Genomic DNA, 144,179 nt, shown 5'->3' on the forward strand with positions numbered 1-144,179 from the left:
TGGGTGGAGTTCCCAAGGATATCCATTTTTTAAATGATAGACCTAGTAATGAACAGGGTGAGCTCAGTAGATGAACACTCGTCATTAGGCACCCTACTGCTCATCACCTCCCCATATGCACCACTTCACAACATATTTACTTGCAAAAAAGTCTTAAAACAAAACTGGTGCTTAAGACATGTAGGCCATACACAGTTATCGACCACCTACAATCGAGGTGTGTAAATCATTAACAACTAACCTTAACAAATGAGAAATATCTGAGTGTTTGTGTGGTGCTTGAACAATGTAAGGATGCTTCTAGGCACTTAATGGCAAAAGGACTTTGAAGTCAATGGTACTGAAGCTTTGATTACAGCAGATACTAAGAATACACCTCACCACCCCCAACTGATCTGAAGAGAAGAGAACTTGAGTAAAATAATGAAGAGCCCCATGCCTAATGTGTAAGTAAGTGCCAGTTCCCACAGTCTTTCCTTAGAAGGCTAAATGAGGAAGTGGTGTTTGGCAGGGAGGAAGGTGACCTTTCTTGGTGCAGCACATTACCCCCAGTGCCACCGCCAGCTCTTATATGGTTCATCCATTGACTATTTCATCACCCGGGCCAGAGAACAGCATGCACACTATTCTGCATGGAGAAGGTATAGTAATTGTTTTATTTCCATTTTGGGTTGTAGGAATAGAAGTGGTGCCAGCGTACTAAAGGGTGAACTTCAACCATTGAACTGCTTTGTCCTTCTTCTGTTTTCAAACCTTAGTAGAAATAAAAAAGGGACCCCTCTGCTATTCTGCTATAGTAGAATAAGGAAGGTGCAGAATGAGATCAGGGCAATGAATGAGATGTCTGAAATGGGTGCCAGGGTGCCTACTGGAAACCATGGCATAAATCATGTACAAGTTAATTCTTTTTCTGAGGTTTCCTTTTTGGAGCATTACCTGTTTTTATCTGTCAAAGGGCAGAATATATGTGGTCTTGAAGGCTGATATCCCCACATATGCATTAAACTAACAAGCCCCTCATTCTTGTAAGGTTACATAATGTTTTATTCAGATCTTCAAACATTATTTTCCTTATTCAGAATCTCGCTGTTTCACAATGGATTGTGGTCATTCTTACCAGGTCAAAGATGGGGTGTAGCGTTAACATGAACTGGTAGGAAATGGAGGTGGCCTGACAAGATTGTTAATACCTTCTGGTGGGAGGTGTACATACTCCTGTTGGTATGTCTGGAATGTTACCTCTGCAAACTCTTCATCTAAAACAATGCCTCCAAGACAAACTCTGTGGCATATTTATTAAACAGATGCGTCATCCTTGCGCCACGCAATGGGGTGCAGGACCAAAGCAACTCTTAAATTAGATTTATCAAGCCAAGAAAGGCCACCTTGCGTGACCCTGAATGGCTTGCTAAATCTAGAGTAATCTAACACAGCACCAATCGCTGCATTGCATCTTTCTGCCCTGTATAGGCATTTTGGCTGATTCACAGATTTACCCTCACTAGTAGACCTGGGAATCCTCCAAAATGCTACGCCTCCCCAGGCGAGGTGTAGAAAGGAGAAAATGTTGTATTTCTCCTTGCTACTTTCTCTTTTTATGTGTGCTGCAGTCACAAAAAGGAAAATGCCTCAGAGGATTGTTTTTGTGCAGGAGGGTGTCCATTCCTGCACAAAAACAATCCTGCATACAACACAGGCACCCTTGCGCCATGGTGCTAGGGTGCCTGTGTTGACGCTAGGCAGAACATTGTGCACCAGCAGTTGTATTATGTTAAATAAAGCACATTCCTGCCCTTTCTCTATCGTGCAGCCCAGCGAGGTGACTTTCTGTCCTGTGCTGCGTGATTTCTTCTTAAATATGCCCCTCTGTTTTTTAGGAGAACAGAGACACTTTGGGCAGTGTCTTAACATGCTTTGTGTACAATGAAGTGATTTGAAGTAAGAAACGTCCAAATTGACCTAAATTCTATTCAAACAAATCTGTTAATCGCATATTGATCAAGGCTGTATCGATTATGTGGCCAGAAGGGCTGCAGCCACTTCAAATGTTTAGCATAAACATGCAGGATAAGTTTACATGCACTTAGAGGCATATTTACCAATGTGTTGCGCCACCCTTAACCATGCAAGGGGAGCACAAGGGTGACGCAGCACTAGAGTAAGACTTTTTAAGCCACGCAAGACCACCTTGAATGGGCCTGAGTGGCTTGATTAATCTGTAATAACGTGACGCAGCGCAAATGACTGCATTGCGTTACTCTGCCTCAGGGAGGTGTTTCCTGGGGGAGGGTGGGTCTTCCCACCCATCCAGCCATGGTTTTTGGAGCATTCCCACATTTACCATTACCAGTAAACCTGGGAATGCATCAGCATGCTGTGCCTCCCAGGGGAGGTTCTGCAAGGAGCAATACCTTTATTTTGCGTCATTGTTTCCTCTTTCTAAGTGTGCTGCTTTCTACAGCACACTTAGAAGGAGGACACTGCCTCTGAGAATTGTTTTTGTACAGGAAGGTGACCCTCCCTGCACAAAAACAATCCTGCAGACAGTGAAGGTACCCTTGCACCACGGCGCAAGGGTGACTGCATTGGCACTAGGCAGCCAAGAGGATGCCAGCCCAAGGAGAAGGCAGGAATGTGCTGTATGATGTTGAATACAGCACATTCTTGCCCTTTCATGGATTGCAGCATGGTGGCTGCCTGCACTGCCTGCAGATGAGGTAGGCACAGGAACCAGTTCCCTAAATGAATAATTGAACATCAAATGTGAGGTTGTGTAACCAAGCCTCACAATTACTACTGAAGCCTGTCTGTCTTTGAAATCATAGTCCCACTGGAGTGGCTGTTACTCCACAGCTGAGCATTATTTTTCCAACAGATACTGGGAGATGCTTATTTGTCTAACTCACACATAGATTGAAATTACAAAGCCAGGGGGGTGCAAATTCATATATCCCCACAAAACACGTAAGTTACACAAATAGTTTATAGACAGACAGGGTGTCTTACTCCTTCATGCTCTAAGCTGGGGATAGGAACTATGACTGCAAAATGACTATAAGGCAGTCAGACTTAAAGTTTCTCCCTCCAAATTCCTTGATGGTACCTTATCCATCTTCCATTAAGGAACCAATATTTTTGGTGATCCTTTACATCACACATTAATAAATAAAACATGTTTTTTATGGGGGTAGGGGACTAGGGTCTAGGCTCCTAATCCTTGCAAGAGACACTTTAAACTCAGGCCTAACAAACTTTTTATCTTCCAGTGGTAAGAGTCCTGGCCATGACAGAGAATGCTGAGATCGACGTTACATTTGTCTCAACAAACAAGTTGGCTCTTTGTAAGCGAGACATGGGAAGTCCAACTCAATAGTCAGAGGTTCCATGAAGACACATTTTATCAATTGGCTGCACGTTTGGTGAGCCCATGAGAACGTTCTAGTCCAATACCACCATTCCCTCTGACTTTGAAGAAAGTTGTGGACCAAGGTATCAAAGTGAAAACTTTGGCAGCCATGAATGGCAGTGGGGAAACTTCCATCCCATCAGTAAAGTCTCTGCCTCCAGAACCCCCTCTCCATCTTCAGTTAGTCTTTGGGTAGAGGGAACACAACTGAGTTAAACATAACTTTCTACTGGATGAATTGACAAAACTTTGCCTGATTTTGTGAAAGACAAAACTTCACCACTTGGCCCCTATTATGAGTGGCCCAAAAATAGGCTGGATTTCCCATTACAGGTACCATGGTTCCTGCTTACGCTGGGGGAGTGACGGTAAAGGACAGAAGTCATACTATTATGAGTTAGACCCTGAGGCCCAATTTGGAAGGGACGCACTAAACAAGCCACTTCCTAATAGGGTTCACTTTGTTTTCTAAACATATTGAGCAACTTGGTAAACACCTATTAAATTAGAAAATGATTTCTAACACACTAAAGTGCCATCACTCAATCTCAAATACTGTGACTTATCAAACTCCAAGATTTACAACCACTAACTGGCTTTCTACTTCTGCCCACTAGTACTTAGAGAGTAAAAGCATGTGGTTTTTTGAGGAACCTCGGGAAAAGCTTGCTAGTAGATATCCACCAGAGAAAATGCATGTAGTACTCAGCACTAAAATATTATTAAAGTAAAAAAAATTAACCAAATACATTTCCCAAATAAATTGAGCAAAACAAATACTATTTAATAATAAAAGAACAGCACAATGGCAACAAGATAGACAGGGGATCGTGGGTTATGATTATTGTTTAAAAAACATGGAAAAAGGGTCAATTGAACATAATGCATACTTAAAAGTTAATATTGTCCTATGTAACTTGGTGAATTGTAACCTGGGCACCATTATTGAAAGAATTGTCCAAAACCTTGAGGTTTGCCCTGGTCAACATTTTTATTTCTTCATAAGCAGAACGTTCTTCAGAGCTCACGATCTTACGCCGTGGTACTGCCGGGTGCTGTAGGTGTTCAGGACATTGTTTTTGATTTAGAATTGTATCCTCAAAATTCACATTCAATGACTCGCATTGGGACAAAGTGAAAATGTTAGCTGCTGAGGCCCCATCTTCTTCTGGTAGGATTCTTATTTTATCCTGGTTCTCTAGAAGTCCAAACATGTCTAAGTCCCAACTTTAAAGGCAGTCGGATATCTTCTTTCTAGATGCTCCAATTGTTCCCAGTCTTCCAGGAACTCCTCCTTGAGCTCACGAATTGCAGTGGGACAAGGCCACATCAGCCACTCATGTCAGGGCCACTTTCATCTTTTCCGCCTTTTTCTCTTGCTCTAGGTCATTATGAAGATGAAGAACAAGTCGGAGACCCCAATAAGGAGTGCCAGTGTCTACCGCCTGTGCCAGATAATTCTGGTGAATGAATAATTTACGCTTACTGCAGCAAATGATTTTCACTAAAAACGAAAAACTGCACTTTACAAAATCATATTTACTTACTGTTGGCCAAACAAGGCTTAAAGTAGGCCAGACTCCATTTTGTATTTCTGTGTGACCATGTTTTCAGTTCTCCTCTTATCTGACGTAGCAAAATGTGCACTAATGAAATGCTTTGTGTTGACATGCTGTTCTCAATGAACTCTGGAGGAATCTTTACTTCCAAATATATTTGTTCAATTACTTTCCTGTCTGTGTTTCACCAGGTCCATTCATTATATTAGTCTGCCATTGTTTTGTGTGTAACTAGATTTGTACTGCCACATCCATTGATATTAGGTCAAGAGGGGACTCATATTTATAAGGGATGGTGTTTGTGTTGTTGCATTCTGTATTGTGATTGGCTGAATCTTGCAACATTTTACTCACTTAGGCCCTCATTATAACCCTGGCGGTCGATGACCGCCAGGGCTATAGTGGCGCTCGTACCGCCAACATGCTGGCAGTACAGGACACCATATTTTGACCGTAGCGGTACCACCGCTGTAACACCGCTGGGACCGGCGGTATACTGCCATGGCGGTCCCGGCGGTCATAATCCGCCAGGGCAGCACTGCAAGCAGTGCTGCCCTGGGGATTTTGCCTCCCCTTACCGCCACCTATGGTGGTAAGGGGACTCGGGGTGCCCCTGGGGGCTCCTGTACTGCCCATGCACTTGGCATGGGCAGTGCAGGGGTCCCAGGCATAGCCCCATCACGCATTTCACAGCTCGAATTTCGGGCAGTGAAATGCGCGACGGGAGCCTACTGCACCCGCTGCACATCAGCATTGCGGCCGGCTCTATTACGAGCCAGCTGCAATGTTGATGTGGCTTTTCCGCTGGCCCTGCGGAAAAATCGAAATAGGGAGCCAGACATACCGTCAGCAATAGCGGTATTCTGGCGCCCGCAGCCTCGGCGGTCTTCTGGCGCCCGCAGCCTCGGCGGTCTTCAGGGAATACCGCTGAGTTTGTAATGAAGGCCTTAATGGTGACTATGCAATTTTCACTGTCTATTTTCTTAGAAAAAGGGCACATTTTGGAGGGGAGCCATGAATTGTCCCTTGATTCTTAGCGATGAGACCCATGTCACTCTGTCTCATGCTTAGGACTTAGAATTATTTTAATATTGTTTCTGAACCTTGACTTGATGTCAGATCTCCCCCTGCATTTCACTGAGCCTCGCGCTAATTCCTTGTATTTGATGCACTATGGATTTTGATTGATTTTGAGGCAAATCACATTTTATCCTCTGTAATGTCCTACATTCTCCCAATAAACCTTTGTGGCTTCTAATTTATGTCTTTTCCCAAAGATGCTGTTAATTGACAATGTTGACCTTTTTAGGGGCACGTTACCTCATACAGGGCAGATGTATGAAAGCATTTTGCATTCGCAAACGGTGCGAATGCCCATTTGCAAATGCAAAATGCCATTTCAGAATGTATGGAATACATTCTGAATGCAATTTTAAGGAATCGCTAAAATAGCGATTCCTTAAAATTGCGACTCTGTTTAGAGAGTCGCAAATTGAGACTCTCTAAATTAGAAATCGCAAATAAGGATTCCTTATTTGCGATTTCTTAGCACATGTATGAAGCAATTCCTAAATGCGATTTTGGCATTTAGGAATCGCTAATTACCACCAAGTTGAACTTGGTGGTAACCATGTGCAAAATTAAAAAATGCATTTAAAATGCATTTTTAAATTGTACATGTAAAGCACACATGCCCTTTTGGCATGTGTGCACCTTACATCTCCCCCAAAAATATTTTGGGGTGCAGCAGAGGGGGCCTTAGCCCCCCAGCACCCTGTGGTTTTGCATTTCCAAAATTGCGATTCCTGGTTCAGAAATCGCAATTTTGGGAATGCAAAAAATTCGCAGCTATGGGCCAACAGGCCCATAGCTGCGAATGGGGCCGGTATCGCAATTTGCGATTCGGTAATAGCATTTGCGATTTTTAAGAAATCGCTAGTACCGATTCGCAAATGTGATACATGGCACTTTGCGAGTCGGAAATAGCGATTTCTTAAAAATCGCTATTTCCAAATCGCAAAGGGCCGTGAGGATACATCTGGCCCACAGTCTTGAGGATCACACCGCCCCAGTCCTGCAAAAGCACTTTATCTCATATCTTACCACATAATGAAAATAGCATCAACTCTTAACAGCAATGGGCTCACTTCAGTCATGGTGTAAGGCATGCTGTGTGTCATTTTGGAGATCTGACATTTACACTCCATGTGTAGTCTTTAACACTTGTTACTGTGTACTTACCTATGGTCAAATAGGCCAGCTGGAGTTTCCCAAGCAGTGGCCATGTTTGAAAGACAATCTCATGCGCGCAGGTGTACAGCAGGCTCTCACTAACCACAGGCCTAAAAATGTAAGCCATTCATTAAATGAAAAACTAATATAGAAGAACATGAGAAAAAGATGAACTCCTACATTAATGATGTATGAGCTGTATTTATAAATAACAAGTAATGCTGCAGAGCATGAATATCAATGACATTTATGTGCATTTATATCTGAAGTGAAAAGTAGAACAGGAATACTCAATTTGCACAGTTGAAAAGTCTTTGACATGTGAGGGGGTGTTTTCTTCCTCCGTGTGAGCTTAGATACAAGGTTCCTTTTAAAATTAATCAAACTTAGTTCTCTGTGAATTAGTCCATTTCAGAGAGCTGTTTGTTTCATATCTCTGTGTTCACAGCAGCTAAGACATCTTTAATTAGATGCAATATTGGGAGGTGTCCATTCTCAGACATGAACAGATATTATTTTACATTATTGCTGAATGTTTGGAGCAAGTTCAGCTCCAGGGAAGCAATAAAGCTTTACATTCATAATCCCGGAAACTTCACATTTAATTCCCACAGGGGAAGTGTGGGCGTCAGACTTTGTGGATCTGTTTGAGAAACACAGTCACACAGTATTTCTACTCATAGAAGGATCAGTGCTTCCTACAGTGCTTAATTTGTTTTAAAAAATAGTTACTGCTTGCAAATTTTTTGGGAGGCTTAAGGAGGTATATGCCAGTGAGGAAGACTTTAGCCTCTTGACTGCAGCTGCACTCCTGGTGGTGCATGTACCCATCATCTCTGATGGTGCTTGGCTTCATAATCAGCCTGGCCCAGGAGCAGAATGCTAACCTATGTGTGAGCAAGTATGGTGGCCAACTGACCAGCATTTTACAGGTTTCTCTTGCCATCTTGGCTCCTGTCCTGCCACCCGCACAGTCGCACTGGGTCATGATCTCCATCACACATTTAGGTTTCCTACCACTTTTGACCATCTGATAGGACAAGGAACTCCTATCCCTTGAGTCCATTATAAGCTGTAAAAGCGGTGCCTGTCAGTGGATGGGAGGAAGAAGCTACTCCACAGGAGGGGCCCGGAGCAAGGCAGCTCTTGGAACATTTCAGCTATTGAGATGCAAATCCAGCCACCTGTGAATTAACAGGCCTGAATATGATAACGGAAACCATGCCGCGGCCCTGTTCTAGGAGTATGCCCTCACGGTTCAGTTCCTCCAAGAAGCCTGTTTCAAAGTGCTGACGTAGTGGCAGATCAGTGGACGGAAGCACAGGGACAGTATGATTTGCCCAGGATCAAACAGTTTGTTAAAGTAGCAGACTCAAGACTGCAGCACACTGCTACTTCCTACAAAGGCCATGTGATGTCCAGGCCCCACGCTTACCAGCAGCTTTCACAATTATTCCTAAAGTTCCCAATCTTGCCGAAAAAGGATTAGAGGAAAAAATGATTGCCCAGGAGAACACAGTGTGTGTCTGGATTTAAAACTGTGGGCCTGATTTAGAGTTTGGCAGTACTCCAAGTACATTTGGGTATTATGCACTTGTAATTAGTGGGATGGGATACCTGTCACATTTCTGATGGAGTAACGTGTTTGACAAACTAAATCAGATCCTGTGACTAAGTGTGTCACAGGATTAAAAACTTCTGGCCCTCATTCTGACCTTGGCGGGCGGCGGAGGCCGCCCGCCAAAGTCCCGCCGTCAGGTTACCGTTCCGCGGTCGAAAGACCGCGGCGGTAATTCTGACTTTCCCGCTGGGCTGGCGGGCGGTCGCCTTCAGACCGCCAGCCAGCCCAGCGGGAAAGAGGCTTCCACGATGAAGCCGGCTCGGAATCGAGCCGGCAGAGTGGAAGCTGTGCGACGGGTGCAGTTGCACCCGTCGCGTATTTCACTGTCTGCGCAGCAGACAGTGAAATACATGTAGGGGCCCTCTTACGGGGGCCCCTGCAATGCCCATGCCAGTGGCATGGGCACTGCAGGGGCCCCCAGGGGCCCCGCGACCCCCCCTACCGCCATCCGGATCTCGGCGGTCCGACCGCCGGGATCTGGATGGCGGTAGGGGGGGTCGGAATCCCCGCGGCGGTGCAGCAAGCTGCGCCGCCGCGGAGGATTCAATGGGGCCGCGGTACACTGGCGGGACCCCGCCAGTGGTGCCGGTCCGACCGCGGCTTTACCGCCGCGGTCGGAATCCCCATTGGAGCACCGCCGGCCTGTCGGCGGTGCTCCCGCGGTCCTCCGCCCTGGCGGTCAAAGACCGCCAGGGTCAGAATGACCCCCTCTGTCTCTTAGTTACTCGTTTCCTGCTAGTGTACTAGGCCGTAACTGGGGTGGTCATGATTCTGATGGCAAGCCCAAACGTTTGTCCTACCCAGTCGAATGTAGTTCTGTTGTGGAACCTACCCAGACTAGATGTCAAGCATCTTAGTTCCATAGTTAAAACGTTTTGACTTGATCATGTCCAATGACAGTAGATGATTACTGGGCAGTATGAGTGGTAGATACTGACACCCACCATCACTGCTTCAAAGCTTAAGAATATTTCATTCCATTTGGATACCAGGGCCCATATTTATACTTTTTGACGCAAAACTGCGCCATCGCAGTTTTGCGTCAAAAAAATTTGCGCCGTCTAACGCCATTTGGATGCGCCATTCGGGCGTCAAATTTATACTTTGACGTACGGCGGCGCAACCAACAGGTGGGAGTCATTATTTCGTGACGCAAACAGCGTCGGTCTGTCGTAAGACAAACCCACGTAAAAGTGACTCAAATCACTGTGGGTCGATTTACGACAGCGCTATCGTGAATACGCCGTTTTTTTTCACGCTATTGCGTAACATTTTTGCGCGAAAACTGCACTGACAGGAGAGGAGACCCAAAATGGATCCCAGATGCCCCAACAGACCCCAGGAGGATGAGAGCAGACCAGGACCCAGCCAGGAGGAAGCACACAGGAACCAGGACATGTTAAAGAAAAAAAGAAAGTGTCGCTTCAGTGCAGAGGAGCAGGAAATCCTGGTGAAAGAGGTGACGGAACACCAGCACCAACTTTTCATATCCTCAAAATTGCCACTCAGTAGGAGAGAGGCCATCTGGAAAGAAATTGTGGACAAGATAAACAGTGTGGCTGAAGAACGCCGGACAGTCACCGAGTGTAAGAAACGCTGGCATGACTGTAAACGTAGGACCAAAGAGAAAATGGCCAGGAACAGGAAGGCAGCAATGCAGAATGGAGGGGGGAGTCCAGCACAACAGGAGGCTCTGGACCACATGGAGGAGATGGTCGCAGCCGTCATCCCAGAGGAGATTGTCACAGGGATACAAGGACTGGACAGCGCAGACTACCACGACACTACGCACATGCAGGGTAAGTCGCATGGGGAATTACAATGCAATAATGGGGACTGTAAGCAGGGGGGGGATACCTACTACACAATGCATGTAACTTAGCACATATATGAAGTGGCATGGGGAAAGGGGCACGGCAGGGGGGAATGCCCAGTACTGACCATAGCCGGGCCACGACAAAATACTGCCACCACTACTGTCCCATGGGGACATCCTGTAATTACAACAAGAGAGCCAAGGGAAACCAGTGACAGGTGGGAAGGACACTACCCTGAATCCACATCCAGGCACTTGTTTTGCACAAACTATTCCCCATCAACTAGGTCCCTACCTGTAATGCAGTAGCAAATACAACAACTGCAACTTAACTGCCACCACAGTTGACAATAACACCTCTCATCTCTGGGCAGCTATAGTACCAAATGGCAGGAACCCCACCCTGGAACATACATTCCTAAATTAGGGGGTGAGGATGACATCTGCAACTACTCCTAGAAATAAGACAAAGCTACCAGTACACTTAAATGCCGAATGTCCATAACTGACACATACAGAAGCCTAAGTAAACAGCAATAGGAGCCACACAGCACTAACGACACACACATGCTGCATACGTCAGGGTCCCTCACGTGCCTGCCTAACAATGCTACATCACAAATGTCATACTGCTCAGACAACAACATTGACGAGGGGACACAGGCAACTGGTCAATGAAACACATCTGCACAGTCTAACCAAAAAATAGGACATCCATACGATAAACAAGCCAATCCAGTAAGACACACGAGACCCCATCAGATACAAACATCAACAATGTTTACATCCATACCACATCCTAACATTGACATACATAGGTCATGCCACCTAACATGTACAGATCATGCAATGTGAATAAAAAGTGTATGGTGCAGGGCCTGTGAGGCAAGTGTGCTGGCAGGGCAGTCACAACACCCACAGTCAGTCAAAGTGTAGCGTGGCAAGTGAAACGTATACTTTGCGCAATAGCGTCAGGCTGGAGGCCTTTGTGCATCTTACCCTGAATGTACTTATACTCATTTGCTCACATCTAAGTGCCTCAGAGCACTTTGCACTAAATGAATCTCATTGCCCTTCCTATCAGTTAATGTAGCAAATAGTCAGTCCTGAGGTGTTGGCAATTAGTCAAATCACCCTGTTTAGCCTACTTCTGCACTGGAGTTTGCCAGAACATATTCACTCTGTGCCCCAGTCAAGGATACCGTCTGGTTCGTTGATGATAGATGTGGTAGGGGTTAAGGTTTGCCATTCCTGCGTAGGGAAACTTTGTCATCACCATGACATATGTCTTTTAAATTCACTTCCTCGTCCCAAGACACGCATGGGGGAGTTTACAAACCGAAAATCACATCTAGATGCTGCCTGCCTTGCTGCTGATGCACAACCAGATCCCAGCCCATTCCTCTGATATGAGGGATGATGTCTCCCCTGTGATTCAGACAGACAAGCTCCAAACTTAACATGCAGTGCTATATATAGAACAAGCAGAGGGAGAGTAGAAACTGTTAGGCACCATGATAGCTGTGTACCAATGTATTACTTTCCTGCGGACTATTTCAGTTCTAACTGTGTGTATTGTTTTGGTTATTGGGGCTCACACCGAAATTCCTACAAGTCAGTTGTACACTGAAACTTCATATCCAACAAATACTGTCTGTGTCATTTGTGTATGGGAACATACCGGAAAAGATAGAAATGTGTAGGACCTGAGTGACCACCACTTCCCTGAGAAGTCCCAAAGATGTCATAGGCTTGGACTTCTAAACATTCCTCTGTTGTGGGAGACCAGAGGCACTGCTAGTCTGCCTGAGCTAAATACAATATCTGGGTGACAGAGTTATTTACAAGTGGGTCAAACTTAGTCCCCCACACCATTAGCTATCCTGCTGCCTAGAAAGCCAAGAATCACATGTAGGATAATGAGAGCCCACCCAAACAAATGTCCCTCCATAACAATAGTGAAACACAGAGAGAGGAGTAGGACAAAAAAATGCATATTCCAAAATAATTACAAATCAACACCTAGAGATGTCCTGGCAGGCATGTCTGATAGCTCCATATCATATATGTGACACACAGGTGGGCCATAGGCCTACAACAATGCCCTATGACAGACAGCAGATACCAAGACAAAATCAGAGTACAAAGTAAAGGCATCCAAAGGCTTGTATCTTAGTGCTAAATGATCTCAACACAGACACACTAATTGTACCCTGTTTCTTTGCAGAGGAACACGGATCTCCTGCCGATATGCCTGTCCATGAGTTCCCTGATGACATGGATGACGAGAACATCAACCTCACACAAGAGACCATTGACATGGTCCTCGAAAGCCTCCAAACCCCCCCTTCAGTAACAAGGAGGAGTCAAGATGAAGCAGCCACCACAGTAGAACCACCCGCCACCCCAATTGTAAGACCTGCCAGCTCCAACACAGCTGAGGACTCTGACGACACTGGCACCAGCTTCGAAAGAACAGTCGTTGGGGTCCAGCGGGAGCTGGCCAAGGAGGTGCGGGTGGGGATGCAAACTATGGCAGCCAGCCTTGAGGGGGTGCGTTCGTGCATGCTGTCAACTGCTGATCAGGCAGCTGCAATGCAAGCCAGAACATCGCTGTTGGAGGAACTTTTAGTAACACAGAAGGCAATCTGCACAGCTGTCATCCAGTTGACCAAACAACTCCAACAGCAAGCCAGTCAGCGTGTGCACGAATGCAACATCGAACCCCTCAGGGCAGACCTGGCTGCCTACCATCGGGATGTGGCTGCCATTCTGAAAAACCAGCACGCTCTCCTTGCTGCAGTACTGCCCTTCATAACTGGACAGGGATCAGCCCCCGGGATGTCTGCCTCCATGTCTTCTGACACTGAGGTGTGTGTTGCCCCTTCAAAACCAACAACAACAAGGACACACCAGGCAACACACACATCAGAAGAAGAAGACATGGAACAGATAACATTCACACGCAAGAGTACCCGGAAGCCCTAGTCCCTGCACCATGCCCCACTCTGACCAAGGTCCTACGTTTTGACACATGCCAGCCTCACTCCAACTACCCTCAATGACTGTTCGGCAATCTACTGTTTAACTTGTCCACATTGGCTGTAAATGTTTCTCTCCTACCATTTGGCAATTCCTGTTCCTCTGCACCGTCTGTGACATCACCCCAGCATGTCAGGAGCATCATCCACACCCTGTAAATAGGATCACCATTTAAGAATGCACCAGAACGGACTCACCTAACATTGTTAATGGACTTTTTGCACTACTCCACCTAAAAATAAATATCACTTGCACACCAATTGTGTCTCTGTGTCATTTCACACTTCAACTGTGCAGTACATAACTCCAAAGTGGCTGTGTGGCAACCATGTTGATTCTCTAGACTACTGTCCTGATTTCATGTCTACTGAAACATCTGTGCAGTGGCCAGGATTGCATCATAGCTTTACTAGACTGAGGAAAATAACTGATGTAGGGACTAAGCACACACAATCATGCTGTGTTGGACAGAATGAGGCCCCATCCATAGCTATTCTAGACAACTAATGGTGGATGAGAAATGTAGGCACCTTGCGATACTAACACAATACATTATGCTGTAAAATGAAAGGAATGTTAACCAAATTACACTGCATCAATCACCCTTACAGCGTATACTACCATGAAGGAAAGTCATGCTCAAGCAGTACACACATGATGTAGGTCAGCAATGACAGCAACAAGACAAGAGTGTGAACAAATACTCATCTACAAAGCTCTCCCTGAACTTCACAATGCTGTCCGACCTATCTATTTACCTACAAAATCAACTCTGGAAGCACTCTTTGTGAAGTAGGATACATACCAACCCCAAATCTTGATGATCTATGCAGACTACCAATGGTGGCTCTCCCACACGGTGGATACTTACCAAGTTAGCACACGGGTAGCTGGCATGTTAAACCTCAATAGCCTGGGGATAGCGAGCATAGGACACAAATGTCATACTAAAACTTTCTGCTACACTGATGTCAAGGCCATGAAAAGGTAGCACCTAACGCATCTGGTAAAGGGTTAACAAATTTTTTATTTCCAATAAGTAAGAAAAGAGGCAACTAAGGGAAAGATAAACCTACACTAATCTAACCTGACTACTACTAACCCACAACTGTCCCTAACTAACCTAAGCTAAACTTACTCTACACATGTAACGAAACGATCTAAACATCAACCCCCCACCCACCATTATGAGACAAGACACATGCAGGACAACACTTACTAACCTACACACATACTATACTATCCTAAACAAACATATATTTTTTTTTCTTTTTTTTTTTTTTTATCAAACAGGAATCCCAACATTGCCCCCCACCCACCCACCCACATAAAAATATTAGATAGAAAGTATAAGGACCCCCACCCTCTTACCTAACACTAACTAAGCTAATTACCTATACTTATCCTACAACTAACCCCCCAAACCCAACTAACAGTATGAAAAGAGGAAAGAGGGGAGAGGGGAGGGGTAAAAGTTCAGGAGGGCAAAATAACTAAGGATTTGCCCTCTGAAGTGTGCGCCGGATGGAGCGCACCTTCTTTTTTACCTCCGCCATGTCCTCCGTCAGGTTGTCAACCTTTTGAATTAACCTGTCCAGTTTCCTAGACAATGCGTTGAAGGCTGCAGGGTCAATTGGAGGGTCACTGCTGGTCTGCGTGCCGGTGGAGGTGGAGATTGTTGCTGGAGTGGAGTGGCCACGGGACAGCCCTGCTCCCAACACACGGCTGGGTCCAGGTCTGGAGGAAGATGGCTGGTCCGTCGCTGGGTCCCCTTGGGCAGACCTGGTGGTTGTAGGTGGCACCGTTGGTGGAGCCTGTGGTGTGGCATACCACGCCCCGGAGGCCCGTTCCGAATTGTATCTGCGGGCCATCCTCCGATACCCACCCTGCACCTGCAGGATGTGCCTGTACCTCATTGCACGGCGCTCAAACTGGTTTCGAGCTGCGGCACTCAGGTTTGCAGCTGTGAAGGGAAAAGGCAAATATTGAGCATAGAATTTACAGTGGGTTGAATACCACAATGGGTAATTTGACCATTACTAGCAATGTATTGGTTGCAGCAATTGTTACAACATATGTCACGGGAAGGCTCAGAGGAAGTACATGTGAATCATGCATACTGAAGGGCATATCACATATAGCAGATCCATGTCTCTACATGATGGATGACATCACCCTAAACTACTCCTACAATTCATACCTAAACCATTATACATTATGGCACCAGCTCGTCCGCATACTGACTTCACTACATATGTCATTCTATGTGATAAGAATCACACTCCTCACTCAATGGCATTTCGAAATAGTTGTGTGCTAAGATTGAACCCCTGGCCATGAATCATATGTCGACACTATGGGCCAGATGTAGGAATTGATGGGAAATCAACTAGCAAATTGCAAAGCTGAACGGTGTCTCTGACACCGTCTGCGAGTCACTATGGGGTCCCTAAATCCCACCTCATGAACATCAATGATGTGGGTTCCAACTTGCACCACCTTAGCAACTATGGGCACTCACGGGGATGGAGGCCTGCTGGGAACAGCAGAACTCCATAGACGTGACTGCTTTTAAATGAAGCAAGTTAGTTTTCACCAAGTGTAGGCCCTTTATCTGAAAGGAAAATGAGCTGCCATTTGTTTAAATTCACAACAATTGATTGTTCGTAATTTACACAATAATTATTGCTCCCCTAGACCACTGGCTGTTTTGTGCAGGAGTATTTTGGTCCACTCACAAAGGTGAAGGTTCACAATGAGGACCCCTTCCAGTCAGCAAGTTGGTTAGCAGCCACTTCAAGTGGATGATAACAGCTACTCACTTTGCAACCACGTACTCGTTAGCAAATGGGATTGCCTAACACTGTGATTTGCAAGTAGGGCTGGTAAACTCCTTTATTTTTTTACTTTAGAAAACCATTTTGCGAATATGTACATGACCACCAATAACATTTCGGATTAGGAAACAGACGTTTGCAACTCACTAACATCAAATTATGCTATTTGCAATGTGGAGACATTTTGCTACATCTGGACCTAGGTACAAACTCAAGTCACAAAAGGTGTTAAGTACGTGTAACATACTGGTTGCTACAGTCCTAGGTACCCTGTTTCACAGTAACATCCCAGTCTTTGTGGGTGGTGTGGGAAGAACAAACAACAATCCCATGATCAATGCACAACCAGGAGTGTACAGAAAGTGCAACAAGCATGTGCCTTCACACACAACACCTATGAAGGGCTAGCAACACGTTGGAGTCAGCCCAACCTTGTCACATCCCAGGTCCACAAATGTCAAAATGATATGACTTAGCCAAACATAACATACTATTAGTGAGGCATGTTTTACAACACACACAGAGGAGGTAGAACACCCATTTACATGATTCAACAGAACACCTAGGCCATTGCACTCAAGTCACACACACTTCGAGGTCACCTTGTAGAAGTACATGCCCCCGGAAGATCCGACCTACAGTGTACACAGTCCATCCTCAACTAGGAAGAAGCACTTGTCATCGAAGCCATGTGCCTAAGCTATCTGGGAGACTGTCAGTCTGATATGCTGACTCAGTTAATGGCAAGTTCCTGACCAAGTCTAACATTGACCAGTGTGTTCAAAATGAGTCATGCTATTCCCAATAGTCGCACTAATTGAATGACCTACTGCCCCTCAATCTGAGAGATGACTAGGGATTGCTTTACCGAAACATTATTCCAATTTGATATCACACCAAAACAACAAAGCCAATGAACGGCCAGCACATCATATCATGAATTGTCCTGAACACACAGTAATCCATCATGCTTCATTTCCAAACAATGTAAATAGCACTTAGGCAACACTCACTGTAGGTATCGGGGTCGTCAAAATGGGCTACCTCACCAACGGTGTACGGGGCTGGTCCACCTGTAAAGCATGAAAGGAAGATTATACTCAGACTGGGTGAACAGACAAATAATTTCTGTTACAATGACAGTGTGTGAATATTACATGGTAATGATACACTTTCACACATGCTCATCCTGCCTGGCTGACTTTGTATTCTAGATTATCATTGGATAAGTCTCCTGCTCCAGTGACACACCCTACTACACTCATGCAGTGGCCAGGACAGTCATGTGTCGTCCAAGTTACTCCTCCATTAGTAGGCCCGAACAATCATGTGATCCATACATCTCAGCATGTGCATCCCAGAGAGAAACATTTCACAACTGGTTCCATGAGGACTGCATGACCACTCACCATCAAACAGGCTATGGGGACAGGTTCAACACACAGCAACCAGACACACATGTGACATATGTGTGGACAACATGACTAACTTCATGTGACGTGAAGGCAACACACAGGTGTTGCATCATCATGTGTTTGCAATTTTCGGTCTAGCTATGGCGTCTACATATGTAGGTATGTTGTTTCTACATGACGTACTCACTGGCCATTATGACCAGTAGAGTACAAATTGAGCAGTTCACGTGTTGCTTTTCAGACACAAATGCAACACTACATTCCATGCAGCTACAGCCATCTGGTATGTGTTGCAAAGATAAGGCATCGGCCTGGTAGCATAGGTCTTCATACACACCCGGCAACAAATACACATTTGGACACATATGTATACCTTTGTAGCGCAGCATTTGCATCATTTTGTGACGCAGAGAGGGGGCTACTTAGCAAAATACTAATAGATGTTGCATTTTACTGCTGTTATTGGGTGTACATGTGTAGGAAAAATGGGGATTTATGTGTATGCCCATGGGCCTAGGTTTCCCTAGTATAACACGCAGTCAGCTACTTATTTTGCAGATTGGCTACCAATCATCACATGTTCACGCACACATTCCTATTATTCCCATGTAATTGATTATTACTCACCAACATAGCCACCAATCCGGAGTCCCAGGTGGTCCAGCAGGTCCTGTTCCCTGGTGATCAGATCTGCCCAGCGGTGCTTGAGTTGATGGACATTCCTCATACTCCCGTAGACCCGGACCAGGTGATGGCGCACCTTCTCCCAACGTATTTTCCTCGCCTCCGTATGATACCCCTGTATCACACGGCCCCCAGCCTCCAGCATCAGTGGGAGGAAATGGCTTACGAGCCATATGAAGCCCCCCAATTCGTCCTCACCCATCCTGGACAGGCGAGGCCTACCTGACATGATGCGAGGTTGAAAAAAGTAACAAAGAAAAATGAAAGAAAAAGTGGGAAATGGGGAAAGGTAGAGGTGTGAAAGAAAAAGAAGAAGGAGAAAAATAGCCCAACTAACACCCCAAACTATGCTAACCACAACAGACTCCCACAGACAATACAAACTATCACAGGTATAGACCAAACAACACTAAACAGACTGAGACAATGTTTGACAACAATAAAAGATTGACACAAAGACAAAATACAAGGCACACAGGACACTGAAGCAGTAAAACACAGGACAACACCTTTCACACAACCACACAGTCTAGATAACTCTGAGACTGCAAAGTGAAAGTGAAAGTCAACTCCCAGTACAGATTTGGTAAACAGGATATCCTATTACATCACTTCCTGCATAAAATGGCCGCCGTTTTTATTTTCGCGTAATGCGTCATATTTTCACGCATACACAGATGTGCGTCATATTTTTTGACGCATTACAGTGTACATGATGCGGAGTGTAAAAATATGCTATGAATATTAATATTTCCAATTGTACATGAGATGACCAACATATTGTGCATGTAGCGTCAATTACACCACGCATACATCATGGGCGTCGTTTTTTTGTCACGTACAGTGGTGCACATGATGCGGAGTCAAAAAATATGATATGAATATTAATAATTGATAATGTACATGAGATGACCAACATATTGACCATATAGCGTCATTTTGACCACGCATACATCATGTGCGTGGTTTTTATTACACGTACAGTGGTGCACATGATGCGGAGTCAAAAAATATGATATGAATATTAATATTGATAATGTACATGAGATGACCAACATATTGTGCATATAGCGTCATTTTGACCACGCATACATCATGTGCGTGGTTTTTATTACACGTACAGTGGTGCACATGATGCGGAGTCAAAAAATATGATATGAATATTAATATTGATAATGTACATGAGATGACCAACATATTGTGCATATAGCGTCATTTTGACCACGCATACATCATGTGCGTGTTTTTTTTCCACGTACAGTGGTGCACATGATGCGGAGTCAAAAAATATGATATGAATATTAATAATTGATAATGTACATGAGATGACCAACATATTGACCATATAGCGTCATTTTGACCACGCATACATCATGTGCGTGGTTTTTATTACACGTACAGTGGTGCACATGATGCGGAGTCAAAAAATATGATATGAATATTAATATTGATAATGTACATGAGATGACCAACATATTGTGCATATAGCGTCATTTTGACCACGCATACATCATGTGCGTGGTTTTTATTACACGTACAGTGGTGCACATGATGCGGAGTCAAAAAATATGATATGAATATTAATATTGATAATGTACATGAGATGACCAACATATTGTGCATATAGTGTCATTTTGACCACGCATACATCATGTGCGTGGTTTTTATTACACGTACAGTGGTGCACATGATGCGGAGTCAAAAAATATGATATGAATATTAATATTGATAATGTACATGAGATGACCAACATATTGTGCATATAGCGTCATTTTGACCACGCATACATCATGTGCGTGGTTTTTATTACACGTACAGTAGTGCACATGATGCAGAGTCAAAAATATTGTGGATGTAAATCATAATTTGAAGGTGAAATATCAAGACACTTTTGGATACATTTGTATCTGACTCTGCATTGTGTGCACTCATGTACATGAACAAATTATGACGGCCATGCTGTATGCGTAGAATATGGAGCAAATTGATCCAAATGTCTTCATGTGTTTAGCTTTGGAAAGGTGATTTGTCATGGTAAAACGGTGCGATGTGAGACACATTTGTGTTTGTATCTGACAAATGTCCGTACTTTTATGTATAGACGGCCTTCACACTGTGATGTTTGGGATACGTTAACTAATGTATTGACCATAATTGACAACATATTTGGTGTAATTGCTGATGGCTATTTTGAAATGAGATTTTTGATACCATTATGTATTCCGTCTCCAAAATGTCCCCACCTTTATGATGGGGATGCTTTTATCTGTAGTCCTAACAGGGAGTGGGAGAGTCACTTTCAGTTTTTAGGGGGCTGACCATGTCCCATTATGATTTTGTGTTTCATATTTGTGTAGGACTTGTGACATTGAGGCCACATATGTGCCTTATGCATGTGTTTAGTTCACAAGTACATGATTCCTGTATGTTTTGGGGGTGGTAGAGGTGGAGTTAGTCCCCCAGCACCCTAGGATTTGACCATCCAGAATAGCTACTGTATCCATGGAGTATTTTTATCATATCCTGGCAAACCTGCAGCAGCGGGCGAATGTAAGGCCATATGGTATGAATGACTGTTGACCATTCATTCATCTCATTAGCCCATTTGACGTTTGCAGTATTGATGATTTGGAGCTAAGTTGCATACCATTTTCATATGACTAAGGGGGTCATTCTGACCGCGGCGGGCGGCGGCCGCCGCCCGCCAAGCGGTTCCCGCCGAAAGACCGCGGCGGTCATTCTGGCTTTCCCACTGGGCTGGCAGGCAACCGCCAAAAGTCCGCCCGCCAGCCCAGCGGGAAACACCCTTCCCACGAGGACGCCGGCTCAGAATGGAGCCAGCCGAGTGGGAAGGTGCGACGGGTGCAGTTGCACCCGTGGCGAATTTCTGTGTCTGCAAAGCAGACACTGAAATTCTTTGTGGGTCCCTCTTACGGGGGCCCCTGCAGTGCCCATGCCATTGGCACTGCAGGGGCCCCCAGGGGCCCTGCGGCACCCCCTACCGCCATCCTGTTCCTGGCGGAAGACCCGCCAGGAACAGGATGGCGGTAGGGGTTGTCAGAATCCCCATGGCGGCGGAGCGCGCTCCGCCGCCATGGTGGATTCTCAAGGGCAGCGGGAAGTCCGTTTCTGGCCGCGGCTGAACCGCCGCGGTCAGAATGCCCATCGGTGCACCGCCAGCCTGTTGGCGGTGCTACCGCCGACCTCCGCCAGGGCGGTAATTACCACCAGGGTCCGAATGACCCCCTTAGTTTGCAAGACTCTCAGCGTTCACGATGTGATAATGCGAAGATTGTTTTGCTTGTCTGTGTCCCTTTCTGCATAAACTGGTTTAGTGTCATGTTACAATCTTCCTGCTAGGTTCAAACTGGGACACAACTGTGATGGTCTACTTTCAAATATTAGGTTGGTTGTATGACATATGTGTACATGTGTGTGGGAATGTGGATCCAGTATGACCTGTCTGTGTGTATGTTGTCACTGTAACTTCAAGGTCTCCTCCTGAGTTAGTGGCAGCTGATGTTGTTGCAATTGTGTATTGCTCACATCATACACTTGAGAGAAGCCATTGATGACATGTTCACGTACACATGGATGGTCCCACCCTGTCTCTGAACCCGTGTGATGTGACTTTCAAATGATCTCCAATTTTGGGCTGGATGAGAGACTGTTTCAGTTGTTTGGATCCGGCATGTCTAATTGTCACATTTGTACTCTTGTTGGGCTCTGTGTATGGTAATGTAACATGTCACATCCTACCCTCTGTGCATACAGTTGTGATGTTTATTTTTGGTGTGATGATTTTTAATGGCATTCTTGATCAATGAGACGACATTCATCTTCAGCTATTTCAAACTAAAGGTGGTCAGAAATGAATAGGCCAAAGCATAATGTGGTGTTTGTGATCTGTGTTTATTTACAAGTGTGGAATACAAGTGATGATAATGACTTAAGTAAAAAAATTGTTCACAAGCTGTTGGCGCCTACGCACTCCTGCTGCGGTGTTAGGTTGTTCCCCCTCCTGTTGCAGGCCAGCATCCTCCTCATCATCATCCTCAGGCATGTCTGGGTCCGGTTCAAGGAGGGGAATATTCCTTTGTACACAAATATTGTGTAATATGGCACAAGTGAGTATAATTTTGCATACCATCTCTGGGGAGTATAGTAGGCTTCCGCCAGTGATGTCAAGGCAGCGGAACCTTGACTTTAGGATCCCAAAGGTCCTCTCCACAATGCTGCGTGTCCTCTTGTGGGCGTCATTGTATGCCCGCTCAGCCGCAGTATTTGGGTTCCCGTATGGTGTCATTATCCAAGGCTGGATGCCATACCCCTGATCAGCTGAAAGAGAAACACAGAATGGTATCAATTAGATGTAGGAGGCACTGTTGTACGTATCTTTGATGGCAGTAGTTGTGTTGTGTTGTCTGTGACTATTTTGTGTACTAATGTGACAACCTATGGTTGTTGGTGGAAACTTTGGCATTGTTTATTTTCCTTGGCTGAGCAAGTGTTTGTTGTCTAACTGTTTGTCAGCAGGATGTATTGGTTTCTCAAGTACAGTGTGCCCTCCCTTGCATTGTGACTTGTGACACAGGTGTCCGTGTGTCCTCACTGGGGGTGTGATGATAGTTCCATGCAGAGTTGAAACATGAAAGGGTATTAGAAACGTCCATATGAACATAGCCAGGCCATCCCATCCCTTAAAAGTTATGCATTGTATTAGTGTACAGGTTATTGTGAGACTTCCAATTTGCAAGGTGACATTTAGGCAACCACAGTCATGAATGTCTTCACACTAAGCTGTGGAGTAAATTCAAATGTGTGAGAGGTTCAATGGTGACTTGTGACACATGGCTAGTGATGTGAGTACCTCAGTGTGTTCCTGTCTAGGTGTTGCTATTGTGGTGTATGTGTTGTTTATCCTAGAGGGTTTCTGTGCAGTGAGTATATAAGTAGATTTTTGTCCTTACCAACAAGTAGTCCATTGCCATACCGTCCATCCTGGAAGTGTTGGTTGATGGTGCAGTGACGGAAGATGAATGCATCATGTACACTCCCAGGATATTTAGCCACGATGTTGCTGATCAGTCCTTGGTGATCGACTATGGCCTGCACGTTGATGGAATGTGTGTGCTTCCTGTTGCGGTAGAGGTGTTCACTCGCAGCAGGTGGCACAAGGCGTACGTGTGTGCAGTCGATTGCACCAAGGACGTGCGGAAAGCCACTGATGGCGTAGAACCCCTGTTTTGTTTCCTGCTGCTTCTGCAGTGTGTTAGGGAAGCAGATGTGGCGGGGTGTCAGTCCAATGATGGCATCCAGTACTTTAGGCAGGAATGCGGAGAAAGATGGTTGTGAGATTCCACCAACCAGGGCACCAGTTGTCTGAAAGGAGCCACTTGCCAGCATGTGAAGTACGGCAAGCAGCTTTGTTTCTGTTGGGATAGTGCGTGGAGTCACTAAAGTGGGGGCCAATTGCTGTTCAATATTTGTCAGCAGCTGCTGAATGGCCTGCCAGTTCAACTGGTACCTCTGGATGATGTCTCGTTCCCTGAGGCCATGCAGGGTTGTTCTTGGGCGGAATATCCTCTCCTGCCTTCTGCGCTGTCTTTGGGGTCCCTGCTGTTGTTGTTGTGGCTGCTGTTGTTGCTGCAGGGCTCTGCGTCTACGTGCACGTTGAAGAAAAAGCACCTCCATGTCTCCCTGTTGCTGCTCTGCTGCTCTGTTGTTTGTTCTGTGTGTTCTGATTAAGTACAGGTGTGTTTGCCCCATTTTAACGCCTGCCCTGACCCAGGCGTTAAAATGTCACGCTATTCATGCTTTGCGCCATTTTTTTGCGCCGCCTGCCGCGCGGGAGTGATTTTTGCCCTGGAGCATAAATACCACGCACCGCTATGTGCGTCTGTTTTTAGACGGGAACGCCTTCCTTGCATCTCATTAACGCAAGGAAGGCGTTCACGCAAAAAAATGACGCTATTTGCCAGTACTTTGGCGCTAGACGCGTCTAACGCCAAAGTATAAATATGGCGTTAGTTTTGCGCCGAATTTGCGTCGAAAAAAACAACGCAAATTCGGCGCAAACGGAGTATAAATACGGGCCCAGGTTTGTTCATTTCCGAAACTTGTCTATCAAAAGTTACAGTAGCAACAGTTAAGGCTTAACAGCAGAATGTGGTAAAGGAACTAGAACTCAAATACTGTGTGGATAGAAGCGACACTCGATACGTTCACTCATTGGCTGACTCGCATCTTTCAAAATGGCTTGATATAGAGGAAGGAATTCAAATGAAACCCCAAAAATGTGCTACATGACTCAAAGAGCCCAACAAATGTCTTCTGATCTCTCCGTGCATGCAAAGTGTCTCCACACATGCAAAGTGCACTTCAAAGTGACAATGGAAGGTTGACCACCCTGTGAACAACAGTCCTTCTTTCATTTACATTGTGGTTCGAAAATAGAAGAAGGGCTACCAGTACACTAAATGGTTTAGGATTGGTGTATTAGTGGTCATTCTTTTGTTTGATACCCTTCGTATACATGAAAGAGGCAGCTGTAGACAGGGTGCACAGACAAACAGAGGCATGGCAAAGAGTCCTAGAACTCTGAAATAAGGGCCGGTGCCATAATTGCAAACCCAGCACAAATTACAGAGGGGCTGTTGAAATCATTTAGACTTTTGTGCTTGGAAATCCTACAAATTCTGGTGTGTTCTATCAGGGGGTGGGTTTGATTTACAACATGAATGTGTCAAATGTGAGACTGCAATCTGATTCATGAGAATGGTGGTCAGTTTGAGAACCTGTTGACATACGACTGCTTCCATACATCTGTAATTAGTATTCTGAAATGTGATATGTATTCTCTGAATTTTGTTTTAAGTAGTGCAGGAGGACAGGCATTACTTCTTTTTCTGTAAATTTGAAAACACATGAATTTTACATATGATGATTCTTTGGCAATAGGTTGAAGCCTAAAATTAGCACAACTTTTTTGGCCCAGTTCTTATACTAGTCCCCTGACTATTGACACAATTCAAACCCTTACTAATCGATGAAAATGGCTTAGCCGTACTAACATTAACTTTAAACTACAAGTATTTTAATTACAAGTTTGATAGATCGACCATCAACCCGCCAGACCTGTGGGGAGTAGACCGCTGGGAAGATGGAGTTCCCCCGTGGTCCTATTACATTGTTTTTACTGGCGCTGACCAGCAGAAACCTCCACCTGTAAGCCTGGTGGAAACAGAGCAGCGGCATTGGCCTCTGCTCGTCACGGACCGTAGCAGACAGCGCGCATTCCGAGCCTGCTGGTCGTGGGCAGTGCAGGGGTCCCCAGCACTACCTTTCCATCAACTGTTTCATGGCGGGGATCCCTCCATGAAAAGGCTGGCAGAAAGAGAAGTTGTGATCAGCATGGCAGTGCTGAACCCGGCACCGCCGTGGCTGACCACGACTTTGACCACTGCCACCCTGTCAGGATCCGCAATCCTGGTGGTGGTAGTGGTTCCCTGGTAGTCCAACCACCAGGGTTTTAATCTAGTGGTTGGACCACCAGGAGTAACGCAGTCCGGCCGCCACCATGAGTTTGGCTGACACAAGACTTCCAAACTCGTAATTAGGCCTTATACCTTTAAACGTAACAGGAGAAATGTTCTTAGTCCATTTAGACTCGTTCTTTGATGTCCCTGGCCACTTGTGCAAATTGGCTGCCTTTTCTGTATGCATCAATATGTTGTCTGCATATCTGAACTCAACTCACATGCAAACTAGTTGAGCCTGGTTTAGTGAGGCATGTTCTCACAAAGATGTTTGAGTAGTAACACATATTTTATTAGTACAGTGCAAAGTTCAAATGACATGCTATTCAATGGTAGACGTGAAATAGATCCTCACCAGTCATATCCTTTACCTTCACTGCTGACACTGAGGGACAATGCAAAGAGACAGGGCCCTGGTTCTGCCAAAATACCTGTGTTTTATTTTAAATACTGCACAAGAAAGAACATCTTGGCATCAGCTATATATGCAGAAGTGCAGAGAGTAATACACTGTATAATCCTTTGTTGAGGGAGGGGAGGGCAGAATAACGCACCCAGGGCTTCATCTCTAGTGAGCCATGGCCGCTCCCTGCACTCACCAATGGTATTAAATAGCTTATTACACTCAGCACACCTGCATGTCGTTGCCCTCCTTGTTCTCACTAGGGACACATTTTTCAGAATCCCGATTTTGTGCTCCACTGGTGTGATTTACAGAAGGGTGCTAAAGCAGAATCATCTAAAAGGAGAGATATCAAAGGGCCATATGTAAAAATATTTTTGAGTTTGCCAATGACCCAGTTCAAAGAATCTGGCAATTTGCGACCTCAAAAAAACATTTTGTAATGTACAAATGCCAAATTGTGAATCGGTACCTTGCTACCAAATTGCAATTTGATTTATCGATTCTGTAGTTGGAATCAAAATGGAGTGGTATGTATCAATGTTTCGCCACCAAATTCCAGCCGCAAAACATTATTGCCCTCACGTGTGAAGCTATTTTACAGCCAGTAAGGCTCAGATTCATAAAATCAGAGCTTTTGCGACCGCAAAATTGAATTTTTTGATTAATCAAACCCCATTTTTGAATCAGTAAGATGATGCAGAATCGTACCTAATAACTAAGGTGGTCATTCTGACCTCGGCGGTAAAAGGCGCCTACCGCCGGTCAGAAATCCTCCATAATCCCGCTGCGGTCGCGGTAACCCGCCACGGTCATTCTGACCTGCAGCAGCCAAACCTCCGAAAATCCGACAGCCACAACCGACCGCCAGACCAGCGGGCGGCGGAACGGTGGAGGTGACCAAACCTCCACCGCCACGCCAACAGAAATACGCCCATGCCATTACGACCCACGAATCCACGCGGCGGTCATTCAAACGCGGTATTCCATTGGCGGGACACACCGCCGCGGTCAGAATACACACAAACGAACAAAACTCAGCCACATTGGACGATTTGAATCCCACACACCTGATACACACACACCACTCCCACACACACAATACAATATAAAACACCCACCCACATCACCCACAAACCCCTACGCAAAAAAATTCTGAAAGAAGGCCAGAGCGAGACACCAGCATCCACAAACTAACAGCCACAGCCACTCAACACCATCACCCACACACTATCCACACACAAAACAACACACACCACCACACTCAACACACTTAACTACACATACTCCACCCCACACATCATACACACCACCCCATGGCACCCCAAAGACAACCCCGCTTCACAGACGAAGAACTCAGGGTCATGGTGGAGGAAATCGTTCGGGTAGAGCCCCAGCTGTTCGGCACACAGATACAATACACCAGCATTGCCCGGAGGACGGAGCTATGGCAGTGGATTGTCGACAGGGTCAACGCAGTGGGACAGCACCCCAGAAATCGGGAAGACATCAGGAAGCGATGGAACGACCTACGGGGGAAGGTGCGTTCCATGGTATCCAGGCACAACATCGCCGTGCAGAAGACTGGCGGAGGACCCCCACCTCAACCCCCACAATTCACATCATGGGAGGAGGAAGTCTTGAACATCCTGCATCCTGACGGCCTCGCAGGAGTCGGCGGAGGAATGGATACTGGTAAGTTGAAGCTTCACCACTGCTTCCCCCCCACCTGCATGCCAAATCATACCCCAACCCTCACCCCCATCCTCGAACCCCACCCTCACCCCCACCCCCATCCTCACCCCCACCCTCACCCCCAACACCATCCTCACCCCCACCACCATCCTCACCCCCACCCCCAGCACACCTATTCCCCGCCAATGTCTCACCATCACAACCCACACATTCCAAAACCTAGGCCTGCATGCGTCCACTAAGCATGGACACCCATCACCAAAGCATGCCCAATGCATATACACATCCCCCCCACAAGCCACCCTCACCAAAGCCCCCACACACGAATGCCAGCACTTGGGGACACGAGAACCCATAGATACACCCATATGCCACACATTGAAACTATAACCATACCTCTATACCCCTGCAGGACCCGACCGTCAACACACCGCGGCGGAGGGGCCAGAATTCTCCACACCCCCCACCCAAGAGGCCGTCAGCGATGACAGCAGCTCTGTCGACCTGGACACCGATGACCAGCCCGGACCATCGGGGACCTCTGGACAGTCGGTTCCCCTCACACAGGCCCAGGCCACTACAGCCCCAAACCCCTCTGGGAACACCAGCACAGCTCCCACCCAGCGGGCCCATGCCTCTGTCTCCAGGGCGCGTCAATCTGCGGTGTGTCTACCACTACAGGGCACCCAGGATAACCCACCACCCCAACAACAACAGGGACCTGGGGGCAGTGGTAGTGGGCACACCGGCCAGGGGGCAGAGGCCCAGGGAAACAGGGCAACTCGGAGGGCAGCTGTGCGACAGGGGGGGGACGGGCCCAGGGAACCCACTCTCCACGAGGTCCTCACCACCATCATGGGAGCATACAACCGCTCCCAGGAGACGATGGCGACGGTACTGGCCCGGTTCCAGGAGATCCAGGTACTGCAGGAGGAACACTATCGGGGGTACAGGGAGGACATCAGAGCCATCAACACCACCCTGGTTACCATGGTAGGGCTGCTGCAGGACCTCGTCAACACCAGGGCGGACACTCAACAACACCCAAGGGCCCCTGCCACTAGCCTGGACCAAGAACAGCCAACCACCTCCGCCGGCGCTAGTGGACAGGAGGCCCCCGCACAGCAGCAGCCCACCAGACCCCCACCTCCTGCAGGAGAAGAACCACCCCGCAAGAGGGCCCTGAGATCTCGCAAGACAGAGTAGGATGTCAAGACCCCCGCCAGCAATGGATACCACCTGATGTCATCCCACTGTCCCACATTGTCACCCTGTCCATCCTTGAACTGCCCATGCTCCATCTCTCCACAGGCCTCTGGACAATGCACCTGTGTGACTGTTACTCTGGACTCTGCCATGGACATTCCTTCACCATAGCCCCCACCCACTTGAAACCACCCATCCCATTTTGAGCACTTAAATAAACACCAATTTTGCACAAAACTATCTGGAGTCTGGCTGTGATTTCAATATATTGTAATTGACATGACAGTGCAAATATGTCCTTGTACATGGTGAAGTCAACAAACAGCTGCCACAAAGCTGTAGTCCATGGGGAAACGAAGCACAGGACTCGTAGTGGGGACCCCAGATCTGAAATAGGGAGGGAAAAGCCAAAACTCAGTCATCATACACTGGGGCAAATAGACAGGCAGCAGAGATGCAGGAGAGTAGTTAACAGTTACTAAATTATCTTTGAAATGTTACCTGTGTCCTATTGGAAGTACTGTTCAATGATTCTGTCCCTGTTGTCTGTTTCAGCCCCGTCGTCTTCCTCCTCGTCACTCTCCTCAGGTTCCACCGCTGCCACAACACCACCGTCTCGACCATCCTCCTGCAGGAAAGGCACCTGGCGGCGCAAAGCCAGGTTGTGAAGCATGCAGCAGGCCACGATGATGTGACACACCTTCTTAGGTGAGTACATTAGGGATCCACCTGTCATATGCAGGCACCTAAACCTGGCCTTTAGGAGGCCAAAGGTGCGTTCGATCACCCTCCTAGTACGCCCATGGGCCTCATTGTACCGTTCCTCTGCCCTGGTCCGGGGATTCCTTACTGGGGTCAGTAGCCACGACAGGTTGGGGTACCCAGAGTCCCCCACTAGCCATACACGGTGTCTCTGTAGCTGTTCCATCACGTAAGGGATGCTGCTATTCCTGAGGATGTAGGCGTCATGCACTGACCCTGGGAATTTGGCATTGACATGCGAGATGTACTGGTCAGCCAAACACACCACCTGGATGTTCATTGAATGGTAATTTTTTCTGTTCCTGTACACCTGCTCCCTGTCTCTTGGGGGAACCAAAGCCACATGGGTCCCATCAATGGCACCAATTACGTTGGGAATATGTCCAAGGGCGTAGAAATCACCCTTCACTGTAGCCAATTCGCCCACCTCAGGGAAAATGATGTAGATCCTCACGGATTTCATCAGGGCAGACAACACTCTGGATAACACCTTCGAAAACATGGGCTGAGACATCCCAGAAGCAATTCCCACTGTTGTCTGAAATGACCCACTTGCCAAGAAATGGAGTACTGACATGACCTGCACCAGAGGGGGAATCCCTGTGGGTTGGCGGATGGGGGACATCAGGTCGGGCTCCAGCTGGGCACACAGTTCATGTATAGTGGCACGGTTAAGACGGTAGGTCAGGATAATGTGGCGTTCTTCCATTGTCGACAGGTCCACCAGCGGTCGGTACACGGGAGGATTCATCCGTCTCCTCGCCCAACCCAGCGGACGATGCCTAGGAAGGACAACATGGAGCACACAGTCAAGCAACCCACAGGTACGTACTCACAGCTAGCACAGTAAACGATTCTCTATGCAGTGAATGGCGTGTCTGAGTGGCTATGCAAGGCCTAGGCCTGTGTGACGCAGTTGAAATTGAGCCATGTGGGCCCTGGAAATGGCGGCTGCCTGACCTGTGAAGTGTGACAATGGGATGTGAGGTCAATGCGCTGGCGTGGCACACCGCGGCGGGCAGCGGGCGAAGACCGCGGCGCGAAGCTGCATTGGTTAACATTGAAGCCTATGGGTTTCAGGAGCCAATGGCGAAGGGCGCCGGCGGTGGCGGGACGCACCGCCGCGGTACGCACCGCCGCGGACGTGACCGCCATTTTCTATCTACTTATCCACTTGCGACTTGAACTTTCACAGGAGAGGACCTATACTGCAAGTGTTGCTGTGACCTCGGTCTGGAAGGGACAATGGCTGCTGCGCCTGGGGAAAGGGCCCCTGCCTTCACTGGAGAGGAGTTGGAGAAACTTGTGGATGGGGTCCTCCCCCAGTATGCGCTACTCTACGGTCCTCCAGACCAACAAGTGAGTTTAATTCAATCTGGATTTGGGGCCACTGGCTGGCTTGGGGGCCTGGCGGGGGGCCTGGCGGGGATGGGGGGCATGTTGGGCCTGGCGGGGGGCATGGCGGGGGGCCTGGCGGGGATGGGGGGCATGTTGGGCATGGCGGGGGGCCTGGCGGGGATGGGGGGCATGTTGGGCATGGCGGGGGGCCTGGCGGGGATGGGGGGCATGTTGGGCCTGGCGGGGGGCCTGGCGGGGATGGGGGGCATGTTGGGCCTGGCGGGGGGCCTGGCGGGGATGGGGGGCATGTTGGGCATGGCGGGGGGCCTGGCGGGGATGGGGGGCATGTTGGGCATGGCGGGGGGCCTGGCGGGGATGGGGGGCATGTTGGGCATGGCGGGGGGCCTGGCGGGGATGGGGGGCATGTTGGGCATGGCGGGGGGCCTGGCGGGGGGCCTGGCGGAGATGGGGGGCATGTTGGGCCTGGCGGGGGGCCTGGCGGGGATGGGGGGCATGTTGGGCCTGGCGGGGGCCTGGCGGGGATGGGGGGCATGTTGGGCATGGCGGGGGGCCTGGCGGGGATGGGGGGCATGTTGGGCCTGGCGGGGGGCCTGGCGGGGATGGGGGGCATGTTGGGCATGGCGGGGGGCCTGGCGGGGATGGGGGGCATGTTGGGCATGGCGGGGGGCCTGGCGGGGATGGGGGGCATGTTGGGCATGGCGGGGGGCATGGCGGGGGGCCTGGCGGGGATGGGGGGCATGTTGGGCATGGCGGGGGCCTGGCGGGGATGGGGGGCATGTTGGGCATGGCGGGGGGCCTGGCGGGGATGGGGGGCATGTTGGGCATGGCGGGGGGCCTGGCGGGGATGGGGGGCATGTTGGGCCACTGGCAAGGAAAATGCTGACAAACTTGAACGTGGTATTTCTCCCTCCCTGTACGTGTCACATAGGTCCGCGCCCATGAGAAGATCGGGATTTGGCGTGCCATCGCCAAGGAAGTCCGGACCCTGGGGGTCCACCATCGACGGGGCACCCACTGCCGCAAGAGGTGGGAGGACATCCGCCGCGGGACCAAGAAGACCGCCGAGTCTCTGCTGGGGAGGGCCTCCCAACGTAGGCGGGGTGCCTGCCGTCAACTGAGCCCCCTGATGTTCCGGATCCTGACGGTGGCCTACCCTGATTTGGATGGGCGCGTGAGGGCAGCACAGCAGACACAAGGGGGTGAGTACAAGCATTATCTACTCTGTTGTCGCGCAGTGGAGGTGTCTGGGTGGGGGAGGAGGGCTGGGGGTCCCCCTAGGCCAGGGCGATATCTGTAGGCTGGGCACCCCCGTAAGCCTCTGTGTCCCCAGCCACCACCCTCAGTAGTTTGTCAGTACAGCCATCCCTGGGCCGTGTCATCCATGGGTGCAGTTGTCAACTCTAGGCGTGTAGGGCATGTTCCACGGAATGCGTAGCGGACCCCAAGTGCGCAACTTAGTGCAGGGGGCATCTGTGTCTGTCATGTCCGCTAACTGTACCGGAGATCCATGTACTCAATATCTCTTTATTTCTCTCTCCCCCCCCCTTTTTGTTTGTCTTTCTGTGCTTGTGTGCATCAGCATCATCAGGCGGAGGAGAAGTGGCATCGGGGCAGGAGGGAGCTGCATCTCACATGGCCCAGGAGGGCCATGCCACAGAGTCAGACTGGACCAGTGAGACGGAGGGCGAGGGGAGCTCCACGACGGGGACGACTGGACCCTGCAGCGACACGGACACGTCCTCGGAAGGGGGCTCCCTTGCGGGGGTGGCACCATCCGTGCCCCCCGCCATTACAGGTACAGCCGCCACCCAGCGCACCATCTCCGCCCTCCCAGCAGCCCCTCAGCGTTCGCCCCGTGCCCGCTCTGCCAGGAAGCCGGGCATCTCCTTCGCCCCAGGCACCTCAGGCCCTGCCCCTGTTACCCCCGCTGCCCTCAGTGAGGAGGTCATTGACCTCCTCCGAACGCTCATTGTTGGGCAGACTACCCTTTTGAATGCCATCCAGGGGGTGGAGAGGGAGGTTCATCGCAGCAATGCGTACCTGGAGGGCATTCATTCGGGTCAGGCTGCCCATCAGCGATCGTTCCAGGCCCTGGCCTCAGCACTGACGGCAGCCATTGTCCCTGTCTCCTGCCTCCCTCTACTAACTCCCTCCTCCCAGTCTCCTGTTCCTCTGCCTGTCCCACCCACACCATCAGACCAGCCTGCACACACCTCAACACCCAAGAGAAGCTCATCCAAACATAAGCACCACAGATCACGCAGACATTCACACACGCAACATTCCGATGCAGACATGCCAACAGTCACTACCACCTTTGTGACCCCCACCTCCTCGTCTCCCTCCTCCCTCCCTGTGACGTCTACACTCACACCTCCATTCACCTCACCATCAGCCAGTGTTTCCATCACCAGCACACCCTCCACTCCAGTCCGCACACGTGCAGTCACCACCCCCACTGCCATTTACACGTCCCCTGTGTCCTCTCCCACTGTGTCTGTCACCCCCTCTTCCACACCACACAAACGCAGCCACCCACCCACCCAACAGCCATCCACCTCACGACAGACTATCCCTCCTGCACCTGCACCCAAAGACAGCAAACGTGACTCACCTACAACCACATCCTCTCCCTCCACTCCCATTCCCATTGTACCTCCCACTCTCCATTGTCCCAAGAAACTCTTCCTCGCCACTACTAACTTCTTTCCTGACCCTGAGCCCCCCCTCCTTCTCGTCGGGGTAAGAAGAGCACCTCAGCCACCACCAGCCCTGCAGCCCCCTTGACAAGGGTGCAGGGGTATTGGAGCCCGCCAGCCCGCATGTCTGGATCTTCGCCCAGCAGCAAGGGGACAGCCAGCCCACCCCCTGGGAAGAGGAGCAGAAGGCGGAAGGGGCGCCGCAGGAGCCCGCCTTCTACATCCCCCCCGGACACCACCCAGAGACAGTCACCAGCCACAGCTCCAAAGGGAGGAAAGGGCCACAGGCCCACGACTAAGGAGGGCAAGGGCAGCAAGTCGGAGAGGTCAGGCAGAAGGCCTGCTGCCCAGGAGGAGCCCACAACTCCCATAGCCGCTGCCCCAGGAGGAACCGGCACAGCTGCCCCGGGAGAGCCCACCACCCCCATAGCCGCTGCCCAGGGAGGACCCAGCCCAGCTGGCCAGGAGGGCCCCACCACCCACAGCCCAGGTGGGCATTGAAGGAGCACCATCCCCGCTGCCCAGGAGGGCACCACCAGGCAATGAGCAGTTGGCCATAGACCGGCCGCCGTCTCCAGAACCGCTGAACTGGGCCCCGCCGTCTCCAGAACCGCTGAACTGGGCCCCGCCGTCTCAAGAACCACTGAACTGGGCCCTTCAAGGCAAGGAGCGCTGAACTGGGCCCCGCCGTCTCCAGAACCGCTGAACTGGGCCCCGCCGTCTCACGCACCGCTCCGCTGGGCCCCGCCGTCTCAAGAACCGCTGAACTGGGCCCTTCAAGGCAAGGAGCGCTGAACTGGGCCCCGCCGTCTCAAGAACCGCTGAACTGGGCCCTTCAAGGCAAGGAGCGCTGAACTGGGCCCCGCCGTCTCCAGAACCGCTGAACTGTGCCCCGCCGTCTCACGCACCGCTCCGCTGGGCCCCGCCGTCTCAAGAACCGCTGAACTGGGCCCTTCAAGGCAAGGAGCGCTGAACTGGGCCCCGCCGTCTCCAGAACCGCTGAACTGGGCTCCGCCATCTCACGCACCGCTCCGCTGGGCCCCGCCGTCTCAAGAACCGCTGAACTGGGCCCTTCAAGGCAAGGAGCGCTGAACTGGGCCCTGCCGTCTCCAGAACCGCTGAACTGGGCCCCGCCGTCTCAAGCACCGCTCCGCTGGGCCCCGCCGTCTCAAGAACCGCTGAACTGGGCCCTTCAAGGCAAGGAGCGCTTAACTGGGCCCCGCCGTCTCAAGAACCGCTGAACTGGGCCCTTCAAGGCAAGAACCGCTGGCCCTTTGGCAGACGTGGCAGGGCAGGATCTATCTCGGGCAGGGCTGCAGGATGTCCTCTGGCCAACTTGCCTCCTCCAGTGGCAGTGGGGTCTGTTATGGACTGTATGGACCGTGGCTTTGCACTCCCCAGGATGGCCCATTGGGCAGGCCACCCACTGTATGGACTGTTTGGACTGTGGCTTTGCTCTCCCCAGGATGGCCCAGTGGGCAGGCCACCCACTGTATGGACTGTTTGGACAGTGGCTTTGCACTCCCCAGGATGGCCCAGTGGGCAGGCCACCCACTGTATGGACTGTATGGACTGTGGCTTTGCACTCCCCAGGATGGCCCAGTGGGCAGGCCACCCACTGTATGGACTGTTTGGACTGTGGCTTTGCTCTCCCCAGGATGGCCCAGTGGGCAGGCCACCCACTGTATGGACTGTATGGACTGTGGCTTTGCTCTCCCCAGGATGGCCCAGTGGGCAGGCCACCCACTGTATGGACTGTATGGACTGTGGCTTTGCTCTCCCCAGGATGGCCCAGTGGGCAGGCCACCCACTGTATGGACTGTATGGACTGTGGCTTTGCTCTCCCCAGGATGGCCCAGTGGGCAGGCCACCCACTGTATGGACTGTATGGACTGTGGCTTAGCACTCCCCAGGATGGCCCAGTGGTCATGGAGTCCCCTCGTGGATCTGGCGTCATGTACTCAAGTGGCTGAGGTGCCCCCCCTTCCCTTCCCCCTGAGGTGCCTGTCCTATTTTCTTTCTGATGCCCCTGCAGTGTTCTCTCCGTGGAGTTCTTGTCGTGGGACTGGGCCTTGCCCCTTTGCACAGGACCCCTGTGATCCACGGACAGTGGTTGGACTACATTTAGTAGCTGTGTATATTTTGTACATAGTTTATTTATTTATTGGGATTACTGGTGTACATATTTCAATATATCTGCCCGTTTATGATCTCTTCTTTTGGTCTTTGCATTATTTCGGAGGGGGGTGGTTTGTGGGTTGTGACAGTGATCTGTGGGAATGCATTGATGTGTGTGTTGTAGTGGGTGTGGGTGGGTGGGTGTGTGCCGGTAATCTTTTCCCTCCCCTGTGTCGTAGGTGTAGTACTCACCGATGTCTTCCGCGCCGCCGGGCGTGCTCCTGGTATATGAGCAGGTATAGGAGTGCGGGGATGACCTGCAACTCTGGTTCCATACTGCCGGAATCTCGCGTGGAGTGCGTAGAGGTGAGCGTTTTCCCGTTCGTAGTCTGTTTCCGCCGTGTTCTTATCGGCGGTGCTCCCGCCCCGGAAAAGGTGGCGGATTGGTGGGTCGTGATAGGGTGGGCGGTACTTTGTCTGCCGCCTGGCTGTTGGCGGGGACCGCCGCGCTGTTTGTTTGTACCGCCGTGGCGGGCGGAGTGTTAATACGGCGGGCTGTGTTGGCGGTTCCCGCCAGGGTCAGAATTGCATATTTTAGACCGCCGGCCTGTTGGCGGCTTGGCCGCCGCTTTATCACCGACCGCCAGGGTCAGAATGAGGGCCTAAGTGTTTTTTGGACTAAATACTGAGTTACTATTTGGAAAAGGTGTGTTAAGGGCTTCCTGTGGAGTTGATAGAATGCTAGCCGTACAATATGGAACTTGGAAAGAGGAGAACACATTTAATGTTATTAAATGTGTGGGTAACAGCAGAACAAGGGAAGAGTAGCTGAAGGTAACCTGTCGCAGAAGATTGGACTGAAACTGCGTCCAGATTAGGGCATCTTTATGCTTCCCTTCCATATACGGAATCTCTAAGTCATGTATTAATGTTTTGCGACCAAAATAAGGTTGCAAAGGATTAATATTTCACAACCTCCTCAAAGAAGGTGGTAAGCCATTGGTAAATGGGACAGAGTACACATGGTTACCCACCGCCTGCTTATGAAAAACGTTTTTGTGTAATTTTTTTTTTTTTTAAACACATACCGCATTTAAAAAGAAATGTTGCTTTATTTAAAAGCAATCCCAGACATGGCAGTCTGCTAAACCCAAAAGGCCACAATGCCAATCATTGTGGCCAGTCATAGTGGGTTTCAATTTACGACGCTCCCTCTGCATAATGATGAGGTACGTCAATATGCTATCCACTACAAATTGGTATTAGTAGAACTAACCTATCTCCAAGAATCCATTGGTCTCAAAATACCATTGGATTCATTAGAAGCTGGTGCACACATTGCAGTCACTTCTAACAAATCAATTTTTGTATTTAGTAAATTACAAATCATTATTTGTCACAACTTATGACTCCTTAAATGAAATATTTATGCATGAAGCCCTAATATTTTACCAACTTCTTGAAGGAGGTGGTGACCCATAAGCAAATGGAAAGGGGTCTCCAAGGTACCCTTTCCCCTTTGAGAATGAACAAAAAAAATATTTTGAAGAGCAGCCAGTGGCCGCGTGGACCACTGCCTAATCTAAAACATTTCAACTTCTAAGTGTAATTTTCTTTTTTTTAAATGCATATTGTTTTCCTTTACTGAAAACAGGCTGATTTTGGTTTTTAAAAATTGCTTTGTTTAACAGCAATCATAGACATGGTGGTCTTCTGACCCCAGCAGGACACCACCCCTGTGATGGCAGAAATTCTTAGTGTGTTGCAAATCGTGACTTGCCTCATTCATTTACACAAGGTAAGTCAATTTGCGACTCAAATAGGATTCATGGTATATATATATGCATATGTATATATATTCTTTTGTACAATAGGAATGATGAATTTCTAATTGTGATTCAGTAGGAATTGCAATTTGGAAATCTCAATTCCTTAGTTTTTTGTAGATGTGGCCCCATCATGGCTACCTCATCCAGACACCCCTACAGGAAGTAGCACCATCATGGCTACCTCATCGATGCATCTCCGACAGGAAGTAGCACCATCATGGCTACCTTATCCAGACACCCATACAGGAAGTAGCACCATCATGGCTACCTCATCGATGCACCTCCGACGGGAATTAGCACCATCATGGCTACTTCATCCATGCAGCCCCACAGGAAGTAGCACTATCATGGCTACCTAATTGATGCACCTCCGACAGGAAGTAGCACCATCATAGCTAGCTAATACGTGCACCCCAGCAGGAAGTAGAACCATCATGGCTACCTCATCCGTACACCCCCGCAGGAAGAAGCAACACCAATGGTTTCAACTACATGAACACTGTCACTACTGGAAGCATTTGCAACAGAGCCACTCAATGACTCTTCCTTTCATCATTGGCTAGCAAAATCATGACAGGTGATGCCGCCAGTGGCAGTCCAAAATGCACTACAAGCATGAAACCCAGCGATGCTCACTAGTGTTTCAACTCTGGTTCCCCAAGACCTTTGAGCATGGTCTTAAACATCACAAAACATAAGAGAAGGTGAAAGAAGTGTCAGTGAAGTGCATGTGTGTGGTTGCCATTGAGTTACTAAAGGCACATGGCAACTCGGAGGTGAGAATGAGCTACTCGAACATGAGTATGTGGATCCATGGAAAAAGTAGATCATGTGGATGAATATATGAAATGCATTCATCACATGCCTTGTGAAAAGAAGGCTCCTCCTGGAAGATGGAACGTGTGAGCATGATGGATAAGAACAAGCTTAGCTTGGCCTTGTTCTTTTAAACATTACCACCCACCCCCTGACCTCCAGGTGTTCCAATTGGCAATTTCATATTATGTGCTTCAGAAGAATAAGGTGGAACCGTAGCAAGAAAACAAGCAATAGCTATTAATGGCAATCAATACCAATTTAGGTATGTATGGGCTGAATTTCTTTTTTTGTCAAATTGCTAAAGTACAGTTTTTCACAATACCTTCATATTCCTGGAGACTGTAATTAATAGTAGTTTCACCCTACAGGAGTAAGTGGGGGAGAAAATGAGCAGCAACATGACATTTCTGTTGATTTACACATGATGGTTAAAGAGGTTGCACAGATAAAAGACATCACCTTAATGGTGTCATCAGTGCTGTCTTCAATGATGTTAAAGAACATGGTATGAGTAATGTTGAGTGTGAGGTCATAAGCAGCTCTGCTAACTATAACTGGTGAATTTATGTTTTTTTTTAGTTCAAAACGTTAATGTTGTCATTGACAATTTCACCTAACTATAACGTTACTTTAACCTTAGTTTGTTAAGTATATATATATATATATATACATATATATATATTTATATATATTAGGGGTTGTTTTTACTCATTCCAGGTTGGCTTGGACGGTATTTTACCAGTCCAAAGCTGTAATACTGTGCCTGGAGTGATAAATGCCTTTTGTCATTTTACAGCTCGGCAAGGTTGACACTGTGTCAAACCTATGCTTAAAGACTTTGCTGTACAAGTGGCAAAATACTTTGTCACTATCTAGCTCGACGTGGATAGCACTGTGCTGATCCTATGCTTAAAAACTTTGCTAGATAAACAAATATTTGAGGTGAGCAAATCTAGAGTGTCGCTGGTGTTGCAGGGAGCTCCTTACTAGAGCTGCTCTCCGCCTAAACTTGGGAACTTCCCAGAGCTCTCTATTCTTTTTTGCACACATATATATATATATATATAGATATATATATATATATATCTATATATATAGCTATAGATATATATATTGTATATACACTAAAAAAAGTTACATTACTGAACATGATGTCATCAATGATGTCATAAAACAGAACGTCATGAGTGATTTATTATGGGAGGTGACAAACAGTGCCTGGCGGGGGGTCAAGCTGCAGTTAGCTCTGCTATCTGGTGAATTTCTGTGTTTTTTTAGTTCAAACATTAATGTTGTTATTGACATATTCACCTAAACATAATGTTACCTTAACTTTTGTTTCTTCCAGTGAATTTCTAAGGTTTTAAACAACAACAGATATTTTTATCACTACCTAACTATAACATTTCTTTAAGCATTGTATTTTTAGCATATATATATATATATATATGGTGCTATTTCTCTAACTATATAATACCTGACTTTGATCCTGCCTACTTGGACAATTTGTGTTAAGTAATAATATGCACAAGGTGCTTAGTAAAACCTGTATTTCATGGCCATCTTCTTAGACAGTAACATAATTCAACAAATGAATCTAGCCAGTAGAACACAGTAGAAAAATACAGCAGCATTGTGAACACATGAATCCTTTTTGTACCATGCTTACATAGTCCTTTGTATTACAGTAATACCATTTAACCTTCGGATCAAGTTTAAGCCAATGTTTTTCAATAAAAAATGGATGTGGGTTTGCCTGGGTTGTAGCTTCCAATAGTTGTGAATGTGGCAGCTATTGTGATGCTTCAAGTAGCCCGGAAGCCAAGCGACCCGCGGTTCTATGTTTGCACAATGCTAAGAGGAGCAACCTCGCTCTTGAACCTGGCAAGTGGAAGCGGTATTTCCGAAGGATAATGGGCCTAGTCGTGTATTTATGAATGGTATCTTCTGCTCAAGGACATTCAGTGCTCCCTCAGGGAGACAGTTCTGCTGAAAGTAACAACGTTCTGTCACGTGGTTAAGCTCCATTGACTTGTATGGAAAAATAGTGCATATTTACGGACCACCTGGATCATGGTCAATTGAAATGACAATTTTCGTTGATTCTTTTGATGTGCTGTTTACTTTGCATTAAACCTTAAAAGGACTTTCAGCTGCTCAACATGTTTTTTTTTGCATCCACAGTAGATGCTAGAGATCTGCACGTTAATGTTGATGTTAATAATACTTACAGAGCGCCCCGCAACTTAAAAGACAACCTAGGTGCTGGTGTAACAAATGAAAAGGCAGGAGACTGAAAATACATAGAACGTTTATTGCGAGAAAAGCCAAGCCTTTAATGCTTACTGAAAAGGCAATATTTGTTTCAGCATTAACTGGGATAGACAAACAAAGCTTTGGAACTGGAAGACAAGGAGAGAAATATTTTTGGAGGTATTCTCGGCCATTACAATTAGATGCCTGATGAAAGAATCCCAAGGACGTAAAACTAAGGCCCATATTTGTAGGAAAATGACAGAGCCTGATGCTGCGCCAAAATTGGCAGCGCCGCGCTCCATCATTTTCACAATGCGGGGATGCGCCAAATTTAATTGAATACGGCACACCCCTGTGTTGTCCCCTGTGCTGGTGCTAAATTTACCTGCAGGAAGGTGTCCCTTTCAGCACATAAACAATCACTAATGGCGCTTTGAATGCAGCACACACAGAAGTGCCAAAGTGTAATTTTCAAATGATTGTTTATATGCAGGAAGGGACACCTTCCCGCACATAAAGAATACATTTTGTCATTTTGCTCTTTCTATGCGTGCTGCAGAATGCAGCACACATAGAAAAAGCAAAAAAATGAGAAGGAATGAAAGTACTCCTCCTCATTGTGCCTTGCTAATGCCACCCCTGGGGTGGAGTTAGATTTTGGAGCTGCCTCAGGTTTACGAAATCTTGTAAAACTGAGGCAGCATCAAAATGCGATGAGTGTTGCTAAGGCATGCCCACAGCAACACCCATTGCACGCCTCTTCCATGCAAAGGGCTGCTTGTGAAGGGGTCATATTTACAGGGTGGCGTTAAGCCACAAAAATTGGCTTAATGGAACCTTAAAAATACAGCGCAGGACATAGCGCCACCGGAGCGTCATGAAAAGTGACGCTACGGTGGCACTAGGGGCTCATAAATATGGCCCTGTTTCTCTTAGAAATCAGGAGCCATTGTAAAGTATGCAGAGATGCAGATGCAGGTGATAGCTGATGCCACTGTAGACCACTCGTGTAGCCGTGTTGTGAGCTTGCTGAAGCCATTTTATCGACCAGCAGGCAAACCAAGAAAATGAGAATTACAATAGTCTAGGTGATTAAGAATTGCCATTTGAACCACTAGTAATCGCGCCTAGGGGGAATTTTGTGCAAAAAGCATAAAAAGAGAAACAGGTGTCATTATTTTGAACTGCAAAGTCAATGACAGCCTATCATCAAAACAAAACTCTAAATTGTGAACACTGCCTGGCGGTGTGGTGAGGCTTCTGATAAGACTGGCCAGAAACTGCTCGGAATCGCAGATGAAAAACTGTAGTCAGAAAAGAACAGGACCTCAGTCTTGTCTGCTCTAAATTTTAAGGAGTTGTGTAAAAACCAAGAAGCAACAGCCACCATACGATTATGAAACACCGCACAATGCCCCAGCACTGTGTTTCCAATGGAGATTAAAATCTGAGAATCATCAGCTTAATTCATGAACCTGACCCCAAACTATCATTTCAATGGGGTCAGAAGGTGCATATAAATATTAAAAAGGATAGGGCTAAATGAAGAACAAGGAATGCACCCTGCTGCAGGGCCTTAAACCGAGAACACAAGGCGGGCAAGTGAGCAGTCTAGTACCTGGGGCCCAAAAAGGACTAAAGCCATTGAAGAGCTGGTTCCTAAAGCAAATCTCTGCCAATCTATTGAGCTAAGTATCATATGATACTATGTCAAAGGCGGCAGACAGGTCTAACAACACCAGGCTAGAGAATATCTTTTAGAATTGGCATCTGTGGTTGGTAGTCAGGTTACCAACAAACACTGATCAGAAAAAATAGGAGGAAGAAGGCAGAAAGTTTGGGGATGACCCTGCAAAAAGGGCCAGGTCCAACAATATCCTTTGCAATTGTTTGAGGGTCATCAAAAACAAGACACTAAGGAAGTTTCCATTCCGTGAGCTTGGGGGAGAGAGAGCCTAGTTGTACTGTGTTCAATGTGTTATGCAGCTCTGTAAATCATGAAATTTGTCTCATTAGGTGGTCAGGATTGCGTGGTCTGTATTAGTATTCTTTATGAACAACCATGTTTTTTACCAAATATCTGGTCCGCAAGATTGTATGATGGATTAATTCCAAATGTATAAAGGGGGTTTATGTAGACAAAGAACTGGTAGGATGAATAGGATCCAGTGGAGACCCTGATAGAATTGGATATTTCCACTAAGTGATCTAGGGTTAAGAACTCAAAATTGCAAACACGTAGAATCTCTGCATCAGGTGCCACATCAGGTTCCACGGCTATTAATCTGGTTGTAGCCCCAGGGACATGGCTTCCTGGTAATTTTGAGTCTACACATTTGGAGAGACCATCACATAACTTGTGTGAATGTGCAAAGATCTGAATAGAGTGAGAAGGAGCAGAAAGAGGATGGACTACTGAAAAAACCTCCTTAGAGATGTTGTAGGTTTGTAGGTTTCAAGGAAACATATTAACAAAAATTGGCCTTAGTTCATTGTACCAATTTTCATAAGACTTCAGTGCTGCCTTTAACGCAATGTTTGCTAATCTACTCATCACAAACTTCCAAATGTTTTGCATCCAATTTTAGCTTCTCAAATCATTATCCCCTATTGAAAAATTGTTTCCTCTTAGAGTAAACCTAAATTTCCCATTTGATAATTTGGCCAATGAGTGATCATTAGTGGTCTCCACTGCTTTTGGTCACAGTACCGGACAGTTCAGTATGACCTTAATTAATCTGAAAATAAATAAATCAAGTGAACAATGTAACCACAATCCACCAGCTTTCCAGGAGCAAAGATTAGATCAACCATATGTCCATTTTGATGTGTACTTGCTGTAACATTTGTAAAAGCTCTAACACGGGCGATGTACAAACAAAAACCACCACTTCTGAATTTTTGGAATCTCTGTCCAAATATTTAATTCACACAAAGATAAAAAAAGTTGCAATTAACTAATAACAGAGCTAGAAAATTAAAAACATTTGTAGAAATTCTAGGAGGACAATAGCATAAAATACCTCTAATTGAAGTCTGAGGTAAAAGTGTGATTGTGAAGCCTATCATTTCTGCCAAGGACAACAGTCTCAGCTTTAAAGGCCTCTTCTTCAGGCAATCTTTAAAAACTTTAAAACAAATAGTTATCCCATCACCCCTTTTATCCAGGTGTGGTAGGTGAAAGATGTTACAGCCTTCAGGATGTGCATGGGTGAAATCAGGAGCGGATTCCTTCGATATCCATACTTCAGTAATAAAATAAATACTATAGCTTAGTCGTGGCATGGACGGGCACAAATGGGCTTGTCTTTGACTTGTTTGGTGCACCTGCTACACACTCCATCTACCCAGATATGCTGTAGGCAACCTTGTTCACCAAAATGGTTACCGGTCGGGTATACTTTGAGCACAGGACAAGTACCCAACATCAGTCTGTCAATGAGAAATGTGTCCCAGACAGACCTTGGCGTTGTATCTCTGGGCAGTATGCCTGGGCAGTATAACTCAGTATTTCTGAGTATTGTGTGGGTTAGCAGAGCTCAAGCTAAAATTACAAAATAGCCCTCCCTTACCATCCATGCTTCTCCACTCGCCCTCTTCCCTCGCCCCCAAGGCCCTCAATTTGTACCTGTCATAACCCACAGAGATCCTACTTTCTTTTTCTCGTGACATCTTCCAATTTGACTCATTATAATTTCTCACTGCAGATATCACCCCCCTCCCAACCCAGAGATTGCAGCTGTTTCTTCTGTTATTTCATTTATAGTCTGACTTGTTCTGTTGCCCACACCAGTGTCAAGCAGTGGAGTACCCCCTCCGACCTAAGCCCCCTTCCACTCTTCTGCTTTCAATCAATGCAAAAAGGTATGCCAGGCTTTCTTTACAATGACAGATATATTCTGTAAATAAAACCGCACTCCATTCCTTCTTTATTCCTGTGATGCTCACACCTTGTTCAAATGATGCATTGCGCTATAAATGCTATGGCATCTGATGAAGCACATCTAGTAGGGGAATATTGCTGCAGTCGGTTTCCACCATAGCTGAGCTGCAAAACACTTGGAGTCATCGACATACCGGGGTGACTTGTATTATGATGAATATGCCATATATGCCTAGGATTGATGTAACTTACAATATTTATGTGACATCCTTTCTATCATTAATGGATGATTCCCTTTGCTCTCTATAACATTAATAGGACACCAAGGGGATACTCTATAGTATTAAATAAAATGTCTCTAAAATGCAGCCAATACTTGAATTTTGTAGATTCCATCATTAGTGTCATTTAATTAGCTGATTCTTGTGTAGTTGATGCATTGTTCATAATCTTTAAAGTCACTGCCCTGCACTTGACTTAGAGACAAGTGGGCACCTTACAACGGGAGGCTGGCGTCTGATGTACATGCAGCAACGTCAAGTTGCTCAGCTACTTTTTGTCACCTGCCTGTCAATTTTGGGTGCCACCCACGTAATAATAGATTGCACTGCAAAATGATGTTCTTTCGCAGTGTGTTGCAGAAGAGCCTGACCAATTAATATTAATTTGAGATCTCAAAACAAGAACCAAGATTACCAGCTGCTAACTGGATAAAATCCAACTATCTTTGGCTCAACAGCAACAAAATGGAAGTAGCAATCTTCAGCAAGAACACCTCCCCGTGGGGGTCCAACTGATGGCTGGGTGAAATCAAACTCACATCCAGAACACACACTCAGAATAATCATCAAACACAAACTGGACATGACTGCACAAGTCAACATCATCACTGCATCCTGCTTTCACACCTTGAAGATGCTGAGGAACATCTTAAAATGGGTCCTAAGCAACAGTGGAAAAACTGTCACTCATTATTTTGCTTGGATATTTTTATTCATTTTTATACAGAGAGATAGATATACAAGTCGTATTCAACAATCACAGTTGGAGAGCTAGAAATTGCAACGTCCATGGCATAGTGCTCACTTCAACCATGCTAGGTGATGAGAACATTTGCATCTGTTGACAGGTAAGATGTACAAGTAGCATCGAGGAGTTGACCTGTTAGGACTATATAACAACACCCGCCTCCAGCCCACGGGGTTTTCTCAGCTTGCAAGACATCAACACATTTACGCAGCAGGCAGCTGTCATTTATCATACATCAAAGGAATTAGGATTCAGCATAATTCTCATATACAATGATATAACAACGCAACAGTAATCTTGTTCAGAATCCTGTCCCCAGCCGGCTCCCCTGCACCCCCACCCAACACCGTGTCAGTTCCCAGTTACTAGGTCGCGGCTCGACCCTCTGCCATCAGCGCAGTGTCCACATTCGCTGCATCTGTATCAGGCCCTTGCTCTTGTTCCCGCAGCTCTAGCAGCTTTACTTCCCAGCTAGAGGCCAGGGTAATTGTATGCAATCCCAAGCTGTCTTCCCTCCGCAGTGCCACCCCTACGAAGGTGGTGATCACAGAGAATCTGGTTGCTTGAATCCAACTGTACAAGTAAGACTGATTTCTGGGCCAAACAGCCCCAGGACAACTTGCCTGTCAGAAAGGCCTTCAGCACTTGAAGACTTTTGACTTTAATGAAGAGTCGGAGTGAGACTTCTGAGTCTCAAACTACTAGCGGGAATTACCCTGAATGTCTCCTATAGTGAATGAGGAAAAACAATGCAAATGGAGAGATGGGAGTAGCACTCAGGGACCTGCCCAGGTAACACTAGAGGCCTGAACTCAGGGGCATGTGTGTATTGTTTGTGAATGTCATATTTTACTTTGAGTTTGTATTGTTATAGCAGTTTCAAAATCTGCGAAATGTGCAAATGTTGTGGGAAAATTATTTTAGATAATTGGCGTTCTAAAGGATGCATAGAACTGCAAAAGTCATTTAGTAGTGATAATAATGCTATGGATTTTTATGCCACATTTTCACGTTTGGTGCCATTATTTTTCAAATGAATGCAGCTTCTACTGTTCTGCTCAAACCTACTCTGGCTCATTCTGCGTCCTAAACAGTGTCCCGCTGCAAATCTTCTCCCCTTGTTTCTGTGGAGCACCGTGCAAATTACAATGTTAGTAAGCATATGTTGTGAATAAAGCTTCCATAGTGTACCCAAAGTATCAGACGTGCATATTCTATGAACTATTGTTAAGAAATGTTTCATTTGTGTGAAACATCTGCAGGGTGCTCAGGTAAATTATTGGGGTTCTACTCCACCAGTATAAAAATGCTCCTTTTTTCATAAAAAACAAGTATTTGACTGACAATCATTTATTTCTTCAGCTGAATATTTTTATAGTTGTGAGCCTGTGTTCACTGCCTTGTGTCTATGCCCCCCACCCCCTGAGAAGCCTTAAACTTCTCGACCTGCACCATCAGTGAGAGTCAGGTGCTGAAGGGGTACTTGGCTCAGTTTTTCAGGATCCTTGGAACATCAGGAGTAAAACACCTGAACCCCTACAGCTGGGCCTACTAGATTTTACTTGCCCCATGGCCCTCTGAATGGCGTTCTGATCGATTGAGTCAGAGTTCTTGGTTGTGTTAAAGAAGGGATTTTTTGAATAGGGGAATCAGAACTCCCCCAGAGATGCTCATTATTGAGTCAGAAATTTCCATGCAGCATAGTCCACGATTCTGTGAGTTCTTCAGTCGATTTTGAAAGTTCTTACAGATTCCATATGAAGCCAAATCAGAATAAGAAAGACAGGGGTGGTTTGGTCAAAACACCCACATCCCGGAACCAACCTACATGCAGCTTGGCAGACTGCCTTAAGTGAGACACTCTGAATCCTTGCAGTACAGTCTCACCAATCCTCTTGATTCTACCACATTAATTGAACATGGAGGATAATACAAGGCCATTATTCAGGATGTCGAGGTCACATTTACAGTATAAGATATTTTGCCTCCTTAGGAAAGCCTTGTGCACATCCTTCATATCCTGGGGGATAGTTATCTCCCTTAGACTGTGCCTCCTCATCTGGAGAACACTAATAATTGTTTATGGAGGTAGCTGATCCTGGTACCAAGCTTGGGCACTAGAAGTAGGAAGAAGGGGCTGGTGCAGCATCCTCAACAGAACCATGTTGGAGTTCAGAAGGCGAATGAGCAAAGAAGGGGCATTTACATTTAGTTTTTATTTTGTCACATTTGCTGTGCATTCAAAGACAAAGGTGAACTGTCAAGCAACATCGCCTGACAAATTGATGCCAATTTAAACCCCCAGGCACATTATGGGGGTTATTCTAACTTTGGAGGAGTGTTAATCCGTCCCAAAAGTGACGGTAAAGTGACGGATATACCACCAGCCGTATTACGAGTTCCATAGGATATAATGGACTCGTAATACGGCTGGTGGTAAATCCGTCACTTTTCTGTCACTTTTGGGACGGATTAACACCTCCTCCAAAGTTAGAATAACCCCCTATATGACTGGTGTCTCAACTTCCCCTCACCTTGCCATGCAGCAAGGTTATTCAGGTCATTGTGCCTGCCAACTCAGCCCTTACCAGTCCCTTGTCCAGTCCTATCTGGAGTGGGTGCTCAGGTCCTCTGTTAACGCTGATCTGCTAGAATGTATCTGACTTGTTGTCCAAGCTGAACTATGATGACTGGATTACCTATGTCACAGAGTTTGACTTTATTCTGTTACAAGAAACCTGGTGTTTGAACCACTTCACCTGAGATGGGTATCAGAGTTTTTGTGTGTCCGTCTGTAGATTCTACATGGACAGAGCCAGCAGGGATCTAATGCTTCTTGTTCACACCACATGCCATTGTAAGATCTTTCCAGTGTCTACAAAGCATGCAGAAAAACACATTTTATGGGTGGTACACCCCAATCAATTCATCATTTCCATTATTAACTTTTATAATTATGTGGGTCCCTCTGGCAACATCTGTAATATCGATGAGCAGTTTTTTATTGGGCAATACCTTCATAGAAGGTTTTTTTATTGTTTAATCATTTTAATATTATAATTGAGAGGGATTTGAATGCGAAGCTGGACTCGAATCCTACAGTGCTTCAGCCATTCCTGGTCTACCAGGCAGATTGCACATCTGGGCACTCCCATTGCAGGGCCAATCCTTGTAACACTTTGGGCCTCATTCCGACCCTGGCGGTACAAGACCGTCAGGGCCGGGGGCAACAGAAGCACCGCCAACAGGCTGGCGGTGCTTCATTGCCCATTATGACCGCGGCGTTAAAGCCACGGTCAGAAAAGGAAATCCGGCGGTTTCCCGCCGGATTTCCCCTGCTAGGGCAGAACCTCCATGGCGGCGCTGCAAGCAGCGCCGCCATGGAGATTCCGACCCCCTTCCCGCCATCCTGTTCCTGGCGGTTTTTACCGCCAGGAACAGGATGGCGGGAACGGGTGTCGTGGGGCCCCTGGGGGCCCCTGCACTGCCCCTGCCACTGGCATGGGCAGTGCAGGGGCCCCCTAACAGGGCCCCAGGGAGATTTTCACTGTCTGCATTGCAGACAGTGAAAATCGCGATGGGTGCAACTGCACCCGTCGCACCCCTGCAACACCGCCGGCTCCATTCGGAGCCGGCCTCTGTGTTGCAGGCCCTTTCCCGCTGGGCCGGCGGGCGCTAACTTGGCGGGCACCCGCCGGCCCAGCGGGAAAGTCAGAATGGCGTCCGCGGTCTTCTGACCGCGGAGCGGCCATTTGGCGGTTCCCGCCAGGCGGGCGGCGTCCGCCGCCCGCCAGGGTCAGAATGACCCTCTTTGTCTTTTTTTGGAAATATTATGAATTTCAAGCCAGAACATTTTTAAAACCTGTTCTTACATTTTGTGAGCTTCACCAAATCAAACCCACTTTCTTTTTACATATGTCATTGAACACCCTGGTCTCTTTTAATGTTGGAAACTTTTTAAAGTCAGTACAAATGCAAACTTAAGACTGTTTGATTTGCCTTTTTAAATGTATTTATCCTTTTCAGTAATTTATATTTATGTTTGTAATGCTTTTATGATTGTTTTTAGTAATCAAATAGAGCTGATTGGTTTATTGATTGATTGGATACATTGATGTTTATTCTTTTAACAGGTAGAATGGTGTTTACTTTTCTTTTCCTGAATACAAAGTGAGAAGACTTTCTAAATGAATTATGTGACAGTCTTACTGGGGTACAGGAAGTTTGAAAGGGAAGGCAGTAGGATGTCAATTTTATTCCAACACCAACATGAAAATACCTGTAAAATAGTTGTATGAATATTTCGAAATATACCACCCATTAGGAAAGCACACACGAGGCACATACTTTACAGTTCCCAATTGTGATAAAGAGAAAGGGTTCATTAGGAGCAGTACAAATCAGGATACTTGCTAAAACCCGATTTCCACATATGATCGTATGGGCACTCTATAGTTTTTTGAGTAAAACATGTGTCTGTGAAAATGTAGTGGCACATTCAGTAGAAATGTAGTGTCTGTGAATGTAAGAGCACTATGGTTTAGTATACGTTTGTGACTGTGTGCTCCAAAATGCACCACAAGTGCATATTTCACCCTGGCCACTCTCCTGCTGGATGGCAGGGCTCTTGTGCATGTCCTTTGTGTGATGATTTGACTTGTTGCAGTCACTATGACTTCTGTGATGTAATATTGACAGCAGCACCAGGGATGAGTAAATCAGCATCCTCATGGGTGCAGCTTTGGGGGTGGGGGAAGCTTTGGGGTGTTACACTCCCTAGTAAATGTACTTGGTGATAAATAGTTGGGTACAGGTGCTTTCAGTCATGTATGGTCAGGTAAATTTTAACTTTATGTGCCAGCGTGATTGTTGGGAAATCTGAAGCTCACGCTCACAGACCAAGCTTTGCCCCTGAGCATCCTAGTGGGTTCTATCCAATGGGTTCTGCACAGAACACTATTCACTGAACCGCAGGGGTACCCAGCAAGCACCACGGGTACCAAGAGAAATTAGCAAATCAGCATCCTATTGGGTCCTATACAGTGGGTTCTGCACAGAACACTATACACTGAACCGCAGGGGTACCCAGCAAGCACCACGGGTACCAAGAGAAATGAGCAAATCAGCATCCTATTGGGTCCTATACAGTGGGTTCTGCACAGAACACTAGCCACTGAACCACAAAGAGCAGGTGTACACAGCAAGCATCACTGGTACCAAGAGAAATGAGTTAACAGAACACTATCCACTGAGCCACATAGAGCAGGTGTACCCAGCAAGCACCACTGGTACCAAGAGAAAAGAGTAAACCAGCAGCCGACTGGGTCCAATGCGGTGGGTTCTGCACAGAGCACTATCCACTGAACCGCAGGGAGCACGTGTACACGGCAAGCAACACTGGTACCAAAAACATGAGTAAACCTGCATCCTAATGGGTCCTATACATTAGGTTCTTTTCAGAACACTGTCCACTGAGCCACAAGGAGCAGGTGCACACAGCAAGTACCACTGGCATGAAGAGACATCAGCATCCTACTGGGTCCTATACAGTGGGTTCTGCACAGAACACTAGCCACTGAACCACAAAGAGCAGGTGTACACCACTGGTACCAAGAGAAATGAGTAAACCAGCATCCTAGTGCATCCTATACAGTGAGTTCTGCACAGAACACTATCCACTGAACCACAAAGAGCAGGTGTACACAGCAAGCACCGCTGGTCCATCAACAGTGTAGCTGCTGCCTTATAACATTGTATTAGACTGAATAATGACAATTTGCAGCACAAGATGAATCCATAGACATTGTCTACTTCTGAAAGAATAATTAGGATCATTGTGCTTACCAGTTGGGGTGGTTAATAGTGGACAGGTTGTCCTCAAGGACCAACTGTGCTAATAATCAATTCCTAAAGTTTGGTGCACAAATTGAAATCCTGGTGAAAAGTGACTCTCAATTTCTTTGGATCTTTGAGCGGTGGGGGTATTAGTCCATATAGACGTGTTCTACAACAGAGGGTTCAGATAAACATCTGCTTTGATGGACTAAGGGCCTCATTACGACCCTGGCGGGCGGCGGAGGCCGCCCGCCAGGATGCCGCCCTCCATAATACCGCTCCGCGGTCAGAAGACCGCGGAGGGTATTATGAGTTTTTCCCTGGGCTGGCGGGCGGTCTCCAAAAGACCGCCCGCCAGCCCAGGGAAAAACTCCCTTCCCACGAGGATGCCGGCTCGTAATCGAGCCGGCGGAGTGGGAAGGTGCAACGGGTGCTACTGCACCCGTCGCGTATTTCACTGTCTGCTACGCAGACAGTGAAATACTAGCGGGGCCCTCTTACGGGGGCCCCTGCAGTGCCCATGCCATTGGCATGGGCACTGCAGGGGCCCCCAGGGGCCCCACGACAATCCTTACCGCCATCCTGTTCCTGGCGGGCGAGCCGCCAGGAACAGGATGGCGGTAAGGATTGTCAGAATCCCCTCGGCTGCGCAGCGAGCTGCGCCGCCTTGGAGGATTCTTAGGGGCAGTGGAAAACCGGCGGGAGACCGCCGGTTTTCCCTTTCTGACCACGGCCAAAGCGCCGCGGTCAGAATGCCCAAGGGAGCACCGCCGGCCTGTCGGCGGTGCTCCCGCCCCCGTTGGCCCTGGCGGTTCTCTACCGCCAGGGTCGTAATGAGGCCCTAAGTTGTGTCTTGCTGGTGCACGAGAGGAATTTGTTGCTCAAATAAATAAAATAAACTTTTAGAAAAAAATGTAGTGCTAGTGTAGAGGCTGATCAATAGCCGTCCTAACGGATGTTGGGCCAGATGTACGAAAGCATTTAGCATTTCATGACAGAATGAATCACAAGTTTGTTCCATTAGGAATTGCTAAATGTTCTTTCCATATTTACAAAGGTTTTTAGGGAATCGGAAAATGGTATTTCTGTATAGTAGAAATCGTATTTTGCGATCCCCAAATAGGAAATTGTAAATAGAGATTTCCTAAGCAGACGTACAAAACATTTCCTAAATGTTAAATGGGCATTTAGGAACTGCAAATACCATTGACTCCAAGTCGATGGTAACCATGTGCAATTTTTAAAAATGCACCCAAAAAATGCATTTTTTTAAGTTACAAGTAGCTTTCACATCCCCTAGAGCATTTGTGCACTTTACATATGCACAAACTGTTTTTGAGGTACATCAAGGGGGGCCTTAGGGCCACAGTCATCCTTGGTATTGCATTTCTAACTTGCGAATTCCTATTAAGAAGTCTCAAATTAGGAAATGCAAAACCATTCCTACCTATGGGGAATTAGGCCCATTGGAAGGAATGGTTTAGCATTTCTTTAATAACTATTCTCAAATAGTGATTCCTTAGGAAATCAGTATTTTTGAACAATCTATTTTGCATTTCCTAAATCGCGATTTCTAAGAAGTCGCTATTTAGGAAATGCAAAATGAGAATTTCGTACATCTAGCCCAAGACCATTTTTCTGTGCTGAGTGTCACAGCTGCTCACGGATAATCACTGGACCATCTGCTCTTAATGTTGGGCAAGTCCACCTTCAAGTGAAGAATCCAATGCTTGTCCTGCCTTCCCTCCAGCAGTGCCCTCCCTATTGTACTGCCCACTGCTTTGCCTCTACTCCGGCAGATGTCAGTCCACATGATACCTTCGATGCTTGAAGTGATTGTAGGGGTTAGCATCTTTACACACCCAGGCATCTACAAGCACCCCCCTCCGCCTCCCATTACCAACACAGTCAATTGGGTGACATTACAATCTGCACATGGACACCCCCCATACTGGGCCGCAGCTTGAGTTTGTTTTTGTGTTTCCATCTATAATCCATATTTTTTTAAGTTTTATTTGTATTTATATTTATATTCATCCAGATGTACTTTGTCTGTTAAAATACATTTGCAGTTAGTGCGTTTGCTCATATATTTAAAAATAACTTTTCACTCATGTAGGGATAGCTGTAGATGTTTCCCTACATCAGTCAGCTATCTACAACACAACAATGTTTTCCGTTCAGTTTTGGTGACCTCAGTGTAATTTTACTTACTGTCCATTGTCCTTAAGCCTGATCTAGTAGACTCCAGAGTGATGCAGTAGCTTTAGTAATACTCGTTGTCACAAATAAAAACTGTGTTATTCTAGAGGTTCCATGGAGTTTGTTGCAGGCTGAGGGCCTCATTCACAAAGGTAAACTTAGACGGTTGTGTAAGTTTACGATTTTTTCCAATTCATAAAGGAATTTTACAACTAGTACCTTTACCATGCAAAAGTATACGTTTCCCTGAGTTTGGTGGAATCCGACAAGAGGGTGGGAGGCTTTGGTGTCAGGGTGCTTTAGGGAAGGCTGGCGTGTACCTTATGTGGCACAGAAGTATACAGAAGAGTGAAGGATGAAATGCTTGAATTAATCTCAGCCACCGGTAATCACTCGGGCCCATCCAAATCCATGGTTATTCTGCACACCAAAACCTCACTTTGGACCCAGCTATATGTAAATCAGTCTTGACCCTGCTCCATTAGGAGCTGTTCAGCCCGAACCAATGGCATAACGAAACTTGAGGGCCCCCGCTGAAAAGTACATGGAGCCCCCCAGACTTACTCAGGAGCTCTCAGGCCCAAGTACTGTGCTGGAGCTCAGGGCCCCTCGCATCGCGGGAGCTGCGGGGATCGTTTGTTAAGCCAGTGGCCAGAACTGCTAATCCAGGTCCTCGATGGACCGGAACACAAGCAATTTAGGACCAGTTTCAAGCTTTCCATCCATCACCTTGTTTTTGCATGTACCTTATGAGGCTTCATGTGCTGTTCAGTGTCTCCAGTCTGCACCAATGTTTAGAGTCCAGTTCTGACTCCAGTTGTGTGTCCGGTCACACAGTGTGACACTTCTTCTCAATCTGTGTGTTTCCCAGTGAGTAATATCCCTTCCATTCATTAGTATCTCCCTTTGGTGTCACCATGTGTCCTTTCTCATCCCCTAATGACACGTGCATCTCTATGCCAACGCTAAAAAGCATTGGCAAAGCTAACCGCTGGGCCTTGAAACCACAGAACTATTGGCTGTGCCAGTGCTTGTTATCACTTTGGAGGGAGCGTCTATTCTGTGCACTGGGGTCCCTGTCTGTGCGATATTCATCCTAATAAATCCGCGGACACTGCGCTAAACCCTGATAAAGTGGGAGCCTCCCACATGTGCCGTATATCCAGGATAATAACTCCTAGCGCCCGAGAGAGTCTTTTATTGCATTTATATTGTCTGCAGAAAGCACATCACCCCGGGCTTTGTGGAACAGCCATAAGCTTTAGACGAACACAGAAACCAATCTTACATTTAGAAAAGTAACTCTAAGCATGAAAGTGAACGACTAAATAAAACCCAGGGAGAATCTGCACTGAATATTACCTTTGTAAGAACAAGAGTCGCGGAATTTACTCTCAGGGATTTTAAAAGCGAATTAAAGCATCCACGCATATGCAAATTGATGCAAAATAGCTCATAACAGAGACTTATAAGGAAGATAATGTGTCAGGCATGCTTCCTCCAATAGGATCCCAAGGACACTTCATCCGAGAACCCTCTTCCAAACTTGTCGTCTCTTACAATCAATGTTTTGGAACATATACAGTAGGTGAGAGAGGAAGCAAGTGATCGATGCAATACATGAGTTAGTGAATGAGGGAGTGAGGTAGTTAATAAGTGAACAATTGGCCAAGTGAGTGAGTAGGCGATAGAGTGAGTAACTGTGCGAATGAGTGAGTAAGGTGAGTTAGCGAGTGAGAAAGCATGTGAGCTATTGGGCAAGTGGGTGAGTGAGTGGGTGAATGAATAAGGGATGAGTTACAAAGTTATTAAGAGATTGAGGAGCGAGTGAATGATTAGGTGAGCAAGTGAATACATGAGTGAATACATGTTTGGGAAAGTAAGTGAATGTGCTGTTGCATTATTGTGTTGTGTTGGTTTGCAGCTTCATCCTATCACTGTTACGTTATTGTGCTCTGGGTTTGCGGTGTTTTTTCAAATGTTGTGTTGTTATGTTGTAGTGTTTTCATTGTATCTCTAATCTAGCCTGCTTGCTATTCATGTTACATATCACCAGACCCACAGATCAACTTCAGTGATACAGTGATAAAGGTGTTTGTGCTAAAAACATCACAATAAACCACTAACAACAATCCTGTTCCAAGAGGCAGGCTGAATGAATTGAGAAAGACATAGAGGCCCTCATTTAGACACTGGCGGTCTTCAGACCGCCAGACTTGCGGTCGCAGTCGGACCACCGCCAAAGCGGCGGTCCAACTGCGACATTACGACTGTGGCATTACCGGCACGGTCAGACCACCTGCACCGCCAGCGGTCCCAATCCACCAGGGCAGCGCTGCTTGCAGCTCTACCCTTTGGGATTACGACCACTCTCTCGCCTGGCGTTTACATGGTGGTTCCACTGCCATGTAAAGGCTGGCGGCAATGGGCTGCTGGGGGGCCCCCTGGCCAGCCCCCTCGCACAAATCACTGTCTGCTTTACACACAGTGATTTGCACGACGGGTGCTAGTGAACCCAATGCACAACAGCATTGCCGCCGGCTCTATTCTGAGCTGGCATCAACCCAGTTGTGCGTTTCCCTCTGGACCAGCCGGCGAAAACTGTCTTTCCGCCCACTGGCCCAGCAGGAAACTCATAATAGGGGCTGCTGCATAGGCGGTAACCCGGCCGCGGGAGTTTGGCGGGCAGTCTTTTCCGCTCGCCAAACTCATAATTAGCGTCAGACTGCTTGAATCAGTGACTGCAAGTGTTAGCTCACGTTCACTTCCCTGTAGGAGCCCATCCGAAGCTGATCCCACTTCCTGTCACTGACATGTAAGCATCTTGTGATTTTACACTGGAGACTCGGTTGGACATAGTGAAAGGACATAACGACTGCTTTATAGGAGACAGGGCAGCTGTAGATTTATGAATGAAATGCTTCTTTAGTTCTGATCACACCATATCATGACCCAAGCCTCATTTTCTGGATGCAACATGTCTTGGAATAATCCAGAATTAGGTGCATATTTATGAAGAAAGCACACAGTGCAGCAAGTCACCTTGCTGTGCTGCATGATAGAGAAAGGGTAGGGGTGCACCTTACTTAAAATTGTATGGCACATACCTGGCTTTTCCCTGCGCTGGGGCATAACGTGCTGCCTAGGGACAACACCGGCACACTGGCACAATGGTGCAAGAGTGTCTAAATTGCATGCAGGGTTATTTTTGTGAAGGAAGGGGCACCTTCCTTCACAAAAAGAATCCTGAGAGCCATTTTCCTCTTTCTATGTGTACTGCAGAATGCAAGTCTTCACTAGCCACAGAACTCATGGGAACCAAGGTGGTCTCAACCAAAGGCCATGGGGCACTCAGCACCACAGGATGCCATCCACGCGTCAGCAGAATCACAGCCCAATTACCTTCCGTGGAGCAGCATGTACAGGAAATGTGACGGGCCCTCCAGCCTCAAAGCCGGTGCCCCTGCTTCCAGTACCAGAACTGGACCCTAATCCCATCTGGTACTCCAGGGACATAGACTGGAACAAAGTAGTCCTAATTTTTGATGGAGAATGCTTGCAGCAGCCTCCAGGAACATTTCAAACCTAAGAAAGATCCAGTCTAAACTTCAGTGAGCAACAAGCACCGCCTGGAAAGTAGAGGGTTTCTCTTCAGCAACTGACCGTGATTAATTGCTTCTGTAGCTCCACTCACCTTATAATCTGCTTGCTATGGTGCAAACCTAATCACTCTCGTGTTCAGAATTCCCCATTATTGATTTTTAGCGCCTTTTTCCTTAAACCGGGTTAATGTGACAAAAAATCAATTTTTCTTTCTGCCGGGTTCTTCGTTGACAGCGTTACATGTTTCTCGAACTCCCCTGCTCCCTTGTCCCCCCCCTCCCCGCATTCTGGAACATTCCAACCAATCTAAAAGAATTGATTGACTGCTTGGTGCTGAGTTTGCAGAAAGAAAGAAATCCGGCCTCTTTTGTTCTCAGTTTGGAATGTTATAATGTGCTCCTGCAAGAAAAATATACCAGCAGTTTTAGCTATGTACGATTTAAATTCCGTAACATTTGGATGTTTTCTCCATTACCTAGAATCATAAGACACAATTGAGCTTATTTTATTTTATTTTAAGCTGAATTTATGTAATTATAGTTGATCTATGTGAGGCACAACATACAAAGATCTGTTTATGACATAAGGGTTTGTTTAGTGTATGGCATGCAGCCTACCGGTGACAACTTCCTCCACCCTGATGGATGACCGCCCATCATGTTTAGAGATGTCCACCTCCCTGGAGAAGATCTCTATGTTGTAGAGGAGCTGTCCTTGAGGCACGTCCTCTAAAGTCATTAAGGTTTGGCTGAAGGAGCCACCATGTTTAATGCATCCACTCAGCAAAGATTTTGTTTTTCAAAAACATCCTTCAAAGCGGCAGTGACAGAAAAGACAATTTGGTTTTGAAAACCAAAATAATTTTCACCCTGATGCAAGGGTGGCTCCTCCGCCATGGCGGAGGAGCGTCACTCCCACTGGCTAGGAGCCAGAAGAGAAAAATAAAATTGTACTTAAAAATCGTTTTATTTTTGAGCTGCTGGCTCAGCCAGATTGTGATGGGAGGGGCGTGGCTGAGCCAAGGGAGGTGGAAGGGGGGATGAGGAATTGAGTGCATTAAGTGCGCATGTGTGTTTGGACAGCCTAAGACGGCTGTCCAAACCCACATTCACAAGGAGATTTCTCCAGCCTGGCTGTGTACACTGCTGGACTGGAGTAACTGCACAGACCCCAGGGTTGTGTCTAAGTGGCAGTCCGAGCCACTCAGACCAATCCTTATGCTGCTTTCATGCTAGCTTGAACATGAAAGCAGAGCCAGGATTGCTGGGGAGCCTGTTCTGGTGTCCCAGTGAATGCTGGGATACCAGAACATGAAAGGAGGACGAGCAAGGCAGCAGGAGAGGATGGCGGCTGCGACGAACAGTAAGTCATTTTTTTTAAAAGGTATTTCTCCCCCCCTTTCTACTGATTTCCATTAAAAGTATGTGGACTTCATATTGGAAGGAGGAGGGAACATGGCGGCTGACTAGTGGCCGGTCGGGAGCCACTGCCCAGGGAGTCTGACACCAAGGGCGAGAAATAGTAGTAAAGTTCAGCTTTTTGAGCTAGGAGGGGGCCCCCTGTGAGTTTCTGTGTCCTCCTTGAGGTTGGCCGGGTGAATGGTGGCTCCGGGGATGCCGTGCTGGGCTAAGGCGGCAGGGGTGCTCTGGGAACTTCATGGAGCACTGTGATTTCTGCCACAGCAAGGTTACATCAGGGGAAGCCCTGGCGGAGGTAGCACCAGTCATGACTCCCGGGGCAGTGAGATAATTATCGAAAGAAAGAACACAGAGACAAGGTTTGCCGAGGTTAGAGACAGCACGCAGTACTGCCCGTTAATGGAGATTGTTGGACGGTGGTCTCACGGTGAGCTTCGTCCAGGTACTTAAAACCGGGATCCTGCAGGACAGTGTCAACAGATGCATTTTAAGGTCCCGCAATTCCCAGTGGGAAGTTGGAGAGGACGACGCAGAACCAGATCTATTGTTACTATGGCCCAAATGTGGATGATATCACCCCTCTGTCACATCGTTTCCCAAATCTCCTTCACTTTAAAGCTCCTTCCATCTTAGGAGGCTATTTTAATGTCTTATTAGACAACACTCTTGATAGATCTTCAGTGAGCATACAAATCAGTTCCCCAAGGATGAGGGCATATTTGTTGGATATGGTGGAAAATTTTATTTTGTGTGGCGTTCAACGGAGTATAAAAGGGAACTGTATGGAATATACCGTCCATAGTAAAAAGAATGGACTTTTTTCAAGGTTAGACAATTTTTTGTGGATAGAAAGAAAATGGAGAAAGTGATGGGAATAGAACATCTCCCAATTCATTTATCAGATCATGCAGCTTTGCAGTTAAAAATGTTAAACTGAAGAATGTATGGGAGGAAAGGAGGTGGACGTTTGATAGGAGGACTTTGTTGAAGGCAGAGTTAGTTGCTAAGATACTACAACAGTCAGAGGAGTTATTTTCCTGGAATTTGATATCTGCTTCAAGGCATGTGCTTTGGGATTAAGGCTTGGATAAGGGGGGATCTAAAAAACATATCGGTATATTGGGTAAAGCAGGAGAAATTACAATTTTCTGAAACAGAGGGAGTGTTAGCAAGAATGGAAGACGTATTCAAAACTAATTTATTAAATGAGGCAGGAAGGGTAAAGATGTTAGAAGATCTGGAGAACTTGCAGCTAAAGATCAGAGTTAAGATAATGGAAAGAGTTTTACAGCATTGGGAATTTAGTAGAGCATGGGATGTTATACATGGGGAATGTTGTGGGGATCTGCTTGCCTGGAAATCAAGGATGGAAATGGGACAGAATAGTATTAGGAAGATTATGGTTTGAGATTCAGGATGGTTACTGAAGATAATAGTGAGATCAAAGCCTGTCACGACTTACGTGCTGCTTTACCCTGGAGGCTGCAGAGCGAGTGGCGTGGATCCTGTTCTTGAATGTTCGGCCATGGCCCAAGTAGGGGCGACTCTTTCTGGTAGCCACTGAGCTGCAGGCAATGGGTACAGCAAGAGCAGGCCATGTCCCTCAGAAGTAGCGCCAGAGGGAAAAAATCCCTGAAAGGGGAAAAAACCTCCACAACGATAGGTTCCTGCAACAGGAACAAAAAAGAAGAGGTAACAGCAGGAGCAAATACAAGAAAATACACTGGAACTGACGAGAACCAGCACAGGAATACAAGGAAGCAGGAGCGAAGACACCATCCAAACAGAAAGTATTGCAGCGCAAGGAGAGAAAGAATCACAGCCCTTAAATACCAACAAACAGGAAACGACCAACAGGAAGTAAAAGGACACCATCTTAGATAGGGTACATAGAACAGAATGGACTACGAACCATAGAGAATAGGGAACAAGGAATGCTGGGAAGAGAAGGGAAGAGAAGGGTAACATGGGAAGGGGAAAAAAAACATAAAGGAAGGCACAACCAGATGTCCAGAGAAAAGAAGAAAAGAAGAGAAAAGAAAAGGGAAAGAAAAGAAAAGAAAAGAACAGGTGAGTGGGGGTCAGACCTGCTTACACACGCGGTGCGCTGAAAAAGAACGAGGCCCCATGCCCAATTTGGGGCCTCTTAAAGTACAAAGCAGACTGCGGGCGCTGCGCGTCTTAGGAACGCGTGCTGCGGCCCGAGCCGAATGTTCGGGTTTGTGCGGAAACAAGCAGTGAAAATGAAGAATCAGAAGAGGTGCGTGAACAGAATATGCATCTTCCCAAGAGCATACACTGAGAGGGTAACCCTTCCAATGAATCAAATACTGAAGATGCCTGTGAAAGATAAGAGAATCACAAATCTCCTGTACCTCATATTCAGGCACATCATCCACTAACACAGGAGGAGGACAGGGAAACTGACGAGAGTAAGGATCAGGTACATAGGGTTTGAGCTGAGAAACATGAAAGACCGGGTGAATCCTAAAGGTACGAGGCAAGTAAAGACGGACAGTGACCAAATTAATTAGCTGAAGGATTCGGAAAGGACCATAGTAACGAGGTGTGAACTTATTCTGAAAAAGGCGTAAAGGTAGAAATTTTGACGAAAGCCAGACTTTATCCTGAAGGTGATATTCTGGAGCATCCCTACGTTTCTTGTCTGCTATTCTCTTCATGTATCTCTTGGTGTTCAACAAGTTAGAGCGAATCAATCTATGGATCTGTAAAAGTCATCTGGAGAATGAAGTAACAGCAGGAAGAACAGAGGTAGACTGAGGAGTAGTAGGAAAAGAGGTAGGATGATAGCCAAAAGAACAGAAAAAAGGAGTGACCTTGGAGGCACTATGGACAGAGTTATTGTAAGAGAATTCAGCGATAGGGAGGTAAGTGTTCCAGTTGCTCTGAGTAGAATTACAAAAGCAGCAAAGGTACTGCTCCAATCCTTGGTTGAGACGTTCTGTCTGTCCATTGGTTTGAGGATGGAAACCCGATGAAAGTGCTACGTTGATACTCAGTGTCCTACAAAAATGTTTCCAAAACCGGGAGATGTACTGAGGTCCCCTGTCAGATACAATGCTGTGTGGAAGTCCATGGAGACGGAAAATATGATGGATAAATATCTGACTTAGTTCTTGGGAATTAGGTAGTTTTTTCAGAGCAGTGAAGTGAGCCATCTTAGTAAAGGAATCTATGGTGACCATAATAACCCGGCTTCCTGCTGATGGAGGTAATGAACACATAAAATCAGTAGAAATGGTGTGCCAGGGAGCCGGTGGAACAGGTAATGGTTGTAGTAATCCCGTAGGTCTGGTACGGGGAATCTTTACTTGAGCACATATGGGGCAAGCCTGAACGTATCTTTCGACATCTGATTTCCAGGTAGGCCACCAGAAAGATCGCGAGAGTAATTCTTGTGTGGCTTTAATGCCTCTATGACCAGCAACTGGTGAATCATGGCACATTTGTAGTGCCTTTTCTCTGACTCCATTAGTAGGGAGAAACAACAAGTTCTTATAATAATAATACCCTTGCATTTTACATATGTTCAGTTTTTTTACTTCGTGATCAGACAGGTTGGAATATTCCAGTTGTACCTCATCCAGGAAAGACTGAGCTACTCCGATGATTTTACTGGGCTCAAGTAGATACTGTGATGGGGTAGAAGTACAATCTGGATAACGGCGAGACAGAGCATCAGCCAGAATGTTTTGGGATCCAGGAATATAGGTGACATAAAAGTCATACTGACTGAAGAAAAAGGCCCAACGAGCCTGATGACTGTTCTGGCATAAAATAATTACGTAAACATTGTAGATTACGATGGTCTGTTCTCACCTCGGAGGGCTCTTTCGAACCCATAAGAAACTGTCTCCACTCAAGGCAGGCTGTTGTCAGGGCTAACAACTCCCTTTCAAGTACTGAACGATGGTCTGTTCTCACCTCGAAGGGCTCTTTGGAACCCATAAGAAACTGTCTCCACTCAAGGCAGACTGTTTTCAGGGCTAACAACTCCCTTTCAAGTACTGAGTAATGTTGTTCCGACGCAGAAAGTACATGGGACAAATAGAACACAGGATGTTCAAGACCGTCATCTTCTTGTTGTTGGAGTAAGGCAGCTCCCATGGCTCTTTCCGAAGCATCTGTAACAACAATAAATTGTTTGTTGGTATCTGGATGCCTCAATATCGGTGCCTCAGTGAAGGCCTTTTTTAGACTCTGAAAAGCTTGTTTAGCCGCCCTGGTCCAGACGAAGCCTTTCCTTAGATTTTCCTTTTTTAATGCTTGAGTTATGTGACTGGTTTGTTCTGCAAAGTCTAAGATGAACTGCCGATAAAAATTAGCCAATCCTAGAAAACATTGTGTTTCCTTAATAGAGGAAGGAGAAGGCCAATCTAGGATGGCTTGTACCTTTTCTTGGTCCATAGCTATGCCAGTGGGACTAAGGTGATATCCCAAATATTTGACTTCGGTCTTGTCAAACTCACACTTTTCCGGTTTGCAGGACAGTTGATGTTCCCGGAGTCTTTGGAGGACCTGTTTAAAGTGAGAGGAATGAAGTTCAGGACGTCTAGAATAAATAAGGATATCGTCTAAATAGATGACGACCGTATGGTTCAAGAGATCAGATAATACGGAATCCATAAATCTCTGGAAAATGTAGGGGGCACTAGTAAGACCAAAATGCATAACTCTGTACTCATAATGACCAAATGGGGTCCGGAAAGCAGTTTTCCACTTGTCTCCTTCTTTAATACGCAAAAGGTGGTAGGCTCCATGAAGATCCAGTTTGGTAAATCGTTGAGCCCCTGTGACTGCCTCTAGTATATCCTTAATGAGGGGCAAAGGATAACGGTCTTTTATAGTTATTTTATTTAGCCTGCGAAAATCCAGGCAGGGACGAAGATTCTTCGTCTTCTTAGGTGCAAAAAAGAGAGGAGCTCCAGCCAGAGAGGAAGATGGTACAATAAGACTGCTATGTAAGTTTTCTTGCAGATGTTCCTTTAGTACTTCTCTTTCAGGTCCTGTGAGTGAATACATCCTCCCAAAGGGAACGATAGCTCCGGGTTCCAAGGGAATAGCACAATCGTAATCTCGATGTGAGGGTAACACAGGTCTGGTTGGTTTTTGGAACACATCTTGAAATTCTAGATAGTGATCGGGAACTCCTTGAACTGTATTGATGGAACATCCAGTAATACTTTCAGTAGGCATCACCCTCTTGGGTGACCAATAAGTGTCTGAAGCAAAGCAGTTCTCATGACAAAACTGTGAGGACAAGGAAATAGTCCCGGTTTCCCAATTTACATAAGGGTTATGTCTTATGAACCACGGAATTCCCAAAATGATAGTATAATTGGGGGATGATATTAGATCAAAGGAGACATGTTCTTGGTGGATTCCAAATTGTAATCTCAGTGTCATGGTGGTGGTATCAACTGGACCAGAGGATATTAAGGACCCATCCACTGTGTGAACTTGTTCTGGGATTTCTTTGGGTCGTGTTGCTATTTGTTGAGTCGTGGCCCAAGTCTTATCCATATATATGCCACTGGCACCACAATCAAGTAAAGCCAGTGTTCTCTCTTGACGGCCGTCCGGTAAATGTAAAGTCACAGGTAACATGAACAAAGTCGTGGCATTGTCCTTGAATGAACTGATGGAAGGTATAGCTGATGATCCCGTCCCCTCCCTGCTTACAGAGGACGGGAAGTGGCGTTTCCCGATTGTCTTTGAGGACGAACGGGCCAGGTCCGGGGAATGTGGCCGGCAGCACCACAATACAGGCATAATCCTCTCCTACGTCTGTCTTCCCGCTCGCTAACAGAAAGTGGGCCTCGAGTGGTATCCACCTGCATAGGTTCGCCTTCGGTGTCTCTGGCGGGAGGACGAGGTTCCTCAGGACGATGCATAAAGACATGTGAAGTGCTTGGCTGAGAAGATCCTCTACTCTTTCTCTTCTCCATACGTCGCTCTTGGAGACGGTATTTCATGGCAAGAGCCTGATCCATCAGACCACGAAGATCTTCAACTCGGGCAGAGTGAACTAACTCGTCTTTAATTTCTTCTTTAAGTCCTCTACGGAATAAAGTCACCAGAGTTTGTTCCACCCAAGTGGTCTCAGCCGCTAGCTGTCAAAAGCGGGTCATATATTGGAGGACATCTTGTGAGCCTTGTTGGATGTCACATAAGGCTTCTTCCACAGAGGCCTCCAATCCTGGACGACTGAACATCTGTTTAAACTGATTCACGAAGGCGGGATAGTCTGATAATACTGGGTCATTGGAAGATACCATTGGGGTTGCCCAGGCCAAGGCAGGACTGGATAAAGCACTGATAAGATATCCCACCTTAGTCTTGTCGTGGGTGAATTGGGTAGGTCGGAAGGCGATATACACAGTTAATGCATCGAGGAACTCTTGCAGCTTAGTTTGTTCACCGGAGAAACGAGGAGTAGAGGTGGAGATGGCCGGAACATCCGCACTGCGAAAGGCCAAAGCTTGACGTAAAGCAGCATTCTCATTGCGTAATTGTTGCAGTTCCTGAGCCTGTTGCTGAATGGTTGCCAGAAGAGATTGATCAGGATCTGCAGCAGCTGCCACTGCATCATCCATGATGTTAGACGACGTCGGGAGTATTTGGTGCTGCAATCTGTCACAACTTACGTCCTGCTTTACCCTGGAGGCCGCAGAGCAAGTGGCGTGGATCCTGTTCTTAAATGTTCGGCCTTGGCCCAAGTAGGGGCAACTCTTTCTGGTAGCCACAGTGCTGCAGGCAATGGGTACGCCAAGAGCAGGCCGTGTCCCTCAGAAGTAGCGCCAGAGGGAAAAAAACCCTGAAAGGGGAAAAAACCTCCACAACTATAGGTTCCTGCAACAGGAACAAAAAAGAAGAGGTAACAGCACCAGCAAATACAAGAAAATATACTGGAACTGACGAGAACCAGCACAGGGATACAAGGAAGCAGGAGCGAAGACACCATGCAAACAGAAAGTGTTGCAGCGCAAGGAGAGAAAGAATCACAGCCCTTAAATACCAACAAACAGGAAACTACCAACAGGAAGTAAAAGGACACCATCTTAGATAGGGAAAAGTACATAGAACAGAATGGACTTGGAACCCTAGAGAATAGGGAACAAGGAATGCTGGGAAGAGAAGGGTAACATGGGAAGGGGGGAAAAACCCATAAAGGAAGGCACAACCAGATGTCCAGAGAAAAGAAGAAAAGAAAAGAAAAGAACAGGTGAGTGGGGGCTCAGACCTGCCTAGACACGCGGTGTGCTGAAATTTGGGGCCTCTTAAAGTACAAAGCAGACTGGGGGTGCAGCGCGTCTTAGGACCGCGTGCTGCGGACCGAGCCGAATATTCGGCTCGTGCTGCGCACAGCGGCGCAACAAAGCCGCCTTCAATACCTTTTTTCAGGATTTATATATAGAAAATCTGGAGGTAGATATGGAGGGTGTGGCAATTTGGCTTCAGAAGAAATGTCCTCTGAAACTGTCTAATGATCAGGAACAATTCCTGTGCCAGGAATTTACTGGCATTGAGATTCTTGCAGTAAGAAGGAAGTCAAAAAAAAGGAAAGGCTGCTGGGCCTGATGGGATCCCTAGCGAACTTTACTCCACGATTGCGGAGGCGATCGTCCCAGTCTGGGTAGAGTTGTTCAATTCCATCTTGTTAGAGGGTGATCCAATTTCAGGGTCGTGTTATGAAGCGATAATTTCACTAATATTGAAGCCAGGTCAGAATCCCCTACAGTGTCAACCTTATCGTCCAATCTCGCTACTTAACTTGGATTCTAAAGTTTTTACCAGCATTTTAGCAGCAAGTTTAAATAAACTGGTGGGGTACTTGGTACACCTGGATCAAAGGGGATTCTTGCCAGGGAGGAATATGAGAGAACTTCATCATACCTTGATTGGTTCAATCGATTAAGACACAACCTTGGGTATTTCAGTAGCAGTTGTGACGATCGATTCTGCTAAGGTGTTCAACTACGTGGATTAGCGATATCTTATGGTGGCTTTAGCCCATTTTGGATTGGGTGAAACCTTGATAAATGTGCTGTTGAGGATCTACAGTGCACCAACTGCACGTATTCTGGTGAATGGTAGTTTCTCCTCATCAGTGAAAATAGAAAGCAGTACTAATCAAGGTTGCCCCCTCTCTCCTGTCCTTTTTGCTCTATATAGTCAACCTTTTGCTGAGGGTCTGAGCCAATAAAACCTTTTGTGGTAGGCAAATGTTCCAGGAAAATTGGTCTTTACGCTGACGATTTAATGGTGTACACCTCGGATGTAAACTCTGCCCTTTTACATCTTATGAGATAAGCTAGGATTTTTGCGAGGCTTGCTTGGTATGAGACAAAGGAAGAAAAAATTGAATTAATGGCATGGAATCATAATTGTGGAGAAGGTAGAAGTGTTGCTGAGATCAGATATTTGGGCATACAAATAAGCCAAGACATAAGGAAAATGGCAGCTGTAGATTTAGAAAAGGTGGATTGTGAGGTTGGAGCCTTGTTAAAAAATGTGTCAATCTCCCACTTACTATATATGTGCGGATCAACTTGGTGAAGATGTCTTTTTTACCTAAAATCACCTTTCTGTTCAACAATATTCTGTTTCAAAACTCTAAGGGAAGATAGCCTCATTCAGTTGGGCTAGCAAAGGTGTACATCTGACCTAGAAAAAGTAGGGAGTAGGGTTGGCTTAGGGGGGTTGGGCCTCCCGGATCTTCAGCTTTATTGCTTTGCTTTCCAGTTAAAGAATTAAGGATGCTGTTACTACACCAAGATGTGGCCCTTTTAGGGGTCATGTTTGGAGCAATGCTCTCAGCTCTTTCTGAGGAAGGTTTCTCTTATAAATTTGGGGCACCAAAATTCTTTAAGAAGGCCAGATTGAAATGTATGATGGAAGCAGCAACCACCTGGTACGAGATTAGATCCCTTCTGGGCATTGCTTATTATAGCAGGTTATCTCCTGTTCGGGATTCACCTGAAACCCCAGATTGCTTATCGGATAGCCTCGCTTTGCCTCTAAAACAAAGTTTCACTAGATGGGGCAGATGGTGAACGACGGGCAGAGGTTAAACTGGGAGCATTGGAGCAATAACGCAGAGGGGCGGTCTCTAGATTTAAGATTTATCAGGTGAATGCATGGCTTAAGAACCAGATGGGGTTGGTCCTGAACCACGACAAATGGAAATTGATTTTTAGGTTCCTGGGGCCTCAAAGAAGGAGGTGGCATGGTGGTACCAGCATCTTCTGAAGGTAGTCGAGTATAGGATGAAACCATTGTATGCTGTGTGGAGTGGATACTTGCCAGATGAGGAGCTGGAGAAGTTATGGCAAGTATCTTTTTTCTACTTTATAATCAGTGGTTAAGACTGTTGCACTAAGTAGAAATCATTTCTTTACCCTTCACAGAGTGTACTGGATGCCTAAGAAATTGGCAAAGATAGGGGGAGTGTATCCTCTAATTCTAAGCAGTGTAGCAGCAGTGAGGCAGATGACGTGCACATATTTGCCTCTTGTCCAAAATTGGAAGAAGTTTGGACAGTGGTGGGTAAGACCATCTCTCGCTCTTTGGGTGTCACTATGGAGATAAGCCCCTCTTTGATTTTATTTGGAATAAAGCATCAGGATGCAGATGGCCTCTCTTCCAATCCACAATTTGGAGGCCTAATTTATTTACTTGGTATTGCTTTCAAGAAGGGAAATCTGTAAGTGTTGGGCTCAAACCTCGGCCCCTACTTGGCATGCATGGAAAAGATCAGTGCTCTTTTTTTAAGGAAATAGAAAGGAGAGGAGTAAATGAGAGACAGGAAGGTGGATTTTGGGAATTGTTGAAGATATTACATGTTATTCTGTCCAATGATTATTTGCTTTTGACTCAGTATAACTGGGAAGCCTATACCATTCCATGGCCCAGTGAACTGATGAAACATGAGTACACAAGGTGGTGGAAACCTAGTTGATGCTCAATGGTGGTATTATGAGGACAAAAGAAAAAAGGCTGTGGAAAAATCCCAAAGCACAGTCCCCCAAAATAAGGAACCTGCCTGCCATCACGTAACACTTTGTGCTCTGGTGTCGACTGCCATCAGCCCTGTATCCAGGGCATCAGAATGTGCAGTACATCACTGCCTACTGTGCTTATAGCCACTTGGGAGGTAATCCATGTGTTACATGGGAGTTCCACATAGGGAAAGCTCATAATGGCCCTATTAGCAAAGAGAGAAAACTTACTTCTATCTTGCTTTGTTGGAAAAAGTCCTGCTTTGAGAGTTTGTTTTCAGAAAACAAAGTAGGTGGCACAGCAGGAGAATCAAACAAGGTGGCCATTAGGCAAAGTTCAATACCTTCAATGGAGTCACTGCAGGATCAGCCACACTGAAGGCACAGTGATCCAAGCCTGCCTGTTGAGGAAGTCTAAGTATTGTGGCAGTCCTTCACCAGGTGAGTAAAGGCCACAGCTTCCGCTGCCCTGGTGTACCAGTAGGCCACCTATGAGACTCTCAATGACCCCCATGCTGCTGGACAATCGACATGCAGACTTGAATCAGAAAACCACATTTTTAGCAAATTTTTGGCATTTTACGGTGGCATGCCACATTTTTACTATTTTTTGTGCTTTCAGCCTCCTTCCAGTTAGTGCCAGAAATGGGTATGAAACCAATGCTGGATCCAGGACAGCTAAACATTTCTGAAAAGTAGACAAAATTCTAAATTCATCAAGGGGTAATTTGTGTAGATCCTTCAAGCCATTTCTGTTCACGTTTTCTTCTATAACTTTTCTCAGCTGTGGCATATTTTTTAAAGCAATATACCGTTACGTCTGCTGGACTCTTCTGGTTGCGGGGATATATAGGGCTTGTAGGTTCATCAAGAACCCTGGGTACCCAGAGCCAATAAATGAGCTGCACCTTGCAGTGGGTTTTAATTGTATACCTGGCATATATCAATTTATTTGGTGAAATATAAAGAGTAAAAAATAGGTATCAAGGAAACCTTTGCACTTCCAAAATGGGCACAAGATAGGGTGTTGAGAAGCAGTGGTTATTTGCATATCTCTGAATTCCGGGGTGCCATACTAGCATGTGAATTACATGGCATTTCTCAAATAGAGATCTTTTTTACACACTGTCTTACATTTGGAAGGAAAAAATGTAGAAAAAGACAAGGGGCAATAACACTTGTTCTTCTATTCTGTATTCCCCCAAGTCTCCCGATAAGAATGGTACCTCACGTGTGTGGGTAGACCTAATGCCCGAGATAGGAAACATAACATGGACACATCACATTTTTACATTGAAATCCGACGTGTTTTTTGGAAAGTGCCTAGCTGTGGATTTTGGCCTCTAGGGAGAAATCTAGCAAGCCTATACATTTTTGAAAACTAGACACCTAGGGGAATTTAGAATGGGGTGACTTGTTGGATTCTCACAGGTTCTGTTACCCAGAATCCTTTGTACACCTCACAATTTGGCAAAAAAACACTTTTTCCTCACAGTTTGGTTGATTGAAAGCTCTAGAATCTGAAAAGAACCACAAATTTCCTTCCACCCAGCATACCCACAAGTCTACCAATAAAAACGGTACCTCACTTGTGTGGGTAGGCCTAGTTCCAGCTACAAGAAACGCCCCAAAACACAACGTGGAGACATCACATTTTCCCAAAGAAAACTGGCCTGTTTTTTGCAAAGTGCCTAGCTGTGGATTTCGGCCTCTATCTCATCAGGCACCTAGGGAAATCTAGCAAACCTATACATTTTTGAAAAACTAGACACCTAGGGGAATTCAGAATGGGGGTGACTTGTGGGGCTCTCACCGGGTTCTGTTACCCAGAATTCTTAGCAAACCTCAAAATGTGGCAAAAAAAAACACTTTTCCATCACATTTTGGTGCTGCAAAGTTTTGGAATCTGAGGGAAGCCACAAACTTCCTACCACCCGGCATTTCCCCAGGTCTCCCAATACACATGGTACCTCACTTGTGTGGGTAGGCCTAGTGCCCGCAACAGGAAATGCCCCAAAACACTATGTGGACACATCAAAATTATCAAATACAAAATGACCTGTTTTTGCAGGGGGGGGGCACCTGCGTTTTTGGTTCTGCTCAGCAGCCATCTAGTGGAACCTAGCAAACCCAGAAATTTCAGAAAACTAGACACCCGAGGGAGTTCAAGGAAGTGTGACTTGCGTAGATCCCCCAGTGGGTTTTTACCCAGAATCCTCAGCAAACCGCAAATTTAGCTAAAAAATCACCTAACCAGCACAAATTTCCTACCACCCAACATTCCCCTCAGTCTCCCAATAAAAATGACACCCTACTTGTTTAGGTGGGCCAAGTGCCTGTGAGAGGGAAGAGACAAAAACAAGTAAAAATTGAAGGGGGAACCGAAGGGAGTCCAAAAGGGCAGAAAAAAATAAAAATTAGGCTGACAAGAGGGGCAGAATTTTTATCGGTATAGATGCGACAATGCGGGGTGGGAGGAATTTTGTAGATTCCTGCAGATTCTGGAAGGTTCCATCACAAAAATGTGTTATTTCAAGCAAAGTTGGAGGTTTGCAGGGCATTGTGGCTAAGAAAATGGTGCAGGGCGCGTGTGAAACACACCACCCTGGACTTACCCAGATGGTTAGTTTTCAGATCTGTCTAGGTCTCGTAGATTTTTCTACATGGCAGAGTCCCAAAGTCTAAAAAGTGCAGCCCTCACCATTCCAAGTGGGGCGATTTTGAGAGTTAGCCAAGCTCTCATGGCCCAAACATAAAACCAAAACCCAAAATAATCAAATGTCCTCTTGCTTGTCGTTGGGATAAGATCTTTTAGTGTGCAGGGGGAGAGCTGAAAGGCTGTTGCCCCCTTCAGTTAGGGTGGGGGCATAACCATGCCCGTACTGGTTGGTAGCCACCACCCCACTATTTTTTAAAAAATTCCCTGGCATCTAGCAGGCTGCCTGCTTCCCCAGGGAGTGGATCGGGGGTGATTGCCCCATCTGCCCAACAGTAGGCAGAACAACTTTGTCCCCATTTATTTGGGGTGGGGTTATGGCCATATCCCCACTCTCTTTTTTTTTAAACAAAATCTTCCCTGGTGTCTGGTGAGCTTTCTGCCCCCCTTGGGAGCAGATGGGCCTTACAAAAACAGAGGGCCAGAAATGGCCAACAGTAATGGGGCCCTCTGGGGAGCGACCCTTGCCCCTCTAAACAAAACTCACACACACACACACCAATCCCCGGGGGTCAGAAATGACCTAAAATAAATTTGCCCCTTGGGGAAGCAACCCCTTCCTAAGGGGTCACTCCCCATCTGTAAACATTAAAAAAATTAAAAAATCCTTGTTGCCAACCTTGGGGTCAGATCAGTCTAATTAAAATAGGTCCGTCTGCCCCCAAGGGGCGCAGAAATGGCCTAAGATAAATTTTCCCCCCAGGGGAGAGACCCTTGCCTAAGGGGTTGCTCCCCTTCCGTGAAATTGATGCAAAAAACAATCCCTAGTGGAAAGAAAAATAGGCCGATCTGCCCCCAAGGTGGGCAAAAATGGCCTAAATTAAAATTGCCCTTCAGGGGAGCGACCCTTACCTAAGGGGTTGCTCCCCATATGTACAAAAACAAAAAGAAAACCTGGTGCCTAGTGGTTTCTGCCCTACTTGGGGGAAGATCGTCCTAATTAAAATACATTTTCCCCCCAGGGGAGCGACCCTTGTCTAAGGATTTTTGCCTAATTAAAATAGGCCGATCTGCCCCCAAGGGGTGCCAGAAAAGGTCTAATAAAAAAAAGTCCCCCCTTCGGGAGCTGCCCTTGCCTAAGGGGCCGCTCACCTTATCTGTAAGCACACATTAGCAAACATAAGCACAAAATCCCTGGTGTCTAGTGGGCATTTCTGCAGCTCGATCGCCTTGCAATTGCATGCTGACATCATCAGACGTCACGGGGGGGCGGACGGGATTCCCCTTTTATCCGTGCCCCTTAGCGCTCCCACCATGAGCCTGGTGCAGGACATACTGGTTACGTCCTCGGCACCCAAGTGGTGCTGCCGAGGACGTAACTGTTACATCCCTGGCACGGAAAGGGTTAACTCCTGGCAAAATTCTGGTTCTGATGTTGTCACTGGCACATTCACTGAACTATAAGGTTGCTTTAACCTTTGTTTTTTTCAGTGAATTTATACAGTTTTTTAAAAATCTTAAAGTAGTCTTCTTTTACCATACGGAAAGAGAACAGGACCCTATGTTTTTTTTAAAGGGAGGAGCCAATTAGGCTCTTGGGACTCCAGGGCCTTATGTTTCTAAAAAGGGGAGGTGGCCAAATGCCCCCCTCCGTGAGCCTTATTAGGCCCTGGTGACCCCATTCCCTAGGACCTTTCTTTTATGAATGAGGAGTCTTCTTTTGCCCTGGGCATCCCATCCACTGGGCAGTTTTTTTTTTTTAATAAAGGGAAGGTGGCCCATGTGACACTGCCCTACCTGAGCTTTTGTTAAGGCTTGGAGACTCCACCCCCCAGGATAACTAATAAAATTGAAAGGGAGGTGGGGCTGTGCAGTCCCCGTCACTGAGCCTTGCTAGGTCACAAGGACTTAATTCCCCAGGTCCACTACTAAAATTAAAGGGCAGAGGGGCTACGCGACCACCCTCCACAAGGCTTGGTAGGCCCTGAGGACCTCATCCCACGGGCCACTTATTTAAAAAAAGGGGAAGGGGGCCACGCTAGCCATTATCAGCCGGGAGGACCCCATGCCCTGAGGCTCTCAACACTTAAAGGTGGGTGCCCTGGAGCCTAATGAGTAGTGTAAAGATACAAGAGAGACCCAAATGTCCATGAGAACCTGGGTATCAAGTCTGAATTTGGAACATGTGTTCACATGAAACTCATTTTAAGAAAACAATATAATAAGGCATTGAGACAGAAAAGTTCTGTCAAGAATCAATCTAAACATAACACATGAAGAACAACCAGTATATCTTTGTGATATTCAATTTGTCCAAATTGAAGTTTTAATATATAAACATAATAAATAGAAAGACCAGAATTACATGGTGAGGTCCCTTAAGGTAACTATAACTCGTGTCTCACCATGCACTATTAATTACCCCACAAATTACAGCACTCATGACATCTTTGATAACATCACTGATAATATCAATGTATTATTTGCAGTAAAATGTTTACGAAAAAACTGTGTATGGTGGGGGTGTGAGTTAAAGTTACCTTAGGGCACGAGTTATAGTTAATTGAAATAGCTCTAACAGGTGAATTTCTATGGTTTTGCGCATTTAAAATGTGAGCCTAACTATAATGTCCATGTAACCTTTGTTTTTTTCAGTAAATTTCTATGTTTAAAAAAAGTTCTATTTCCTAACTATAACGTCCTTGTAACCTTTGTTTTTTTCAGTGAATTTCTATGTTTTTTTAACGTATAGTTATTTTCATTACTATACAATTCATCCACCCCGGCTCACGTCTTTTGTCTATACGCTACTGTGGTTGGCTGCATGACCTTGCATATGGCCAGGCCCTGTGGCCATGTCAGGCCCTGCAGCCAAACCCTATAACAACCTAACCCCATGCTTCGCACGGCCTTCAGCCCTGTGCAGCAGGAGTTGGGCACATGGACCAGGCCCAGCAGCCAACCCCTGGTAATCACCCAACCAACAACTTGCACAGTGGAACAGACTGTCTGTCTCTCTTTGTGTGATAATAGGTGTGAGATGGTGTCTCTGGGTATGAGAGTGTCCGGCTGGGTGGAAAGTGAGTGTGTGAGGGTCTGAGTGGGAAAGTGGGTGTGTGAGGGTCTGAGTGGTTCTATGAGTGGGTGCATGAGTGTCTGAGTGGGTCTGTGAGTGGGTACATAAGGGTTTGAGTGGGTCTGTCAGTTGGTGCATGAGTGAGTGGGTCTGAAAGCGGGTGTGGGAGTCTATGAGTGGGTCTGAGTGGGTGCATGAGTGTCTGAGTGGGTGTGTGAGTGGGAGCATGAGTCCCTGAGTGCATTTGTGAGTGAATGAATTAGTGTATGAATCAGTGTGAATGTAGAAAAAAAAATTAATTTGTGTATTTTTAATTAATCCTGATTAATCTTGATTAATCGCGAATATCTCACATGGTGAAGAAAAATCAATTTAAGACCATAATTGGACCCTCAAATACCCCTATAATACCCTCCTGGGGTCAGGATATCTTCACCCTGACCCCTTATGCTACTTTCCATTTTGTTTATAAGCCCAGGGACACTCTCCTGCAACATAAAATGTTGGCCACAACTTTCTGTTCAGGTTGTGGCCATCCAATTACAGCACTTCTAATTAGGCTCACATTTGCAAAAATGTGAGAATATTTGCAAATTATTCACGACCCCATATATACATATTTGGATTTTCCTTTTTTTCTCTTAAACTCATGAACGGATTTATACCAAATTACCAAAAGCAGAATCTGGCTTTCTGACAAATTTGTTGTAATTTCGTCTAATGTTTCAGGCTGCAGCCTTGTTCAAATGTCTTGTGGGTAGTAACATGGGAAACACCATTTTTTTAACTGCCCCTTTTTGTCTGCCCCACTTGACGGATCACCCAGAATCTTTCTGTGTGCATTAATGCACTTTTTTAGGGGGAACTTTTGTGAAGATTTGTCAAACGATGCCAAGGATATTTGCAAGTCGCCTTTTCTCTGAAAACATGGTCCTAACTATAACTACCTAGTTGTGACAGCCACTAGGTGATATATATATATATATATATATATATATATATATATATATGAGATTTATCACAACATATTCCAACCAGTCACGAGTCCTGAGAAAGATTTTGAATAGGAGTTGGCATATATTACAGACCGACTCCACTTTAAGTAATGTCATTTCTAAGGTACCTTTGATCACTTTTCGTAAAAGTAGATCATTAAGAGAGGATCTCAGCCACAACAGAGTAACTAGGGACAATGGTAGAGCCATGTCTTCAGACCATCCTGTGGGTTTTTTCTGTTGTAGACAATGCAAAGCATGTAAATATGGCAGCAATTGTCTTGAAGTGTTTGGGGACAATGGACATTGGACTCATCAAATTCGAGGACAATTCAATTGCAATACAGATTTTTGTGTTTATTGCCTGATGTGCCCATGTGGGAAACTGTATGTGGGCAGCACGATACACAAGGCTAAAAAGAGGGTTCTGGAACACATTCGAGCGATTCGTAATTTTGATCGAACATACCCAGTGGCAAGGCATTTCCATGAAAAACATAATGGGGATCAGAGGTTGTTGAGTTTTGCAGTCATTGATCAGCTAAAGCCCAATATAAGGGGAGGCAACAACGAGAAAAAGATGAGGATTTTGGAATCAAAAATGATTATTAGACTAAACACCTTGAGCCCGGGGGGTCTGAACTCAAGTGAGGAGATGAATGTGCATTTAGGTTAATTGAATTTGCTGGATATGTGTTTTGCCAATTTATTTTAATTGGATTTTATTTGTATTATGTGTATTTTATGGTACATTATGTGATAGATGTGACACAGGTGGGGGTGCATTCATATGTGGGTAGGTAGTAAGACACATATACATACACACACATATATATTTTTTGAATAGCAACACAGGGTTGTTAAGGAATATATGTACATTAATGCCCATCCTATGTTCATAAGTATAATGTTATCCAGTTTACATTATGCTTTTACATCATCATCATTTAACTTTATTTCGGTAAGTAAAAAACAAACCATTAAAGTACAATACACGACAAAGAGAGCTTCTTAAAAGCCGGGGGGTACTAAAAAAGTAAAATAAAAACACAGTTAAAAAGGACAAAACAAGTTAAAAACAAACAAACAAAAATAAACAGTCAGATAAACATTGCTTAATATAATGAAAGGCTGTACTCAATAAGGAAACTAGTTCCATAAAGCAGCACTAGTTAAAAATATAATACACCAATGTCTATATCCTGAGGAGCAATCACACATCCAATTTGATAAATATACATAATTAAATCTAAAAATTAATTCCCAATTTTACTCCTTAAAATTGCTAATCTCGAATGTCAGAATAATAAAAAAAATTTTTTTTACCATTAATAAAACTATCTGGGTGGATGAATCTCATTTTAAAATTCTCACGACATAAAATGAGGGATCAGTTCCATAGATCTATAAATAATCCATAATAAACCGAACCAAAGTCTATGTCCTATACAACAAAGACTACAATCATACATCCGGATTAAGTAAATATACATAGGTAAAAATAAACAGTAACTACACAGTTTTGTTCCTTAAAACTGCTAATCTCAACCGCCAGATTGACTCAAGAAATCTTGCCACTGGTAGAGCTATCTGGACGGACGGGTCACATTTTAAAATTCTCTCAGCATGGAGACAGGATCTAACCCCTAATTGTTTGCAAAGCGGAATGAGCCAAAGTGCTCTTTGTTTATGATACGGTTGACAGTGGAAGAAAACATGAGAAACAGTTTCTTCACTTTTACAACCCACCGGGCAGTGTTTAGATCTATTATTTGAGCTGGACCATTTATACGTAAAACAGCACAGAGGGAGAGACCCGATCCTAAACCTAATAAAAAGGGCACGAGCAAATGGAGATAACTTTGCGTCCAGAAAGGGCTCAAATTCGTAATGGCATTTAACAAGTAAAAAATTGTCGGACATAGACAATGGCATAGAACTAACAAATTGTTCAACCTGAACATTATGCCAAAAAGCATCCTTTAACAGCTGAGCAACATTTTTAGGAATAGAAATAGGATCATGCCAATAGGACCCTAAGCCAAGCCGAGAGAAAGATTGTTCAACAAAGACACACCATTTAGTTTTAATGCTAGAATCGTGGCCCACCACGTTGAGAAGGCCACACCGAAAAGGGGTTAGGGCATCTGTTGTCCACAACCAAATCCAAAACAGCAGAGGCCTTAGGGCAGCAATCTGTGAAATTGAAAAAAGATTTAGGTCCAGGCGAATGGGCAAAGATGGGGTACTCGATGGAACCTTTAGCATCATTTTTAGAAACTGATTTTCCGCCCTAGCCAGATTCGTCAGATTACAATGGCCCCAAAGTTCAGCTCCATATAAGGCGGCCCCCCTAGCTAGCGCTTTGTATATTTCCAGTGCAGGGGATATTGCAAATTTTGGAGAACTAGAGGCAAATCTGACAATTCCACCCACCCTCTGCTTCAGGCATAATAAAGATTTTTGGCGTTGGGCATGCCAAAGATGTGAATCTTCCACTTTGATGCCTAAGTAATCAAAGGTACCCACCCTTTCCAAGGGGACACCATCTAAATACACAGGCTTCTTCATTTTTTGCCTAATATCTCCAAAAACAATGTATTTTGTTTTTGCTGAGTTAATCGATAACCCATGGTCAGTGCAAAACTCCAGAAATCTGGAGAGCAGCCTAGAAAGGCCCATGGCAGTACGTGATAACAATAGGGTATCATCTGCAAACAGAAGACAGGGGAACTTCTGCCCGCCCAGGCTTGGGGCATCACTTTGACAGTCTGAGAGGTATGGCAAACAGGCATTAATAAACAAGAGAAATAAGGTGGGCGCCAAGACACAGCCTTGCCTCACACCCCGTGCAGTTGGAAAAGCTGGAGTCAGATCGCCAATAGCACCCCAACGGACTTTAGCACAGTTATCAGAATAAAGATCCTTCATGATGGTAATCATGGAACCCGGAACACCAGTGGTACTGAGGACCTCCCAAAGCTTGGTACGCGGGACAAGGTCAAACGCAGATTTCAAATCAACAAAGGCCACAAATAAGTGGCCTTTGTCTACATCTACGGTTTTCCACTTAATGATGGTAAATCGGAAGATCTGATCAATGGTGCTGATCTTGTCCCTAAATCCTGCCTGAAGATGGCTTAAGACCTGATTTTTCGTTATCCATTGTTTTAATCTAGTTAGCAACTGGTACGAGAAAATTTTCTGCAAGTTGTCTAATAGACTAATAGGCCGATAATTCCCAGGGGAGCTCTTGTCTCCTTTTTTATGGATGGGGACAATGATCGCCATCTTCCACGAAACCGGATAAGATCGAGATGCCATGGCAGTGTTTGATACCCTGTTAATGTATCGGGTCCACACAGGTAGGTCTGATTTGTACAGATCCGAGGGAATACCATCTTGGCCAGGAGCCCTACCAGATTTTTGAGCGCAAATTGCCATCTCTGTTTCTTTCAGGGTGAAGGGCCGCATTTCGGGCTGGCACGGTGCATAATCTGGAAGTATCATAAAACTCCAACCGAGAGCCATACAATTCACGAAAATAAGAGAACCAGGTTCCTGAGTCGATATGACATTCAGTAGTGGATGACGGGACTGGGTCGCTGCGCGCAACCAAAGTCCAAAAGAGCTTGGCTTCGCGAGAACTAGCAGCCTCCGCCAGACACTCCCATAAATGCTCCTCATATTTGAGTTTCGATACCGTACGAGTAGACACATAGGGGGTCATTCCAACCCTGGCGGTCATCGACCGCCAGGGTGGATGACCACGGAAGCACCGCCAACAGGCTGGCGGTGCTTCCATGCCCATTCTGACCGCGGCGGTAAAGCCGCGATCAGAAAAGGGGATCCGGCGGTTTTCCGCCGGATTTCCCCTGTCTGGGCTGAATCGCCATGGAGATTCCGACCCCCTTCCCGCCACCCTGTTTCTGGCGGTTTTTACCGCCAGGAACAGGATGGCGGGAACGGGTGTTGTGGGGCCCCTGGGGTCCCCTGCACTGCCCATGCCACTGGCATGGGCAGTGCAGGGGCCCCCTAACAGGGCCCCAGCATGATTTTCACTGTCTGCTTAGCAGACAGTGGAAATCGCGACGGGTGCAACTGCACCCGTCGCACCCCTGCAACACCGCCGGCTCCATTCGGAGCCGGCTTCTATGTTGCAGGGCCTTTCCCGCTGGGCCGGCGGGCGCTCCTTTGGCGGGCGCCCGCCGGCCCAGCGGGAAAGCCAGAATGGCCTCCGCGGTCTTTTGACCGCGGAGCGGGCAAATGGCGGTGACCGCAAAGCGGGCGGCTACTGCCGCCCGCCGCGGTCAGAATGACCGCCATAGTTCTTTCTCGCATATATAATGTCATCCCGGTTCTTTGACTTTAAGGCTTCAGATAGAAGATGCTTGGCCACCCGGCACTCTTTGTCAAACCATTTGCACCTAGGAGCAGAAGATTTTGGTTGGGATTTGGAAGGTTTAGTAAAAAGCTCCTTAAGTTCCGCAAAAAAACCCACATGGGCAGACAAAATTTCTAAGGGAGATAATACGATGGAGTCCTCAAAGAGTTGGTGACAGGACGTCATAATGCCAAGCTTATAATTCAATAAGTTAGATTTCAGAAACGAAGGCCACTTTACCGCATGCTTATTAGTGGAAAGTTTCCACAGATCACTTCGACCAACCAAACCAGTGGGTAGATCAAACAGGGCTACATTATATGCAATTTGCAGGGGGGCATGGTCGCTAGTGCGGGGAAGACCCACCTCTACGTTAGTTATGAGATGCCAAACTCACAAATCCAAGATGACATAATCCAAACAACTGCTATAATTACCTCTAAAAAAAGTGGGCCTAGCAGGGTTATCATTTGGAAATCGGCCATTTCCAAAACGGAGGCCATATGTAAGTACAAAGTCTATTATCTGAGACACCCTAGGGGAAGGAATACGTGGTGTAGATTGAAATTGAAATGGGGGAATATTCCACACTACGTCCTCATCCTGAGTGGACTCAACAAAGGCTGAGCCAAGTTCAATTTGGGCGTTAAGATCACCAACAATGATGACTCAGTATTTAGAATGGAATTCTGATAAAACATTATGCAAACGATGAATAGTATCAGACTGTTGGTTAAGAGAGCCTGGGCGGTTGTAGATATTAATACACAGCACAGGAGTACCAGACCTAGGCTGTATTACTATGGCTAAAATATCACAGGAATCAACAGCAATTTCTTTGACCCTGGCCATCTCAGACAACTTGACCCAGATACATAGACCCCCAACCGCCCTTCCCCTGGGGGATTGAATTGCCTTTTTTATAAAAGAACGATAGCCTTGCCTATACACACCATCCGTTGCCCAAGTTTCCTGGAACATGCAGATAGAATAAGATTCCACAAAAGCCCTCCATTCCGGGTCAGGCAGTTTGCTCTTAATACCTGCCACATTCCAGGACAGCAAATACCCTTCAAAAGATGGAGTGTTACAAATGGGCGTCCCAGAATCAGTGTCCGTAGCTAATTTAGGATTTATTCCTGGGGTACAGAGTGAAGCACTCGAAATAGGACCATACAAAAGGACCACAGGGTATGCAATGATTAGGGAAGCGTAGTCAATCCACATCAGATGTATCCCCTATAGTAACGGGGTCTTGAGTACCAATATGTTTAGGATTATGAACCAAAACAGCCCCATCAGCAAGGAAAGGCAACAAACCAGACTTGGAAACGAGAACTGGAGAACTGCAGGGGATTCCTTTGGGCCTAAAAGGATGGGCGGGCAAGATCTTGTGGCCAATAGCAGGCAGGCGTTCGCAGAAGTGTATATCAAGGTCAGTTCTCGACAAGTTGCGGGCTTCCATCTGCAAAAGCCCCCTAACTAGTTCAGAGTTAGTGAGGTTAATTTTAATGGTGTCACGGCTACCGTGGCAACCACGTACCCGAGAAGCAAAGACAATGTCACAATGAATAATAGAAACACAGCCCCTGGTATGACGGATCCAATATGCCACCTGTTAACAAGAGAGGAAGAATCTTCTCTAATATGAGATGCAAGAGGGGGAACATTGCACAAAAAAATACAATTTGAATTAGACACAGGAGTAGAAGGGGCCACAACTTGTCCAAAGTCGAAAGAGGAAGGTGTCGAACGTGCTGTCGAAGTAGCCAGTTGAATCCCATGGCTTGGCTTATTAGAGGGGCCCTTGTTAAGGTCCCCACTTGATGAAGAAATAACAGGCAGTGCAACCGGGCCCAGAGGACAAGAAGATTGTGTTGGCACAGGAATCAAAGTACGGTGAGGGTGTGAGTCAATTTTTTTAAGAAGGTTGAGAACCTCAGACAGTAGACCCTTTAGCTCCCCGACTTCACGTTTTAAGCTAGAGACTATTGTTAGCACGTCTTCTCCTGGAGGGTCACAGGAAGTGATAGCGGGTGGAGATATCAGAAGTTGATTGTCACCCACCAAGTCAGACTGGTCTAAAATAGAAAACCGATTGGCACAAGGGATGCCACTGAGGATAGGATCATAAAAAGTAGCATCCAAGTTAACCATTAGACCAGGGGAAATAAAGGATTTAGGCAAACCCAACTGGCTAGATAAGACAGAACCTTGCACAGGGGATTTCAAAGGCTGGGCATCAATAGAAAGGTTAGGGCCTGCTGTTAGGAACGGAAGTAAAGTCCCAGATTTCAGTCTCTTACAGGCTTTGCCCTCCTTTTCCTTAAGGATGGATTCCACCTCCTCAATTAAGTTATGCTTTTACATTATGGATCTTTTTGGATAATAACAATATTTAATATTTAATATGTAAACTATTTAAATGAGGATACTAGATTGGTATTTAAATAGAACACATAATGTGGATAAATTTGTAATTATAAGATCGTTTTTAGCATTTTGTATAGATTTTGGACATTTTAAGATGGTGCTGACATTTGCACAACGCAGGGTAGTCATGTATTCTGACAGTCCTGTTTTTATGTTTAGGTTGGTTGTGGTATATAGCTTGTGTGTAATACACTCTTAATTGTTACATGAGCAAGGCTACGGCTGAAACGCGTTGCACTGGGAGGAAGTATTGGTGAATAAAGTATTTTGGACTTCCATCTGGTGTCCGGGAACTTTCTGTATGGTACCAGGAGTATTTTGAAATAACTGGTGGATGGCTAGGTCCACGCCCGGACCGCTACTGAATTAGCAGCCTCGGATGTCTGGCAACGTTTGTTGATTTATTATATATATATATATATATATATATATATATATATATATATATATATATATATATATATATATATATATATATATATATATATATATATGCATATATATATATATACATATATATATATATATATACATATATATATATATATATATGCATATATATATATATATATATATATAACACATATTTGGCTGTCCTCACCAATCTCCACTCCCCTTTACCATAATGTAAGTTCACAGGGGATGGGGTCTCCGGGCACCATAAAGGCTCGAGGAGGAGGGCTGCACAGCACCCCTCTATATTGATTCAAATTATGGCCCCTGGGGATGGGGCTCCAGGCACCTACTTAAGCTCAGAGAGGGGGGCTGTGTACTCTCCCCAGAGGATCGGATCCCTGGGGTCTAATAAGGCATGGAGGAGAGGTTTTGGCCCCCTTTCCTTTTTAATAAAATGCGGCTCTAGTGGATGAGTCCCGGGTATCTAATAAGGCTCAGGGTGGGGGGCCTTGTGGTTCCCCCTCCCCTTTTAAAAAATGGATGGCCCCAAGGGATGGATTCCCTGGGGCCAAAAGAGGCTCTGGGAAGGGGGGGGCACAAGCGCCCTGACCCCTCTGCCTTTTAACATTGGATTAGTACTGAGCAAAACACGATTTTAAAGTCACAAATGCACCTATTTTTTTTTATTATCCTAAAAATTGTTTCTGTACATCACCTTCCAGGATCTTCGAATCTCTGGCACTTATAGAAAGAGACATTATTAAGGCTAAAACAAACTGACCAGGCTTTACTGAAAGTCAATCTCTGTAGGTCCCACTCGGTTCACAAGATGCCAAGACTTCCAGCATGTCTGGTGGCTTTTAAGAAGGTGAAACTGTTTTGGCAGCTTTACCAAAGGGAGCCTTTTAGTCAACATTTTCATTTTTTTTAATTTGGACCTCACCATTTTGACTTTTTAGACATACTTCAATTTTGCCTATTATCTTTTACATTCAGCATCACATTCATGACAATTTGTCCTTTCAGTTCTCTGACATATTTTCTGCCAATATGGGAAATGGAGAAAATATATTCATGTGTTTTTAATTTGCCGAAGTTTACTTTGCAAGTGTGTTTTTTTCCTACCTGCTGTGAATTTTGTAGCTCCTGCTTTTTTACTCTATTTGTGACTGAAGGAAATCTTGTGCACGGCATGACACAGCTAAGCAGTTTAGGAACATTGTGTGGACTTTCTCACCCTGCTTTCAGCCAAAACACCAGTTTATTCCAGTATAGTCTCTGAACTGATGACTGGAGTCTACACTTGTCCTTTGCCTTCATTTGGTATCTATTTATTTTATATCTGACAAAAATCAATTGATGGGAATTTATTTGCAATTGGTCAAATGGAAAACAACCATCAAAGGAAAGCTGATGTCCACCCATCCCTAAATAAAGTGAATTCACTCCAGTTTGGCAGCATGGGTACTCACTAGAATCTGCAATAGAGTACTCGGTCTGCCAAACTTTAAATCACCCTCATAGATTTTGTAAAGACTTTAAAGTATTTATCAACAGTCAAGGCGTATTTGTTTGAGGTAAAAAATTCTGTATATTCTACTATTTACTGTTGAACCATTGTATCTGAGCAAAAATACCCAGAGACTAACGCCTTGCGGTTAGTAGTGCTTTCCAAAAATATCTTATAAAATATTGGTCCCCTTCTCTACTTAATAAGAGCAGCTAGCAAAGGTAAGTCTATCATAAAATGTCTATAATACATTACAGTATTCATGACCCACCTGCATGGCCACCAGGAAGAGGTTTTGGGCATAGACTTAAGTTGAAATGAAAGCAAAATGTGACAGAGTGAGGTTTCTTGGATTTCAGCCTCTTGGTGAAGTCATCAAGTAAAGACTCCCACTGGTCATAAGGAGCCTTGATTGTCGACTTAAAATGTAAGATAGGAGCTAACATCAGAAGTACATTGCAATTACAGTGAAAGAAATGTGGTTCCACAGAAACAACAGATAGGATGGTATTGAAATCTGAAGAGTTTTAATAACAATTTGATTCAGATTACAGATTAAATCCATCAGTCAATTTGAAGAAAACATATCATAAGAGCGTACATATTAAAATGATCATGCAGTCTGAATTTATATACAATAAGACAGAAAATGCTGAACAGCATTTTGCAGCTATCAAAATATCACCCAAGCAGGTTCCCTAAAGGAACTTCCCTGTACTAAATAAAGTTTTGAAAGTGACAAGTGGAAAGTCTATGAGGAAGGTGTCAGCATCAGATGAACCAGATTTAAGATTCAATGAAAAGAGTTTGAGTATTCAAGCATGAAGCTTCACACTCTAGCAGTGGAAATCAGCAGAGTCAATAGCAAGGCTTCTCTCAGCAAGAGGCAGGACAGGGACTGTTCTGATGTTCTGCTGTTCTAAAGAGCACACAATTAGAGCGTGAAAGTCTTTGGTAAAAGGCTTCTCCTTATCATCTTTCACTAAACAAAGCAATCAAAAGATAGTGTTCTCTGGGAGCAGCTAGACTGCCTAGTTTTCCAGCTACCAACAAAAAAGAAATCATCTGGATGACCTTGGATGTAAATCAGTCTGGTCTGCCTGGTAAAGGACAAATTCTCCTGTCAACTCAGTCTCCATATTTAATGCCAAATTATATTTAAAAAGATCAGTCCCTCCTAGGCTAAGGACCTTAACAATACGTCCATTCTAAGTTAACAAGCACAGAGATGTGGCACCTGCAAAGGAAAGAAAACAAGACACTTGCACAACATTTTACAAACATAACGTGCAGTAAGGCCTAGTTGCAGGTTAGCCCAGCATTAGATTCAAACAGATTCTAAATGTATAGAGGTAGCAGGAATAATCATATGAAATGCAAATTAAGAATGGTAAACGTTTCTTTCATGGTGAATTTATTTATTATTATAACTCAGGTAAATAAACAGATGTCTCTTTCACTATCATTGAATAATAAAATGCTCACAGAAGCACCTATTAAGTATATATGTTGCATATAAAGGGGTAGGCACTAAATTATGATGCTCCAGAATGCAGCATGAAAAAATATATATATGGGAGAAATGTACTCATTAAAACCAGTTGACTGAAAACACCACCTGAAAATGTGAGGTATTTGTAAAAAGATGGGTGACCTTGTAAAAGCAAATGTGCTGCATTTGGAGTCCACTTCAGTAGAGCAGGTGGATGGGAGATGGCACAGATGTTTAATGGTCATGGAGGAGAAGCAGCAGGAATTTAAATCAGATTAAATTACCAAAAAGTCTCATCTAATTTTCACTTGTAGGCAGGTAAATATGTATAAAAGTGACACCCAGAATCAGTGCCATGTAGTGAATTAACTTCTCATCATTAAGTGTTGTTAGTTATGTACCGGGCATCTGTGTTACATCAATTTGCAAAATCCCATCACAGACTGTCAGTGAATTTTGGTGCCAGGCTGTGATATTTAAGTTCTTTGCATGGTATTTTTTTCAAGCACCAAGTGTGAGGGTCATATGTTTGTAAGGGCATATACTGTGAGTTTGTATCATTCTCACATCACATCACAAAGAGCCTGAATTAGAGCTTGGCAGATGGAGTTATTCTGTCACAAAGGCCCTCATTATGAACTCAACGGGATTTCCCCCTGAGTTCGGAGCTGGCGGTCTAAACACAGACCGCCAGTCCGTTGACGACCCCGCCGGCTCAATAGGCAACATTCCGCTGGGCCGGCAGGCGGAAACAGTGTTTCCGCCAGCCAGCCCACATGGATCCGCACATGGAGCCGTCAGCAATGTAGCAGTGCGGCGTGTGCAGCAGCACCAGTGGTGCATATCACTGCCCGTAAATCAGGCAGTGACATGTGCGACGGGGCTGTGCACGTGGGGGCCCGGGGCACCCATTCCACCAGTCTTTCCCTGGTAGGGGAAGCCACCAGGGAAAGGCCGGGAGAACACAGGTTCTTTATCCGGCGGGCAGAGCTGCTTGCAGCGCTGCCCTGTCGGATAAGGAACTCCACCATCGTCAGGCTGCCTGGCAGTGGTAGCCTGGCGGTGGCAGAGTTCTGCCTGTGGCGGTCGCCATATGAACATTAAATGGCAGTCCAGACGCCTGTGTTCATAATGACCACCAGAGAGATTGACATTACGTCTGCTGTATTACGATTCCATAATATTCTATGGAAATTGGAATATCCCGTCCGCCAAACTCTAAATCAGGCCCTAAGTCACTAAGATTATGAATGTGATCTCTAAGTCATACTTTTGCCCACAAGATTCATGTGCAGTATGGTCTATCTAGTAATGACTTCTCAAACTATCATGTTGGCTCATGATGTTTAGGGCCATATTTATACTTTTTGACGCAAAACTGCGCTAACGCAGTTTTGCGCCAAAAGAATTAGCGCCGGCTAACGCCATTCTGAAGCGCCATGCGGGTGCCGTATTTATTCAATGACGTTAGCCGACGTTAGCCGCCGGCGCTGTCTGGTGTGCGTTAAAAAAAACGACGTACACCAGGCAGCGCCGGCGTAGGGGGAAAATGGCGTATGGGCGTCCACAAATGGTGCAAGTCAGGCTGAGGCAAAAAAATCGCCACAAGCCGATTTGCGCCATTATTTTACGACGCCCATCCCCCATTGAAATGACTCCTGTCTTAGCAAAGACAGGAGTCATGCCCCCTTGCCCAATGGCCATGCCCAGGGGACTTCTGTCCCCTGGGCATGGTCATTGGGCATAGTGGCATGTAGGGGGGCACAAATCAGGCCCCCCTATGCCACAATTTTTTTTAAAAAAAAATACTTACCTGGACTTACCTTAATGTCCCTGGGGTGGGTCCCTCCATCCGTGGGTGTCCTCCTGGGGTGGGCAAGGGTGGCAGGGGGTGTCCCTGGGGGCAGGGGAGGGCACCTCTGGGCTCATTCTGAGCCCACAGGTCCCTTAACGCCTGCCCTGACCCAGGCGCTAAAATCCGGCGCTAATGCGGGTTTTTTAGACCCGCCCACTCCCGGGCGTCATTTTTGCCCGGGAGTGTAAATACGACGCATATGCATCGGAGTCATTTTTTAAGACGGGAACGCCTACCTTGCATATCATTAATGCAAGGAAGGTGTTCACGCAAAAAAAATGACGCTAACTCCATGAACTTTGGCGCTAGACGCGTCTAACGCCAAAGTATAAATATGGAGTTAGTTTTGCGTCGAATTTGCGGCGAAAAAAACGACGCAAATTCGGCGCAAACGGAGTATAAATATGCCCCTTAATTTCTAAGGTTCCTGTCAAAAAAGTGAACAATGTGCAGTGGATCAAATAATACACTACTGTTGGACATGGCCCTTTTTTCAGGGTCAATCCCAAACTTTTTGTCTTCCTCCTCCTATTTTTCTGACCTCTTTTTGTTGGCTTTAGGACTCTGGGCACTTTACCACTGCTGATCAGTGCTAAATTGCATGTGCTCTCCCTTCTAAACTTGGTATGATTGGCTTACACCTAATTAGCACATTTAGTTTACCTGTAAGTCCCTTGTACATTGGTATCCCTATACCCAGTGCCTGTAAATTCAATGCTACTGGTGGGCCTGCAGCGCAGCTTGCGCCACCCACTCAAGTAGCCTTTCAAACCTATCTCAGGCCTGCTACTGCAGGGCCTGCTTACGCAGTTTACTGCCACAGGGACCTAGCATCTAAATTTACTTGCCAGGCCTGGAACGCCACTTTTCCTACATATAAGTCACCCCTAAGGTAGGCCCTAGCTTGCCCTATGGGCAGGGTGCTGTGTATGTAAAAGGTAGCACAAATGTCTTTATGTACTACATGTCCTAGTAGTGACAAACCACCTATTTGGTTCCTCACTACTGTGACTGCAGCCTCTCTCATAGGATTGCATTGGAAATGCCCTAATGGTATGGTATGAAATGGTAGTGAAAAATGCTGTTACTGGAGTAGGTGGATTTTTTATTACCATTATAGAAATGCCACTTTTAGAAAGTGGGCATTTCTCTGTGCTTATGACTCTGGTGTTTTGCAGCTTGACTCCAATCCACGTCTGGGACAGAGTGACAGCAGGGCTTTGTGCATACTTTTCAGACAGCCTGTAAAGAGGGAGGGTGGAGGTGTCACAAAGGTGCATCTGCATACTGAATGGCCTTCCTAGGCTGGTAGAGGTAGAGGTGGGGCACACCTGAGTTTGTAAAGGTTGTGCCCTGGCCTCACACAAAAGGCTTGCTTACATGCTACTGATGTCTTTAGACACTAATGGACTTATGAACTGGATGCTGCTGGAAGGACTCACCAGGAACTGCCTTGGGACTACTCTGCTGTTGTGCTGACCTGTGACCAGCTAGGTCATGGAGAGGGACTGCTACTGCCTTTGAACCCTTGTGCTGACCTGCTTGCTTTGACCCTGCAGCCCTGTGCCCCCATTGTTGTCTCCAGGGGCTGGGTGGTGTGCACCCCTTTCTATCCTGCATTTCTGTGACTTTGTTGCTATTCTCCTTGGATGGGTGTGAGAAAAGGCTTCTTTTTCCACATGATTAGCACCAACTTTCTGCCTGATGTAGGATGTAGCCTAGAAATTGTAGTGTCCAGGGCCCCTGCTAACCAGGTTCCCTGGGCCAGAGTTCTTTCCCTAAAGCTGTTGTGATGCATTGGCACAATTGAATATACCGTTATCTACCACTATAAGCCCTTAGTAAATGGGTACTTAGGTACCCATGTCATGGGGTACTATGGGTAGGCCCCTGAGGGCAGCAGCACTGATTGTGCCACCCTCTAGGGCCATGCATCCAGATGCACCCAGCACTGCAATTGCAGTCTGAGTGTCCTGGTGCAAACCTAAAGCAAAAACCTGACATGGCACACTGCCTGTGTGCCCTGTCCACCATACACTGCATTTACTATGGGTGAGGCGCCCATCTGCCAGGCCTTACAGCCCTAAAGCAGGGCGCACCATATTATATGTGAGGGCATAGCTGTATAAGCAATATGCCCCCACTGTGTCCTTGCCAAACCTGGGACATAGTGAGTGAACAGAGCAGCCATTGTAATACATATGCTGGACACTGGTCAACATGAGTTTCCCAGCTACATGATGGTCACTGTGAACCCAGGATTGTTTGGTACCAAACAATTCAGAATGATAAATCCAAACTGGTACCAGTATTGGATTTACCCCTAAATGTACCCAGGGGTTACCTTGGAGGTGCCCCCTGAACAAGCTAACAAACCCTGGCATGGTTCCTGACTGGTTCTATCCAGCCTGCCATCTCCAGACACTCAATTTGCAAACCTTGGGGGAGAGGCCTGTCTCTCTGGCTTGCAGAACAATACCCTTCCTGGGTGGATGTGCTAACATCCCCTCCCTCAGGAATGTGCACTGCCCTGGGGACAAATATCCAAGGGCTGACTGCCTTTGAAACTCAACCCCCAGGCCTGCTGCTAGCAGCAGATGGTCAACCCCTTTACAAACCTCCACTTTTGGTGGGAGCAAAGGCTGGAAACTCAAGAACTTCTTCCAGAGTGGAGGTACCACTCTGCAACAAAGAAGAAACCAACAACCCAGCCACTAACTCTCAAATCGGAAGTCACAGCAAGACCCAATGACATGCCAACAACCACGAGGACAAACCCTGTAAGTGTGCCAAGTGTGGTGGCACTCTGCCCTCCAGTGGCCTAATCGTATTAATGCTCTTGGTACTGGTCAGCTGATGTCAGGCACCAAGAAAACCAGCTTGCCTGGGGCTGAAAAAGGGCTAGGAGAAAGCCTGAGTCAAGGGACTTCAGGAACACCCTGACCTCCCAACAGAGTGCCCTCGTTGTCCTGCAAGCGACCCTTGAAGCACCGTACCTCCAGATCCAAAGGGCATCTTTGCGCACAGCACCTGGCTCACCAATTCACTCTGCACCCAGTCACCCTGTGACCTCAAACAAAGAACCGGCTGTGCCCTAAGGGTCCCTCACCCCTTGTGACCTCAAAACTCTAAGGGGACCCCAAGGAACCACCTCTAACCTAAACTGCACAGACTTTTCCCAAGTGGTTCCCCGCAGTGGCTCTGCACCAGCTCCAGTGACTTTTCACCACTCTTCCTGCCGGAACCAGAAGCTGCCAGAACTTCTCCAGCTGGCAAAGTGTGCCCACCGATGACCGCAACCAACCTACAAAAGAAGAACATGGCAAAGCAACTGTGTGATTTTATATATATTTTTAAAGGTGAATTTACATTGATTCCTAAGGTCCGTAATTACTCACAAAAAGACTATTTTTTAATCCTCAAAAACCCATATCTCCAAAAGTACTTAACCAATTTTGATAAACTTGGTCTTAAAAATTATATAAAAATCTGTAGTGTTGTTATAAATTGGTCTCGAGTTATTCATACTGTGAGTACAACAAATGCTTTGCAGTTCTCCAAGATTGACCCAACTGCTTGACCAGGCTACCATAAAAATTAGAGCTTTAGATGATCTAGGGCTAGATGTATCAAGCTCCCGGTTTGCATTTCTTAAATAGCGTATTTTAAGAAACCGCTATATTAGAAATGCCAAATGGGATGTGTCAAAATTGAGAGTTGGTATTTGTGATTTCTTAAAATTCACATACACAATTTGAGATTAGCAAATACCGAATTGCAAATCATTTGTGATCCAGTATCTGAAAATCGCAAATTGCGAAAACAGAAAACCGGAACAGCCTGATGACATCACAACCAGGAAGTGAGTCAGCCCATGCTGTTTCCAGGAGCCACACCCCCAGGAGCAGGCAGGGAGACACAGCCCAGCACCAGAGAGCCAGCCTTGTGATCCAGCCAGGACCAAATTGCAATATGGCCACTGATGGGAAGGTGAAGGACAAGGGAGACAGGAAGCGCAAGCTCAAATTCAGTGAGCAGGAATTGGAGGTGCTCACTGAGGAGGTTGTCAGGAACCATGACAAACACCTTGGGAAGAAGTCACTACAGGTCCCTGAAAGTGAGGAAAGGAAACTCTGGTTGGAAATCCAGACAAAAATCTGTGCACTGGGTGTTGCTCAGCGCTCTGTGGAGGAAATTCGCAAGAGATGGTATGACCTGCGTTCCCGTGCCGAAGAAAGGGTAGCCAGCAGGCTAAGGGAGGCGAGGAGTACAGAAGGACGACCACCCATCCAGACACCGTCCACACCAATGGAAGACATGGTGGAGTCCACACTGCTTCCGGAAGCCGTCAGTGGTGTCACTGATGTTGACACCTCAGGGACACCCAGCACCATCAAAGGTAAGGGCAGTAATGATGTATATCCCCTTATGTGCATGTACAAATGCCCCATAGAAATAGCTATTAGCCTGATGCAGCATGATAAGTAGCCCATGCCACATCTTACATACAACAATGCCTTATGGGAGTGATAGGCCACAATCCTAAGGTCAATAAACCACAATTAAAACAACTTGATGTTAAGCCACATAGAGAAACAACACACACACACGTCATAGTGATACAATGTCAGAGTAGAAATTTACTATTGTGCTACTTATTGTGAGATATACATTAATGACATGCTGCACATTGTCACTGCAGATGTCCCGGGCCCTGCTGTAGCAGAAAGTGGAAATGTAGGGGATGTTGAAACACAGCCACAGTCTGACTCCAACACAAGTGAGTCTCTCAGTATTGCACCAACCAGACGCAGGGCGAGGGTGTTACCTCTCCCAGACTACAAGCTGGAGTCAGATGAGATGCCGGATGAACTCCCCACACCACCCCCAGAGGATAGATCCACAGGAACCCAGCAGCCCTGCCCCAGCGTCAGTCAACTTCCCTCAGGAGGCGTCATGGTGCAGGCAGACAGTTCACAGAGGGAAGAGAGGGCCCATCAATCTTTGGCAGACTTGAAGCTTCCATGCCGAAAGTCCAGCGCCTGCAATGCATACACATGAGGTCAATGCACAGGCAGTTGGCGTCATTCAAGCATTTAGAGTCACTGCACAAGGGACAGCAAACAGCAGCCGAGAATATAAAGGACTTGACAAATGCCATTAGGGACCTCTGCACTGAGATTCAGCAGGAGCGTCTCAGCCACCGTAGGCGCCATCACCAATTCATGAGAAGGTTTGATGAGTTCTGCAGATTGGTCAATCGGCTTGCTAGCTCAACTGCCATGATGTCACAACATGCTGTGGGCATACAGGTGGGGATGGCACACTGCAGTCGGGACGTTGCACAGGGCTTGGTGCAAATAACCTATGTCCTGGATGCAATGCAGACAGCACGCAGTGCTACAAACAGCGAACTGGGTGGTGGAGATAGTGAGGAGTTCTCTAGCCTCAGCAGTCTTACAGCCCCTGTGATGGACCCTAGGCATCACAGTACCAGACACAGTACTGCCAGTGCACCCTCTACAAGAGGTGCCAGTGAGGCAACTGAGCACTCAAGTGGAGTGCGTGGACGTAGGAAGTAATGTTAAGGCCTACAGGGGACTACTGTAGCATGTACAGTTATACTATGATGCTAATAGTGTGACACTGTTATTTGCACATAGTAGCCTATGCTTCATGGCTATGTCCTATCGACACATACTTTACCTGAAGTCAAGGTCATAAAGTTGCTAACTGCAGAAAGACATAAAATTGCAGTAGTTTTGTCATTACTTACATTAAAAATGGTTGCGTGTGATGTCAGCACGTCTTTACCTGCCCTCTGCTCCACTGGTCCTGTCTACTGGGTGATGGGGTGGTAAGGGATCACCATCTTCATCAGAGTCCGTCTCCATTGGTTCAACCGGTATGCCCCTTCTTGTTGCTATGTGGTGCAATATTGCACATGTGACCACTACTTTACATGTCGTCTCTGGGCTGTACTGTAGTGCCCCTCCACTCTTATGGATGCACCTGAAGCGGCTCTTCAGGAGACCAAACGTCCGCTCCACCACACTGCAGGTTGCCCTCTGTGCAGCATTGTACCTCCTCTCTGCAGGTGTTGCAGGGTTCAGGCAGGGTGTCAATATGTAGGAGCGCACTGCGTAGGCACTGTCTCCTGGAATGAACAGAGGGTAAAATGAGTACTGTTGGAATCTGATGTCACTATTACTTCAATGCAACATAGTCATCTATTACTTAACCCAGTAGGTATCCTTCGCCAAACTCCCCAGCTAGCAGTCTTTTATGAATCCCAATGTGGCGAAAGATGTAGGAGTCATGTGTGCTACCTGATCGGTGTTGATGTTAGAGGCATTGCTAATCACCTGTATGTTCATGGAATGATGGTTTTTACGGTTCCGATAAACATACTCGGTGGCCGATGGTGGACAGATTGCTACATGTGTCCCATCAATAGCACCTATGACATGAGGAAATTGTGCAATCTGATAAAAATAGATTTTTGTTTGTTGTAATTCCTGTGGGGTGTTGGGGAATCTTATGTGCTCTTGTATTTTGCTCAACATGGCATTGAGAAATGCATTGAAAAATCGTGAGAGGGCGCTCTGTGAGACCACTCCTGCTGCTGCTATGACCCCTTTGATAGCTCCCTGAGGCTAATAGGTGCAGAGAGCACAATACCTGCACATGGGTGGGTATACTATTGTTCCTGTGTGTGGTGCGCTGCAGTATGGGTTGTAGATCAGCTATCAGGTCAAGTATCATGGCTGAGCTTAACCTGTACTTCTCATAGATTTCCTCCTCTGTCTGGTCAAAAAGGATTATGTGCACTCCTGTCTCCTCCTGCCTCTCCTCAAACCTGCCAAAATCCTCATCCTCCTTGCCATCACGTAGAGTGCAGCCATTGTGGAAGAGCTCAGGCATTCTGGGCCTCTTTATGTAGGTTGCACTTGGTTACCACCTGATTTCAATTTGTGGTAAACTGCATGTGCAAAAGGCCATTCTGCGAATTTTCGCAATTTGCGACTTTTTGATGCATCCCATCGCGACATGGTTTTGCGTGTCACAATCAGCACATAGCAATTAGCAACGTGAAATACCGAATCGCTATCTGAGATTCACTAAACTGTGTCGCAGTTTGCGTCTCGCAAATAGCGATTCGGTATTTCATGTCGCTATTTGCGATAAACTGATGTCGCCACGCAAAACCATGTCATATTGTGAATTTTTGCGATTCCGGATTTTCCCACTGTGAATGCCTTTCATACATCGCAGGGACCATTTTTGCATTTGCAAACGTACGATTTTTGCAATTCGCACCATTTGCGAATGCAAAAAAGCTTGATACATCTGGCACCTAGTGTTTACCTCTGTAAACCAATTTGTGGTTGATTAGACTCCCTACACAGTGTGCCTAGCTTTGCACACTACATAGAGGGCCAGCCTCTACAATGGGCACCAGTGGAATGCCCCCCTGTCCCTTGCTGAGCACATGAAGAGCACTTTTATGATCCCAGCGCATGGGGAGCACTTTGGGGTCTGTCATTTCAGTGAGAGGGGAGAGTGCTTAGTGTTTTCCAGTCAGAGTTTGAAGGGGGCTTTAATTGCTTAAGTTTAAAACTGCACGTGATGAACACTTGGTATGGGCTGGCGCGAGGGGAGAGTGCCTGACCTGCTCAGAGCTGAGGTGTACCCCACACCTTTGATAGGAGTGAGGAGGAGCCCGTTGGCAGTCTTGTGCAAAGTGTGGACACCGTCTGCTCCTCTTGGTGCCCCAGGAGCATCAGCAGTTATTCACTTTTGGGGCTGTCACCACCACGACCTGGGCAAGGAGATCGGAGGAGCCGGCCCAACGGGGAAGCCCCGAGGAGCAAGGCATTCGACCAGCAGGCATTGGAGGGCTCTCTCACCATCTACAAAGGAGAACAGGCTGCGGGAGGCCTCCTCAGTTCCCCAGAGAGGTGAGCTACCTTTCTGGCCTTCTCTCCCCTACCGCAGGCGGAGTACAGGTGACCTTCTCCCCCCGACCGCAGCAATAGTACCGGTGGCCGGTAGGGGGCAGGAGATTTGATCGATGAGAGTGAGACCCTCTTGGCCTTCTCCTTTTCTGGGAGGATACATGCAGCAGGCTGGAGAGGCGATCCTTGACGGAGGTCCCCGTTCCTGCTAGGATTATTCAGGTGACCATCTTTATCTAGTTAGGAGCACAGGAGCTCCTGTACTTGGGGGGGTTTCATCCGCCCACATAAAGAGTGTACACTGGAGGCTCAGTGCCTCGCGTGGTGGGACTGTGCCTCCCGGATACCTGGTGACCGATGCGCCGAGGCGCTGTCACCTTTGTGTGAAAAGGGGATTGGTAATGATTCTGACCAATACTGCATTTTCACTGCATGGTGTACTGTCCTCATTTCTGTATTATTCTCAGTGTGCCCTGGTGTAGGTATATAGGTGGTGCTTACTTTGTTGGAGGAGGCATATATTCTCTCAGGAACCATGATATATGCAGAGGGGAATGTTTTCATGCTATGTGTATTCATGATGGTGTCTTAGCATATCTGAGGATATGTTTATTCTGACCTGTGCATTTTTGGTGGTAATGACAACCTGGCTACTGCTTGTGCTGCAGAATAGCAGTAACCTATATGTTTACTTGGCTACAGCTTATTTTTGCAGAGTACTAGTAACCTGTGTGATGTTCTGACAACTGGATGTCTAGTAGGGTATTAGTGAATTGCAAAAAAATCATAAACTTGCACAAAAATGTAAGTTTACCTTTGTGAATCAGGACCTGCATTTTAACCCACCAAGCCTTAAATAACCAAGCATCTCTGTACACCATGAAAGCACTCCTGCTATGGCACAAAAGGGAAAGGAGGTACAAGAGAGGTTTCAGGAAAGTAGAGTCACTTTATGTAATATAGGAGCTTCATGAAGGGAGGAATAGTTGGGCATTTGGTGCCTCTCACATGCTCAGGAATGAGGTGTTCTATGCAGTGAGAGCTGCAGGGGGTGAAGCTTGAATGAGGAGTGACTCACTAATTAAGTACAAATATTTCAACCTGTGAATTATGTGGAGGTAGCAAGTTGTTCGGGGTAGCAGGAGTACCTTCATGGTGTACAGAGAAGCTTGGTTGTGGAAGGCTTCAGATTAAAAAGAGAGAATTTCATCCACTCCTAAATTGTGATAGCATCTCTAATAACTCTGAACTGTGAATGTACAATGGGCTCTCTCTTTCTCTATATTTGACTACTTTGAAGTGAGAAGCTTCATTGCAGTGATTATGGTGTGCAATAAATAGCCTACCCCTTTTTATCAGATTAAGGTAATAGCTCCCACAGAATCATTGTGAGGGAGATACATTCTTTCCATGACAAAACTGTGAGGTTGAGTTGCTCTCGCCTTGTTTACAAAAACAGTGTGTTGGGTTTTTAACTCAGCCATGGGACTGGGATCCACCAACCACAAAGCATGCACTTTTTATCTGTCACTTTGGAGAGTTATTATAGGTCTTATTATGAGTTTAATGGAAGGGTTTCCTCCATCACTAATGTGGCGGATATCCCGTCCACCGTATTATGATCTCCACTGAATATAATGGGATCATAAAACGGCACTGGATATCTGCCACATTTGTGATGGAGGAAACCCCTCCATCAAGGTCGTAATAAGGCTCATTATGTCTATTTGTAAAGCACACTATCACCTGCAAGGGTATTGTGGTGCTTAGCAGGTGTGTGTTCCTAGCCCTGTCTATAGTTAATTGAAAAGCCAGGTCTTCAGCTTCTTGTGGAATTAAAGAAGAGAGGAGGAGGCTTTGATGTGGAGAGTGAAGCCATTGAATACTTTAGGAGCAATGTAAGAGAACGTCCATCCACCTGGTCTGGTACTGTGTGTGGGTGGGATATGTGCGAGTAGGAATCCTGTGGAGCAGAGGTGTCTGCATCGTCATTGGAAATCGATGTAAGAGTTAAGGTGTGAGGGGCCTGAGCTGTGTAGTGCCATGAATGTATGTTTGAGTAGTATGAATTAAGCATGTTTGTGTGTCAGAAGTCATTATATTTCCCTGATATGTAGTGTGATATGAGTTTTGTGTGGGAGGTTGAGGATTAGTCTGGCTTCCAAGTTCGGGATGGTTTGTAGTCTTCTAGTGAGTTGCATGGTGATCCCAACATAGAGGGTGTTCCCATGGTCTAAATTACTAGTGAGTAGCTCCCACTGACAATTTTTTGCTCAATCTGTTCCTCCTGATCTGTGACTGGGGGTGAGTGTTAGCTTTGTCAGCACTCCGTCCATCATCCTTTTGTGTTACTAATGTTGCCCTAAGTGGGAAGCGTATGCCCAGACGTGGGTCCCTTGCTCACTGTGCCACTGGAATCAAGCTAGCCTGGCTGAAGAAGGGTGATACCCTGAAACCGGTCCCAGGATGCTTGTTTCCGGTCCAGGTAGGACCTGGCCTGGCAGTTCGGGCTGGACTGTTCCCATGAGGAACAGGGTCAAGACTGATTTGCATATGGCTGGGTCCAAACTGGGGTGGCATGGTGAGCAGAAGAACGATGGATTAAACCCAGATCTGTGACTGGGGGTGAGTGTTAGCATTGTCAGCACTCCGTCCATCATCCTTTTATGTTACGAATCTGCTCCTCCCTTCAGATGATGGCTCTCTAAAGCCAACACATGGGTCAATAAATGCTGAAAAGAAAAAAATAATAATAACAATTAATAAGAATTGAAAGAAAAACATATGTCTCAAACAGCACTATTAGTGCCTCGTCGGTCTGTAAGGCACAGCACTGTAGTGCCCAGTTCAAGACATGTGCCAGTCATCAATGAGCCATGGGGCATGCAGTGCACATTGTGAAAATACCACTCTGCTTTGCAAGTAAGCCCTGGGTGGCTGATCAAGAGCTGGGTGGTAATGGAAAGACCTCTGATTAGTTAAAGAATTGCTAAATCTATAGGCTGAATTTCTGGCCATATGCTAAACCTGTGGTGGACAATATCTCACCAAATCAGGTCCAATTTTCTCAGTTGCCGTGAATGTTATCAGAAACATGAAGACAGTTCTATGAAAATAAAGCACAGATATTTGTATATATGCATACTCAAAAAACACAATGTTAAAGTTGGAACTATAGAGAACGATGAGTAACATTAAAGTACATCTCAATAGTAATAAGACACCAAAATTGTATGTTGAAGTTTATTCCATTGATTTCAAATATAAATATTAACCAGAAGGCAGTTTCGAGAATATAAAAATTAAAATAAAAGACTCATATTTTTTCTTACCTGGGTCAGCCTAAAGGACCAGAATCTGAGAAGGTCTATTGACCGCCTTCTTGATTGCTTTCCACCGAATAACACGTATAAAAGGAGTCTATTAGGAAGGTCCTAGTTAGGAGGAAAAACACAAAGGGTAAAAAACTCTCCTTGGCAATCGTGTAGCCCTTAAAGGAAAATGACATTTATATTGGTGTGATTAGCAAAAAAAAAAACTTCCCCCAACACTGGGGAAGAAAAAAGGAGCAGGCAACTATTCAAAAGTAGAAACCAGTAAAACTTCCAAATACCACTAAAAAAAAAAAAATCATGGACAAAAATAATATTAAAGGGTCAATGAACGGAATAGCAACTGAGAGAGAGGATGCATTGTGAGCACATTCTGCCTAATTTGTAAATGAATCAATCAAGAACTGACATCACAGGAGAAGTATCTACTTCATCTTTGGGTGGGAACCGTCGATATCAACCTACAGAGAGACCACCATCTCTGGAAGAGTTGATCATAAGGTTTGCCTACACCTTGAACCCTTGGTGTTCATATAGGATCAAAAACAAACCCCAGGTTTCACATCAATCCCTCCATGCTACAAGCTGCAGTCCCACCATCACCCTTTGTGTCTGTTACTTTAAATCGCTCGCAGAACACCCTTCCCGAGGACTATCAGTGCAGAGACACTAGAACAATCCAGGCGACAAGGACGCACAGCTGTGAGCTGAGCAAGGCATCCAACAATGCGCTAGTGCCCGGATGTGAAAAATATGATGCAGAAATGATAAAACAACTAAGCAACAATTTACACTACAGTAAGATAAACCAAGGTCCGCCTATTGATGAAAAACATTAAGGGCTTGATTTAGAGTTTGACCGACGGGTTACTCCATCACAAACGACAGATACCCCTTCTACTATATTAAGATTTCCATAGGATATAATGGAATTGTAGTACGTCAGGCAGGATATCTGTTATATTTGTGACTGAGTAACCCCACCCATCAAACTCTAAATCAAGCCCCAAATCATGAATCTAATAGTAGATGCACAACTTAGAGGATAGATCAGTAACACAGAATATCTTAATCACAGAATCACATTCTCACAACTGCTGAGACTGCAATGTCACTCTCTTATCACATATCCAACACCATCCTTTTTTAATCTCAATCTCATTTCTATTTGAATCAATATTCTAATGTATCACTATTTTCTTACAGAAGTGAAAATAATTCACAAGAGCACTCAAAAACAAATGCAGATCAATTGTTGCTATTTCTCAGTGCATTACTTTACAGTGGACTGGAAACCCATGCCTGCTTCTCCAACACAGTGCTGGGTTGGAGAGAGCTCAGTACGCATGTGTGTTTGGCCAAACACACATGCGCACTGAGGGGAGTACAAACCACTCCCCTTCATCCCTGTCATATGACATCCCTGTCATAACCCATGGCCCCACCTCTTGAAAAATAAAAAAAACGATAATAAACATTGTTTATTATCATTATTATTGTTCAATTTGCAGCTGCTGCTGCTGGCGGTGGGGGGCGCTGATTTCATTTATACAATTTTCCCGAATTTAGGCATAAACGTATAAGCCCGAGGCAAAACAAAAGTAATTGTGATCTACTGGAAACCAGCTAGATTTTGTTTGTAGAACCTAAGTGACTAAACCCAGTTTTTAAGTCAGGAAACACCCTTTTGGAAAATGGATAGATTTATCAAGCTTATACAGTATTGAAACAAGCTGGAACACGTCTTTAGCAGGGTAGGAAAGTTCTACATCAGCTGCACTAAGATATGACATTGAAACCGTGCTAATTATTTGGAGGTGACATGTACAGTAGATTTGGCAAGAGAGAAGAGGGAATCTTTGATAGGAGACAAAATGGTGATTGCATTCTTCACATTTATTTTCTGGTTCTCGACTAGTAACAGTAGGTGAGAGGTTGATGAATTAATTCACAGTTTTGGAAAACTTCTTTGGCCGTCTATTTCAGTCAAATCAATCTGAGATTCGATGGATGAGGGTTGGGCTTGTAAAACATGTGTTTGCAGGACATTCTTGCAGGTCATAGATGTTCCCTGAGGGCTTCTCTTCTGTCCAATAAACATATCAGCACTGCAGGCCTCTTTTTACATTAAGGAGGCCAGAAGACAGGATACTAAATAGGTTCTTTGTTGTAAATGGCCCATTACTCCACATAGCATAATTTTGGGAAGACATTTTAAAATGAGATGTACCACTCTGATAACTTGTTAATGTAAGTGGCATTTCAGATCGATTTTTTACCTAAGTGAACTGTTCAAGTAATTTTTGAGGATGCAAATCTGAATGCAAACATCAGTGTTTTGAACATGACTGTCATTTCCTCTAATGTGGGTGGTCAACAAACCATCAGTGCTGGTTTTTCGAAAAAGATCAGCTTGTGGATGACAATGGCATTTTGTTAAGAGTCACCAGACTCGTACACCCTTTCATCCTTAGGAGCAAAAAGATATCCTTATTTCATGAGGGACACATGGGCATTGTCAGAACAAAGGAAAGATGGCGTTCCAGTTTCTGGTCGCCATGTATGGACAATCAGGTGGAGTGCTGTGTGTGCAATTATGATGAGTGCAGTGACAGTGATAATGTTCTTGTCTCAAGACTCATACCTCAAGTGTGAAGAAACTGCTGGTTCATTCTTTGGATAAAGCTGCCATGAACGACCTGCATCATACGCCATATCTCATTGTGTTACTTAATCTGTATGCCAGGTGGGTAGAAGTTACTTGTGTACTTGATATTTCATCTTCTAGTATCAATGACCATCTACAAGAGGTCATCATGAAAGAGAGTTACATCAACTCCATTCAATCTGATAGTTTTACCCAATGTAACTCGAGTGAACGCAAACTTTTCATGAAGAATTGTGGCATAACACATAAGAAAAATTCCATTCATCATCCAGAAACCAATAGTGCTGTTGACAGGTTGAACAAAACTATAAAAAAAGAGTATCTAACTGCCCAGAGTCAACCTCCTAGACTGGAGGACAGCCATGAAGGAATCACAGTTTATTGCATGCCTCCTCGTATCTCCACAAGAAGCCACTTTTTGAACGTTATACTCCCAGTAATTTGCTCTGTCTTAGCTGGATGCCATGGAGTAAAGGGTTGATGTGCAGTGGTCTGAGTGAATGGCATACAAAAGAACTTGAGATACAAGAAAAGAGAAAATACAGATTAAAAGCAAAATGTAAGAAATTGTATAGTTAACATTAGTCACTGCCTGAAAATCCAAGCACCAGTCAGTCGGCTGTGTACTATGGTCCAGGCTCACTCGAGATCATCAGGTTGTAAAACTTTTAAAAAATGCCATTAAACAGACGATGGCAAAAATATTGAATTTAAAGAGTGTTGTAAGAGTAAGATCTGATTCCGTCGGGCCACCAAAAAAGTTAAAATCTGAATCAGTTGACCCACCAAAAAGTCTTAATGATAAAAATAAACCTGTTCCTTCCCAATACTCCTGGGATGAAGATGGCGAAGTTGATGTCAGTCAGTGGAAGACTTCCAGGTCACATAAGCATCCAAGCTATTAAACGATGATGCGTATGGGTAATGAAAGAAATGTATCATAATGTTTCTGGAGGTCTCATATTTTACTATCCTTAAAACGTATTTATGTCATTTATCTCTGTTATTTTAACATTGACTGTTTACATTGATGACTCACTTCATAACTGATTATTTTGAGGGAAAATGTGATGTCTCACCTTTCAATATTTTGTCCCTCGGTATTTTGTCCTTGATGTTCTTGTACCACAATGTTGTTGGTGTTAATATTCAGTAATACAACCCTGAGGTGTAATAAATGAGGCTCCTGGTTCTTCGCACTTCCTCTTCGACCCTGAGGTGGTGGTTCTCACCTCATTACACATGGTGCTGGTGAAAACTATTCTCTATATCTCTAAATGCAATGGCCAAGCTCCTAGAAGCCTGTCTGAAATGTGACATTTCTGTTTTGAGATCAATGATCCTGTTTTGTGCATGAACAGCATCCCATACTACCCTTGGCAATCCATTGTCGACAGGGATGTGGGAAGAGTACCATTCTCTTCTTTCAAATCAATAATATTCAGAATTCCACTAACAGATGCCTCGCTAAGTTTCTGTACTTTATGAGCCGTCCTGCCACAGAGCTTAGCTGTGCAGCCCGTTGGTATTGTTTCACATCCAGGAGTTGAAGTCCACTCTCTACATTTGTTTACTTTACTATATTCAATTACATTGACCTGCTTTTAACTCTCCATCCCCAAATCCATGCTGTCAGTATCTTGTAAAACAGTTGAAGTAGGAAACACAGCATGGACACACTACTCTGAAATAGGTATACACATTGTAGTAACATGACCATTTTTGCTAAAACCACCCTTCCAGCCACATACAGTGGACTGGACTTTTTTCTTATTTGGTAGTGCATTTAATAGTCTAACCCTGCCATACATGCACTTTTCATTTTCTGTGCTCACTATCTGCCCCCCCTTAATAGATGACTATTTCACATTTCACTGTAGGCAAGGTCTGGGCGATCTATTCTCATTCTTGTCTGTCCCTGTCCTAGTGGAACTGTTGATCTAACTGCATTAATCTTCAATCCTGGCATATCGCTATGCTCATCCAAATTCAACAATAAGCAATCGCCATGCCTTTGCTGGGTCTCTTGTTAGAGGAGCATGTTGTCTGCATATAATGACACACACTCAATGGGCCTCTGGGTGCTTTGCAGGATTAGTGGCAACATTTTAGATGTTAATCCTGCAAAGCGCCAAACTTGGGGAAAAAATGATTATGCTAGTACCCATGACTACCGCCATGGTGCGCCGTATTTTAAATATGGCACGCACATGGTGGTGTTGGGGGGGCACTAAGGGGTGCAATAAAAGTGGTGCTGCACTTAATGTTTTAAAATTTACATCTCTGCTTCTGTTCATTATATTTTTGTAGTTTTTATGTCATTTTGTCTATTCATTTCTCTCTCTTTTTATAAATTGGAGAGGGATTTTTTTGTAATGTGTTTTTGCCTTTTTAACTATTTCATTACTTCTAATGCTTTACAGATTTTTGTTAAATTAATCCTGTCTGCTCTGTGGCATAGCTATCAGGGGTTGCGGCCAGGTTTAACTTAATGAAAACTTTGCTGGACATAGGAGGATAATGACTTTCTTGCTTTAGTAGACACCAATCCACCACAAATAATAAACCACTTTCTCACACCATTTCTTGTACCTCTCCTGACACCTCACTCTTCTTCAGCCCCTATTCCATCTTTGATTCTCTCCCTGCTTGATTCAATTGATTTTTTCGTGTCAGTCATCATTCTCTGTTAAGGTTAAGTTTCTCCTCCAAAAGGCAGGACAGTTTGTGTTTCTTTGTAGCTGATGTGGGCTGTTCTTCATTCTAGATAAAAGAAACTAAAGATTGCAGGAAATTTGCTAGTGAACTGAATATGTTTGCATAGGAAACAAAGAAACCAGAAAAAAGCTAGGCAGAAACCAGAAAATTCTGTCTAGCTTTTTTTTTAGGAAAGCTAATGTAAAGTGGCAAATTAAATATTTCTGGATGGCATATATACTTAGCTTCCTTACCTGTTGCAAGAGAGACCCACATCGGTGTGGCTATTTAGCCTTTAGCACTAAGATTAATTAGATGGCTTCGGGGAGCCTGTATTACCCCTATTTTCTGTGTCCTCATCCACTTCTTTACTTTTGAAGTGGTTGACCTCTCGACACTGGAAGAAAACAGGAAACTACTGCACAGTGGTCCCAACCATTCATAGTGGGTGTCATAAAGGCTGACATCCCTCATCCTATTAGCTTTCCATTCCTCTGGGAATCATATTTGATTCTGCTACAGATCCCTGACAGGCTTAGATCTACAACATTCATTGTAATTGAGATTATATTTCCCACTCCTCTTTCCTGCCGGGCTTGAAGGAGTACATATATTCTGATGGACAAAGTGGAATTGATTGGAAGCAGGGACAGGGCTTTCTGGAATTGCCCAGGTCTGTCTGAGAGCACATGCACATGCTTTCATTTCGCCCGAGTCTGAGCAAAGTGGGATTCAAGGCAAATAAGAAGTACAAATGAGATACTCAACAACACTTTGGAGCATTGTTGTGGCAAACTAGAAGCAAGCCTTTCGGGTAGCACTAAGTTCAGAGGCTACTGTTTTTGAAGTGCTAATTATGATAGGCAAGCACTGGAAAATGACATAAGAGAGCATTTTCAAAATCCTTGCGTTCCTCCTCCAAGGAAAATGAATTGGTAGGAGGACAGATTGAAAACACTCATTTGGGGTAATTTAATACAACTTTGTTACAAAGACTCCTGTGGTTATGTCTGACATTTCCTCTGGTTCTGGAGAGTAGGAGGGTGGTGCAGGTCCAGAAGACCAAAGAGGCAAATATATGGGCTAGAAAATGTTGAATGAACAACTTTTGTTTGCAAAACTCAATATGAGGTTTTTAGAGAAAAATGTATTATAGTCCTCCTCAATTCTATATTGAGGCAATTTCCCAATTTCTCTAAAACATGCCCCTCTGCCTTCACTGTGTGGAGGTAATCAAAAGAGAATGGAATGGAAATATCTGGACAGCATTATGATACTTAGATTCATGGCAAGGTTATATTCTCTAACTCCAAAAAACCAAAAGTACACAGTTCCAGCCAATAGACTAGTACAAATGTAAACAGTAAGTAATAGAGTCTATGAGTCTGCTCTTATTAGAACAAGAGCCCTCACTCACCAAATGGTGACATGCTTCATCATCGGGCTTTTGCTCCTCGTTAGGCCGGCACTGCAATGCCTGACGGGCCCCTCGTGGGGGCTCTTTTGCCGGAGATCTTTTGAGTGTAAAGAATGCCGGTAGCTGAGTGCTAGTATGTGGGATTGGTATATGGGTACGTGAAAATAAAAATGGCTAGAGGTCTGGAAATATCGTATTTAATCAACCCAGACCCCTGTCATGATTAAAAGCAGAGTTTGGTTAAGGATTAGAAGTAATGTCTAGTCCACCCTCAGAAACAAAAAAACTGTCAGTCCCTGAATTAGGGGAACGTGAAGAGTTAGAGTACAGAACTAACTATACTTCTATCATTGGGGTCAACATGTTTCTTGCAAAAAATGTCTGTTAAGATCGGTGCGATTCGTCAGGACCAAAAAAACGTACCTAATCCCCATGTTATAACCCAATACGGGATTTCTCAATAACGCAAGAGCGTTATATAAGCTATAAACAAGTTAAAAAATCTTCCTTTCTCCAGACAGCAAAGAAACAATCTCACTAAGTAAATATATTCATATCCAAAAGTAATGGAGACAAGTAGCAGAACAACATTAGTAGAGCTCTCAAAATAGACAATAAATGTCCTGGCTATGCCTACATTATGGAAATGTGAATTGAGAACTTCTTTTAATCCTAGGAGGGATCACCTTCAGATGCCAGGGTACTTAAGCGATTTATAACAGAATACTGGATTGAGATCTTGAACCTTCTTACACGTTCGGAGTCAGGCCAACATCATAACCTCTCGAAAGAGAGAAGAGGAAAACACTGTCAGAGAGATAAAAGTTGTGGATGCGAATGAAGAAATTGCAGTAGTATTCAAACAGGTCAGAGGGAAGGTTTCTAGTCAATAGTGTTCCTAATCCCAGAGATCAAAGATGAGTTAAAATGATGATTCTGAAGAGATTATATGAAAGACCTGGATATTTATGATGCATTCTTTAATGTGTTGGTGGGCATCAAGCATCCAAAATAGTTAATATTTTGTATCCTGAATACTCTTTATCAGTTCAAGGTTCTTTCATTTGGGCTCAAGTCCACTCCATGATTGTTTATAAAGGTAGTGGTACATTTTGCAGCATCTTTGGATTGCCAAGGATGGAAACGTTGTCCTTGGCTTGATGATTGTCTCCTTTGTGCATGATCAACACCACAGTTCCTGGAAGCAAAGAAGGTAGTATGTGATTGTCTGAAAAATCATTGCTTTATGTTGAACAATCCAAAATGTCATCTGGTCCCATCTCATGACCAAGCCTACATTAGATATGCTGGGGAAAATGGGTAAGAAGAGGATGATTCATAAAAATGTTAAAAAGTTAATCTTTTAGGGCCACGTGTACGAAACTTTGGGGCATATTTATACTCTGTTTGCGCTGAATGTGCATCCAAAATTTGGACGCACATTCTGTGCAAACCGTGCACCATATTTAAACTTTGGCGCCTGAGCCCGCGGACGCCAAAATTCCTCTGTGTGCGTCATTTTTTGGATGCGGGAAACTGCCTTGCGTTAATGACATGCAGGGTAGGCATTCCCGCCCAAAAAATGACTTTAAGGCCTGTGCACCTTATTTATACTCCTGCTTCATTTTGACGCACAGGAGGGGGCGGGCCTTAAAAAACGGCACATAGCCTGATGTGCGCCATTTTTTAACGCCTGAGTGAGGGCAGGCATTAAGGGACCTGTGGGCTCACTTCCATGGTCTCTGACCATGGAAGGAGTCCAGAAGTGCCCTTCCCTGCCCCCAGGGACACACGCTCGCCCACCCCAGGAGGACACCCATGGATGGGGGGACCCATCTCAGGTAAGTACAGGTAAGTTGAGGTAACTATTTTTATTTTATTTTTTGAAAGTGGCATACTAGGCCTAATTTGGGCCCCCCTACATGCCACTGTGCCCAATGACCATGCCCAGGGGACAGAAGTCCCTTGGGCACGGCCATTGGGCAAGGGGACATGACTCCTGTCTTTGCTAAGACAGGAGTCATTTCAATGGGGGTTGTGAGTCAAAAAATGGCGCAAGTCCAGTTTGAGGCATGATTTTTTACTCAAACCTGACTTGCACCATTTTTTGACGCACAACCCCCATTTTCCCCTACGCCGGTTTGAGCCATTTTTTTTTTACTCTGACCAGCCCGCAGCGCCGGCTAACGTCAATCCTTAAATAAGGCGCCCAGCTGGCGCGTAGGAATGGGGTTAGCCAGTGGTATATTTTTTTACGCAAACCAGCGCTGGCGCTGGTTTGCGTCAAAAAGTATAAATATGGGCCTTTGTGTTTGCAATTTGCTAATAGTGAATTTCTGCAATTCTCTATTAGGAAATTGCAAACAGTTATATACAACACTGTGTTTTACACTGTTTGCGATTCCCAGTGGGTCACAATTGACCTACCTTAATAATATTCATGAGGTAGATCACAATTTGTGACCCATTGGGAACCATTAAAAGCACGGGGAAGGTGGCCTGCTGAGGACAGCAGACCAACATGTCTGTGATTGCTTTTCAATAAAGCAATTGTATTTGTGATACAGGCCACTTTTCTAAAGAAAAACGGGATGCATTACAAAAACAGAAATGAAAAGTTTTCTTTTCGTTTTGTAAGAGTGGTCCCATGGACCACTGCCTGCTCTTAAAAAATATTTGTACCCACATTCACAAATATGAAGATGCCCCCTGTGGACCCCTTCCCATTTGCAAATGGACGACCACCAATTTTAAATTGGGGGTAACCTGCGAATGTTTTGCGACTGCACTTTGGTTGCAACACATTCTTACATGCCACTCTGAGTTGCTATTAGGAAGGGTCTCCCTGAACCCGCCCCTTCCTTATAACCAATCGCAAAACCCAAATTACAATTTGGTAACAAGTTACCAAATCGCAATTTGGGTATGTACATCCAAAAACATTTTTCCAGTCTCATTCTCCGAATCGGCCAATTTGCAACTGGAAATAATCTTTGTACATGTGTCCTCAAGTCTCTTCTTTGCATTTAAAGCTGGGATTTATCAAATATTGACACCGGTGGTGGACTGCCTGGGCATCTGGCATACTATGTCAGAAATAAACACCATTTTACAAAGCATCTACAATCGGTGTCCAGCTGAAGTAAATACAACTAATTGAAAATCCTTGTTAGACCTGGCATCCTTGGCGTGGTCTCCCCTGACTTTTTTGCCTTCTGACCTCCTGTTTCCTGTCTTTGTTTTGCTTGCTTTAAGAGAAAAGAAACCATCTGCTACTCCACCTTTGAAGATCACATCACATGAATAATGGAACACCTCAACTTCCAACTCCACACTGACTGCAAAACGACCTTCAGAGACACCCTCACCTAAAGACCTCCAGGATCATGAGCCAGCTTCTGCGTGGCAATCCCCAGATTAATTTCCCCGCTCACCATTACATGTTCCTCAGCTAACTTAACTTCCACCACAACAACCCCAAAGACACCGGCATGAGCAACATCGGACTCACGCAACTAGTCACCAACCCCACACAGAGCTGGATACACTCTTAACCGGATCTTAATGGACAGCGATAGAGTCAAATACAGTTATATCAACAAATTCAACTGGACTGACCATGCCATCATCCACTTTACCATCACAGGACTCCCATGCACTACTAATAGGCCCCCAACACCACTCACCACAACTGAAGCAAAATATCCAAGACCCAACGGACAGACACCCTCAACACCACCCAGCCCGACTCCACATCTAACCTCAAAGAAGCCATCCAAACCTTCTCCACCTGGATTACCAACAGTGCAGACGGAGCCACCCCCACCAAGCCAGCCAGGACTAGCAGATCCACCAAACAAGCCAGAAATGAAATGAGGACTATGAAGTGCAACTGCAAAAGGCTGGAGAGAAGATGGTGCATTAGCCAAGATCCCACAGATCGGGCCACCTTCAAATCAGCCCTCAACATATACTACCATTACCTAGGAGGCACAAAAAGTGCGCCCTGGCACACTGCATCGAATCAAGCTCCAAAAGCAGCAAGGAACTTTATGTTGGGGCGCAGCCACTCACCTGAAAACCAGGCTGTCTGCAGGGACAATGACTGTTTCCCGACCTCTTGGGGCACCTCTCAGCACTGCTGATTGCACCAGGAGCCCCAGCGGGTGCCCCAAAAGGGAAGGGGATTTGGAAAAATAGACAAAGAAACACTTCACTCCTTTTCAACTGGTCCAGCCGGGTGTGGTTCCTCAGGTTATGGAGGACTGTCAATGATGCCCCTGGAAGTTGCCCTTATGTGATGAATTACAGAGTGGGGAAGCTATGTGCTATTAAGAGACTGTTCACAACATTCAATAAAGCATGCACTGGTTTCATTGAACAGCATTCAATAAGCATGCACTGATCTCATTAGATTCGTCTAATGTGGTTATCACAGCACATTCACCTGGTAATATCAGCAACTTGGCCCTCTCTCTCTTCTCCCGGATTAATATATACAAAAGGCGACGAAATCTGAATGTCTCTAAACAAATTAGGAAGTTCTGGAAGTCTCTTTCATGGATTTGCACTTTCACCTTAGTTTTTCTATTGGAAAACTACAACATAAAACGAGTTACAATACCAAAAGCAAGAAAACTCACATATAGAGTATTCTTATCACTGAATTGCATAATCACTATTAACATAAAATTATTTGCAATACCCTAAGCAAGTAAACTCACATATAAAGTAGTCTGAGCACTGAATTGCATAATCACTATTAGTACAAAAATAAACAAGTAGTGGATAGTGAAGTTCTGTAAGAGTTCTCAGTTACAAAATGAAAGTTGTCAAGGCCCCCAAGCTAAATATGTTATTCAACCCTCATCAAGGCCCCACTCATAAATCATGTCTGTGTTCCTAGAAGAGGCCTTTCAAAGTCTCAAGAAGGCTTGAGTGCAATCAGTCTCAGTTTTCAGCTTTCACCAAAAAACAAAGCAACCATAATAAAATTCTACTCAAACAGATTCCAGACAGCATGCTCCACTTAGCTGACAGAGGTGTGTTCTTTCCGGAAGATCCCTGCTGAGACTCTTTGTTGCCAGCCAAGTCAAGAGGACAGTGGGTGGGGCCTGGAGGGGATTCCAGAGTGCAGCAGGCTTTCCTTGACAGACAAGAAGAAAGCCAAGCAGAATCATGTGCACAGCAAGAATATTTATAGCCGGCGTGACTCATGTCTTTGGAAACAAGAGGCAGCTGCTCCTTGGAGACCTTGGGGCATGGTGGTTGCCTGGCAACCAATAAACAAGTGAACCTGCCACATTTAGGAGCACGAGGACTTGACACAGTCACATGTGTTTAACAAGCATTGGTGAAAACAACTATATAGTGGAACAATCATTGGTAAAATTATGTAAATATCAAACATTGGCAATATCTATCCTGAAATGCAGACAGTACAATGACGTTAGAAGTAACCCAGTGGTGGTACACGCACATGATTAAAACAATGCCCCTCAGGATGTTGACAAATTAGGCAGATTTGTTGGGTCTTGACACTTTTTAGCATCGTCAATGAGTGGGCATGCCCGCAAGACACTTAAAACACAATATCCCCTTCCCAGGAACTCTGCAACTCCGTGGCGGACCACTTCCACAATAAGATATCAGCTATTTATAGAAACTTCGAACCCTAACCCGCCAACCTTTACAGCCTCCTATCACCTTCAGACAGCACTCACAACTACCCATTCACCACATGGTAGCAGATCACCACCGAGGACATCACTACCATTGTGAATTCCATTTACTTTGGAGCCCCCACCGACCCCTGCCCCCAACACTTCTTTAACCTTGGGAGCAGGGAAATCTGCTAAGAACTCACAGCCATTCTCAACACTCCCATCACCATGACCACCTTCCCCAACAGATGGAAACAAACCAAAGTCAGACCACTTCTCAAGAAACTCCCGCCGACCCATCAGTCTCAAAAACGACTGCCCCATATCCGTGCTCCCATCCCCAACCAAAGTCCTCGGGATGGCCATCAACCGCCAACTCACCAAACACCTAGAGAAGAATAACATGCTGGACAGCTCCCAATCCGGCTTCCATGCAAACCACAGCACCAAGACCGTCCTCATTGCCACCACTGATGACATCAGAACCCTCCTGGACTGTGGGAGAAAATCAGCTCAGATGTTTCTCAACCTCTCCGCTACATTTGATACCATATCCCACCACACATTCATCAAGAGCTCTCACACATCAGGACCCTAGGAGACGTCCCCAAATGGATTGCATCATTCCTCACAGGTCTGACCCAGAGAATCCACCTACCACCCTTCACCCCAGACCCTTTGCAGCATCCCCTCAAGGGTCATCCCTCAGTCCCACTCTGTTCAACACTTACATGGCTCCCCTAGCCAAAATAGTCAGAACCCAGGGCCTCAATATCATTACCAATGCAGATGATACTCAGCTCATCCTCTCACTCTCAGAAGACCCCACCACCTCAAGATCCAACTTCAACAACTGCATGACGAGTGTCACTGACTGGATGAAGATCAACTACCTGAAGCTCAACATGGACAAGACCAACGCACTGTTTTCTGGGAACAACACTTCTCCATGGAATGACACCTGGTATCCTTTCGAACACGGACCCACACCCACACTGACAGATCGTGCCCCCAACCTCTGCTTCACCCTGGATAGCAAACTCACCATGAATTGCCAGATCAACACAGCTCCTCCACCTGCTTCCACACCCTCTGCCTGCTTCGAAAGATCTTCAAATGGCTCCCCATCAACAGCAGCAAAACAGTTGCTCAAGCCCTAGTTATCAGCCACCTGGGCTACAGCAACATGCTCTATGCAGGAATCACCACGCAGCTCCTGAAGAGACTCCGGACTGTTCAGAACGCAGATGCTGGCTTTATTCTTGACCTCCCCAAACGGACCCACATCACCCCTCACCTCTGGAACCTCCACTGTCTCTCCATCTCTAAAAGATGTTACTTCAAGATGCTTAAACATGCCTACAAGGCCCTCCATGACATAGGACCAGCATACATCATCCAGTGCCTGCACTTCCACCACCCTCCAAACACCTGCACTCCTCTTCTCTTGTGCACTCTCCCCATATCCACCACAGCGACAGTGGAGGATGTTCTTTCTCCTACCTCACTGCCACGTCCTGGAACGACTTCCCCTTCTACTCCACCTCCATAAAGCACCCTCCCTACAGGAATTCAGAAAGGGAGTCAAGTCTTGGCATTTCAACCTCTCCGATGATTAGACACACTTTATGAATACAAGATGATTGATTGATTGATGAACTGACCTCTGCATGCTAAAAACTGCCTGCAGAAACTGTCAATGTGAACTCCAGCTGGACCTGACTCTTGCGCCGACAGTGACCATCTGCAATGACCGGCAATGCTCTAACTGCACTTTGCAGTAACAGTGACCTTCCGCAACAATCAATCAATGAGAATCTCCAGCAATGACCAGCTCTCCACGCTACAGCATTGACCATTCACAACACTTGACCTGCTATTTGCTCTGAAAGCCTCTTCCTAGCAGCCCTCACCAACCCAAACGGCACCCGTTGCGCCAGACTTGAGAAGGTAACACTTCTGCAGGACTAACCTGTTTCCTGTGTCTGGCCCATGCTCCATCTTGGTAGGCCTAAACTTGTGCCTTTCCTGCAGTCCAGTGCAATGAAATACCCGCGAGTGGCTCTTTGTGCTTTTTGGTGCTATTTTCTCCTTACCATTTAAAGTTCAATAACTCCGGTTCTGATGATTGCCTTTTTTTCATTTTGATGTCATTTTATTTATTTAAAAAATTTACTCTGTTTTACTAAACTGATTTGGGACTTTTCTTGTGTTGTGTCTGCACATTACTACACTTGGGCCCTCATTACGACCTTGGCGGGATCGGACCGCCAGGCGGCCGCCAATGCGACCACAACCCCGCCACGGCCATTTGGAGATCCCCGCAGGCCCAGCGGGAATCTCGGCCGCAACACAGGAGCCGGCTCCAAATGGAGCCGGCGGTGTTGCGGCCGTGCGACGCGTGCAGTTGCACCCGTCGCGCTTTTCACTGTCTGCTATGCAGACAGTGAAAAGCTGCACAGGGCCCTGTCAGGGGGCACCTGCACTGCCCATGCCAGTGGCATGGGCAGTGCAGGGGCCCGTGACTCCCCGTACCGCCAGCCTTTTCCTGGCGGTTCAAACCGCCAGGAAAAGGCTGGCGGTAGGGGGACTCGTAATCCCCTGGGCGCTGCCCTGGCGGATTACTACCGCCGGGGCCATTGTGGCGGTCCAAATGGAACCGGCGGTGTTGCGCCGTGCGACGGGTGCAGTTGCACCCGTCGCACTTTTCACTGTCTGCTATGCAGACAGTGAAAAGCTGCACAGGGCCCTGTCAGGGGACACCTGCACTGCCCATGCCAGTGGCATGGGCAGTGCAGGGGCCCCGTGACTCCCCGTACCGCCAGCCTTTTCCTGGCGGTTCAAACCACCAGGAAAAGGCTGGCGGTAGGGGGACTCGTAATCCGCTGGGCGCTGCCCTGGCGGATTACTACCGCCGGGGCCATTGCGGCGGTCGTAATGACCTGGGAAGCACCGCCAGCCTGTTGGCGGTGCTTCTGTCATAACAGCCCTGGCGGTCTTGTACCGCCAGGGGGTTGTAATGACCCCCTTGGTGTGTTGCATAAATACTTTACACATTGCCTTTAAGTTAAGCTTGGCTGTTTTGTATAAAGCTATAATAGGGTTACACACAAGTTAATTTAGTGACTTTTGTGGTTCAGTCTGACAATTGTTTTAATTATTTGAGTGGGGCTTCTACCCTTCTCACCTAATAACCTACGTTCTTACACAGGTCATGCCCTACAGTAGCAGTGGCTGAGTAGATATGGGCCTGCCATGCCCTTAGCCATTTCATTTGTTGGTCCTGTGCTTATCCTGGACTGGGTCATGTATATAATACCCAAAAGAGAAGCCTATACCTTCAAATAAACTCCCCTATACCCACTCTTCTGCCGTCCCTACTCGAGAGTGGGGAAGAGCTGGCCAAGAAAACACATGCACACTGCACAGGAGGTGTTAGTCCATTTCCCTGATCCTCCCCCCCAGGAAAAACACACAGAATCGTGATTGAGCAGCACCTACAATTTTTTTTCATCCTGATATTTATCTGCCTGGATGGGTGGGCAACGCCCCCCCCTGACCAATAATACCAACTGCCCCTGTTAGATATTCTCTCTGCTATTTCTGTAGTCCTTGAAATCACTAATCCACCATCTCTGTTTACTTCCTTTTCATCTACTCTTTCCTGTTTCTCTGCTTCTGCTTGACTGCATCTATCACCTCTCCGCAAAGGACATGTGGGACGAGGCTGGAACAATGAGAGGCATAGCGCAAGCACCTGCATCCATGCAAGGTGAGTAAAACAAAGGCAGAGCATGTAAATAATATGAAAATTGCCAACATGATTACTGACAATGTCTGATGTCAACTGAGAGGGGCACAGTTCACTCACTTCCCCAGACCTGACAGCTTCTCCCCTCCAACCTTGCCCTCGCCACCGTCCCATGCATCCACAGAACAACCACCGCCGGCAGATCGTTCTCACACCTCGCCGCCAAGACGTGGAAAACTCTTCCCACCCACCTGCGTCAGATCAAGGACCTCCTTACCTTCAGGAGACAAGTCAAGACATGGCTGTTCAAGCAGTAGCAGCCCCCCCCCTCAGTGCCTTGAGACCCTCACTGGAGAGTAGTGCGCTTTACAAATTCCCTGATTGATTGATTGACTTCCCTCGCTCTCTAACATTGTCCACATTAGCACCAAAATCTTGCACAATTATGAGCTTCCGGAATGGAATAGCTGCATACTCGCTCATCATGTTCACATTTGTCCTGTCTGCTGCCCATGCACAAGTCTTCTCTTCATCTCAATATTGTTGGTGTTCTGCAAAGAGACTGATGAGTCTTTGATGCAGACTGTCAGAGAAGCCCTTTCTGGAATCTGAAACTGTCCCCTCCATTGTGAGATCTCACAGGAACTTTATATGATATTTATCAGCTTTATCAGAAAAATAAACCTCATTCTCTGTGATGTATGTATTGGTTAGAATCATCTAAATCCCCTTGGACGCGTCTAAAGTGACTGTGCTTCTCTCTAAACATCATATTGTATACCTACCTGACTACTGAGACTGTAATAAACTCATTATTGTACTGAGAACAAACATACATGGCAAACAACATCATCTATTATAAAATAAATGTAAAGAACAAGGAACATACTAATAAATGCAGGCTATGAGGGAGCTCAAAAGCAGAAGGAAAAGAAAGCAATGCACACAGCACTTTGTGAGTTGTATGAAACTAGAAGAGATGAAAATTGGTGTCTCGGATTTCGCTTGAAAGGAAAGAGAGCCATTTCTGCTCAGATTAATTTATATCTGCATTAATCCACTTTGAAAAGAAAAATATCAAAGGAGAATGTGCTCTTTTTTGTGATCAAACACTGCTCTCAGGAGAAGTGGCTCTTTGAGACTCAAAGACAAGTATTGCTCTGTTCATGAGCACTTAGCATTTGAGAGCCCTATGCAAACGGACGCAAAGTGTACAGCCAACTGTCCGCCTCTAGGGAGGGTCCTCCATAGCCAGTCCTGGGATCCATGACAATAGGACTTTGTATTCTGGGTCTTATGGGTTCATATTAATAAATAAAAATGTAAAACTTCCTGTCCCAGTAAAAGGAGAGCTGGTTGAAGAGCCAGGAATGTGAGAACATACGGGTGGTACATAGGGTCAGTTGACAGGCATGATGTTCTACTGCACAGATGTGACGTTTGCCGGACTCAATCCGGGACCACGGAAGCTGGGAGCGGACTCCAAACACCAAAGAGATAGGATAGCCTCAGCTGAAAAAGACAACTTGGCATGAGTGTGGCTGTGTTTTGTCCCTCACGGTGATGGTGGCAAGGCAGGGCCAGCAGTCCTTCTTGCTGTCTAGATGGTTTGCTACTAGGAGAGGCCTTTGGACAGTAGGTGGCACAGATGCCATGCTCTGCTGTGAGCACAAACAAATAACAATAGTCTTCCATGACAGTGAAAGAACTCTTCACAGCCCATGCACTGCAATGGAAGATCACAGTGACTATTGACTAGCCAAAAAGAGGGCTAAAGGCTGTTGATGACAAATTACGTTCTGGGTTAGTTCAAATTTTAGTGACACTTTCAAGAAGCAAGGAGCAAAATAACCTGATGTCAGAAAGGGGTGTGCAAAATCCCCTCTATTTGCATTCTTATTTTGTGCAGTACCATAGCTCTGGCTGTTCCAGATCTAGAAAAATATTATTTCTTCAAAAACAACCCATATTCATTTCAACCTAACTACTGCCTTAAGGTTCTCTGAAATAACTTTAAATTATTACTTATTGTGTTAAGCTTACTTCCTTTTCCGAGACTATCTATTCCTCACAGGGAGATACAGAAATAAATCAATTTATTTCTGAATACATTTCGAAGCGAAGCTCTAACTGTAATCCACAAACTTGCAATTACTAGAAACTTAATATTTATCTCCTGTCCCCATGGCTCAAATTGCCACCTGAACCAGAACTGTCTTCATTTATCAGCGAAAAAACACTGTCGATGGTGATGTTTCGGATCTTTCTGTAATTATTGAATATTTTCAAGCATAGATGTGGCCTACTTGCCAATTACAGCAGGTCACTCATCCTGCCAAACCTCAAATGAGGGCTCAAGTTTGTTTACAGACTATTTATGTGAAAAGTTTTCTGTTTTTGACTGTTTTAATTTTTGGGATGTTTCCCTATTTCGAGTCATAACATAAGTAGCTGCAAGTTTAACGTTTACAACGTGTGATGTGCTCTGTAAATGTGTTCTCTGTTGTCATCCAGGTGCAGTTCTTTCAAGGTGATCCTGATCTGTTGCTTTGACTGGTCAATAGGTGGTAACTGGGAGGTTGGCAAGTAATATTTTATTTTATTGCTATCAGAAGGTGTCTAATATGACTACCGAGCACCTGGCTGAAATAAATCCACTGTGCTCGCCCATATGTGCTACTGTATGTTGTTGTGAAGTAGAATGCTTATATTACACCCCAAGTTGCTCATTGGCCTGTGATGTTTGCCAGCCCCATCATCATTAAATGACTGATGTGGTCTTAATTGCTACATCAATGCTGGTATATTGTCATTCATATTCAGAGTCTTGTTCCAATATGTTGAATTAATGAGCTAATTATACATTTTCTGCTCGGGATGACTCCAATAACCTCATGCAAATAACCTTGGCTGCCCTCTGCTCTCTGCAGGGTTTAAGACGATTGTACTCAAGGCTAAAAGATGAGTGGGAGGGACGGGACCTAAGTTAGCCCTTTCCGGTTCATCGGTGGAATCGTCACACTTTTTCTTGCTCGGAGTAGGACATCCTGTTTGGTTGAGACCAGATGGTACTCAATTTTCTTTGTAGTTGAGAGTCACTCCCTTGTTTCGTAGTGTGTGGGAACAAGGGCCGGGAAGTATCTTTCTTGCTAAGGACACTTTCTATTCAGTTGCATTTTGTCTGGAACAGCCTTTTGGAGGGACCATCTGCTAAACGTCACTCACAAAGAATATAAACAAAAAGAGCCAGGAGCATCAAACTACTTTGTATTTCACAAACGAAGTGAATAGCAAAATTCCACAGTTTGCAAATGCAAAATAGTCTTTCACGATTTATGAAAGGCATTCCCTCAAATTGTGACTCAATTCTGCGAATCGCAAATTGCAATTCCTCAAATAGGAAATTGCTATTGGGAAATACCTATTTATGATTACCTATGCACATGTATTATGCATTTCATAAATGAGAACTGGGCATTTAGGGAATGCCACTCCAAGTTGGTGGTAACCATGTGGAATTTTAAAAATTGCATTGCAAATGCATTTTTTAAAGTGCCATGTAGAGCAATTTACATGTGCACTTTTTTTTGTGGGAGGGGGGTGCATCAAAAGGAGCCTTAGGCCCCACGCACTCTTAGATTTGCATTACCTAAGATGCAAATTCCTAAAAGGAATTAGCTAATTAGGAAATGCAAAACCATTCTCAGCTATGGGCCTTCAGGCCCAAAGGGATGATTGGAGTCCCATTACCTAATAACAATTCCCTAATAGCGATTGCAAATTTTAAGAAATCGCTATTAGGGAATCACTATTTCTTACATACCATTTTGCAATTCTCAAATAGCGATTTCTTACAATTCGCTATTTAGGAAATGCTAAACAGTACTTTGATACATCTGGCTCTTAACCATGTAGGTTGCAAAGTTGATTGCAAAGTTGAAGCGTAGAAACATTAGGGACATTTAAGCTTGCTAAAACATTTAAACTAGCTAAAACTGTTCAAGAATCTAGACTCAGCCCACTGGACCTAAGAACAAGACTAGAAGAGAAGAATTTCTGCTGCTACTAAGGTGAAAACCTGCTTTGCTTCCTCCAGGGAAAATGAAGAGTTGTTCTAACTTCTGACTTGAATCACTGCTCCAACAAATGTGAGAGATAGGTCAGGAATAGTTTCATCTTGGTCTGCTCAGGAAGTCTCATTACTTGTAGGTTGAGGAGGTCCTAGAACTGGACAGAGATGCTGAGCAAGTCAATTAGGACTGGCTAGTCCCCTTTCATGTGGCCAATCAGAGCATATATGTACCCCAAACATTCAGATATACCTATTTTAAAACTCCTTCCTGACCACGTCATGGGTCTCTCTCTCTCTCACAAATCGGCAAACTTTCAGTTCGAGCTTTCTGCTGAATTTGGTGTAATTTCACTAAGCTTTTTTTTTCTGTATTGCCAACATTTTCTCTGAGGATTGCCATGGGAAAATTATGTTTTGGGATTCTTTTTCACGGCCTCTGAGTGATGGATTACCTGAAAATTTCCAGGAAGGTGGTGAGGTAGATGATATTTTTTGATACGTTTTGTGACAATTCGTCAAATGGTGCTAAAGATTTTAGCAAAACCTACCCAGTAGCAACTCCAAATGTGTATTATAAATATATACATTACAATAACTCATGCCCTCGAAATGCACAGTTTTCTTATCAATAATTTTACTGCAAATGTTACAGTCATATTATCAATGATGTCACAGAATGCGTCATGAGGGAAGTAACATCTAGGGATAATTAGCAGTGCATGGCGAGGGCGCAAGTTGTAGTTATCTTTTGTCAGGCCACTCACCTGTAGAACTTGTTTGCAGAGACAATATTGGACCCTACTTTCTCCCAACACAATGTCCGACTAAGGAATGATAGCCTCAAATAAGACAGGAAGGGGTTCGGAATAAAAGGAACAAAGACTCATGCCCTTTGAGTGGTGTCCAGCTCGCTATCCTGCTCGGGAATACCCTATGTGTCTTCTAGTTCAAATAAAATTTGAGCAATGGACAAACATACACTCAGAGATGCTTATAACAACACAGAAAATATGCATTCCTTTAGTTCTTGTGGGCTAGAAATTCCCACTCCTTTCGTGAGCTTCGGATAACACTTCACAGTTTTTTCCCTGGCAGCATATTACGTCACAAGCTCTTGTTATATGACTGTTCTTTCTTTTCTTATTTGTTACTTTCCTTTTTCTCTTTGAAAGTTTGCAAATAGTCTCTTGGACTACCAGCAGATAGAGTGGGAGTCTTATGCTGGGATTATTCATAAGTCTGAAAGTCTTTGTTTTTTGTAGAATTGTTGTGGACAAGAAACAAAGAATAGTGCATTAACATGGTTTTCTCTTCTTTTGCTTGCCCTTCCTTTTATTGCAGGTTACGCCCTCACATGTCGGAATGACCAACGGGCCAGTTCTTGAATAGCTGCAGCCGCGAAGAGGATTCCCCACCGTCGCTCACTATAGGTCTATTCTGGAATGCAGGGATCAGAGAGGTCCGAGGAGCTGCCCAGAGATGACTGTGGGGGCGCAGATGTCACTGGGTCGGGTTAGGAAATGTGTAGCAGGGAGAAAAGGGTGCGATGATCTAGGAGAGTGGGAATAAGGAAAGGGGTTCTTTTTCGGGAAATAAAGGCAAGCGCCTGACTGGGGTTTTACCGAGTATTTATAGGTAGACAGTACTTTCTAGAAAGGCATGTGAATCACTCTGGAAAGTCTTTAAAAAACACAAATGAGTGTGACTGTGAAAAACACAAATACAAGAGAGTCAATTCCGACTCCTCTTTTTTTGTTCTTAGAAATTTCCTACACTACGGAAAATTGTGAAGGATTAGTATCTCTTCTTCTGAGGGGTCATTCCTTTATGGAAGAGGAAGCCTCACACACCTATTAGTGTCATGCTTCATCACCGGTCCCTCTCTCCACCCTGGTAGGAAAATGCTACCAGGACAGGCTCAAACTCCAGGAAGATTTCATGCAGGAGAGAGTTCTTAAATAAAACATAGACTGGATAAAACTGGGATCTAGATAAACTAATTAAAAAATACCTTGCAGTACTCCGGCATTTCACCTTTAGTATTGGGGACTACAAGTAATATTAAATGAAGCATAAGGATGGCTGTATGAGAGTAATGACTCAAGTCACCTGCTCTAAAGCCAACATGTTTCTGCCCATCTGTCTAGCCCTAATGGGTCTCGGGCTTTCTTCAGGACCGTGGATCCCTACAATGCCTTACTGGCTACGTGATCCTCTGTTTAGGGACAGACAAGGAAAAACCATCACATGCAGGTTTCTTCCTATTTGTATAGGGAGTGGACAACTAAAGCCCCGTGAAAGACATTAAGAAAATATTTAATAATCATACCCCACTAAGGTCCATTACGCTGCGAACACATGTGACACTTCACACATCATTGCAAACACACGTGGCACATGAACCACTGCATTCAGAATAACCCACTTTTAATTCTGCTACCTACTAGTAGTGATATTAGAGCTTTTCTAATCAATTGATCAGTAAAAGAGCATAACTTCATAGATTCTAAAGCTTATTATATGAGAGTAGCCCTTACCATAATAATGGGGGCTGTCAGCTTCCTGGTCAAGGAGAGGGTCGATGGCCTTTATAGTCACACACTGGGTATTTGAAAACATGAGACAAAAGAAAACAAAAACAGAGGAACAAACCGAATACAGGATAATAATTAATAGGTTGTCAGCCCAAACATTTGTATACCCTACTACTTCTTCATATATCCTTCGATCTTACAAGTTGTATTGTATATCATTGAGCATTAGCCTTCAACATCTCCCTCAAATCCAGACAAAGATTTCTGCCCCAAAACGGACCTAACTCCACATTCTACCACACAGAGGGTTAAAGCTGTGATACTGGCACTGTTCTAATAGACCCATATCTCTCCCTCTGAACTTTAATCTTTGGTAGGATGTTACTCAAGGCCAGATCCTGTCTCATCTCATGTTATTGCAAAAGAACTGGTATAAGACACCCACAGGTCTATGTAAACACACAATGCCCAATATATACTTTATAAAAAACTATCAGCCCCCCAACAGGCACACTGGCAAACTCAAAATTGCCCTTCATGGGTTCTGTACTACTCACAACTCCAAAAGAACCATCCCACCAGCAGAGGATGTAATGTGTGTAAGTTAATAGCAGCCCCCAATTACTATAATATTAATGTAGCTCTCTCCTCATGAATATGTGGCCTCCCACAGAATTTTATCATTGAGTATGTGCTCATCTGTACGCAGCCTGTAGATCCAACGTTGTTGGAACAAGAGCAATGGACTTGTCATATCAGGGCGTGTTTTCCTTAATTTTTTCAGGACACACCATTCCATCTCATTTTCACTATGCCCTTGTTCTATGTAGTGTCTGGTTAGTCTAGTTGCATCTCTCTTACACCTAATGGTGCTCCTATGTTCCACAATACAAGTCTGTATACTCCTGGTTGCCATGTCCATATAAACCAAGTTGCATGGGCGCTTGACCATATGTACCACATCCTTTGAGTTGCAGTTAGTCAAATTTGCAAGTTTCCATTAAATGTTCAACCCCACATCCACTTCTTTCATTTTGCCTGTCAGAGGACAGACACTGCACCCGCCACACAATGAGTTTCCCACTGGAGGAGCTGTATTCCAAAGGGTGGTTGGATCTTTCCGCAACCCTGGTCTCTTAGGACATGTGTGTACCAGGACGTCTTTAATGTTTTTTGCTCTCTTAAAAGAGTACATAGGCTTAACCCAGTCCATTACCCCTGATTGTAGGATCCCCCAATGCTTGTTCAAAAGTTTCTGGAATTTGTTTGACAAGGGGCTAAATGTGGAGACGCAGATCAGTCTATTAGTATTCTTCCTTTCAAAGGACATCAACAGTTGTTCCCTGTTGTTATTCAATGCCCTCTTCCTTGCTTTCTTTATCAAATGGATTAGGTACTTCTTTTCACTCAATTTATCGAATAATCTCTTTGCATGTGCTTTGTACAGTGCTTCATCCGTGGAATTGCGTCTTAGGCGTAAGAATTGACCCACAGGTAGATTTTCACGTAATGCCCAGGATAAAAACTGTCAAACCTTAGAAGGCTATTACGATCTGTGGACTTGTATAATACCATAGTCTCCAAATGGTCATTCTGTGCCCTAATTAGTAGATCCAGAAAGGGAAGTTCCTTATCCCGTTCAGTTGCCGTGAAATGCAAATATGGATTCAATGCTTTTAGCCATTCTACAAAAGTGTATGCTTCCTCCTGGGACCGTGTCCAAATCAGGAGAAAGTCATCAATACATAATTTCCATAGACAAATCTTTTCTCTGAAAGGACTGGAATCATGCAAGACGAACTCTGACTCAAACGCATGCACATATAAACATGCTAGGCTTAGAGCAAATGTTCTCCCCATTGATATTCCGTGTACCTGAAGGAAAAACTCCCCATCAAACAAACAAAAAATCTGTGTTAGTGCCAGATGGGCCAGATTAAGTACATAGGTGGTCATTACAGCCCTGGCGGACGGTGATAAAGTGGCGGTAAGACCACCAACAGGCCGGCGGCAAATTGTTTGCAATTACGACGTGGCGGAAACCGCCAACAAAGACAGCCACTTTAACACTCCGACCGCCACGGCGGTACAAACAAACAGCTTGGGGGTCACCGCCAACAGACAGGCGGAGGACAATGTACCGCCCACAGTATCACAACAGGCCAATCCGCCACCTTTTCCGGGGCGGATTCACTGCGGATAAAAACATGGCGGAAACAGGAATCCCGAAGGAAAAACGCTCACCTCTACACACCCCACGAGGAACGAGGACGCCATGGATCCGGAACTCCAAATTCTACCTGCAATAGTCTTCTTGCTCCTCTACCAGGAGCACGAACGCCGGCGGCGAAGACCACAGTGAGTACTGCACCTACGACACAGGGGAGGGGGAGGGAAAAAACAGGGACATACACACGCAACACCCCCACCCTCACCCACTACAACACACACACTAATGCATATCAATACATCACAGTTACACCCCCCAAAGCCCCCGGAAGAATGCAAAGACAATAGAAAATGAGTGTAACCATTGTAATATATTAAAAGCAAGTAGGCAAAAATATATATATATATACCATTGACAAAATATATACCAAGCATAGTAGTCCAGGTAGTGCTCTAATAAGGTCCATGGAACACTGGGACCACACGGTATGGGCGAGGCCCACACAAGATCCCCGACCATGACGGAGAGAACACTGCAGGGGCATCAGAGAGCAACTAAACAGGCATCTCAGGGGGAGGGAAAGGGGAGGCACCTCAGCTGCTTGAGTGCACGATGCCAAATCCATAAGGGGGCCACATGCCCGCTGTTCCATCCTGGGGAGTGCAAAGCCACAGTCTCTCAAGTCTCTACAGTGGGTGGGTTGCCCAATGTTCAATCCTGCGGAGTGCAAAGCCACAGTCTCACAAGTCTCTACTGTGTGTGGTTTGGCCACTGTTCAATCCTGGGGAGTGCAAAGCCGCAGTCTCACAAGTCTCTACAGTGGGTGGTTTGCCCACTGTTCAATCCTGGGGAGTGCAAAGCCGCAGTCTCACAAGTCTCTACAGTGGGTGGTTTGCCCACTGTACAATCCTGGGGAGTGCAAAGCCACAGTCTCACACGTCTCTACAGTGGGTGGGTTGCCCACTGTTCAATCCTGGGGAGTACAAAGCCGCAGTCTCACAAGTCTCTACAGTGGGTGGTTTGCCCACTGTTCAATCCTGGGGAGTGCAAAGCCACAGTCTCTCAAGTGGATGACAGTCTCCACTGGTTCTGGAGGGGGCATGGTGACCAGAGTGCTTCATCCTGCCAAGGATAGAGGTAGTGGATGACAGTTTCCACTGGTTCTGGAGGGGGCTTTGTGCCCAGAGTGCTTCATCCTGCCAAGGACAGAGGTAGTGGATGACAGTCTCCACTGGTTCTGGAGGGTCTTTGTGCCCAGAGTGCTTCATCCTGCCAAGGACAGAGGTAGTGGATGACAGTCTCCACTGGTTCTGGAGGGGGCTTTGTGCCCAGAGTGCATCATTCACCCCATGACGGACTCAGTTGCGTCAGTGCCCTTGCTGCTCATGGGCCAGCGGTGCCTGAGACGGCGGTGCCCTGTTCAGAGGTGCTTGAGACGGCGGTGCCCTGTTCAGCGGTGCTTGAGACAGCGGTGCCCTGTTCAGCGGTGCTTGAGACGGTGGTGCCCTGTTCACGGCAGTGCCCTGTTCAGCGGTGCTTGAGATGGCGGTGCCCTGTTCAGCGGTGCTTGAGGCGGCAGTGCCCTGTTCAGCGGTGCTTGAGGCGGCAGTCTCCATTGCAGGGACTCAGCTGCTGGCGGTCCTTCATGGCCCAGCTGGGCTTTTGCTGGCAGTCCTTCATGGCCCAGCGGGGCTTGTGCTGGCAGTGGCCTCCTGGGCAGGTGGGCTGGTGCTGGCGTTCCTGTCCTGGGCAGGTGGACTGGTGCTGGCGGGCCCCTCCTGGGCAGCTGGGCTTGTGCTGGCGGTCCTGTCCTGGGCAGCTGGGCTTGTGCTGGCGGTCCTGTCCTGGGCAGGTGGGCTGGTGCTGGCGGGCCCCTCCTGGGCAGCTGGGCTTGTGCTGGCGGTCCTGTCCTGGGCAGCTGGGCTTGTGCTGGCGGTCCTGTCCTGGCAGCTGGGATGGTGCTGGAGATGGCCTCCTGGGCCTCGGGGATGATGGCGGTCTTCTCCGCCGTGCTGCTCTTCCCAGACTTGCTGGGTTTCTTGTGGCCCTTCTCCACCTTGGAAGGTGTCACAGCTGACTCCACACTCCCACTGGGACCCCTGGGAGCGGCTTTGGTGGCTGGAGTCTTCCCCCTCTCCCGCCGGGCACTGGCCAACTTCTGATGCTTCACAGGTGGGGGACTGTCTGTGTTGTGGCTCCGTGCCACACTGGCTGCCCTGGTGGCCGGTGCACTCCAGATTCCGGTGACTACAGGCACCACTGGTCCCGGAGATGTTGTGGCTATGGTGCTAGTTCGGGACCTAGGAGAAGGACGGGTTGTGGAGGTGTGAGAAAAAGGTCAAGGTTGTACAGGAAAAGTTTTTTGGACACACTGGGACGGGTAGCTGGAGAGGGTTTGGGAGTGGAGGAAGAGGTGGTGGTTGTAGGAGGTGTTCATTTGCTGACTTTGGGTGAAGGTGCATGCGCTGGAGGCTGTCGTGAGGTGGATGGCTGTTTGGTGGGTGTGTGCCTGCGTTTGTGTATCTTTGGAGGGGGTGTCACAGACACACTGGGAGAGGACACAGGGGACATGTGAATGGTAGTGGGGGTGGTGACTGCACATGAGCGAGGTGTGGTGGTGGGTGTGCTGGAGAGGGACGTAGTGGCTGTAGAGGTAGTTCATGCAGGTGTGACTGTAGACGAGACTGGGAGGGAGGAGGGAGACGAGGAGGAGGGGGACACAGTGGAGGCAGTGGATGTTGGTGTCTCTGCATGTGTGTGATGCTTGCGTGAGTGCCTGTGGGATGTGTGGTGCTTATGTTTGCCTGAGCTTCCCTTGTGTGTTGACATGTGTGCATGCTGGTCTGTAGGTGTGCTTGGGATAGGCTGAGGTACAGGGGATTGGGTCGGGGTGGAGGAAGTTGGAGGGGGGAGGCTAGACACAGGGACAATGGCTGCCATCAGTGCTGAGGCCAGAGTCTGAAAAGCTTGCTGAAGGGCCGCCTGACCAGAATGAATGCCCTCCAGGAATACATTTGTTTGTTGCAACTGCCTTTCTACACCCTGGATGGCATTCAAAATGGTAGACTGTCCAACAGTGAGGAACCTGAGGAGGTCAATGGCCTCCTCACTGAGGGCAGCAGGGGTGACTGGGGCAGGGCCTGAGGTGCCTGGGGCGAAGGTGATGCCCACCCTCCCGGGTGAGTGGGCATGGGGCAAAGGCTGAGGGGCTGCTGCGAGGGCGGTGCTGGAAGGGGGGGTGGCGGCTGTACCTGTAGATGGGGGTGGCACAGATGTTGCCGCCACCACAAGGGAGCTCCCATCAGAGGACGAGTCCGTGTCACTGGTGTCAGCTCCTGTCCCCGCCGTGGAGCTCCCCTCACCCTCCGTCCCACTGGTGAAGACCGAGTCCGTAGTGTGGCCCTCCATGGCCATGTGGGATGCAGCCCCATGGTGCTCCGGTGCCACTGCTCCTCCGCCTGATGATGCTAATGCACACAAGAACAGGGAGACCACAAAAAGGGGGGGGAAGACATGTTGAGTGCATGCATTACCGCTACCGTTGGCGGACACGACAGACACAGAAGCCCCCTGCACTACGCCGCGCTCTTGGGCTCCACTGTTCAATTCCTGGGAAATGGCCTACAAGGCTATGGACAACATCTGCACACATAGATGACACAGGGGCATGACTAGGTGTAATTGGCATTCTACAGAGGTGGGGTGCCGCATGGCCAGCCTTACGGAGGGACCTTGCCTACAGAACTCGCCCTGGCCTAGGGAAACGCACAGACCACCTCCCCCACCCAGACCCCTCCACTGCGTGCAAAGTCAGCAGAATGAGAGTGTACTCACCCCCTTGTGGCTGCTGTGATGCCCTAAAGCACCCATCCAACTCTGGGTAGGCCACCGCCAGGATCCTGAACATCAGGGGGCTCATGGTGCGACGGGCACCCCTCCCACTTTGGGAGGCCATCCCCAGCTGAGCCTCTGTCTTCTTGCTCCAGCGGCGAATGTCTTCCCATCTTTTCCGGCATTGGGTGCTCTGTCTGTGGTAGACCCCCAGGGTCCCGACGTCCTTGGCGATGGCACGCCAAATATGTTTTTTCTGGTAGGGGCTGACCTACATGAAATGTACAGGGGGAAGAGTAAGTTATTACCAACTGCACCGTCAAAGTGATTGGCCCCCATCCCTACCCTTGCCATGTGGCACATGCATTCACCGTTGTCTCATGCACGCCGCACTCTCCCCCCTTCCTTCTTACATCCAGCCCTCTCCACACAGGCATAGCCCATACAACATGCTCCCTGTGTACTTACCTGTTTGTCTGGAGGACCGTAGAGTAGCGTGTACAGGGGGAGGACCCCATCCACGAGTTTCTCCAACTCCTCTGATGTGAACGCAGGGGCCCTTTCCCCAGACACTCGAGCCATTGTTTCTTCCAGACCGAGGTCACAGCAGCACTTGCAGTGTAGGTCCTCTCCTGTCGAAGATCAGGTATCGAGTGATTGAACAGATAGAAAATGGCGGTCACGTCCGCAGCGGTGCATACCGTCACCGCCGGCGTACATCGTCATTGGCTCCTGGGACCCATAGGGTCCAATGTTAACCAATGCAGCATTGCGCCGCAGTCTTCGACCACCTACCGCGACGGTGTACAACGCCAGTGCAGTTACCTCACATCCCATTCTCCCACTTTAGAGGTCAGGCAGCCGCCATTTCAGGGGCCCACATGGCTTAATTTTCAAATGCGTCACACATGCCTAGGCCTAGACTCAACACACATACATGCCACCTTTTGTGTATGAATGGTGTTCTGTGTAAACTGTGGGTACGTACTTCTGAGTTGTTTGACTCTGTGCTCGCTGTTGTCCTTCATAGGCACCGTCCGCTGGGACATGTGAGGAGATGGCGGCATCCTCCAAAGTACCGACCGTTGGTGGAACTGTCGACAATGGAGGAGTGACATGTGATTATCACATACAGGCTTGACCGTGCCACAATCCAGGAACTGTTTACCCAGTTGGAGCCAGACCTGATGTCAGCAATCCGCCATTTCACAGGAATCCCCCTCAAGTGCAGGTGCTGTCAGTGCTCCATTTCCTTGCAAGTGGGTCATTTTAAACAACATTGGCATTGCATCAGGGATGTCCCAGCCTATGTTTTCCAACGTGTTGTCCAGAGTGTTGTCTGCCCTTCTTAAACACATGCGGAGCTACATTGTTTTCCCTCAGGTGGAGGATTTGCCTACAGTGAAAGGTGATTTCTATGCCCTGGGACATATCCCCAACATCATAGGTGCCATTGATGGGACCCATTTGGCTTTGCCCCCCCCCCCCCACAGGAGTGAACAGGTGTACAGAAACCGGAAGAGTTATCATTCAATGAATGTACAGATGGTATGTTTGGCCGACCAGTACATCTCCCATGTGAATGCCATGTTCCCTGGCTCAGTGCATGACGCCTACATCCTGCGGAATAGCAGCATCCCTAATTTGGTGGGTCAACTCCAGAGGCACCGTGTGTGGCTATTAGGTGACTACCTGGAAGCAAGACAGTGGGAATGGTTGTCTGGGGTTATCCCTACAGGTTAGTGTCTGTCTAACAGTTGTCCCTTGCCATTTGCAGGTGACTCTGGTTAACCCAACCTGTCATGGCTACTGACCCCAGTGAGGAATCCCAGGACAAGGGCAGATGAACGCTACAATGAGGCCCATGGGCGAACTAGGAGGGTGATCGAACGGACCTTCGGCCTCCTGAAGGCCAGGTTCCGGTGCCTCCATATGACAGGTGGATCCCTATTCTACTCACCAAAGAAGGTGTGCCAGATCATTGTGGCCTGCTGTATGCTTCACAACTTGGCTTTGCGACAACAGGTGCTTTTTCTGCAGGAGGATGGTCCAGATGGCGGTGTTGGGGCAGCTGTGGAGCCTGTGGACAGTGAAGACGAGGAAGCAGAGGAAGAAGACATGAACAACAGGGACTCAGTGATCGAGCAATATTTCCAGTGAGACACAGGTAAGAGTACAGACCTGCCTACTACATGTACTTTAACACTACTACCTCTCTACTGTCTGTCGTTTTCACCCAGTGTATGGTCACTGAGTTGTCACTTTCCCTTATGATTTCACAGATGTGGGTCCCACTGTGTGACATCTGCTTAGATTCCTCATGGACTAGAGCTGTGTGACATAGGTATGTTGACATTACAATTATAAGAGCATTTTGTCACTGTAATTGCTAATACACTATTTCGAAATCACAGACAGACTCCAGATTGTTTTGTGCTTTAAGTGTGTTTATTTAAGTGCTCAATATTGGAGGGGGTAGTAAAATGGTGAGGGGTGATGGCGGAGGAATGTCCATGGCAGAGTCCAGTCTATTAGTCTCACAGGTGCATTGCCCATATGGGCAGAGGAAGTGGAGCTGGGGCAGTTTAAGGATGGACGGGGTGACAAAGTGGGACAGTAGGATGACAATCAGGGTGGTCTCATTTCTTGGCAAGGGTCTTGGCATCGTGCTCTGTCTTGTTCCTGGATCTCAGGGACCGTTTGCGACGTGGTTCTCCCTCTGCAGGGGGTGGGGTGCTGGTGTGGTGGTCCTGTGGTGGGGCTTCCTGTCCACTAGCGCCGACGTAGGTGGTGTGCAGTTCATCGTCCATGCTAGTGTCAGGGGCCCATTGTAGTGCCACAGTGTCCCTCCTGATGTTCACGAGTTCCTTCAGCACCCCTACGATGGTGCCCAGGGTGGAGCTGATGGTTCTGAGTTCCTCCCTGAAGCCCATATACTGTTCCTCCTGCAGGCGTTGGGTCTCCTGAAACTTGGCCAGTACTGTTGCCATCGTCTCCTGGGAGTGGTGGTAGGCTCCCATGATGGAGGAGAGGGCCTCATGGAGAGTGGGTTCCCTTGGCCTGTCCGCCCCCTGTTGCACAGCAGCCCTCCCAGTTCCCCTGTGTTCCTGGGCCTCCGTCCCCTGGACCGTGTGCCCGCTGCCAGTGCCGCCAGGTCCCTGTTGTTGTTGGAGTGGTGGGTTAGCCTGGGTTCCCTGTAGTGGTGGACACACAGCTGATTGACGTGTCCTGGGGACGGAGGTATGGGCCCGCTGGGTGGGTGCTGTGCTGGTGTTTCCAGAGGGGGGAAGGTCTGTAGTGGCCTGTGACTGTGTGATGGGAACCGACTGTCCAGAGGTCCCCGATGGGCCGGGCTGGTCATCTAGATCCAGTTGGACAGAGCTGCTGTCATCACTGTGGGCCTCTTCTGTTGGTGGTGTGGACATGTGTGGACCCTCCTGTCCGGTGATGTTGGGCAGGGGTCCAGCAGGGGTATAAAAGGATGTTTATTACATCTGTGTGTGTCATGGTGTGCAATGGGTGGGTGACCGTGTACCCCAGTGCTTGCATTCCTGTGTGGGACCTTGTGTAATGATGGTTTAGGAGGTTGTATGGGTATGTGCAGTGGGGATGCTTTGGTGATGGGTATCCATGCTTTGTTGTTGCATGCAGGTGTTTGGTGTTGGGATGGGTGGTTTGTGATGTTGGGACATATGTGAGGAGTTGGAGTGCTGGGGGTGAGGGTGAGGGTTGGGGTATGTGCTGGCATGCAGGTAGGGTGGGCGATGTAATAGTTAAGATTTGTCTTACCAGAGTCCATTCCTCCACCTACTCCTACGAGGCCCCCAGGATGCAGAATCGCCAAGACCTGCTCCTCCCATGTTGTTAGTTGTGGGTGAGGAGGTTGGGGTCCGCCGCCAGTCCACTGAACCGCCAGGTGGTGTCTTGAGACCACGGAACGCACCTTCCACAAATAGGTCGTTCCACCTCTTCCTGATGTCATCCCGATTTCTTGGGTGCTGTCCCACTGCGTTGACCCTGTCCACTATTCTTCGCCATAGCTCCATCTTCCTTGCAATGGAGGTGTGCTGCACCTGTGATCCGAATAGCTGTAGCTCTACCCGTACGATTTCCTCCACCATGACCCTGAGCTCCTCCTCCGAGAACCTGGGGTGTCTTTGCCTTGCCATTGGGTGGTGTAGGTCATGTGTGGGGTGGAGTGTGTGGTTATAAGTGTGCTGATATGTAGTGGGGTGTTGTGTGAGGTGTGTGGAAGTTCTGTGGGTGATGGTGTTGTGTGCCTGTGGATGCTGTTGTTCTTGCTGGTGCTGTCTCTCTCTGGCCTTCTTTCGGACTTTTTGGTAGTAGGGGTTTGTGGGTGATGTGGGTGTGTGTTTTATATTGTATTGGGTGTGTGGGAGTGGTATGTGTATGTGTATCAGGTGTGTGTAGTTCGAATTGTTCAATGTGGCTGTGTTTTGTAAATGTGTGTGTGAGCGCGGCGGTGTGTACCGCCAATGGAATACTGCGGTTGAAAGACCGCTGCGTGGATTCGTGGGTCGTGATAGTGTGGGTGTATTTCTGTTGGCGTGATGGTGGAGGTTTTGTTTTAGCCAGTTTATCACTGACCTTTGGTGTGGCGGACTTGTGTGGGTGTCTAGATTTTGGCGGATTCCGAACTGTGGGTCATAATAGCTGTGGCGGTATTCCGCGGCTGCGGCGGTGTGTTGGCGGTCCTCTGCACAGCAGTAAGCGGCTTTTACCGCCAATGTTGTAATGAGGGCCATAGTCTTGTGGGTTATTTATTCCCAAGTTGTCTCCCTCAGGATCTTATCAACTCCTGTGGGATGTTAGTATACAAGGACTCCATATTCAGATTGATAAAACATGTCCTTGTGTCATTAAAGGATAAATCCATTATCCGCTTTAGGACACCCTTCATGTCCTCTAAATAAGTGGGCAATTTTTTTACCAAGTGCCGAAGAAAAAATCACAAAACTGTGATAAAGTTTCTAAAAGTGACCCTATCCTTGACACTATTGGCTTCCCTGGAGAAGGGAATTCATTCTTATTTACCTTAGGTAGCGTATAAAAATAAGGTATTTTAGGTTGTTTTTTAATCAAAAAATCCCCTTCATGTTTGGTAATCATTCATTGTCCAGACCTTTTGTCACTAAGAAGACAACCTCCTCCTGGACCTCTGGTGTTGGGTCTCTTGTCAAGCGCTTATAACTCCGGGTAACATTCAAAAGTTTCAAGCACTCTGACCTATACATTTCCATTGGGAGAATGACCACTGCTCCTCCTTGTCTGCCAGTTTAGTTACAATTGACTTCTCTGATGAGAGTGCATGTAAAGCTCTTTTCTCCTCATTAGTTATATTACAAATCTGTTTTCAGGGGTCTCCTCCAAGGGTATCAAGTACTGCTTTTTCAAAGGCCAGTACTTCCGATGGTATCTCTGAAGAGCGTGGGATGAAAGTTGATTTTACCATCAGTCCGGTGTTTTTTTCTTCTTCAGGACTGGGTCTATTTTGGAAAAATACTCTTAGTCTTGTTTTGCAAAAGAACTCGGCTGCCTCTATTCTCAATTTAAAGGCATCATTTTCTGGGGTGTGAACAAAGCCTAAACCCTTAGTTAAAACTCTGGTATCTGCATCTTCTAACACTTGTTCACTGTAGTTAATTATCGTCCTTTTAAGTCGGTCTATGTCTTGCTGGTGCTCAGGGTTGCATCCTCGGACTGCATCTGATCTTGTGGGGTGTTCTTGCTCTGGACAGTCTCTGACTGAAAAGTCCCTGTATTGGTGGGACATGAGTCACTCTGGAAAGTGCCTGACTGGAAAGTCCCTGTCTGCAGGCACATGGATATATAACAAGCATGTGAATAATTACAGTAACAGAAAAGTGGTCATCATTGAAGTGTGACTTGTACAAACATAGGGAACAAAAAAATGAGACTTTTTAGTCAAACCTAGGCATAATTCCAAGCACATGGAACATTGCAAACACAAAGATAATTTAAAGGTTTGGTATAGGTTAGCGCAAATACTTTACCTAAGGGGTGTGAGGTTAAAAGCGGCTACATGATTTATAAAATGATGAGTTGCAGAACATAAGGTACATGCCTGGGGATGGGAATTAGTGATCGTAATACCTTGAATTTCTATGCTTTTTTAAAATTTTATTTCCTAACTATAAGGTTCGCTTAACCTTTGTTTTTTTTTCAGTGAATTTCTATGTTTTTTAACGTAAAGAAATTCTTATCATTATACAATAATCCAACCACTGCCACGCACGTTCTTTGGCTCTGCGCAGCGGGAGTTGCCACAGGTCCTGTCTCTCTGGATGTGTGAATAGGTATGAGAGGGTGTCTCTAGGTGTGAGTGTGGGTGTGAGAGAGTCTGTCTGGGTGTGAGAGGGTCTATGTGAGTGTGAGAGTGTGGGTGAGAGTGTCTAGGTATGAGAGGGTGTGTCTGTGAGTGGGTTTGTGAGTGTCTGTATGGGTCTGTGAGTGGATGTGTGAGAGTCTGAGTAGATCTGTGAGTTAGTGCGTGAGTCTCTCAGTGGGTGAGTGAGTGGGTGCCTGAGTGACTGGCTGGGTCTGTGAGTAGGTGCGTGAGACCTTGAGTGGGTCTGCGAGTGAGTCTGTGAGTGTCTGAGTGGGTCTGTGAGTGAGTGTCTGTGTCTGAGTGGGTCTGTGAGTGAGTGTGTAAGTCACTGAGTGGGTCTGTGAGTTGGTGCGTGAGAGTCTAAGTGGGTCAATGAGTTGGTGTGTGAGTGTTCGAGTAGGTCTGTGAGTGGATACATGAGTCTGAGTGCATCTGTGAGATGGGGAATGAGTTTCTGAGTGGGTCTGTGAGTGAGTACATGAGTCTCTGGGTGGGTCTGTGAGTGGGTGCGTGAGCCTGAGTGGGTCTGTAAGTAGGTGCATGAATATCTGTGATGGTCTGTGAGTGCGTGCATGAATGCCTGAGTGGATCTGTGAGTGGGTGCATGAGTGTCTACGTCGGTCTGTGAGTGGGTGCATGACTGTCTGAGTGGGTCTGTGAGTCGGTTCATGAGTGTCTGAGTGAGTGTGTAAGTGCGTCTGTGAGTCCATGTGTGAGTGTCTGTGTGGGTGTGTCAGTAGTTGTGCGAGTGACTCAGTTACAAAGGAACCTCACCTGCTCTTTTATCTAACAATATTCCACAGCTTTCCACAAAATATCTACCCAAATGGAGTTTTTTCTGCCTCCTTGGGTAAATGTCCAGTATGTATTCTACACTACAGTTTGTAATGGAGCACAAGGAAATGTCACCAGTGACCTTGTGTGCATTTTGTCAACATCATTGTTCCTGTTGCCTCTTTTTCTGAAATTCTGTGATAACATGAATGCTCCGATGGAGAGGCCAAAAAGACTACAAAGATGTAAATCTCACCAAACCAGGGACCTTCTTCTTGTCCATATGAAGTAAATGCTTCTTTGTTTTATGGAGATATCCTCATATCCCTCAGCATCAAGAACTTGCTACCAATATTGGCAGAAAAAACACTGGGGGGCCCTTTGGTAAGCTGTCCATCATCGTGGTAAAATGAGGGAAGACCTTTGCATACTACTAAGGTGGACAGTGTGAGGCCATGAGTGAGCAGCTTCCAGGCGATTTGCACATTTGCATACTCATAGCAATTTAAAGGGTGAGCCATGGACTCTAGGGGATGGGGGTCGTGTGGCACCCCCTCCCCAGGCATAACTAGGCTCTGGGGACCCCTTCCCCTGGGGCCCGACCTTCATTTAATAGTGGAGAGAGGCTGCACGGCACCCTCCCGGGCCGATTTAAGTCCTGGGGACCCCATCCTCTAGGTTCCCGCCACAAATAAATGGAAGAGAAGCACCGCATAGCGTTCCTCCCGGGCTGAATTTGACCCCAGGGACCCCATCCCACAGGGTCTGGCCTTCATTTAATTGGGGAGGGAGGATGCAAAGCCCCCCCCTCCTGGGCAGATTTTGGCCTCAGGGACTTCATCCCCCATGTCCTGGCCATGTCTGCTGGTTACCGTTAGGGCACCCAGTGGGCAATGGGACCACGGGGAGCCTCAAGTCTCCTGCGGTCCCAGCCACCTCCTGCGGGAGCTGGCATTGCTCTTACACACGGAGTTGCTAAACATGCAGCTCCCTGTGTGCATGAGAAATAGTTTCATCTCTTTCCCTACCCGCATGTCTGCTGGCAGGGAAAGAGATGAAACCTTTGCTTCCAGCATGAAAGAGCACTTTGTCAGCTCTCACCCACAGGAACTCAAGTGTTTGCTTTGACTTGGCTCGAGCTGTCAAAGCACCTGCCAAACCAGAGCAAACAGGTATGCCCCAGGGGTGCACACCACGAGATATAGCAGGAGCCTGCCCGGGCGAATGGCGGTCCCCAAGGCAATTATTGGCTCCTCAAGGGGGAACCCCTCCAACATTTAATTTAGCCCAGGGAGGTGGTGGACCCGGGGTCTGGGAGTCCACAATAGACCAAGCATAAATTTCATATTTAGCCCCTGGGAAGTGGCAGTCCCGGGGACCATACAGGCCTCCCCCATTGCTAGTTACTCTTTTGGCCCGTTGAGGTGCCAGTGTCTGGGGCTGTGGTGGGGTTGTGCGGGACCCTTGCATGAACTTCAGTTTTTTGTCCCAGGGAGGTGGCGGTCCCCAGCGCTGTGGGGGAGGCCATACTGCCTCCCCCATTAGAAATTATTGTTTTGCTCCAGGTAGGTTTTGGTCCCCGGGGTGCAAAGGGATGTGTGGCCCACCACATATCTCACTATCATTGCCCTGGGGAAGTGGTAGTCATTAGGGCTAATACAAGCGCTAAGAGGGGGGCCCTGTGTGCCCCCCTATTTTTTTTACACCCCCAGACCCTTCCTGGACTTCGCCACTCGGGAGCAAAAGAAAAGAAAAGGGCTAGAGACCGCCTTTTTTAAAATGTAAAATCTTAGAAAAATCCATGGGTCCGCATCTGCAGATTTTTCTGAGATTTTTTTTTTTAAATATGCTTTTAAGCCCTGGCGGAGTCTGCAGGGGACCCCTAGACCAAGCCCCTTTCTTTTTTTTAAAAACTTTTTTTGTGTGACTGGATTGAGTTCCAAAATGGCTGCCAACACTTTCTTGTTGAAGTGTTGGCAGCCAATCAGATATCAGCACGGGGACAGTTGGATCCAGAGAGGATCTGCATCCCTAGATCTGTATATTTTTTAAACTCTGATACGTCAAAAACTTCTAAACGGATTTACACTGAATCACAAAAAGTAAGCTTTCTGGACTAAGAGCTAGCTTTCTGCAAACTTTGGTGTATTTCCGTCCAGCGGTTCAGGCTGTAGTCAAGTACAAAATCCCTATGTGAAAATGCATGGGTAAAGCACATTTTGTAAGTAAGTATAACACCGTCGTCATGCACTGTTGTTATCAATAGTGTTATTTCAGATGTTGTCAATGATGTTATAAATTATGTCATAGAACATGGCATGAGTGTGACATATCTACAAGACATTGAGCCCGATTACGACCTTGGTGTCTGACCGCCGCCAAAGCGGTGATTGGAATGCCAGCGCTGCCAGTTTCCCTCCACAGGAGAGTCTGGCAGTGCTGGCGGCACCAATCCACCAGGGCAGCCCTGCAAGCAGCGCCACCCTGAGGATTACAACCCCCCTTTCCACCAGCAGTTACATGGCAGTAGCACCACCATGTAAAGGCTGGAGGAGACAGTGTGCCCAAAGGGGGCCCAGTCGCAAAGTTACGAGCCGGAGACAATGCTGAAGGCCATTTCCGGCTGGGGCAGCGGGCAGAATCTCTGTTTCCTCTCACTGACCCAGTGGGAAACTGGTAATGGGGCACGCGGGGAGGCGGCAGCACGTAATGGGGCTCGTCGGGACTTCACCATCTGCCGAAGTCATAATGACCCCCATTGTTTTACACAAATATTAAAAGTAAGAGAAACATTGCTGCTTCCCCAAACTATACCTCTTCAAGAGGGTACTTTTTTGTTGAGACTGATCTAAGTTGGTTACGCTATCATAAAAATACCATCTACAAGGTTGTGAACTTATTAAGCCTCAAACAATGCTATCCCAAAATGCAGGTGGGCTGTCATTGTCCAGGTTGGTGCTGAGTTAGTTGCTGCCATGAAGATTCTTCCCTGGAAGTGAAAGTAACTGTGTAGTATGCCATCTCCTACCATGCAGGAGCACTAACACCAGCCACACCTGGTCTTCAAACCCCATCTCTCTGATACGAGTTATGCGAATGGAACGGGTAAGCCTTGTCTGCACTTATCAGATGGCCGTATTATGAGCTCAGCACCTATTTTATGCCTGCAGGACGTAAAGTGGATTCCTTTAACCCAGTGCTTAATTTGTAAATAAAAGGTGCCGATGCTCAAAGCCCTCCTCTTAAACACGCGGCTGCTGTAATTAAACCTGCCAGCAGTGAATACTGAGGCAGCGTAATCCTGAAGCCATCTCGGGCCTCTTTAATCCATTTAGGGTCACCCCCTGCCCCTCCAGCTCATCCTGCAGCTTTCTACTTTCTCCCTTTATGATGCTTTTTCGTTTTTCCTTCTTCCGTCTTTCCTATATGTGTCTTTTGCTTGCAGAAAATTCTTGAGGCAGAAGAATAAGCCCCGGCCCTCAAAAATAAGTGCCGGTGCTCAGCACCAGAAACAACAAGCACAAATTAAGCACTGCTTTAACCTGATATTGAGTTGGTGCCTTATTTTGAGAAAGCGCAACACACAGACAGAAAGAGGCAATCTTTTATTCGAGTTGTACTACCTGAAAAAATAAACACTAGCGATGGGAAATATCGAGTTTATTATATTTTAGGCAAGATTTAAGAAGGCCTATCACCATTCCAACGTTAGCGTAATTTTTTTAAGCTAATGTAGCGTTGCAAGGCCAAAAACGCACGCCATATTTACAAAGTGGCACAATGTAACCCCTTACGCCACATTATGCCTGCGCCAGGCATTACGTATGCAAGGGGGTCGTTCCTCCATCAGGGGGGGCAAAAAAATGGCACAAAGAAATCTAAAAGATTTCTTTGAGTCATTTTTTCCAGGATTTTTTATGCCTGCTCAGAGCAGGCATTGAAAGGAGGTTTCCATTGGTTTCAATGGGCCTCTGTGTACTTTGCAGGATTAGCGTAAAAAGTTTTGACGCTTATCCTGCAAAGCGCCAAATTAGTGTCAAATATTATGATGCTAGTTCCCTAACTACCGCCATGGTGCACCATATTTTAAATACGGCGCACATATGGTGGAGTTAGGGGGGCTAAGGGGCTTAAGAAAAGTGGCGATGCACTAGGTGCAGTGACACTTTTCATAAATCTGCCCCTTACTTTTTGCCTGTAGTTGCAGTGAAAAATGTAGTAGCACAAAATGAAGTTGTAAATACAACATTTCCTTACTCCTGAAGCATGTAAGAGCTCTCAGAGCAGCTACACACCAGCCCGCAGTCCATGCACAAACTCAGAACTCAGGTAAAGACCAAACTAGAACAGAGGTTCAAAACCTTTTGACTTCTTTGCACCCCAAGTGAAAAACTACTGGAATCTGGGGGTCCTCACCGAAGCAACTTCTGTGATTTGAACCTCAAAACAAGACACGCACATACAGAAAGAAGTTTACATAAAAAATATACAAATTATGGAATATTTTAATTAATTCCATAATGAAAAAAATATGCAACAACCACAACTTTAATGGGAAGTTTGAAGCTTTTCAAAATGTACATTTATTTCAAAGCAGGACGTGATATGCTAGACTCTATTGTGTCTTCTTTGCTCTTATTGAATGAATGCTTTCTTTTTCTGGGCACATACCATTCCATCGCTTCGTTTCAAATTCACTTCAACAATAGACCTTACCAGGTTCAGTTTCCTGTAATTGCACTGTTCTCATGAATCAGGATAGGAATGCCAACTTAATTTTTAGCCTCCAATTTCAAATTCCTTCACTTTTGGTTTAAAATGTTGATATTTTCTTTTTTTAAGTATATGTATTAGGCTGCTAATCTTATTTCATTTTCTAAGCTGGCACGGCCCGCTGAAGAGGCTTGAGAGACCTCCTGGGGTCTATACGCCTCAGGCCTCAGGCTAAAAACCTGTGAGCTGCCAAAAATCAAAGCACTTATTTCAAAGATAACAAAAGCCAAAAAACAAACAAAAAAATTACCTTCTATTCAACAATTCCCTGCAGGCACATAAAACTGTACTGAGCCACGAAGCCCATTAGGATACAGCCCCTGAATGCCGCAGATGGTGTCTATGATGATGAATTCATTTTGTATTTAAGATTTTGGAAGACAGAGCATTCATCCTGGGTATGAGTGTGAATGCTGCACAATGAATTGCATCTTTCCTCTCTTACTTATTTCTTTTCATACACTTCCCAAATATAGGATCTCATTTACAAGGTCTGCGCTGCGCCACTGGGAAAGGGAAGAAATGCACCGTATCTACAAGATATGGTGCATTGCTGCCCTCTCCCCTCCTGTGTCGCACAAATTGCTGCCTAACGCCAATGCAGGCATGATTGCACCATGGTGCAAGGGTGCCTGCATTCTGGGGATGATTGTTTGTGCAGGAAAGGATGCCTTCCTGCACAAAAACAATCACAAGAGGTATTTTCCTTTTTATGTGTGCGCTGCAGAGTACAGCACACAAACATAGATGAAAAACAAGGAGAAATAAATATATTTCTCCCTGTTGCGTCATTCTTGTGCCACCCCTGAGGTGGTGTGGAAGGTAAAGGATTCCCAGACTGCTAAATTTAGGAATGCACCAGATTCCATCGGATTCCATGGGTGTTGTGTGGGATTACCCCAAACAACACCCATGGAACGCTCCTTTCACACAGTGTTATGCATGAAAGGGGTCAATATTTTCAAGGCCATGAAAAGCCACACAAGGTCGCTTTGCATGGCCTTGTAAATATGGGCTGGCATACTGTGCAACTGGAGCATTAAAAAAAATGACACTCCGGTAGTGCAGTGTGCCGCTAGGGCCTCATAAATGAGGCTCACAGTATTTAGATTGAAGAATACAAAGCATATTTTTTACATCAATTTTTCAAATTAATTTGGCAAGCTATAAGAGGGTTTTATTAAAAGGAGAAATATTTATGAAGTGTATTTGAACTAGGAGTTGGCATAACTTGTGGAGTTTTACTCCGCGGAATTCTACAAAGTTATTTGAAAACTCAGCATGATTCTGCAGAGTTCCCCAAAGTGGCACAATTCGCCCACCACTAGATGTATTATTTTCAACCACGCTTTGCCATTTTGCGCCAATCCAGCAGCAATGCCAACAACCATTCAAGGATCACTTCATTAGATGCCAATACCGCCCTGATTGTCTCTCACGTGATCGATCCCACAGCAGTAGGCAGGCGGGGGGGATTAAAGCCTCCAATCTCACGACTGAGTATGCAATCGGTTGTGTCTGAGCACTGGTGAGATCACACAAACATCAGGGGTGTGGGATCCCTGGCTGCAATACGGCTCTGATCACTTCTTCAAAGAGGGTCAAGCATGGGGGAGGTGTTGGAGTTTACAGGTCATCATCCTGTGATATTATTAGATAGGAGTTCACTCTTTACAAGCAAGTGTGTAACTGGTAGTGTTTGAGCATTGGTGAGATCACACATGCATCACAAGAGGGGATTACTGGCTGCACCGGCCGCAGGTGGGCCTGCTAAACCAGCAGAAGAAGCAAGGACCCCCTAGGATTTTCATGTGTTAAGTCTCTTGTAAACCTTCAGGTCTCTGATCCTGGGGTTAGTGCAAGGAAGTATGAAGTTAGAATGTGAACAGAAAAATGTGAGGCCAGACAGTGCAACAAAACAGAAAAGGCAAGAGCTCATGCCTAATGTGAGATGACATCAGCTGAAAACTCAAAGTACAACACAAAACATAGCCTTGCACTGTGCTGTGTTTCAAAATGGGACAGCAAAAAAAAGAGAACTAGAAAACAATACATTTCACACTGTAGACTGGTGGAAGATAGCTACCTGTGCATTGGGGTATAACTATTCTGTTGCCTGTCTCTATCTGCATATATTGTGCCTGGAAGACAGCTATGCATCTATCGTCAGGAATGGCTTGATCACCAATGGCTGTTACCTGTGCTATGCCCATACTGACTTTGCTGAGCAGTGTGACTATTTTTTTCAGTTTACTTTGCGTTACTGTGTTCCTGTCCCACAGGCGGTCGCTCCTCTCTCACTGCTGCTGCCTGACGCCTGCCTGCCGCTGCTGATCCCGCTGACGCCGCTTCCTCCTCACCAGCGCTGACCTCTGCATCTCGGAGGTACCGCCCTCCGCTCGCTGCTCTCTACCTGCTGCTGCTGTCCACTCTCCTCGCCTTCTCTCCGCCGCCGCTGCCCCGGTCACTCTCCTTCCTGGTTCCCCGCCGCTGACCCCGCAGTCCCGCCTCTCCCCCCTGCCCATTGGCCACCCAGCCTCCCGCCTCCCAGCTGACCCTCCCTCCCGGCTCCTTACTTATGACGCCCACCCAGCGACTGCGCAGCAGACGCGCGCAGCGGGAGCACCGATTGAGCGCCGAAGGTGCGCCAAAGGTAAGCCCGTCTGCGCCCGTCCGCGCCTGGACCGCGCCCAGCGCCAGAACCCCTGGCCCCCGCGTCCGCCAACCCCCCCGCAGGACCTACGATGCCGCCACACTCATCGCACTCAACACCGCCCGAGCCCCCAGGTGCTACTGAGCATCCCCGCGACGCACCCATGGACCCTTCGCCTGCCGATCCTGCAACTTCTCCTGCCTCCGAACCGGCACCGCACCCATCAAGATGGGCAACAGCAACCACCTCAAGTGCATCCTGATCAACACCCGCTCCGTCCACAGACACGCCGTGGAACTCTGGAACTTCCTCAACACCACATCTCCAGACGTCGCCTTCCTCACGGAAACCTGGATGAACGCCTCCTCAGCCCCCGACATTGCCATAGCCATCCCGGACGGCTACAAGATCATCAGGAAAGATCGCGTCAACCAGACCGGAGGGGGCATCGCCATCGTTCACAAAAGCACCATTTGCATCACGACTGACTCCATCGATGCTTTCAACGCCGCCGAATACCTGCACTTCCAGATCCACACCGACCCCAAGACCACCCTCAGAGGCACCCACATCTACAGACCCCCGGGACCACGGGCACAGTTCTGCGAAGACATCACGGACTTCATCAGCCCCCACGCCCTCCCCTCCGCCGACTACATCCTCCTCGGGGACCTCAACTTCCACTTGGAGAACAACAACGACCGCAACACCACCGCCCTGCTGGACAACCTCGCCAACCTCGGACTAAAGCAACTGGTCAACACCCCCACCCACTACGCCGGCCACACGCTCGACCCCCTCTTCTCATCCAGCAAGCACGTCACCTTCAGCCACTCCACCGGACTTCACTGGACTGACCACAGCTGCGTCCACTTCAGCTTCAAAAAGAACACGGTCCACCACCACCCGAAGCAGGTTCCCCACAGAAACTGGAGCAAGATCACCGTCGACCAGCTCGCCACCTCCCTCAGCCAGAACCCACCTGTCAGGACAACGGACCCTAACACAGCAGCCCTCGACCTCACGCAGTGGCTGACCTCCTGTGCCGACGACCTTGCCCCACTGAAGAACCCACTCACCAGGCCCAGAAGCAAGAAGGCCCCCTGGTTCACTGACGAACTCAAAAACTCCAAGAAGGCCTGCCGCACCCTCGAGAAGGCCTGGCTCCTTGACAAGACCGCCGACAACATGACCGCCCTCAAACTCGCCACCCGCAGACATCATCAGCTCATCCGCACAACCAAGAAGAAATCTCTGAAGGAACGACTGGACAAGAACGCCCATGACAGCAAGGAGCTCTTCAACATCGTCAAGGAGTTCTCCAACCCCAGCACCGGCAACAACGACATCACTCCCTCACAGGACCTCTGCGACTCCCTCGCCTCGTACTTCCACTGCAAGATCCCCAACATCCACAACAGCTTCGGCGTT

The sequence above is a fragment of the Pleurodeles waltl genome, chromosome 11 (assembly GCF_031143425.1).
Source record: "Pleurodeles waltl isolate 20211129_DDA chromosome 11, aPleWal1.hap1.20221129, whole genome shotgun sequence".
NCBI classification, from domain to species: domain Eukaryota; kingdom Metazoa; phylum Chordata; class Amphibia; order Caudata; family Salamandridae; genus Pleurodeles; species Pleurodeles waltl.